At 46.1% G+C, this 104814-nt stretch overlaps 8 protein-coding genes and 2 long non-coding RNA genes across 14 annotated transcripts; 6 read left to right on the plus strand and 4 right to left on the minus strand.

Moving 5' to 3' along the window:
* The first annotated feature begins 10032 nt into the window (after window positions 1–10032).
* Window positions 10033–11157, plus strand: LOC130203832 (urotensin-2 receptor). The gene has a single exon (XM_056430259.1). It carries the CDS (start codon window positions 10033–10035, stop codon window positions 11116–11118), a length of 1086 nt encoding a protein of 361 aa, XP_056286234.1. The 3' UTR covers window positions 11119–11157.
* An 8608-nt stretch (window positions 11158–19765) lies between these two features.
* Window positions 19766–50781, minus strand: uts2r2 (urotensin-2 receptor 2). The gene is made up of 9 exons (XM_056430678.1): window positions 50608–50781; window positions 48444–48673; window positions 35675–35750; window positions 35547–35589; window positions 34421–34485; window positions 33863–33919; window positions 33479–33632; window positions 28557–28680; window positions 19766–20480 (listed from the first exon to the last, which is right to left on the minus strand). Exons 1-9 carry the CDS (start codon window positions 50673–50675, stop codon window positions 20344–20346), a joined length of 954 nt encoding a protein of 317 aa, XP_056286653.1. The 5' UTR covers window positions 50676–50781; the 3' UTR covers window positions 19766–20343.
* Window positions 50782–51088: 307 nt separating this feature from the next.
* hexdc (hexosaminidase (glycosyl hydrolase family 20, catalytic domain) containing) lies at window positions 51089–55372 on the plus strand. The gene is made up of 12 exons (XM_056430676.1): window positions 51089–51178; window positions 51267–51369; window positions 51450–51565; window positions 51736–51823; window positions 51915–52079; window positions 52165–52348; window positions 52801–52872; window positions 52980–53178; window positions 53334–53495; window positions 53576–53683; window positions 54820–54909; window positions 54999–55372. Exons 2-12 carry the CDS (start codon window positions 51283–51285, stop codon window positions 55186–55188), a joined length of 1461 nt encoding a protein of 486 aa, XP_056286651.1. The 5' UTR covers window positions 51089–51178; window positions 51267–51282; the 3' UTR covers window positions 55189–55372.
* LOC130204134 (cytochrome b-245 chaperone 1 homolog) lies at window positions 55281–59651 on the minus strand. Of its 3 annotated transcripts, none has more exons than XM_056430681.1 (6): window positions 59582–59651; window positions 57816–57903; window positions 57662–57703; window positions 57367–57537; window positions 57133–57277; window positions 55281–56156 (listed from the first exon to the last, which is right to left on the minus strand). In XM_056430681.1, exons 2-6 carry the CDS (start codon window positions 57901–57903, stop codon window positions 55991–55993), a joined length of 612 nt encoding a protein of 203 aa, XP_056286656.1. In that variant the 5' UTR covers window positions 59582–59651; the 3' UTR covers window positions 55281–55990. The 3 variants fall into 3 exon arrangements, with proteins under 3 accessions (XP_056286656.1, XP_056286654.1, XP_056286655.1); XM_056430679.1 differs by lacking the exon at window positions 59582–59651 and adding an exon at window positions 58980–59084; XM_056430680.1 differs by lacking the exon at window positions 59582–59651 and adding an exon at window positions 58980–59084 and having other exon boundaries at window positions 57816–57953.
* On the plus strand, window positions 59643–66185 carry narf (nuclear prelamin A recognition factor). The gene is made up of 12 exons (XM_056430677.1): window positions 59643–59730; window positions 60299–60371; window positions 60657–60725; window positions 61041–61169; window positions 61265–61397; window positions 61714–61848; window positions 63011–63129; window positions 63264–63393; window positions 63681–63753; window positions 64774–64911; window positions 65008–65165; window positions 65246–66185. Exons 2-12 carry the CDS (start codon window positions 60315–60317, stop codon window positions 65485–65487), a joined length of 1383 nt encoding a protein of 460 aa, XP_056286652.1. The 5' UTR covers window positions 59643–59730; window positions 60299–60314; the 3' UTR covers window positions 65488–66185.
* A 237-nt stretch (window positions 66186–66422) lies between these two features.
* On the plus strand, window positions 66423–71359 carry LOC130204136 (uncharacterized). Of its 2 annotated transcripts, XR_008833558.1 has the most exons (4): window positions 66423–68756; window positions 70055–70107; window positions 70438–70731; window positions 70821–71359. It is a non-coding gene; the product is annotated as an uncharacterized LOC130204136 (long non-coding RNA). The 2 variants fall into 2 exon arrangements; XR_008833557.1 differs by having other exon boundaries at window positions 66423–70107.
* A 770-nt stretch (window positions 71360–72129) lies between these two features.
* LOC130203748 (uncharacterized) lies at window positions 72130–75282 on the plus strand. 2 transcript variants are annotated; one of them, XM_056430145.1, is made up of 4 exons: window positions 72130–72236; window positions 73073–73432; window positions 73520–73644; window positions 74700–75282. In XM_056430145.1, exons 1-4 carry the CDS (start codon window positions 72164–72166, stop codon window positions 74838–74840), a joined length of 699 nt encoding a protein of 232 aa, XP_056286120.1. In that variant the 5' UTR covers window positions 72130–72163; the 3' UTR covers window positions 74841–75282. The 2 variants fall into 2 exon arrangements, with proteins under 2 accessions (XP_056286120.1, XP_056286121.1); XM_056430146.1 differs by lacking the exon at window positions 73520–73644.
* Window positions 75283–75684: 402 nt separating this feature from the next.
* On the plus strand, window positions 75685–87154 carry fdxr (ferredoxin reductase). The gene is made up of 12 exons (XM_056430354.1): window positions 75685–76081; window positions 80869–80939; window positions 81881–81976; window positions 82648–82770; window positions 82858–82971; window positions 83055–83156; window positions 83768–83875; window positions 84049–84133; window positions 85312–85511; window positions 85988–86159; window positions 86304–86477; window positions 86654–87154. Exons 1-12 carry the CDS (start codon window positions 76000–76002, stop codon window positions 86782–86784), a joined length of 1458 nt encoding a protein of 485 aa, XP_056286329.1. The 5' UTR covers window positions 75685–75999; the 3' UTR covers window positions 86785–87154.
* Window positions 87155–93781: 6627 nt separating this feature from the next.
* Window positions 93782–94490, minus strand: LOC130203208 (uncharacterized). The gene is made up of 3 exons (XR_008833471.1): window positions 94431–94490; window positions 94283–94372; window positions 93782–93939 (listed from the first exon to the last, which is right to left on the minus strand). It is a non-coding gene; the product is annotated as an uncharacterized LOC130203208 (long non-coding RNA).
* A 1964-nt stretch (window positions 94491–96454) lies between these two features.
* On the minus strand, window positions 96455–100970 carry LOC130203964 (uncharacterized). Its single transcript, XM_056430434.1, has 7 exons — window positions 99430–100970; window positions 99282–99344; window positions 99134–99223; window positions 98463–98789; window positions 97618–97621; window positions 97427–97534; window positions 96455–96533 (listed from the first exon to the last, which is right to left on the minus strand). The coding sequence occupies exons 1-7, from the start codon at window positions 99521–99523 to the stop codon at window positions 96455–96457; spliced, it is 765 nt and encodes a 254-aa protein (XP_056286409.1). The 5' UTR covers window positions 99524–100970.
* Window positions 100971–104814: the final 3844 nt, after the last annotated feature.

Here is a 104814-nt window from a genome sequence, read left to right on the forward strand (position 1 = left end):
TGATCAACTTGGTCATATTCGCAGAAATGAGACGCCTCCTCCGTCAGTGTGTGAATGAATGCCCTCCTCATCAGATCAGGTTTTCCCAGAAAGTCTTCCAGTTGTCTCCGTAGCCCACATTTATGGCTGGCACCACCACCAGCCCAGCCCGTTGAAAGACGACATTCATTCATACAATCTGCTGTCTGCAAATTTGGGAGAGGGCCAGAAAAAATTACGTCCGCCTACAACTTGGCATAACACACCACACAATTTTTCCACATAGTTTTTGTGAGTTCCGGCGGCGGCTCGGGCGCATTACCACCGCGTGTATTACAATCTGACTGTATCTCCGCTATCCTTAGCCAGCAGCTTCACAAGAGACTCCCGCGCCCGCTCTGGCCCCAGAGGCACGACGGGTGGTCCGCGGTCGCTATTTTCACGTTCCTGACTATAGAGCTCCCGATAACCGTGTTCCTCAGCGGGTGTGTCGCTGAGCAGACTGGTTCTGAAGTGGTTGGTGCACAGCGGGCTTCTGTGTAGACTTTACCCCGCGAACAGTTACCCAACCATCCGCTGCACGTTTACCGCGGGCACAGCTAATGACTGTTGGCAGCGCCGACCGACTCACGAGAGGGCTAAAATAACTAGCAGCTGTCTGCGAGCGATAGCGCCTGAGTCGATCCATCTAACCCAAGACCCTAGACCTCTACTAAACTACAACTTGTTGCATGTATCGTTATCATTAAGGGAGCAGGGGATAACTATACATGAGACACACTGAGCAGCAGAGAGCGGGAGGGAGAGAAGAAGAAGTCATGCTCGCTGTTGAGCTGGCAACCAAAGCTTACCGGAAGAGTGAGATGATACCTCTCTTTTTATTTGAAAATGCAAATGATCGAGTTATAGAACCAAAGATCTGTTGATCTTCACCAATCAAAGCTCCGTAGTCTAAAAAGTATAACATTTGGTATACTATTAACACTATATAATTGTATTCATAATGTGGTAATAGTTTACCAATATATACGTTTACGATTAATGAATACTTTTACTTTCTAAAAATGTTGTATATGTGAACTCTGTATTTATCAAACATGTTTTAAATACATCATATTCATGATAATTTAGAGCATACAATTTTAAATATACCAAAGAAAGTTCTAAGCAGTATTATTTAAGTAATTGCACAGAACTGACACTGAAAGTATATTTTTCTTTTAATATATTTCTACAGTACATTTACTTTAAAGAGTGTTAAAAGTATAATTTTTAATGAAAGTATAATTTTTGTATACTTTTTATATATTTGCAGAAAAGTCCAATTCTTTGATAGTATATTTGAAATACAATAAAATATATTTTTTCCGCCCGAGTGACATTAACAACCACCAATACTTTTAACACAATTCCACAAACTTTAAACAAAAAGCTGTAACTTTGATTGATGTGACAAAGGAGAAACATTTCATGAAAACGTACAGAGACAATAAAATATCATGTTGGTGTTTTTGGTATATTTTATCACGGAATAATTTTTCCAAAGACTAAAAATACAATCCAGATTTTTCATGATATTATACGTTATACAGTGGGTACGGAAAGTATTCAGCCCCCTTTAAAATGTTCACTCTTTGTTTCATTGCAGCCATTTGCTAAAATCAAAAAAGTTCATTTTATTTCTAATTAATGTCACTCAGCACCCCATCTTGACAGAAAAAAAACAGAAATGTAGAAATTTTTGCAAAATTATTAAAAAAGAAAAACTGTAATATTACATGGTCATAAGTATTCAGACCCATTTCTGTTTTTTTCTTTCAGACCCACTGTATATTCAAGACTCTTTTGGTATCTTTCGGTGGATTCTAACAGTACCGTTGATTCTTTAAAGCCAGTGATGTGCGGCGCCGATGAAAGAGAACTTTTCTCCCCGGTGACAGGTAGAGAGATCGCTGCAGGGTGCTCCGCCTGCATTGATGCTGCCCTCCACCTGCACAAGCTCCTGGGAGCAGTGGCGGCTGGTGACATTTTTTGGGGAGGGGGGGCGCAGTTGGGCGACGCGGTTTAAATAGCACTCAACAATGAGAAGAAATGAGGTTTTGAGTAGAATATTGTAAAAAACTAAGCTTTATTTAAAGAACACAGCGTGCTCAACACTGTCCAATAACAACTATCAACACACTGTAACTTTGGGCATGAGAGGTTCAGAGCAGCTTTAAGAAACATTGGGTTGGGTTTCAGAGGTTTGCAAAATAAAAGAGTTTCACACTCACATGAAAGAGGTTCAGAGCAGATGTAACAGATGTGGAACGGGCATGGAAGAAGTCGGCTCAGATGGTGGATTTTCCCAGCACTTATTTATTCTGCAGAAGACAACAGAACACACACATTTGCCTTCTGATCTGTCTCTGCACTTCCACTTCCCTCAGCAATATAAAACCATTGTCCATGGAAGACAGGACCACATTAAATCTAAATAATAACAATTCTCATCAAAAACCATGACATGTAACATACAAGGGGAAACAGAGACCCCTAATGGACAAAATAAATAACTACATGAGCTAGAGTCATTTCAGCAGAAACAGCGAAAATTCTAACTTTGAACAAAAGGGAAACACATACCTGCAGAAGACAATGAAACACACACATTTGCCTTCTGATCTGTCTCTGCACTTCCACTTCCTAGACACGCAAAACAACACAATTTACACAAGGAAAATATACGTCGGGGCGACCGGATGTAGCTAAACAAACGGTGCCAAAGTGGCTCAATGAAACCGCCACCAAACGTATATTTTGACGGTCTAAATGACACGACAGCTGGACGCCGTGATCATATTAGCATTCCATTTCTGTATGTAACATAAACGGTTAATTTGTATTCAAGAATATAGCCAAAATAGTGCAACATCGTTTTTCACTCAACTCACCCTCAGCAATATAAAACCATTGTGAGGGAGAGACGGGACTCAGGAGCAGGAAGTGCAACAGAGATGGAAAGCAATTTCCGCAGGAAACAGATTTTTTAAAATAACGCTAAATAAAAATAGCTTATTAAAATAAAATTCACAAACACTCAACAATATCGTTGAACAACAAACACAAATAAAATACAATACATTGAAAACAAGAAATGACAGAGTGCATTTCTAACTGTTTGACAGAGTAGACCCACTACATGTAAAAAAAAAAAAGTAGCCCTCCTCTCTTTAAAGTTGGCAAACTTCTCAATAACTCTCTGGTTAAAGTCAATCATGTCTGTAACCAGCCTGTTTCCATTATTCTTGAGGGAATGTGTCTGTTTCTCAGAACTTCTTCGTTGTGTTTTCGATGCCAGTTCGGTCTCCTTCTCCTGCTCTGCAAACAGGGTTAGCTTCATGCTGTTAGCTAGATAACTGCGGCAAGATTCGTGCTTTACACTTGTCTGCAGCTCTTTAGATCCCTCACCCCGTTGTAGTCCAGAGAGTTTCAGTCCCAGGACTTTGGAACAACAGACAGGGGAAACTAAACAGCGCATTACCAGAGCTGCCAACTTTTTACAAAATCTTGGAGTGAGATTTTGTCGGGGGTGACCAAAATGTTGCCGCGCACGCAGCCACACACGTTGATGGCTCAAATATCAGGAAATTTGAATTAATTTGGCATTGTCCCCATCTTGTACCCTGCATTCTGGCCTGGCAAAGGTCTTTTATGAGGCATCTTTGCTACCTTAACCCTTGTGTTGCCTTTGGGTCATTTTGACCCGATTCAATGTTTCACCCTCCTGTTACCTTTATATTTACTAACATATTTTACCCTTTGGGTTCAATTTGACGCCAGCAATTAAAACCTCCAGAAAATTATTAGAATTAATATTGTTTTCCAAGTTTAAGTGTGAGGCACTTTATGTTTGTTTGTTGACTACCGAAAGAACACCGACATTAAACATTGAATAGGGTCAAATTAATCCTAAAGCGGGGGGAGGGTGTAATATTGATTCGGGTCAAAATGACTCTAAGGCAACACAAGGGTTAAAGAATTAAAATGTTTTTTAATAACTCTTCTCTCATTTACAAAAACATGACTAATTCTATTGCACAAATGTCCTGTCTTTATGTTAAATTCTTTAGAATACATCTTACTTGTTCAAAGTGCTGTTTGGAAAAATTTTGAGAGGGTCCTTTTCCTAGGCCTGCAAATAAAGAGATAAATGCTATGTGGGCAGCCTTAACAAACAATGCTCTGATGTGTTGAGCATGCAGGATACCAAGAGGTAACAAGGTGCTCTCCTGCTGCTTGTTATGACAGCTGAGTTTACATCACCACACAAAATCACACGCACAAACACAACACATTATTTCAAGATTTAAAGTTTAAGAGAGTGAGAACTTAATTGAACCACATGTCATTAACAGGGCTCTTAAGTTTTGAAGACAGGCAAGAGTAACATATCTATCCAGGATGCTTTATTTTCATTGGTTGCTGGATTAAATCTTACCAAGATACAACAGATACGTTTTTTTCTGATTGGCTATTGTGTAGCCCATTTCTTTATTTTGATTGGCTGATAAGTGGCTCCTCACAGCAGAACTCCAGGGGAGCGCTTGATTCCTCCACGGTGAGGGCAGCGCGGCCAGCTCATGTTTGCGCGCTGCGGCACATTAAAACATGAAATAGCCGAGAGTTTTTCAGCGTGAGAAATACGACGTGTGGCGGGAGTGCGTGACGTAAGACCGAAATGCGTGACTGTCACGCTCAATGCGTGACACTTGAGAGCCCTGCATTAACACACCGTAGTCTCTGCTCGTTGTGTCTGTTTGAAAATCTTCTTCTGTTCCTAACTTCGGGACTCTTTGGGGTAAATAGGATGTCTATGCAGCGAATAAGTTTATAGATGCGCTCCTTAGCGCCATCTATCGTCGCGGAGTTTGAAAAGAAACCAACGCGCCTCGGCCCAAAATCAGAATTTCTTTTGCCGTGAGAAATTGGTTGTGTGGCGTGAGAGCGTGTGAAAACATGCAAAAGCGTGTGTCACACGGCGAAACCGTGAGAGTTGGTAGCTCTGGCATTACTCACTGAGCCTCCAGCTGACAGCTCCGGTTAGCTACCTGCTCGTGTAGCTCCGTGGAGCTCTCTGGGCTGAGGGAATGATACCGGTCTCTCATTTGCCGAATAGTCCAGTCACGTGAAATAAGAAACGATGTCATTGGCCAGGGCGCACGTTTTCGCCCCAAGATTCACGTTTCATCCGCCAATGAGAAGCCGTCCTTGCCGAAACGACCGTGAAATGTTTGCTCGCTGCCGCACACACACGTTGGGCCGGTGCCCCGAAAATGGGGAGGGGCTTCTCTCCGTGAGGATGAGTGGCGATATATTATTTATGTCACATTTAACTTAAGTGGTTGTTGACAGGCTGACGGTCTCCCACACACATTTATCACGTCAACACGGTATATTTGCTATTTAAATGATTTGGTATATAATGTTTTTTGACAGGATATATTTTCTTTTTTTTCCCATCTCAACATTTTAAGAGGGGCGGCGCCCTAGCGCCCTCTATGGACGCATCGCCACTGCCTGGGAGGACTGCGGGAGACCAACACCCCCAAAAAGCATCAGGCTGGGGGGGTTATGATGATGACTTTGTACCTCTCCTCCACTCTGTCTCAAAGTCACACTCCACCCCTCACCTCCAACCTCCAAGTAAACTCCAGCCCAGAGGCCTTCTGGATCATCTTTGGAGATCACACGGCGTAAATCCTAAAATGTGGTTTGGGGTAAACTGAGCATTTAATCTATTTTGTGAGCTTATAGAGCTTTGGTCTCACTTTGCCAGCGACCTTCTCTCCACCTCACTCTTTTTCTCTTTCTTTTGTGAGGACCAAACATTCTTAAGCATCCATTTATGCTCTTATCCCCCAAAAAACACACAGGGCTGCAACGAGTCCCGACGTTAATTATTCCATGGAAAAAAATGGTAGAATGCTAAAATATATCGATATCTGGAGCCCTGAAGTGTAACGAGACAAACCCCGGGGATAAGTGGTGCAGCCATTGAGGGAATGTGAGCCTAAGACTACAGCCGGCAGGAGAGTGGAGACACACACACACACACACACACACACACACACACACACACACTTCCCTACCTCTTCTTCTTGTACGCCTGTCGGATTGATTCTAGCTCATTCCCAAAAAAGGTGACAAACGGGCTAAAAAAGCATATTATGCCGTAAACAATGTGTCGTCTGGACCAGCGTGATTGTTGCTCGTCTTTATTGTGCGTCCAGGTCGTCGCCCGCCTCAAACGCAGCGCGCCCTCCGGGGACGGATTAATGTAAATAATGACGAAGCAATTATACACCAATCACTCCAATTATGAAATCACCGGAGCCCTTTGTGGAGCACATGAAAGCGAGCGAGAGGAAGAGGACGGAAGTGATTCAGAGTGAAGAACGCCGAGTTTAAAGGGTCAAGAAACACAATCGCTGCTGCTTGATTTGCAACTTTAATCAATGAAACGAGAGTCTGCACACACAGAAACACGCACACACACACACACACACACACACAGAGCTCTCTACCTCTACCTGTCTTTTAATCATCCGAGTAAAAACACGTTTTGTCTCAGGTCCCAACAGAATAAAGAATAAATGATGTTTTTGGATGTTTGGGGTTTAATATAAATAGTCAACGCTGCTATTGGCTACTGTGGATTGTTTTTGTGTCTCAATTCCAGCGGTCCGCTTAAGGTCCGCCTTCTTCCAGCGTCATCGGCCTATCGTGGAGCTTCCCGGTGGATGACTCATCAACAAAAATATTTTTTTCATCTTTGCAGGGTGGCGGGAAAACACGCGAGGGCGGGAACTAAAACTACAACAACTGTTGGCTCCTTCAAAATAAAGCTGAACCAATAATGTAGTCGGATTCACACGAGATCATGATGTCTAAACTCAAGCGTAGCGGAGTCGACGTGAGCCGAGGATGAACGTGGAAGAGGCGGTCACGTGATTTTTCTTGGCACTAAGCCCCTCCCAGCACGGGGCGGGGAACCTCCTGTTCTTCCCAAAATAAGATGCTGACTTTGCAGGATTCTACACACACATGTCCCACTTTACCCAGAAGGCCTCTTCACAAGGCCTCGCTGCACCGCGAGAGATCAGTGGGAACCGCTCTTCATTGTTCAGCTAACGAGGCTGACCCGCCCACGTCTTCCCTCCTAGCTAGAGGGAGAGAGAAAGAGGGAGAGGGGGAGAGAGGGGGAGAGAGAGAGAGAGGGGGAGAGAGAGAGTGTCGCCTGATCACACAGCAGATGTTGTTTTCTGCTCGCCAAACCGTTACCGTGACGTCTGGCATTTAGACCTCCGCCGAGAATTTTCTAAAGGAGACACTAACTCCCTACTTCCCTACCTTGCTCCCTCACTACCTTCCTACATCACTTCCTCACTACCTCCCTCACTACCTTGCTCTCTCACTACATCCCTACCTCGCTACCTTGCTCTCTCAATACCTCACTACCTCGCTAGCTCCCTCACTACCTCGCTACCTTGCTCTCTCACTACCTTCCTACTTCGCTACCTTGCTCTCTCACTACCTCACTACCTCCCTACCTCCCTCCCTACCTTGTTCTCTCACTACCTCACTAGCTCACTACCTCCCTGCCTCACTCCCTCTCTACCTCCCTACCCCACTACTGTCACTACCTCACTCCCTCACTACCTCCCTCCATAACTCACTAGCTCACTACCTCCCTGCCTCACTCCCTCTCTACCTCCCTACCCCACTACTGTCACTACCTCACTCCCTCACTACCTCCCTCCATAACTCACTAGCTCACTACCTCCCTGCCTCACTCCCTCACTGCTTCCCTACCTCACTACCTCCCTGTGAAGCCTTGTTCCATCCAAACTCTACTGTGTGTTCTTTCAGACCTCTGTGCACAAAGTCCACAGACGTGGAACACAAACACAAGTCTCTCTCTCTCTCTCTCTCTCTCTCTCTCTCTCCCTCTCTCTGCTGTAGCCGCAGTGACGTGCTGCGCACAATGCAGTATCCTTGTCCTGTACTCGTGAGGCCGTGGGATCTACAGTATTGAGATTCTGCCGACTTGCTGCACTTTGCACAGAACATCCTCATCAGCATTGCAACGCAGCCCGGAGCCGTTTAAGTGACATCAGGGAGGAAACGGGCTTTTGAATATGTCGCCCTCACCACAACAAATTAAGTTAAGAACCAACAGACTGGTCCACACGTGTTAAACACTATTTTCAGAAGTAGAAGCAGTCATGAAGACATTAAAACTTACGTTGCATTGTGTTTGTCACAATGCTCCCTTCATGAGCATCCAGAGACGACAGCGCTGTGAAACCTGACTGACCTGGTCTTCTTTTCTTTCTTTCTTTCTTTCTCTCTCTCTCTCTCTCTCTCTTCCCACAATATGCATCCAGATTCATGCTGATCGGAATCTTATTGTCCGCCCGACAACATCAGAGGAAGTTCACTTGTTCCTGTCGTGTGAATCATGGCCTGTTGCATCTAATTCAATCATTTATCTGGGAAGAGGAGTGTGTGTCTGTCTGTGTTTGTGTGTTTGTGTGTTTTAAGTAGGAGGAGGATGTGACATGCAACTGAAGACAGACATTATGACAACAGACTGGGTGTTAACAACTCGCCTCTTGCCTCTGCTCCTCCAGTCCTAAAATTAACGAATGGTCGTTAGATTTATGGCTCTGCTATGCCCATGAGCTGAAACTCAAACTGTGAGTTGATGCGCCTACACACACACACACACACACACACACAACACATTAACACAACACACCGAACACACTCCGCCTCAGAGTCCATTTAAAGCCTGGAAGATGGATATGGTTCAGTATCCTGGTCCGTCCCAGAGATCAATCACCCCGAAATCCTCTGAGGACACCACGTGCTGTCTGAGAGAGATTATTGGCTCATAAGAGCCTCCTCCTCCACTGAGGTAAAGAGACAACTGAAAGAGAAGAAAACAAAAAGGACAACATATTATTGTCGAGGGGGGGGGGGGGGAGTGGGGCATACTGTAGGTGGTGTCTGTGTGGAAATATTGAAAGCAGCTATGCGTCTCTCTGCCTCTTCATACCTAACGGGTCTTGTGGACATGCGCACTAACAAGTCCTGTCACGCTGTCCTCGAGACCAACTGAGCTGAAGGCTGCAGCGCGAGCCGAACAAAAAATAAAACAAAATAAAATGACACTTCACAAATAGCTGCTGCGTTCAAGGAGCAGCACATTGAAAGCTTTCAGTTCAACTTCCTGCGGGCCGGCCGCTGCGCTGCGCGGGGAGAGAAATTCGGAACACTAATTGGATCCGGTCAGTGGCACGAGAGCAGATGGAGCTCTCGGTTTGCGCGCGCGCTCAAGAAGGAGGACCGATTTATGATCAACCTGTCGCGGTCGATGGAGGAGGGGCGGCCCGGTGGAGATGAAATGGGAGATGTCTGGTATCTTTAAATTTCTTTTGGAATTATGAACGCTGAATCTCTGCGCGTAAAAGTGACTCTTGGTGCCGCCGCTGTGGCATTCAGGTGCAATCAGTGCTTACCAAACTTTATTTATTCTCCTTCATAATCACATCTCTCTCGCTCTAACCCCCACACACACACACACACACACACACGCACACACACTGTCATATGTATTATTCCATTAAACGGAGCGGATATCAGGTGCACGGTTGCACCCTCGAGAAGGCGGAATATCTTCCTATAGATATTCATGTTGTTGTTGTTGTTGTTGTTGTTGTTGTTGATGATGATATAAGATCTTCGGAGTGAGTGTGTCCTCCGGTGGTGACGTCAGGAGCAAAGAGCAGCAGGCAGAGAGCGGCAGGGGGACGCGGAGAGAAAGCAAGAGGACGCAACCTGTGCCGCCGCCGGCGCGCATCTTCCCCCCAAAAACTTCTCCGGCACTGTCCGGGAGCGCGGAGCACCGCAGCATCAAATTAAACAAAACACACACACACACACACACACGCGTACACGCACGCGCGCACACACACACGTCGGAGGAGGAGATCACCCGAGCGAGCGATGAATAACAAGTCCGTCAGTCTGAACGCGAGTCCGCCGCCGCGGGTCGGCGGCTCCGGGACCGTGGACCACGAACTCATCATCACCTCCACGTTCGGGACGCTCCTCTCCGTCGTGTACCTCGTCGGCGTGTCGGGCAACGTGTACACGCTGGTGGTGATGTGCCACTCCATCCGCTTCGCCACCTCCATGTACATCTCCATCATCAACCTGGCTCTGGCGGACCTGCTCTACCTCTCCACCATCCCGTTCGTGGTGTCCACGTACTTCCTGAAGGACTGGTACTTCGGGGACGTGGGCTGCCGCATCCTGCTCAGCCTGGACCTCCTCACCATGCACGCGAGCATCTTCACGCTCACCGTCATGTGCACGGAGCGCTACCTGGCCGTGACCAAGCCGCTGGACACGGTGCGGCGCTCCAAGAGCTACCGCAAGGCGCTGGCGTGGGGCGTCTGGCTGCTGTCGCTGGTGCTCACCGTGCCCATGATGGTGATGGTGGCGCAGACCACGAAGGACACGCCGGACGGCGGGGTGAAGAGGATGTGCGCGCCGGCCTGGGCGCCCCTGGCTTACAAAGTGTACCTGACCGTCCTGTTCGGCACCAGCATCATGGCGCCGGGGCTGGTGATCGGATACCTGTACGTGAAGCTGGCGCGCACGTACGTGGAGTCGCAGCGCAGCTCCGCAGTGAGCCGCGGCGGGAAGCGCTCCCCCAAGCAGAAGGTGCTGATCATGATCTTCACCATCGTGCTGGTGTTCTGGGCGTGCTTCCTGCCCTTCTGGATCTGGCAGCTGCTGTCCCTGTACCGGACCGAGCCCCTGAACCTGGCGTCGCGCACGCACACGTGCATCAACTACCTGGTGGCGAGCCTGACGTACAGCAACAGCTGCATCAACCCGTTCCTGTACACGCTGCTCACCAAGAACTACCGCGAGTACCTGAAGAACCGCCACCGGAGCTTCTACCGGTACACGTCATCGTTCAAGCAGCGGCCGCCGAGCCTCTACTCGTGGGGGAAGTCCGCGTCCTCCAGCAATCAGTTCGACTTCAACTCCGAGACGCTGGCGATGGGGACCCTGAAGTGAGCCGCGAGGCCCGCGGGAGAGAGGAGCAGCTTCTGGAGGCCAGAGGTGAGTTCCTTCACAGGGGCCCCGGCTGCCCCTGTACATGTGTATCTATGTTCAACTGGGTATTATTATGTATATTTAGATTAGTGTATGTCTACACAGGCACGTGCACAGATAGACCCCTAGTCAAGCATCGGCCCTTTTGCCCTGGATGAGAAAAGTGCCCCTTCTGCTGGAGACACTTTTTTAAAATAAAAATTACTCTCTGTTATCAATTCCCCCCAAATGCGTTTCGATATCTGACGGGGCATTTATTTGAGTTCTTGTGAGAATTTCGCCCCGACATGCTCCGCGCCGCTCACGAGCCCCCGCTGCGCACCTCCCTCGGCCTCCTCACGCATTTCCCAAGCGGATTAGTAGTTGTTTTTTAAATTAACTTCAAGTTACAGTGATCAATAGAAAAATCATTTTGCCGATGGGTGCCATTTTTTTTGGTTTGAGCACCTGCCCCCCAAAATGTCTGTGCACGTGCCTACTCTACATTTATGTAAATATAAATAATTTATTGTATGTATATAATAATATATATAATGTATTATATATATATAATATATATTATATATAATGCATTCTTTATATATATATATATATATAAATATAATGTATTATATCTAATAATAATATATATTACATATATAATAATATATATAATGTATATATAATACATAATATGCATATATATAATATGCATATAATATATATATATATATATATAATGCATTATATATAATAATATATATAATGTAGATATAATACATTATATATTATATATAATATATATATAATATATATATATATAATGTATTCTTGATATATATAAATGTATATTTATTTTATATATAATATTTTTTATATACAAATGTATATATTATATATATATATATAATGTTTGTGTTTCTATTATTTTTACCATTGCCTTTTTCAAATATGATATGATAATAATTACCACACATAATTACCACCCCTGTGGGGGTCTGTGGTAATTATTTTGTTTCTCAGGGGCCGTTGTCATAGAGAGAACATGTCCAAATCTAATTTGATTGCCTTTAATTTGCTTTTCATTTTATTCTTACACAGTCAATGTCCTTAATAAAATGTGGGTGTAATCAAATTATCACAAGCTATTTGATGCACGGCAGACAAACACCACTTTATTAGGGACTGCGCCCACAGGCCTGTGGTCGGAGCCCCGAACATGAAACGCAGCGTCGGCAGTTTGTGCCGGGGGACATTTGTTGCAAGTCGTTCCCTCGTCTACAAACTAAAACAACAAATGTCTTTAAACTAGTTTTTTTAGGCAAATTCCGGACCCCCAAAGGGTCTCGGCTGTCGTCTTCTCCTGAAAGAACTTCACTTTGTATCTACCGCACGACATTAAAGCTCAACACAAGCTATCTCCTGAACAGTCACATGCAGAGTAAAGCCAAACACACACATACACATTAAGGTGGCATCTGGAACCGAAAATGGTTCTTCAGAGTGATGCCATAGAAGAAAAAATGTTGGTTCCACGAAGAACCTTTCAAACCAGGGTTCTTTAAATAACCATTTCCTTAAAGAGTTCTTCAAAGAACCTATAAAGGTGTTTCAAGGAACCTTAAAACATTTTTTTTTCAAGGCACCATTTCTGGTTTCATAAAGAACCTTTCAAACCAGGGTTCTTTAAAAAACCATTTCCTTAAATAGTTCTTCAAAGAACCTAAATGTGTCTCAAGGAACCTTAAAATGGTTCTCCAAGGTACCGTTTCTGGTTCCACAAAGAACCTTTCAAACCAGGGTTCTTTAAAGAACCATTTCCTTAAATAGTTCTTCAAAGAACCTAAATGTGTCTCAAGGAACCTTAAAAATGGTTCTCCAAGGTACCGTTTCTGGTTCCACAAAGAACCTTTCAAACCAGGGTTCTTTAAAGAACCATTACCTTGAATAATTCTTCAAAGAACCTATAAAGGTGTCTCAAAGAACATTAACAAAAAAATCTTTAAGGCACCGTTTCCAAAATGGTTCTTCAGTAGGTGATGGTTCTTCGTAGAACCACAAAGCCTTTTAAAGAACCATTTAAGAACCGTTATTTGTCTGTGTGCATGAGGGCTCTTGCTCTGTGACTCGATGTAGCGAAGAGGGAACAGACTCGAGCACATCTGGAGCGCCATGGCGTCCTCTGGCAGGAGATGAAGACAAAACTTAAAATAAAATCCCACCTGAATAGCCAATCGCTCTTCACTGAATTGTCACGCGTCTCCAGAGGCGACACACACACTGGGGGCGGAGCCAAGAACTCCCACTGCTTCCAATCAGGCTTTGAACGCCCCGTTTACTCGACTGAACCGTGACCCACTTTCCTCAATGGAGGACGACCACACGTCCCAGCTCACTTCTAGCATTGAGCTCAGGTCACAGTTACAGTTCATTTGTAACTGATGACGGGATTTCTGGCTCCACATTCAAAGAGCCTGAAGAAGCCCAGAGAAGGTGACGGGCTCCTTCTGTTCCGGATGCTCCTCCAGGCAGGTATCCTCATGATTTATGGAGAGGTCATCACTATTTAATTGATCGCCCCCAGTACTGAAAGGGAAGCTCTTTGACTTGTATCTGACTGAAGTCTCAAACATCTGCTGTGGAGCTCCTTCTTTATTATTCACATCTGGACATCAGTTCCTCAAACAGGGAAAGATGTCTTATGATCATGAATACTATATGGATGATATCTCATTTTCAGAGTAATGTCCCAGGTGGGGTTGCACACTTTGACTTCCAATGGCTCCAGTGCCCCTCGGGGCAATTTCGGGATGCGATCTGCTCTGTGTGGGACGAATCAGCTTCTGGCGGCCTACATTCAAGATTCATGAGAAATCCTGGGAGAAATCAACACAATCGGTTCATCCCTGAGCTGCCGGAGAAAAGCTCTTCAAGTGGTATTGCTTTGTGACACCTTGATCCTCAGAGACGGACACGAGGCAGAATCAACTGCTCCACAGTGGCTTGGAAATAAGTAGCCAGCATCACAAACACAATCCTTATCCCTGTAATCTCTCCATCATTCCCAGGAGGGCGTGCGTCGGTGAGTGAATGTGCAGCACACCAGGCACGTGCACAGACATTTTGGGGGGCAGGTGCTCAAACCCAAAAAAAGGGCACCCAATGCCAAAAAAAAAAATTCTGACAGAGTTGAAGCATTAGCAGCATTACACTGATGATGCAATACATCCTCGACCTGCGTTTCCTCTCGGCAGCATCAGACCGCTAGCTTACATTTTCTTTATGAATAAAGATGCATTATTATATTGCAACAACAGTACAAGCGTTCTGATTGGCTAATGGGTGTCATGCCAGCCACGTATTGCCCTCCTCGCTTGTCTGATACGGATCCGTATTGCACTCTTACGTCATTTTCAAAATGAGCGATATTGATAGACATCAACAGCCAAGAGCAGTGGTCCTCAAACTAAGGCCCGCGGGCCGGATACCCTAACCCTAACCCTCTCTCCTCTCTCTCCCTCTCTCTACTCTAACATAACTAATGTCATTAAACAGCTGGACGAGGCTTTGAAATCATGGATTTCGTGAGTTTTTGTTTGTTTATTTTTTTAGGAAACGTCGGATCAGTTGTGACGTCATGTTTTCAGCAGCGCAAATATTGTGGTTGATTTATCCCAAACAACGTCAGGGGACGAACACCGTCATGACCTGTGTGTCTGATGCGGGTCAGAGGAGAAGGAGGTGCAGCCGCTTGGTGGCGCGAGGAGCACTGCGTGGAGGAGGAAGTGGAGGAGAAGGAGGGAGGAGCGCGGCGGGGGGAGGGAGAGGAGGGGGGGGGGGCTCGTGAGCGCCGCGGAGCGGGTCTAGGCGAAATTCTCACAAGAACTCAAATAAATGCCCCGTCGGATATTAAAACACATTTGGGGGGACTTGATGACAGAAAGAGTGACTTTTATTCTGAAATACTGATGAATGAAAAAAGTGGTCTCCAGCAAAAAGGGCACTTTTCTCATCCAGGGCAAAGGGGCTGGTGCTTGAGCACCACTAGGGCTCTATCTGTGCACGTGCCTGCAGCACGGTGTGTGTCCACGGCTAATCTCTGCAGCAGAAAGTTGCATAACAGATTTTTGGGGGGGTGGGGGGTCAGTTATGGCTGCATGCTCACCTCAAAACAACCTTTCATTGCCTGATAGATGCTCCCGCTGGCTGTCCGCCGACTCCTCACGGACTCTCTCTCCGACCCTCGACTGGCCCTCCAGCCGTTATCGGGGCCGATTTATCGTCCAAGTGCATCTACAACTCCCAGCTGCTTCTCTGCTGCCCTTTCGGTTTTTCTTCGTGGGGCCACTGACACTGAAAAGACAGTATGTTGCCATGGCTACGCGTTGATGACGCTCTAAAGTGCTCCGATACGTCGGTCTCGTGGTGAAGTGGAGACAATCTACGTTTAAGATAATCAGAGGTCAAAGGCCGAGTGATGGATTCATTTATGTGATTTGTTCGCGTGAGTAGATCTCATGAGAAAAGTCAACAAACAGACGGGAATGGTTTTGTTTGACGCGAATTGTGTCAGCCAACACGAGGCCGTTAGATGTTACGACGTGTGTGTGATGTCCACAACAACTATGAAGCAGAACTAGTGGCTAGTTCTTTCGTGGTGGATGAAGGAAATGATAACGGTTTCCACGGGGTAAAGCCACAGAGATAAGCCCCGCCCCCTCTAAGGCGCGAATGAAGCGAGTCACGCGAAAAGCCACAAAGTCAAGTGAGTGAACTCACGCGAGTAAAGCCGATGGGCTGCCTTGGCCGAGTGTGACATTGATGAGCTGTGCAACTCCGCGCCTTGAGAACAGAATATTTACTGGGTTTTTTTCAATCGCTAACAAGCGCTCACCCATACTTCAGATACTTTTTCTAAACTCTTAACACAGACTCACACCTACAAACCACAATTGGTCAAATGGATAATTTTGTTAAATATATACTAACTCTTCATTTCAAAAGAGAACACATCTTTCTCTGCAGACACTAACTTTACCAAAACACTGGAAATCTGACTCCAAATGAAATTATTTTGTCAAAGAATAACTCTTGTTCTCACTTCACAAGGTCCTTCCAGTCCATCAAAGTACACCAGGTTGAAAAACACTGGCTATTGCTGACATTACAAGAACTGCATAGACTTTTATGTTTCAGCTTTACAGGTATTTGCATGCAAAACATGCAATCCACTGTTTCTACACTAAATGTCTTGGTTGGGAACTGTATGTCCACATGTAATGTTCACATTCCAGTAAAAACCTAATCAGTTTGTTTTCCTGTACTGTTTACTACAGGAGGTACAGTATAAATACTGTTTACAGTATGATGGAACAGAAAAACTTTTACAGTATTGCTTGCAGTAAACAAAATATCCATGAAACACACAAGAGCATTCTGAAGAAAAAAACAACGGCAACAAGCCCAGATAAAAAGGGGGGGAACGATTGTTCCTTTAAAAAAGTCCAATCCAAACTGTTTATTTTTATTTTTTTATTTTGTACAAATAAACTATGTTTTGGGGCAACGGCTGCAATAGATGATTGAACAACATTCGGTTAGTCAATGTAGGCGGTGTCTGTGTGATCAACATCTCAACCGGTCATAATCAAAACTTAAATTCTAATCCAAAACTTGCTCAAACATATTTCTCAAAAAACATTCCAAACTTATCAATTGTTTGTTTATTATCAGCTGAGATATATTGTTTTAGAACTGATATCATTGCAGAACAGGTTTTGAGACTGTATCTAAGGTTTGGAATATTGTGTTTGCCATTGTGGGATGTTGTGTGTTAACATTCGTAAATATTACAAAAACAATCCATCATTTTGTTGGGAGGTATAGCTTGTCTGTTAAGAAAATGTAAGCATTGTGGAAATATGTTCACCGACTGCATATTGTTTGAAAACGACATGAAATGTGTGAATGGTACGGCCACAAAAGACCGATGCTGTGCTAATTGTGTTTAGAGTTTTGAAAATGTGACCACTGATTGGTAGCGCTTGAAAAAAAACGTAAACTTTTAAGCGCGCCTGAAAAATGCAAGAGAAACGCTCCGCGCGGTATTTAAAAGGCGCGTCTGAAACGTCGTACCGGAGGGAATCAATCGTTTTGCTAGCGACGCTTTTTGATCGAGCCCTGAGGTGTTTGTAGCCTTTGAGCTGAGAACATTTGAGAGATGTCCCCTAAAGTCATCTCTTATTTGCCAAATGTCCCCAGAGCCACAGCAGACGATTGTTTAAACAATGTGTATAAATCCTCATGACTAATATAATGATTTTAATCACAACCCTTTTCATTTAAACATCATAAATGCCCTTCGGAGACGATGACATTCACAGCTGCAGGATGACAGAACAGTGCCAGCATGTGGCTTTTCCTCAGGTGTTAAAATCCAATCAGAGGAGTCTTGTCATTTCATATTTTGTTGGGACAGAAACTGAAGACTTCTCATGGTACAGATAATAGCGTGTTAGTGCTTTGTGAGCTCAGTTTTCACATTAATAAATCCATCCCTCGGCCCTTGACCTCTGAGAATCTTAAACGTGGATTGCCTCCACTTCAGCCGACTTCCATTCAACGTCCTCTCGTATCGGAGCACTTTAGAGCGTCATCGGCGCGTAGCCATGGCAACGTACTGCTTTCAAGTGGAGCGTAGGAAAAATAACCTGGTGCCGGGCGCCATTATTGAAAATGCCGTCTATGGCGCCGAGCTTGACAATGTGGCGCTGAGTGACTAATAGTTAGTCCCCGCCCCTCTGCGGCGCCCAATCGGATCGATTGCCTTTTCAAGCCATTGTCTCGTATCACGATGAAAGGTTAAGGAGTCGACGCAGGTTCTCATAGACTGGGTGAATAGTGTCGTCATCCGTGACCGAAATCGTTAACTCACCTCGACAGCGTGTGTGTGTGTGTGTGGGGGGGGGGGGGGGGGCTAAAGGAAATGCTCTGTCATACTCATTAAATATGTTTATGTAACTCTGTAATCTTCCTTCTGGTCACATGACGTCTATTATTCTGTCCTTCCTGGAGAGAATCCTTCTGTTGCTCTCCTGAAGGGTTCTTCCCTTGTTTTCCCCTTAAAAGGTTTTTTTCTATTTCTTTGGGAATTATTCCTGCTCCGATGTGAGGTCAAAGGTCAGAGATGTCGTGTGTGTGCAGGTTGTTAAGCCCTTTGAGGATAATTTGTAACTTGTGATATTGGGCTATAGAAAATAAACTGAATTGAATTGAAACGATGAATTGAAAGCCTGTTGACGGAGAATCCCCCAACCTGGTGGAGCAATATGTCACCATGGTGACCAGAAGATGAAAAGAGATCAATGACTCCCGCGATGGGGAAACTACCTATCTACCCACTGACATCGGGCCCACGGCTCGTTATCCAGGTTCATTTAAATAAAGGCCAACGCTGATGTGGCGGCCGTTAATGACCCCGTCACACTGACGCCGAAACTTTCTCCTTGTTGCTATTTTAATATGAGATTCCCAGCGTTCCTCCTCTATGCTGCTCTGCTTCTCTGATGAATGGATGTTGTGCTGTCGCTCACTCGCAGATCATCGCTCTTGCGCTAAAAGGAGCTTGAATATTGTAAATCTGTGCGTCAGGTAGCCGCATGTGTAAATTAGCTCCCGTTTATAAAAATCAATGTGACGGTCTCTAAGATCTCCGTGTTTGTTTCCTACGGCGCAATAGAGGACGTGTCTTTGAATGTCACTGCAAATGCATCTGAGGGGCCACAGGCTCGGCCCACACCGAGGTACCGGACATTTACTAAACGACGAATACTTTAAAGGGCGGCGTCTTTGAAGAGAGAGAGAGAGAGAGAGAGGGAGAGAGGGGTGGGCGGACTCTGTTCTGATTGTTTCACGGCGGTTCTATGATCACCGATAAATGCCTCCGATAAATGTGGTTTCAGCTATTTCTTTCCAAAATGAAACAATATGAAACTTGACCTCCGAACCCACAACGGAACAGAACTGAATGGAAGGATTGCCAAAGTCTTACAAGTTTCAACAGTTTCGCTGATCGATTTTTAAATGGCGTTATTCAGAAATCAAAAAGGAAGCCCGCTGGCTGCCTGGAAGAAGCTAGAAGGAAATTTTTCCTTAAGTACTTTCACATTTCTGAAATGTCAGCGCAGTATGCAAGAATGTTCATTTAATGCTTCTTTCTGGTCACATGACATCTATTATTCTGTCCCTCCTGGAGAGGGATCCTCCTGTTGCTCTCCTGAAAGTTTCTTCACCTTTTTTTTCTGCGGAAAGTTTTTTTTCTATTTCTTGTATATTTTTTCCTGATCCGATGTGAGGTCAAAGGTCAGGGATGTTGTATGTGTTCAAATTGTAAATGTTAATTTAAGTGAGCCAACGAAATGTGAGAAGAAAAAAAAACACTGGCACGTCCTGTGATGCACCAAGGCCCGTTCAGCCGGGCAGCACCAAAACAAAATTGTAAAAAAATGCATGAAATTTGAAAAGTTGTGCGGCATCAACACATGAATTAACTTCAACGCGACGTGTCATGGGTGACGATGGCGGCGTGTAGCCGGTAGTAAAAGAGAAGAAAAGAGGCCGAGAGACGAGAAGCGTTCAGGTCACCGTTTTATTTCAAACCACGCCGAAGAAAACCTGGTCACATTCTGGAAAGAGCAATCATTCCTGGACAAAGAGGGTTCTTCTTAGAAGAAAACACCTCCTGGGTTATGGGGGGGGGGGGCTTTGTGATGACAGCTTGATTCAATAGATTCCCGGAGGAATTGACGGCTCTCACTGGAATGACAACACAGAGAGAAAGAAAAGAAGAAAATAGACCACAATCCCACTTCCATCAGTCGAGAGGCATCCCTGCTCGAACGGAGCGGGTAGTTGGCAATGTGTATAAATAATATACACATAAAACACATAATTCTAGCAATAATGATGGTGCAGTAAAAAAAAAAAAAGAAACGGCGGTAGAAAATTGGATAAAAGTTACAAAGTAAGAAAACACCTCAACAGAAGAGAAGGGGAAGACGTGTGCTTTGATTTCTTTTTTTCTGTATCAAAACCTAGTGCAGGACACCAGTAAAATCTCACTCCCCCCATTCTTCTCCACCCCCCCCCCCCCCCCTGGTCGCCCCCTTTCCTTGCAGGGCTTGTCCGGGCCAGTGAGCGGCGCCAGCCTCAGGGCATGGCGGGGTCGGAGATGCCGTGCGCCGGGTCGCAGGTGAAGGACACGGTGATGGCGAAGCGGGTGCCCCACTCCACCTTCTCCACCCGGTGGAGGTTCTCCGTGCCGGAGGAGAAGAAAGACACTCGTCCTGCGCGAGGAGGGAATGAGAGAGAACACATGTTTATAAAAACAAAGGAACATTCTGGGATAAATGTGCTTATTTGCCGTCTCTCAAAAGATGGGGAGAATATATAAATAAATATATATATGTTGCATTACGCACAGATCTGTCAGGAAGTGGCTTACCGAGTTTAAAGAAATGTACCAAAGTTCAGAAATTCACGTAGCAACAGCTCCACAGCCCACAAATGTAGTAAATGTTATTTTGTTTTTTATCTTGGGAAATAAACTTAAAGCGTCTTTCTGATTGACGTCACTGGCACGCCGCCGTTAGCTTAGTACAGACTTGTGTTCTTTTGGAGTCTGGACTCCGGAGTCTGGTCTTGGGAGTCCAGACTCCGGAGGACGGGAGAACGGGAGGACGGTCTTTCTGCGATTGGAACAGCAGCTGACTTGATGACGTCACCACATCAGCTGTTCTTGCTCCTGGGTTTACTCTAATTATTCACTGTAAATTATTTTTGACAGTCAAATAAACAAAACATCCGAAAATTACATTCCGTGACTCAACAACAGGAGTATTTATAAAAAGTCAACTGTCAGTAGTTTATTTTCTCCTCCGCTATTGTTTCCGGTTGCTGGTGAAATGCATTCTGGGATATCTGCTGGCCAGAGTACGCACAAGTCTCCTCTGATGCATCCTCCGGAAAGTGGGAGGATCAAGTCACATCCGGGCATTTTGACCGTGCTTTGCGAGAAGCGAACTTTGAATTGGAACATGTACTCGGGCTGCGACTGATGACGTTTCACGAGTCCACGAGAACACAAGTAGAGGAAAGTATACGGACAAGAACGCATATTGAGAAACGCCGATTGAGCCGAGCACCAACATGCCATGACGTTTACGTCTCTTCTGCGAACGACACGCATGCTCTTAATGAGAGCGTTAGAGGTTTGACTCTTTGGACTCCAGCTCTGTATGCAATGCACAGACATCACAGCGGTAACAATATTATCATCTCAATCTTGGAGAGACTATAACATTAAAAAAAAGCTAATTCCCCCAAAAGTGTTTGTTCAAAGTATAGCGTCCATGAAAGACTAAACAAAAGCCTGAGGGGACGAAGGACACGAGGACACACTCCAGGATTCAACTTCAGGAAACTGCAGAGATGCATTTTTTTAGTCTGCTTTAAAAAGAAGTGTTTAACCTTCTTGGCCAGACAGTGAGCTCGAGGAGCCTCAGGGTAAAATCTCCTCCTCAGAGGTCGTTGTTTAACAGGGATGAGGAAACATTCCCGTCGACCGGCCCGCCGTCCGGTTCTCTCTGAACTCAAACTACTCGCTCTACGTTCACACTGAAAGCGATGAGATTGTTTTCGCGTGAGGAGATCCCAAAGTCAACGTACAGACGCGTGTGGCTGCGATAAACGAAGCATTTTTCCAATTTTCACCTCGAGTTGAAATACTTAAACTTTGAAGGCGATAATTTCGCAACTCGGGCCAATCGGCTCTTGAGTTGCTCTGCGCTGGGTTATAGCTCATTCTGTGAATATGAATAAAACATTTTAAAGAGCTGGAATCAACGCGGGCCAATTAGCGCCCTCCAAAGAAACACCGACGACGTCGGGGAAATCAGCAACTCGCAGTCAAACAATGGAACGTACACTGAAAACCCAAAGACGGGAATAAGAAGAAAGAATTAACGGCGCACACAAGTACACAAACAAAAGAAGAAGAAGAAATGTGTGCGAGCGGCAAGCGGTGGTCGGCTTACTTCATGTCAATGAAAAGGACGGCATCTTCCAAGTGCTGCAATGAGCCACACGGCTTTTAGATGACTGCAGGGGGCTGCACGAGCAAATCACGTTCCAGGGCGCAACAAGAGAGACAAGAAACATATCGAGCTCAAACCATTTCGACGTTTATATTTCTGAGTCTCGCGGCGTAGCTTCAGGATTAAACGACAGCTCTCGTCCACGAGGTGATACCGATAGTTCCTACTGTGAAGAAGCTCACATGAAGGTCTCTGGGTTGTGTTATTAAAATATATTTTTGTTCGCTGTTTGTTTTGCCAAATTTCACACCCAAAAAAATAGCATCCAGGTAAATATGTATTGTTGATTTCGTACTGTTCCCATGTCTATTAAAGTACACCGTGATGAAAACAGCTGTTTGTGTTGGATTCAATCCCCTCTTGCGCAATTCCCAACGCGAGGTGACGTCACATGCAGAACATGTCCTCGCCACTAGAGGGCCGAAGTGAAACTGTAGCTGTCTTGGTTTGTCCCAGGAGTAACAAACACTGAATTAACTCAAAAATATGTAAAAGCCTTGGCACAGAACTTCTCTCAACGTGATGTCACGTGGCTCACCCTCGATGTCATTCGTGAGACTGATATCGCATCAACGAACACTACTCCCCACAAGTGCTTTAGCCGGATACAGAGTCTAAAGTCCTCTGGATCTCGGTCTCGGCTCAGTTGCATGAACAGCAGTTCATTTTGCCGATGGGGAAATAACTTTGAATCGGCTATAAGTTGATTTTACGACTTATAGCATTATTTAATAATAAGGAAATGCTCTGATAACATGGAGAGAGGGACAGGGCCTTCATTCACACACACACACACACACACCCCCCCCCCCCCCCCGAGTCGGCGCAATATTCCGTTTCCAGTAATCAATACGTTTTAATGAAAGTTTTTATGAACAACAGAAGCTCCAAGTAATATTCTGGTATCATTGACTCACGTACGGTCTGCAGCAGTTAAGGGGAAAATCAAAGTGGCTGATTATTAGTTTATAATAAGCTAAAATAAATAATAGCCATACCAGTTTATCTGCCAAGCTCGCAACTCAAAAGTGGGCCGCAACCTGTTTTAAGTGGTCTTGTATCTTTATAAATATTTCAATTATATATATATATATATATACACACATTATATATATATTAATATATATATATCTATTATTTATTTCCACCACCAGCTCCTTGGTCTTACTGGAGTTGATGTGGAGGCGGTTCCGCTGGCACCATTCCAAAAAGTCCTGGTTCAGTTCTCTGTATTCCCCGTCATCGTCGGCAGAGACGAGGCCGACGATTGCAGAGTCATCAGAGAACTTTTGCAGGTACACGTTGTCAGAGTTGTGCTTGAAGTGCCAGGTGTAGATGGTGAAGAGGAATGGAGCCAGAACGGTTCCTTGTGGAGCCCCCGGTCTGACTCACACCCCCGTATCCTCACATCCTGTGGACGGTTGGTGATGTGGTGGTCCACCCCGGTCTGCTCCAGCTTGTCCCTCAGAAGCAAAGGCTGGATATATATATTTATTATGTATATCACGGCGTGAAGAAGCGCGTTACTCGCATCCACCCTTGCTTTTATCTGAAGAAATTTGATCCAAGGCGTGCCTAAGATATCACATTTATGAGAACGGGACGGACCACAAGCCACAGACCTTGACCTTTGAACGTTGACCAGTCAAAATCTGATTATCTAGCCAACTTTGATGAAGGCTACTGGACCTAGAGTTCCGTTTACGGCCCAAGTAACGCATCTCCAAAAGCAAAGTGGAAAAAAGAGACGAACTCAGCCCATCTGCTGCGAGTGACATCATCCTCGTGATGTGATGTCAGACCTCTTCATAGTAATGAGTGTCTCTCAGTATCTCAGTGTGCAGGAGCGCAGCTGCCAAGGTCAAGCTGGCGTTTCTTCTTCAGGCGGCAGGCCAGCTGAGGTCATCTAATTCCCCCGTGGTCGTCTGACCCCGGTGGCAGCTCGGATGTGCGTCCGCCTCTCCCAGCCAACCAGCTATCTCTCCATCCATCACACATCATCTCTCCATCCATCTGCAGGCCAGTTCCCTCCTTCCCACCTCTCTCCTTGCCCTGTAGGCGACCACTTCCACGTCCAGTAAGTCCAGCAGTCGTCTCTCCCTCTATTCTAATCCTCCACTCTTATTTATTCCACCCCCCCCCTTCATCCAAACTTCTTTCGCAACTTGCACACAGCAGTGAAACTCGCCCAGCGATTCCTCGCGCTGCCCGTCATCACATCCGTGACTTCTGGCAGCCGTCTCCTGATTGTCGTGATTACACCGTACTCATCACTGGCGCTTGGAGAGAGACGCAATTATCTCAGCGAGCGAATCATCCGTCAATGAGGGCAGCAGCTCGTCTGTCAACCCGCACAGCGCGCCGCCAAAAGACGCTTTCCCAACGAGGTCGGCTGCGGGTTTATTATTATTAGTGGAGACAAAGCAACGCTGTGGGCTGAGGATGCATGAGGCATGAGGCTGGCTGCGTCGCCCGATGCCCCGTCTAAACAGAGAGAGACGAGCGGGCTCACCGGCTGCTTTGACAGGCCGTCACGGCCGGGTTGGAGACAACCGGAGAACCCGACTAGGACGGAGGAGGACCGCAGCGAGACCGCCCTCCTCTCTTGTCCTTCTTCTTCTTCTCCTTCCAGCAGCTTGTGTTGGGTACCGAAAACCGGTGCCAATATGGCACATTTCACATATAATAGCTCGCTACGAGCACGACAGTCTGATATCCGTTTTTTGTCAGTGCTCCATGAGAGCGGCTTTGAAGATGGTCGAAGAGGTTTTTAATGTCGTCAGTCAATCGTTGTTTTGTGCTTCTTTTTTTAAAGTATCGGTTCAGGCACCGGTATCGTTTTAAAAGTACCAGTTTAGTACCGGTCTCGAAAAGAAGAAGAAAAACGATACCCATCCCTAGTGTTGGGTTTTGAGATTACACCGTCACCGTCACCTCCTCACAGGTCAGAGGTCCTCCTCCCTTCACTGAAGAGACGGCTGTCACGGGGAGGCGTGGTGGCGGTCGGACCTTTATTGCGGTACGTCCGGGGGCGTCGTCGGCCTATTTCGGGGCGACTGTGACCTGCTTACATTTAGGTTTCCTTGAGTCAGAAACCGTCTCCAGGGAGCGAGAGTGTGAACGAGCAAATTCGAAATACAAGAAATAACTATTGACATCTCTCTATTCTTTGCATTAACAGATATTATAATCGTTTCCCATTGAATGGTATATTTGACACTGAACTAGTTCATCTTTATCGCAGTGATAGTGTCCAGATGAGCATAACACATCACTATGACCCTCACTTCACTTTCTGATTGAACCAATCTTTATCGGAAACAAGGTTATCCGGCCCCCCCCCAAAAAACCTACCCTGGGCTTAGCCCCTCCTTTCTTTAAAACCTAAAAACGCCCCTGCGTACATCCTTCAGTCGGCGTTCGTCTCCGCTCCATCGTGAGATGCGAGGGCGGAAGGAAGAGCGAAAAACTGTCAGGCGAGGAATTATGAGGATCGCTTCTTCTTTTTTTTTGCTGCCATGGAATAAAAGTGTCAGAGGAGTCGTATGAGAGGGTGAGGGAGGTGATGGAGTGATGGGTGAGATAAGAGAGGGGGGGGGGGAGTGCAAGAAGGTGAACGGAGAAGACGCTGTCAGGTGTGATAAAAGTGGAAGTGAGGCTGTCAGGGAGCGGTAGAGGCCTCGGGGGGGCGGGCTCCGTACCGAGCAGACCCACTGAGCCTCGACATTGGCTGCGGTCCTGAGACACGAGTCTGGGGCGTACGACTCTTCAATGAACCGTTCAAAATCTGATCGCAAAACTTATCTTTTGGTGAGACCCTTGAATAAATACAGTCGTTCGAAGATGTTTTCCGCAGCAATATAAAATCCTATTAGAGGGACCTATTATGACCTGTTGCACTTCTAACACAAGCTCTAAGCAGCTTGTAATACATAATTAAAAAACTACTAATGCCAAGGTTTTTAATCAAAGCAAGTATTTGAATAGAAATGTGATAATTCATGTCTTATTCATTTGAATTGTGCGTTTCCTGTAAATAAACACTAACGATGCCGATGACAAAGTAAAGACACATTCAGGTTGGGGGACATCTGCTTTGCACCGCATTACCTCCCGTGACCTCCAGGTGGGTGGGAGTGCTCTGCCATCCACCTGGCTCAGAGACTTATTTCCCCTTAAATGAAGTTGACTAGCTTAAAAAATTCAAAAGGAGGAAAAAGGGCAGAAGAAGAATGAACATCCAACTCGACGTCTGAATCAAGCTGGCGAACTCTTTCTGGCACATTCCTTTAGAGAGCAGCTTTCAAACTTCACGAATTGTCCTTACTGTGACGCCAATATTATTGTTTTTTAAATTCCACACATGTAATTGTCTCATGTGGTTTGTGACCAGGGCAGCGTGGGAAAAAAATCTATTTACTCACAGCTGTACCCATATTGTCTTTAGGGTGGAGGCCCGTCCCCTGAAATCACCCCCCCCCCCTGTAATTTTCTCTATAGCGCCAATCTGGTTTGATTGAAAGTGATCGCAAAGTAATTCTATCATTTAAAAAAGCTCAGATGGAGGAGTCACAAAAAGTTGTTATTTCAATCAAAATGTAGCTCTGATGAAAAAGGGTCATGAACCACTGAAGCACATAGAGAATGAAAAGGAGATTTCAGTTTTCTTTTTAGTTTTTAGGAATGTTGTGTTGAATATGTAGACGGCATAAACAGTTGTGAGAGGGAGCCAGGCCGGACATTTGTAGATCCTCCCTGCCAGTCCTACAGAAAGGATGTCTGGCTCTTCAATGTGGTGATGATGTCATTTCAGGCAACACCGTCCTCACATCATTTGAGCCCACCGTGGTCTGGAGCACGAGGCTGTCGCGGGGCATTCAAGTGCTGGTACTGGCTAATGAAGCATGAAGTATATATATATATATATATTTATTACATTATAAGTACCCTAACCACACCAACTAGCTAATCTGTTGTATGTTTACCATATTTTTTGTTTGCCATATTGACAATTAATTAAATTTTTCTTGCAGAAAATTAGTTTAAAAATTCTTATCCTGCTTTAAATTGTGGAGCGTCTTTAATTATTTTTCAGGTTGGCAAAAGCACCAACTACAGGAGTTTGTGTCCCCCCCCCCATCAAAGCTGTAAGCCATGGTGAAACACTGTGTCCTATACATAGACAGCCCACTGGATATGTTTATCGATAAAACCAGAGGAGAGCAACCAACTCGGTAAAATTCAAGCATCTTGTCCTAACTGTGTGTTGCCTTGTCAATTTGATGACCCATTTCAATATTCACCGCTCACGTCAAGTTGGGTCCAATATTCAATATTCAATCTAACCCTCTATGTTACCTTTATATTTATATTAACATATTTTTTACAGTCAATACACTTATGACCCCAAAATCTAAAGAAAATTATATTAAATTAATATTGTTTTTTAAGTGATGTGGAGTATTTATGTTGTTTGTTGACTGAAAAGAACACATCAGACATAATGATTGTCCGGGTCAAATTGACCCAAGGCTTAGGGGAGGGAATATTGAATGGGGTCAAAATGACCCAAAGCAAACACAAGGGTTAAAGACATAAAAAAACATGGATAGCTGTTAACCAACAGCGTAATTTAATTAAAATAGGCCTGAAAGCCCTAAGGCCCCCTTCACCTAAGAGAGGTTTCTGTGGTTTCTGTAGCAGCATTGAGCGGCATTGCCTGCGTAAAAGAATCTTGGTATCTTCTTATCTGGGACTTACTTTTCCTCTTAACTCAAAAGCAAATCAAAAGGACTGAATTTCATCATTTGGATCTTCATCTTATTTAAAAAATCAAAAATCAAAGATCTTGAAAGATGCAGAAAAGCGGCTTTCAAATGTTACTTGGACTGGATTACTATCTCTTCCTTATTATCCTTATGCTCTAATAAGTCTCTCTCTTCAGAGTCTCGTCCCCCTGAGATCAAGAAGCAGCTCGTCTCCCCCTCTGGGTCCTACGTGAGAAGTACAGCTTAATCCCTGAACCTTCGGTCGGAGCTGCCGATCAGCCACTTACAGAAAGGATTACGCCCATAAAAGCCACTCCAGACTCATAATCCACCCGAGTACAGCTATTATAATTTGCGGCCGTAATAATAAAAACATAATTTAAGTGTGGGTTAGGAAGCTTATAGACAAAGCTGGTGGTTACCAGGCGTTACCTCTGGATTTACAATACCCTCCCCATCGCGGCCTTTGAAGCAGCCCAAAGCGCCGTGTGACCGGTACCTGCCCGGGGCTCCACCGTCCGGTTGCCGTTTTCATCCATGAAGATGAATCTTCCTCCCGTGAAGTCGGAGCCGTAGTCGGACAGGTACAGGAGTGAGGTGTAGTCGAAGGAGCCGTAGGTCACCTGACGAAGAGAGAGAGAGAGAGAGGAAGGCAGCATCTGCATTAATCTGAGATTGTAGATGTGCAGCGGGTATAAAATCTGCCACGGTCACCATGAACATCTCCTTGTTCAGGCATTCCCAAAGCCTGGATGTTCTAATGGAGACGAGAGGCGCTGATGTTGGACTGAATGCATATAGTTTCACGAGGAAATGTAAATGCCGACTGGGGGGAAACCGGGGATCGACTGCCGATCATCTGGTTAGAGAACGACCCGCTTGAACCCTCAATCAGACGACCGCTAACTCGTCCAGCATATACAAATGCACACATGGTAAATGGACCTTTTTTCTAGAATTGACTCGAGCGTATCGATCCGTTCTTGCACCCGAGTCAAGACGGCTCGTTAGAAGCCAAGCATGGCAGAGTTGGGGTCTGGAAGCGGCGTCCTCTGGGGACCGTGAACCGGTCGGCTCCACATTTCATGATATTTGAGTTTTGACCAAAGTGGTGGAGCAAGCCTCCGACCGACGTCCCTGGAGCCAGAATACCAGCGTTAAAAAAATAAAATAAAAAGTAAGACTATCTCCAGTTGCATTGTGGGAAGTGGGAAATCCATTACTTTCGGAGATTGACCCATATGAGGGACTCAGAAACCTGGAGCACCGCCTGTACCCCACCAACCACAACCTCAAAATCCAAGATGGCTGCTCTGTGCAGCAACAGTAAAAAAAAAGCTTTCATAATATTCTGTTTATTGGGATTTCTGTCTTACTTTTGTCTCATTTAAGTCAAACATACAGACCAACTCCTATCTGTTGACATGTTGCTATGCCGTTTGCTCGTGCAAAATATATAAGCACAATGTGTTGTTTCAACCGTTACCCGTTACCTAGTAAATTCTGAATTGTCGTAAAAAATAAATGTTTCCGATTTCCGAGGGAAATAGAAAGCATCCCAACAGTCGGGATATCTCAATCTCACCTGCACTGATTTAGAAAGTACACAACCAAATTGCTTGAATACACATAATGCCTGCTGCGCATCAGATGTCATTCCAACAGCGCGGCGTCGTGATCACTTCACACAGCGACGCTTTTATACAATTAGCTGAGTGACCACACGGGGCCTCCGAAGCTTTCCTGCCCCCGCAGAGTCTCAGCCACTCTGGCTGGAGGAGTGATGTGTGGTCTCCTCTCGCTGCCGACTCCTCGCCTGAACTGCTCTCCTCAAGAGACCCGTGGGACTGATTAATCAGAGGAGTCTTAAAAAGCAAAAAAGACCCAACCTAAACCTCATAACGTCCATCAGCGATAGAGAACCTGTGGGCATACTCGAAAGTCACAATGTCATACACAGTTGCATAAGTCAGAATAACTTCTGCAACTAAAGGGATTGTGGTTTTAAAAAGTCAAGGCGAGCGACCCGGAGCCTGAAGATGAAGATAACTCACTCAGGCCTAATGGACGGTGCAGCGGCACTCATGCCGAGACGCTCAGATCCACCGGATAACGGAGCCCTGTGGCACGTTAAAGAGTGAGTTGGCGAGGAGGCGGGAGTGGGTTCCTTTTTTCTCTCCAGAAAGTCAAACAGGAACTTTCGTGACTGCTGTAACTTGATCTCACCTCAAAGAGAAGAACAGAAGTGAACCGCCGGGAGCTTTGAGAGTCTCTGGTTCAGAGGAGACTCACAAGAGGTTTACAACTGAGTTCAAGAGTCTCAGGATGCAACTTTTCCCATGATGCAACAATTAATTTCTCTGGGTTATCAGCGTGCATCTGTCAGGACGTCTCACAGGGGACGCCGTCCCCATTTGTATTTCTCGCGCTGGTCCGATAGTTGTAGTTCGTCGTTCGATAAGAAGAGACTTCCAACCACTCTATTGGACTAATACAGTATTACATGAGGTCTATGTGTTACCATGGGAACACACTCTGACTGATTGTTGCTGTGCTTTGAGCTCAGATTCCAACGCCGCAGTCTACATCTGTGCATGATCACATGACTAGCTATTGCCCAATGATCTCATAACCCATTGGTACAAACTAGACACGGTTCCTGTGTATCCAGCCTGACTTCCTGTTTCGCGTGCCGGTCATTGGAGTTGGAGTTAAAATGCAATCTGTTCATATATATGCCCGCCGGCTGCCGCCACTTTTTATATGCACCATTTACATTGCTGTTAGTATCACAGACTCACTCGTCTTTTAGGCATTAAGCGAAAAAGCAGAATATAACCACCAAGTCAGGACCATTGGATTATGTTTAACGCCATTAATGTGGTATTCATGTTGAGTGTAAGCAGACGCCCTCAGTGCCTGTAGCCCCACAGGTACAGTATACACAGTGGGGACGGAAAGTATTCAGAGCCCTTTACATTTTTCACTCTTTCATTGCGGCCATTTGCTAAAATCGGAAAAATTCATTTTATTTCTCATTAATGTCACTCAGCACCCCTTCTTGACAGAAAAATACAGAAATGTAGAAGTGTTTGCAAATTTATTAAAAAAGAAAAACTGAAATTTCACATGGTCAAAAGTATTCCACTGTAACCATCACCAGTGGCATCAAGTCATTTGTTGGGGCCACACATCACCACCAGATCCAGTTGTCGTGGTGAATGTGTGCGCTAGTTTTCCAACGAGCACGTCTAAAAAAAACACGGAGGGAGGCGAGTCCAATTGTCTTTCTTTCTTTAGCTCCGTTTTGGTTTCCACCAACTCCTGTGAAAGCTATCCTGCTCCACTATGTCCACTAGCCTCCTGTCGGGTTCTGGGCAGGTAGCTTTTTGTCACCTTTTTGCGGTGAGACAACGAGGTCGACGCCAGCAGAGTTCGTGGGCCAGACACCGAAGCGGGTTTAAAGAGGCAAACATATGACGTAGAACTTAAGAGAATCACTTGAAAACAGTTGAACTCTCAAACCAACCGTCTGAAGGCAATGTGTCCAGGATATTAAACTGGTGGACATGAGTAACAAGACCATGGATAAAAACGCTGCGTTTGACATTAACAATTATAATTCTGTTTCACCGTGAAGGCTAAATGATCCCAACCACAAATGAGCTGAAACACTTTCAGCGCCGTCCCCCTACCACTGGCGCCATGACACCGCATCACGACATGATGGATGGGGAGAGAATCCACTAGAGATGCACCGATCAGGTTTTTGGTGCCGATCACCGATCACTGAAATCAGTATCTGCCGATCACCGATAATACCGATCACCGATCACCGATCACTGAAATCAGTACCTGCCGATCCGATAATACCGATCACGGTGTCGATTGAAGCATTCTATTTATTGTGTAGCATTATTGCCGAGGACTATGAGGAAATACATATATAAAGCAACTCAAACATTAAAGAAATTACAGATTTCTTTAAACATTTAGGACTTTTACTTTGAAAAATGTCCAAATTGATACATTAAAATTGTTTGATTGCTATTGTAGGGGATTTCAGATATGTATGGAACACATCTGCATTATTCATTTCCTGGAACTCTTGGGTAATCTATATACAGGACTTTTTAACATACAAAAGTCTGACTTATTTTTATAAACTCTTCCTTGGTACAGTAAACATGTTTTAATGTTAGCATAATTTAAGCTAAATCTCAGAAACGATCTATAAAGATACAAAATCAGTTCATTGTTTACTTTTATATGTTCGTGTATGATTTGTCGACATCTTATTTTGATAAACGGATGTTGTTTCACGTGGTTCTTTCCGCTAACTTTGCAAAACCGGATGTTGTCACTTAAATCCTTCCGCTAACTTTATCAAAACCCTCGCGCTCCCGATCGAATGCGTTTACCGTGAACATCAGTCTATAGGGGCTCAGACATGTGAGAGTCGGCTGAGTTGACCCAGAGATTCAACTCGGGGGACGGGGACGCCGCTCGGTGGTGAGGATCCCCTCGTGGACCTCTCACTCTGCGGCCCTCGCCGGGCGCATTGTCTCCGTTGCGGTGCGCGGCGATTGAAACGTCTGATAATTCTCGCAGATGTTACGTCATCTGATCGGCCGTTTTGAGAACGCCGATCAAAACCGATAATGGGAATATCGGCCGATATGGATCGGCGCCGATCAGATCGGTGCATCCCTAGAATCCACCCCCAAAGGCGTCGGAGGACATTTACATTTAAATGGCGGTCGGGTTTCGCCAATTAGCACAAAAATGTTGGCAGAGGCCGACGGGGAAGAGAAGTGGGTCCTCACAGATGACACCGGTCCAGCTGTCGAGGGCCAGCGAGAGAGAGGATGACGAGTATTAATGTGGAGGCGGCGATTGCAAAACATACACTGTTGGCCTCTTCCTCGTTCAGCGAGAGAGGAACATGTTGAGGCAGATGTGTGGAAAGCTACGCCAACACAGAACATTCGCCGGCCTTCGTGTTCAAACACAACTCTGCCAAAAACAACGTGCAGGGATGTCGGCGGTATTAAACGATGATCCGTCTTATAGCCGCCGTGAAGCGGCACGAAGGAACACATGTGTACTCCCATGTACATTGTCAAGAATTTAAACTTTCCCCCCCAGAATACACACGTCCCAGAGCAACTTTAAGCTCTTAAGACAAAGAACAAAGCGTGAGACAAAGATTGAAGCAGCTCGGAGGCTCTAAGAATCCGTCTCCAAGGGGAATATTTCATTGTCACGATACCAGATGTATAATTTATACGATACCTGCCATGAATATCATGATACCCGAATTCTATACAAATACTCTCTGTTTGAAGAAGTCCCCCCCCCCTCTGCTGCTTCTCTTGGGGTCCCCGGAGGTCGAAGAGGCTCAGTGTCTGTGTGCTTTACCTTATCTATGTGGGGGTGCCAGTACTCGTCGTGCTGGGTCTTCGCTATCGTGCCGTTGATTCTGGAGAAGAAGGTGGGCTTGGTGAGGTACAGCAGCGTCGGGTCCAAGCCGAACGTCTCGGCAATCACCGCCTGGATTCGCTCGCGTACATTTCTAATGGTGACGAGCAACAGACGGACGAAAGTGAGATCGAAAGATCGGACGATTTACGACCGTCAGTGTCGAGCCTTCAAGTGTCGGCGCCTTCTCAACTGCAGCTCAGTCAGGAATAATAAAGTGAGGAATATAGTTGACTGTCGACAAAGCACCATTATTTGAGTTTTTCACTTTTCATGAATAACATGGTGTGGAATTCTGTGGGGAAATTAAGATTCCTTCGTCACCTGTAAAGCTGGAAATCCTCTTGTGTGAACACTTCGCCGATCTGATCCCCAAAATACCTGCAGCCACAATCACAGACAGACAGTTTGGCCCACAGACAACCAGAGACACATGAGCAGACAGACACACAGGAAGAGAGAGAGAGAAAGCATAAAAGATGAGACTCTTTAGCATTAAAAAAACCTCCACTGCACGGCACAGTGCACCATCACCCAGACGGGTGTGAGCCAACCAGCCATCCAAACACACAGCAGATAGGAAATGACCGACTGCTTCACATGAGGGAGTCCCTGATGATGGGTGGCTGTGGGGGGTGAAGGGAGGAGGTGTGGGAGAGGGAGGAGCAGGTGATCCAACAACAACAACAAGTGTTGCTCTGATCAATGAGGGTTGTACGAGTCACTGGACCTGGAGAGGACGGCTCACAGGGACCCGCATCAGGTAGATTGATGACCAGCGCCGTACATTTCAACACGTTACATAATAAGCAGGACGTCGTCCACGATGGGCATAAAATGTGTAGGCACCGAGAAACAAGAAGACAACGTGCACTTAACCACCTGTAGATGTTGACAAACTGTTTCCCCATCGACAACGCTCCAGAGTGCAGGTCGAGTATGGATGCCTGGAGGGGGTCAAAAAAGGGGAGGGGGGGGTGGAGGAATTAGTGCAAATTACCAGTTGGCCTAATAAATGCTGGCAGTTGATGACACCGTTTCAAAGTTGATTGCCTCTGTGGCCTTCTCCCTGGAGTTCTCATTAGGCCCGTTACTTGTTATTGCTCGTCGACTCCTTTGGGACACCGCTCTGTTTTCCACGAGCCCCAAAAAAGAAGTTGTTTTTCTCTGAAGCTCCGCCTCCTCCCCTCCCCGCTGTTGCTCCCATCACCTCCCCTTCACTTCAAGAGTCTTAACGCTCCATTAAACAGTCCCGTCATTAGGCTGAGGCTCTGGCCTGCCGGGGACATCATCAGGTTTGTAATCAAGCCGAAGCTCCACTCACTGTGGCAGCCTGTCCCCTGGTGGTCAGCTGGGCTCATTACAGTGTTACGAGAGCGAGACAAAGGGGGGGTTTATAAGCTGCTGCTTCTTCATTGTTTACCAGAGATACTATCTTTATGTTAAAAAATATTGGAACCACAGCCATGACAGGCGGGATCCTAATCCGTCGTTTCAAAATATGCTTTCAACTTTATACAGCTTAAGGACGTCAGCTCCCCCTAACTGTACCAGTGAGTTTGTATGTCGTCAACTACTAATTGTGTATGCTTACATTTTAGTCGGCTCTTAAAAGGATAGGGCGTAGTATTCTATATTCTTATCGTCAACAAATCCTATGAAATTATGCGAAATCAACAAATAATTGATCCTGCTAACAAGTATTATCTGTGTATCGTAGGACGGAGCCATCCTTAGCAGCAACATGCTGCCGTTTAATTGGTATTTGAAGTTATGCTTCCTATAAATGAGTAATTGATTTGTAACGTAATATAAGTATCCTGCAATTTCCCCACCTTGGGACCAATAAAGGAATATCTAATCTAATCGAATAACTTGTTTTACAATGGGTAAGAAGAAGAGCAAAACACTCTTTTTTTTTAAGGAGTTTAAGGAGAAAAAGCAAAGAGACGATCACTAGGAACAGACAGGAAGAAGGGAACGGCCTCCGATGGTCAACAATACTCACTCCTCCGTCTGAGCCGGCCAGTGCCAGCCCTCTCTCAGCCAGCCTGCGAGCGGGAAACAGAAAAGAAAAGTGATCACGCCGCACGAAACGGAGGACGGCGACAAAACTACGGGACCGAAAGTGTTCACCTCTTGAGGACCTGGGACTCCTCCCTGGTGACCACGGCGTCGGTGACCGCGCGGCCGCACTTCTGAGGGGTGCATCCTGGGAGAGGAACACACAGGAGAGAGGGTTTAGTCGAGCGGTGGCATGGTTCCACCATGAGGAGCTGAATTTCGGGAGGCTGAAGACCAGTTCACGGGATTAGTGGGAGGGGCGTGGGCACATTTAACCGGTGTCTGCATTAAAGTAAGTAAGTATCTGGAAGGAATGACGAGTTCTCTGATTCAGAATATTTACGTTCTCTTCCTTTACTATTTATAGGCTGTAAAAAAAAAACGCCAGGTTGACTTGAAGCCTGCGTCTCTCAGCCATCAGACCCTCCGACTAATCTTGAATCAATCTCATCGCTGAAATACTGAGTGAGAAAATGTTGATATTTTGCAACACAAATGACTTAAACAATAACAAATTAGAAAAAAATGACTCGTTTAAGTTCTCTGGTTGGAGCTTTTCAGTTCTGAGGCGTTGCTGCTTACTCCGTCTTTGAGGAAAGAACACTGAATGACTTTTTGGTTTTTGGACCGTTGGTTGGACGAAACATCTGGAAACGAGACATCGGATGAAGTCAACTCAGGACTTCGGGAAATTGCGATGGACATTTTCATGGCTCCGCGAGGCGCAGCGCTTCCAGGTTGTCCGTACGAACATGTGTCTGTTATTTATTTATGGAGCTTTTCAACCCATTCACATGGTTTTCATCAGGGACTTGGAGACAGCTGTTGAGACGTGGATTTATATCTCTCTGGTGCACAAAGAAAGTGTGTTACCTTCAATGACCCCGGCTAAATGAGACACGACTAAGTCATTATTCTAAAAACATTTCCCCTCACACAACCAGCTCAGTGTTTCCTCTAGGTTTACAGCTTTGGGTGGGGGGGCGGCGGCAAACTCCTATAGTTGGTGCTTTTGCCAAAATAAAAATAGGTGGGAAGTTAACATTTAAAGACACTCGACAATTAAATGCAGTAAAAGAATTCTTTAACCAAATTTATGCAAGAAAGATCTAATTCATTGTCAATATAGCAAACAAAAAATATGGTAAACATGTAGAAAAGAAGCTTACAGCCCTAAGATTAGCTAGTTGGTGTGGTATGGGTATCTATAATGTAATTAATATATATATACGTCATGCTTCATTAGCCAGTACCAGCACTTGAATGCCCCGCGACAGCCTCATGCTCCAGACCACGGTGGGCTCAAATGATGTGAGGACGGTGTTGCCTGAAATGACATCATCACCACATTGAAGAGCCAGACATCCTTTCTGTAGGACTGGCAGGGAGGATCTACAAATGTCCGGCCTGGCTTCCTCTCACAACTGTTTATGCCGTCTACATATTCAACACAACATTCCTAAAAACTAAAAAGAAAACTGAAATCTCCTTTTCATTCTCTATGTGCTTCAGTGGTTCATGACCCTTTTTCATCAGAGCTACATTTTGATTGAAATAACAACTTTTTGTGAATCCTCCATCTGAGCTTTTTCAAATAATATAATTACTTTGCGATCACTTTCAATCAAACCAGATTGCTCCGTCAGACGAAAAACTAATAAAAGTGTTCAATCACTTTCACGAAGTACAAATACAGTTATATGTGCAGCAAAAAAAAACATTTGGCAAAAAAGTTGCTTATTGTGGCTGCAATTAACCCGTTTTGTACTGAATATATTTCAAGATAATAACAATAAAGTGCAACCTGTGAAAAATTAAGACAAAATAAGTTCTAATATTTTTGCAATAATGATTTTACTGCGTTTTTACACTGCATATCTTTAAAAAACAACAATAACGTGCAACCTCTGCAAAGCTAAACTACTGAAAATATATGTGCGAGTCATCACGTTTTATTATTATTAAACGCTGCGATGAGCTTTCCACTAAACTTCTTTTTACAACAGGGTTGCAGGCTTGATACCGCCACTCTCAAAAAGCTCAACGTTGAGCTCTTGTTTTGAAGGGCAACAGCAGGTCACACCTGGCAAGTCGCCAAGAATCTGTTATAATGGTCGAGGAAACTATGCAGCTGTCTCCCTCCGCTTATTTTATGCATTTTTACTTTTCTTCACGCCAACAATGTGGATGAATATATGAATATCCAGTAAAGCTTCTCCATACATCATGTGAGCAAAGAGCCATGAAAGGAGTCCCGACTGAACTGCTTTTCATTTTGAGCTTCTGCTGCTCAGCAAAGATCTAATATTCAATAAATAATGGGTCTGACTGAAGAAAGGTTATGTAGAAGATTTGTCAGAAGGCCAAAAAGACATTTAACAGGATAAAGAAACCAGCAATGTTACGTAATCCATGTTGAGACTATTTTCAGGGCAATGGAAAAACAAACTTATTTTAACCTAATTTCACTTTTCACTTGACAGTGAGGAGGCTGAGGCACAAACAGGCTGGTCAGTATTTGGTTTCGATGCAATCCTGCAGATAGTCACACAACAGTGAGGCCGGTGCTGCGCCGCCATCTGGTGGATCACGCCGGTTCACACCGCTTCAGAAATGTAGGGGCAAATGGTTCGAATTCAAGTTTTGAAGACTTTTTCAAACCTTTATGTTCAGGTTCAAGAATTTTGTTTCATGATAATAGAATTCAGACATTCAGTTTGATGGTGTGTTAACGAACAGTGTTTTAAACCTATAATACTTTGTGACTGACTTAAAGGGTAAGTGAGGTCTTCTTCAACCTGGATCCCGTATTATATATATATATATATATATATCAGTGTTTCCCCTACCATTAGGGACCCTGTAATTTTCGTCTACCTACTACGCTGTGGACATCTGAACGCTGATTGGCCGAGACGTGACACGTCCCATCAAAGATGTTCTATTGCGAAGAGCACCACTTCACATTTTCTCCGCGTCTCACTGCAATCTCAACGGCAGCGGGCAGGGTGAAAAAAATAATAAATCAGAACGCATCTCTGGTATTGTTCAGGGGGCCAGTCCAAATGTGGAGGCGGGCCGAATCCGGCCCGCGGGCCGTAGTTTGGGGACCACTGGTTTAAGACAAGAATTACGGCGCCAGTCATGGAAAACCCGCTACTGCCCCCTACTGGCGAACACAAGTATCGCCCTGCAGCTACTTCAGGTGAAAGCAGGATAAGGAGGTGAAATAAGGATGATGGAGGCAAGGTATACTACAATACAATAACAATTCTGATAACAATATTTGCCCTTAAAATATCCAGGGTGCCACTTATATATATATGTACTTATGTGTGTGCATATATATGCATGTATGAATGTATATATATATATATATATATATATATATATATGAATGTATATATAAATATATACTTATATGTGTGTGTATATATGTATGTATGTACATCTATGTATATATGTTTACCATTTTAATTCCCTTCTACACCGAGGCAGGCCTGTATACCAAGTCCATTGTTCCTGCGAAGACTGGCAGCAGAAGACGCTACGCCAGGTTCACGAACTCTGTACCGGACTCTGGCAACAGGAATTCAGCCAGGAAACCACATGGGGACCCCACTGGACCACTGCCAGGGCGACTTGGGACCACTAAGGACCAGTGGAGGGCTGAACAGGAGCCGGAGCGAGCTGCATAAAATTCATAATACAATACAGCAAAAAAAGTAATAAGAAAGTCGTAACAAAGCCATAGAATAGTTGGGAGAAAGTGATAAAAAAGTTAGAGTATATATGTAAAAAAAAAGAACAAATATAGTACATCCTAAAAAGTCATAGAAAAACTTTAGTAAAGTTCACCATATAAAGGCATCAACAAGTAATCATAAATTAATTAATTAATAGAAAAGTAATAGTTTAGAAAGTCAAAGAAGTCAGAAAAAAGTATCTCATTAAAAGTCAAACAATAAATTATAGTTTAAGTTTGAATTTAAAATGTTTGCTTTCAATATTCAACGACATCAAAGAGAGATGTTGTCTCAGTTTGTATAACATTCATTTTGCCGCATATCTAGAGAAGAGGAAGAGGGAGAATAACACCACCTTTATTAACAAGCGACACAACAGAGAGTTACATGTTGTTACGTACTCCCCCCCCCCCCTTCTTGTTGTCCTCTTGTTTTCTCGGCTGGGCAGGTGCACTTGGCCCGCCTCTGGCTCCGCCTTCTCCAGGTGTTCCTAGTTGACACTCAGCCGAGCTTGGCGCGGGTGTTTACCGTTGCCAATCAGCCGAGTGTAAAGGAGGAGACGGAAGGAGAAGAGAGGCCTTCATTACTGGGGAGGGCTCCGCTGTGCCGGAGCGCTTTTGCCTTTTGTTGTGTTTCCTGGAGGACGTGTTATATAGGTTGTTTTCGTGTCTTTGTTGGGCCCGTTAGGTTCTGTGGTGTGTTGGGCAGCGGAGGAAGACTCTGGGTTCGACGGCCGCTGGAGTGGCTGGTCCAAGTCCCCTCCGTCTTTTTGTTTCCTCTACCCGTTCTCCAGTGACATTGTTTGATTACGCGAATAAAGCTTTTTGTTCGCGGTAAAGGGCTAGCGTTTTCTTATTTTATTTCATGTTGCGTCTCCCTCAAGAGCCACTACCGCAGAGTAGGGAGGCGGGACGTAACATATGGGGGCTCGTCCAAAGGCTGTCTCGGGCTGGTGAGTAGTGTGCTGGGAAAAGGCCCTTGACAGCGTATGTGTTTGTTTTATTGGCTGTATAAGCGGAGAATTGCAGTAATGGATTTTGACTTGGAAGGGTTTGTTGAGGATCCAACTAGGGAGAAGTTGGATGCGTGTACCAAACAGGAGCTTGGTCAAATCGCAGGCAAATTCGAGGTTGTAGTCAAGAAACAGAGCAAGAAACAAGTTATTAAAGGACAGCTGTTGGCTGCGCTTATAGACCAGGAGGTATTATCGGAGGAGGAGATTCACGGTGATACAAACGTTGAGACAGAGGGCTCTCAGACGTTGAGCGACCGTAAACTAGAGCTACTTAAGCTGAGGCTGAGAGAGAAGGAGAGCAGCGTATTTTAATTTGGAGATGAGGAAAATTGGCGGAGGTGTTTGAGGAGCTGGAGGTGTCGTCTCGCCAGCCTCAGCAGATGGGGTCTCGGAGACTGGCGATTTCGTAAGCAAATACATTCGGTTTGTCCCGGTATTTGACGAGATAGACGTTGATAGTTATTTTGTCCTGTTTGAGCGTGTTGCAACCACGTTTAAATGGCCTGTGAGCATGTGGCCGGTTATGCTGCAGTGCGTTCTGTCGGTAAAGCGGTTTACGCTGCGTTATCTGAGGAGGTCAGTCGAGTTATGAGCAGATGAAAGCTGCTATTCTGCGCGCATATGAGCTGGTGCCTGAGGCTTACCGTCAAAAGTTTCGTGATTTAAAAAAACAAGATTGCCAAGCGTATGTGGAATTCGCACGGGAAAGAGAGGTCATGTTATGGCGGTGCTATATGTTTTGCGGATAAAAACTGTGAAGACAGTAGCCTTTGTCATACTTCCCGACCACCACTCAATTCATTAGAGTGTTTGAGTGCTTTATGCTTTATGCAGGGAGTGGGTGTTGACAATGTGAAGACAGTAGCTGTTGTCAATACTTCTTCGACGGGACCTCCTCGTTTTCTATGCAGTTTGGTGCTCCGTTTCTTGGGCAGGAGACGGGTTCCAGTGACAATTCTGAGGGATACAGCGGCATCACAATCTTTATTGTGACTGGTGTGTTGCCCTGTCGGGAGGAGTCGGCTGAATTCGGGGTTCTTGTGAGGCTTTGGAATGCAATATGTAGATTCACCGTTGCATCATATTTACCTCAAGTCAGATCTAGTTACAGGGCGGTGATTGTCGGGGTTAGATCTTGTTTTCCTATTGAGGGGTAGATTTGATCTTGGGAATGACTTAGCCGGGGCAGAGTACGTTAAGCGGAGGTGACTGCAGTTCCTATGGGGAATTGTTCGGATAAAGTGGTCGAGTTCCCTGATGTACATTTCGCCTGTGCGTTACCTGCGCCAAGTCCAAGTGTGAGGTTGAGGTTAGTAATGAGGTGGATCTGGCTGATAGTTTTATGGCTATAGAACTGGATGTACCGTTTAATGACTCTCCCCTGCAGTGTGACGGTGTGAAGACGGATACGATAAGTCTCGGTACTGTGCCTGTGGCACGTCAGCAACTGGTGTGTGATCAAAAAGCGGATGCGGAGATATCATTGTTGTTGGACGATGCGGTATCAGAAGGTGTCGTTGGCTCGGGGGGTACTTGTCCAGCGGGTGCTTATGCGTAAATGGGCACCGCTGACTGCGCCTCCAGATGAAGATTGGAGGGTGAAAATACAAGTGGTGGTCCCGCCAAAACCGTGACATCTTAAGTTTGGCTCATGATCATCAGCTTGCTGGCCACCTTGGTGTTAATAAAGCGTATGACCGAGTGCTGCGCCACTTCTTCTGGCCTGGTCTAAAGAGGATGTAGTGCAATACTGTAAAACCTGCCATGTGTGCCAGGTTGTAGGGAAGCCAATCAGGCGATTCCGCCTGCACCACTGTATCCCATCCGGTTATAGGTGAACCTTTTGAGCGGGTGATCGTGGACTGTGTGGGCCCTTTTCCACGTAGTAAATCCGGGAATAAATTTCTTCTTACCATCATGTGTGCGGCAACACGGTTTCCCGAAGCCATACCGTTGCGTAACATCACTGCTCCGAGTGTGGGCAAAGCCCTGGTGAAATTTTTTTCCGTGTTTGGGTTGCCAAAGGTAATTCAAACGGACCAAGGATCTAATTTCATGTCGCGTGGCTTTGCTCAGACTCTCAAACAGCTCGCCATCAGTCATGTCCACTCGAGTCCATATCACCCTGAGTCACAGGGGGCGCTTGAGCGTTTTCATCAGACGCTTAAATCAATGTTACGTGCGTACTGTTTGGAGTCCGATAAGGAGTGGGATGAGGGATTCAAGATTCAAGATTCAAGATGTTTTATTTGTCACATACACACACAGGGTGTGCAGTGAAATGAAAGTGGCAATGCTCAGCAGGAATGTGCAAGGACAAGTACACACTATTTAAAACAACACAATGTGTGTGTGTGTGTGCATTTGATGTTGTTCGCAGTAAGAGAGGTGGTGCAGGAGTCGCTGGGATTTAGCCCGTCTGAGCTGGTTTTGCTCATAATGTCCGTGGTCCCCTGAAGCTGTTGAAGGAAAAGTGGCTGGGTGTGGCCGAGCCACTTAATTTGCTGGATTATGTGAGTGGGTTTCGGTTCAGGATGCGCCGTGCGTGCAGCTGGCACAGGAAAATCTGGTTGTTGCTCAGAGGGAAATGAAGAGTTGGTATGACAAACGGGCTAAGGACAGAGTGTTTGCTCCAGGCGACAAAGTGCTAGTCTTGTTGCCGATCCCTGGTTCCAGTTTGCAGGCCCGGTTCAGTGGTCCTTATGTTGTTACCAAGAAAGTCGGTGACCGTGACTATCTCATCGCTACTGACCGGGGTCGTAGGAGCAGGCTTTGTCACGTTAATATGTTGAAGCCGTACAATGAGAGGGCAGATGCGACTGATTTGAGCAGTGGCTCAGCTACGGTTACTGCTGGGTCTGTTGATCTACCTGGGGAGCTGTCTAGTGCTGGTCTCTGTAAACCTGCCGCTGCCTGTATGGTGGCGTTGTCCAGTGCTGAAAGTGACACGTCTGTCACTTCTGAGGTCCCGGTCTTTTTGGGGCGGGATGAAGACGTGGTGGTCCAAGCTAAGGTGGAAGCAATCCTGGCATTTTCTGCTCCGGCTTCCAGACGTGACCTGCGCTGCTTCCTTGGGATGACTGGGTACTACAGAGGGTTCTGTAGAAATTTCTCAGCTATTGCTGCCCCGTTAACTGATCTGTTAAGCCCGAAAGTTCCTTATGTGTGGTCTGAGCGATGTGAAGATGCTTTCCAGAAAATTAAATCATTAATGACTAATGCTCCGGTGCTTGTAGCGCCAAACTTCGATCAGCCCTTTAAACTGGCAGTTGATGCGAGTGAATTTGGGGCTGGGGCTGTCTTGCTACAGGATGTCGAGGGAGTGGAGCATCCGGTGTCATACTTCTCAAAGAAGTTCAATCGACACCAGCGGGTGTATTCCACCATCGAAAAGGAGGCACTCGCTATGGTTTTGGCTTTGAACCACTTTGAGGTATACGTGGGGTCATCAAACATTCCTGTCACGATTTACACTGATCACAACCCCCTTGTGTTTCTGCACAAAATGCGCAACACAAATCAAAGGTTGATGCGTTGGAGTATCTTCATGCAAGCCTGCAATGTTGAGGTCAAACACATTCGTGGCAAGGATAATATGTTGGCGGATGCATTGTCGCGCTTATAATATAGCAGTTATTGGGTGGAATGAGTGGTGGTGAGCACGCCGGTCAACTAAGGTTGTTTGTTGTGATTGTTTTGTTTAAAAAAATTAAAAAAATAATAATAAAAAAATCACTAACTCATGGTGGGGGTGTTACGTACTCCCCCCCCCCCTTCTTGTTGTCCTCTTGTTTTCTCTGCTGGGCAGGTGCACTTGGCCCGCCTCTGGCTCCGCCTTCTCCAGGTGTTCCTAGTTGACACTCAGCCGAGCTTGGCGCGGGTGTTTACCGTTGCCAATCAGCCGAGTGTAAAGGAGGAGACGGAAGGAGAAGAGGCCTTCATTACTGGGAGGGCTCCGCTGTGCGGGCGCTTTTGCCTTTGTTGTGTTTCCTGGAGGGCGTGTTATATAGGTTGTTTTCGTGTCTTTGTTGGGCCCGTTAGGTTCTGTGGTGTGTTGGGTAGCGGAGGAAGACTCTGGGTTCGACGGCCGCTGGAGTGGCTGGTCCAAGTCCCCTCCGTCTTTTTGTTTCCTCTACCCGTTCTCCAGTGACATTGTTTGATTACGCGAATAAAGCTTTTTGTTCGCGGTAAAAGGCGTTTTCTTATTTTATTTCATGTTGCGTCTCCCTCAAGAGCCACTACCGCAGAGTAGGGAGGCGGGACGTAACACATGTACACAACAATATCCTTAAAACCAATGTAAAGATTGAGAACCTGTGACCCACTAGAAGAGGAGGCGGCACCTCTATTTCTGTATTTCCCCTTTTCTTTTGGGACAAAGCTGAAGCCTCTTCAGTTGTCGTGCACCTGCAACCGTCTACACCAGGGGTCCCCAAACTTTTTCCTGTGAGGGACACATAACTTTTCCCTTCTCTGATGGGGGCCGGGGTCAGTTTGTAAAAAAAAAAAAAGCGTGTGATCGCGGGGTGCCTAAATCCTAAATGTAAACATTTATTGTTTTCCAGAAAGCCACACATAACCAAATATTAATAATCCTTTCCGGGATCTTCACACGTTCTATTTGACAGCGGCTAGTCTAGGATATGCGTGGCCAGACTGAAAAAATAATAATAATGCGTCTACACAATGAACACCAACCTTGGTTTATGAAAGGAAATGAAATTGTTGCAGTTTGCACTTATGAATTTTTTTTAAAATTTCAATTAATTTTGTAATAAAGTAATAATTTTAATACAATTACGTTTATATGACTGTTTTTAGGAAACACTAAGGTACCTACTTCTGTGACAATGGGATTGGGCATCTGCCCATATATGAATATTCATAGTTTTCCCACAGTTGAAGATTGACACTGCTCTGCATGAATTTGATTGAAGAAATTAAATTTGCTCTTAATTGCACTAATTGGCCATTCAACCCAAGATTCTTGCAAAAACAGATGATTACATGCACAGGCAGACAGACACGTCTGAACCAATGACTGAGAGGAAGCTGTGAGTGCCAGAGGAAACACCACTTCTTGGTTATGTTAAATACATAAAACATCATAGTTTGGCTTAAAATCACAACAAAATTCAAACAAAGCAAAAGTACTTGTGTTAGGTTGGAGCTATAAAACGACAGCGTACCCAGACACATCACCCAGTCTACAAGGACTTCCTCAGACTCGTCTGTGATGTGTCAAAACTAAAGTAAAAGTTATGCCGTTTGATTTTCCCGTGTGGGACCTCGACACAAGTGCAGTGTTTCCCCCACCATTCTATCAGGGTGGCGGCCCGCCCCCCTGAAATCTCCGCCCGCCATCCTGTAATTTTCTCGATCGCGCCAGATTACAGCAGAAGGTCCCTTTTCTTAAAGAGCACGTCTTTGTTCTTTTATTAAACAAACTAAACAGCCGTCTGTTATTGATCGTCTCTACACAGCAGCATGTCATTTCTGTCTCTGCGTGTCGCGTTAACACTTCTCGGCTCTCCGTCTCGCGCGCCGCAGAGCTCCGATGCCGACGTGTCTGCGCGCACAAGTGAGCACACTCCCACTAGCCGGCAGAGAGCGTTGAATATGTCGCGTGAAAAACAAACCGCTATATCTGAATTTTTTAAACGCCCCCACGGTGGAGAAGATGGAACAAGTCGCTCACCCTAACCCAACAAGGCGCCTGCTGGCTGCCATTGCCCTCTCAGTCCCAGTCAGCAGTGTAAACTGTGAGAGGGACTTCTCCACCATGAACAGAGTAAAATAGACTTTTCACAATGGGATTTGCTGTGTAAGCCATCACTATTCTAAGATATCAGCTTTCACTTTTAAAGCCTAACAGTTCATGTATTTGCAGGTCAAGACAAACATCCGCAACAGGCTGCAAGGAGACCATCTTGCTGCCTGCCTGCGGATTTCAATTAATGGGCCAGATGTTTCTGACTTTCTTTATCAAGAGGCTCTGGAACTCTTCTTTGAAAAGCACCGAAAAATCCACTGCAGTGATAAAACGTGCACCCTTTGTGGTGGTCATGAAAATAAATGAACACCAACATGTTTCAAGTGTTTGTGTCGGTCGGTCGGTTCCCCCCCCTGAAGCTGTAAACCTAGGGGAAACACTGTCTATATACACTACCGTTCAAAAGTTTGGGGTCACTTAGAAATGTCCTTATTTTTCAAAGAAAAGCATTGTTTTTTTCAATGAAGATAACATTAAATTAATCAGAAATACACTCTATACATTGTTAATGTGGTAAATGACTATTCTAGGTGGAAACGTCTGGTTTCTCATGAAATATCTCCATAGGTGTATAGAGGCCCATTTCCAGCAACTATCACTCCAGTGTTCTAATGGTACATTGTGTTTGCTAATCGCCTTAGAAGACTAATGGATGATTAGAAAACCCTTGAAAACCCTTGTGCAATTATGTTAGCACAGCTGAAAACTGTTTTGCTAATGAGAGAAGCTATAAAACTGGCCTTCCTTTGAGCTAGTTGATTATCTGGAGCATCACATTTGTGGGTTCGATAAGACTCTCAAAATGGCCAGAAAAAAAGAACTTTCATGTGAAACTCACCAGTCTATTCTTGTTCTTAGAAATGAAGGCTATTCCATGCGAGAAATTGCAAAGAAACTGAAAATTTCCTACAGCTTGTGTACTACTCCCTTCAGAGAACAGCACAAACGGGCTCTAACCAGAGCAGAAAGAGAAGTGGGAGGCCCCAGTGCACAACTCAGCAAGAAGACAAGTACATTAGAGTCTCTAGTTTGAGAAATAGACGCCTCACAGGTCCTCAACTGGCAGCTTCTTTAAATGGTACCCATAAGCGCCAGTGTCAACGTCGACAGTGAAGAGGCGACTCCGGGATGCTGGCCTTCTAGGCAGAGTGGCAAAGAAAAGCCATATCTGAGACTGGCCAATAAAAGAAAAGATTGGTATGGGCAAAAGAACACAGGCATTGGACAGAGGAAGATTGGAAAAAGGTGTTATGGACAGATGAATCCAAGTTTGAGGTGTTTGGATCACACAGAAGAACATTTGTGAGATGCAGAACAGGTGAAAAGATGCTGGAAGAGTGCCTGACACCATCTGTCAAGCATGGTGGAGGTAATGTGATGGTCTGGGGCTGCTTTGGTGCTGGTAAAGTGGGAGATTTGTACCAGGTAAAGTGATTTTAAATAAGGAAGGCTATCACTCCATTTTGCAACGCCATGCCATACCCTGTGGGCAGCGCTTGATTGGAGCCAATTTCCTCCTCCAACAGGACAATGACCCAAAGCACACCTCCACATTGTGCAAGAACTATTTGAGGGAAGAAGCAGGCAGCTGGTATGCTGTCTGTAATGGAGTGGCCAGCACAGTCACCAGATCTCAACCCCATTGAGCTGTTGTGGGAGCAGCTTGACCGTATGGTCCAAGAAGTGCCCATCAAGCCAATCCAACTTGTGGCAGGTGCTTCAGGAAGCGTGGGGTGACATTTCAACAGATTACCTCAACAAATTAACAGCTAGAATGCCAAAGGTCTGCAATGCTGTAATTGCTGCAAAAGGAGCATTCTTTGATGAAAGCAAAGTTTGAAGAAAAAAATTAATACTTCAAATACAAATCATTATTTCTAACCTTGTCAATGTCTTGACTATATTTTCTATACATTTTGCAACTCATTTGATAAATAAAAGTGTGAGTTTTCATGGAAAACATGAAATTGTCTGGATGACCCCAAACTTTTGAACGGTAGTGGACATATACGTATATATATATATATATACACACACACATATATATATATTATTATATACAACAATCGGCAGCAAAAAACATGGACAATAGTACGGTTTTTAAAAAATGTACCCTTTAACTTTTTTTGTTGAACTCTAACTGTGGACGGTGGATTCCAAAATCTACCAGATACTCAATCAACTCTGATTTATCTTTTGTTTTTAGGTTGTAGAGTGAAATCTAGCAGCGTTTAGTGTTCATCAGGGTCATGTCTGTGCAGCAGGGAGGTATCGGGTGTGGCACGGTGCAGTGTGCAGCAGCCTCACCTGGATAGCGTTTGTAGTTCTCGTAGTCCTCGGAGCACGGGACGGAGTAGACTCTGGGCCGGGGGGAGACCAGCTCACCCTGGCGGACTAGCGTCTCTGTGATCTCGCTGTCCAGAGAGGTCACGTACAGCCAAACAGCCGCCGCGCACACACACACCACCACCAGCAGCAGCAAGGCCGCCAGCCCCCGGGAACCCCTCCACGCCGATCCCTGCCGCAGCGCGTTACCTCTGAGCAAGACAGAAACACAACAAGCAGACTCAACCAACTAGAACAATGGGAAATTCTAACCTAAGTTTAGGAGAAAGAAAGAACAAAAACAATACACCCGTTATTATCGGCCAACCGAACAGTCCACACACACACCACCAACAAACCTGAGTGAGTTGTAACAACTTAAAGCCACGAGTTGTCTTTGAGAGAGAGAAGAGAAGCAGAAACAATTAGCTAAAAGTAATAATGGATACATTGTCTCAATAGTTTTTCAATGACTTTCAGCGAACTATTCATAAATAGTTAGAAGTCGAGTTTCTGCTCCTCCAAGTGGAATCAGTATGAATGCATAACCCAGAGAAATATTGTTTTGACATTGGAACAATATCCACTTTTGTTTACTTTTCACCATTAAATTTGGTTGAGATGAACATCTGGAGGTACGAAGGTACTTGAACTCATCTGAGAAAGGGTTTATTTCTGTTTTTTGGGGGGGGAGTTGTTCTGAACCAATGTGAGGTCCTGGGACAGGGATGTCATATGTGTAAAGCCCTCTAAGGCAAATTAGTAATTCAAGATTTTGGGCTATACAAAATAAACTGAATGCTGGATGGTGAGAGTGTATCAGACAAAAGAGTCGAGCAACCACACGGTGTAAATAAAATCCACAAAGCCCCTAAAGATCCTTTGTAATGAGCACTTTTCAAATTGAAATGGATGCATACATTGAAATATAGGACGTGCCGTGATTCTGCCAAACAGAATTTCCTGCTGAGCAAAACTAGATGTGACTAAATGCATTGCATCCTCAGTCTTTACAAAGATCCAGATTACAGTGGCCTTGTGCATGAGCAGTGGGTGGAATGGAGGGTGATGGCACTGCTGTCCTCATGTGCCACGCTGAAAGGAGCATCACTCTGGGGTGAACAGTGATTTTCAATACTGATTCATTGTAATAATCTGTTGTTGATTTATTCAAGCAAATAGAGCTACCCGATGCCAACCTCATTTTAATATACACATAAATACACGTGGGAAGAAATGTAAGTTACAGAAATACATAAAAGTATAAATGCAAAAACACAAAAACTAGTTGTTTTTTTAAAGAGAGAACTCATGCATTCATCTATTCATGTGTCAATTACCTTCGCATTGAAAATGCGGAGGGTTATGTTTTGATCGCCGTGTATTTATTTATTTGTATGCATGTTATTCGCAGAACTCAAAAAGTATTGAACCGAATCGCATGAAATTTGGTGGGATGATTGGTTATTAGCCGGGGACCAGTTGATTAGATTTTGGGATCGATCGGGTCAAAGTCAAAGGTCATGAACAGGTCAAAATCTTCTTGAATCGCATGAAATTTGGTGGGATGATTGGTTATTATCCAGGGACCATTTGATTAGATTTTGGGATCAATCGGGTCAAAGGTCAAGGTCATGGAAAGGTCAACATCTTTTTTTTACCATAGCACGATACATTTTTGTCCAATTGGCATGCAACTAATGCCAAAATGTTCATAATTCAATGCCCAATCTTGTGATATGCGAAGGTATGCGCTCTACCGAGTGCCCATTCTAGTTACCAACATGAATATATCCCCAGTATTTATGTTATTAACTATCACTTAAATATATTTATGCATGCAGGTATATGCATGTATCTATTCGTTTAAACGGATGGTTTTATTCGTTTATGTGTGATTATCCTCGGTAACACAAACAGGAATGTGACTTTAATGTGAAAGGCAAATGTTTCAAGTGGTGAGCAAGCTACAACACGATAATCAATGTAGGTCATGTGACGACGTGCTGAACACAAATAAACAACACATGTATACATGCATTCCTCCTGAAGGCTCCAATCATCATTTAACTCAACTATCACCATATGCTCTGGTCACGTTGTCCCTCCCCCTCCGCTGCACGCGAGCGTCGTCTCGCGCACTCACCGTTTGATTTTCTTCTCTATCTCCGTGGCGTTCGCACCCAGCGCGGTCCTCATTCGCAGCAGCGCCATGATGACTCGACGGACTGCGGAGCATGAACAACAAACACCGTCACACGCGGTTATTCCGTTCCCCCGCTAGCCATAGCCGTGTTGTAGCGCCCGCTAACAGCTCCTGCCACCGCCTGAATCCGTCTCCACTTCCGCGTGCTGCGAGCGCGCGACAATCCATTGGCTCCCCTGGAAGAGAAAGCGATGATTTCATTGGACTGCGTCCAGGTCCCAATTGGGTTTGATGACAGCGCGCGGTTCCGAACACAAACTCTTTGTTTTTGTGTGTGCAAATCCTGAAGGACACTCTGTCCGCTGCTTTGCTTGAGTTTAGTCGTGTTTACAGCATGTAGCGCGCGCCCTTCCATCCATTGCTCTCCCCGCGCAGACCAAACCAATCGATCACCGATCCCGCGTGTTTACGTTGAAGCGACTGGAAGCGGTGGACGTTGCTTGTGCAGGATTACAAATCGATCTACCTCACGACAATAACATCCTCCTCGGAGTCTCCAGTCCTCTCTCTGGTGAGTCAAACACGTGATCTAATGTTCATTCTCAGACATAAATACACTCACCCAGTCATTCATCTGAAGCCCCATCCGTGCCCTGCAGTCTGTGAAGGGGCAGAATGGAGGGACCACCATGGCCCAAAGGGAAGAAACTGGTGCACCTGGATTTGAAAGGTGCCCCCCCGAGGGTAGAATACCTGCACAGGGTAAGCGCGCAGCAGCCTCCACCCGATTCTAACTGTATTATGTAACTATTAAAAGGTGTTCATGTCCATGTGTGTTTCAGCTGATCGAGCTGTTCTCTCAGCTGGGCGCAGACGGCCTGCTGGTGGAGTACGAGGACATGTTTCCTTATGACGGGGAACTGAAGCTGCTGCAGGCCACAGCTCAGCCTGCTTACAGGTGCAGTTTGACACAGAAACCGCCTGTTTTCACTCCTGATTTACGGGCTGGTTTATCTGCCTCATCATGCTGTGAGATCATACAACTATAATCATTCCCGTGCGGGATAAAGAGATCAAAGCTCTGGTTCAGGAAGTTCAACGTCTGTTTCCTGCCCGCTCTGTTCTCAGCCGGGAGGAGGTCCTGTCAATGCAGGAATTTGCCAAATCTAAAGGGATGGAGGTCGTCCCCCTTGTGCAGACGTTTGGCCACATGGAGGTGAGGCGGACGTTTCTTTTATTGCCTGTGAACGCTTCATTCAGCGTCCGTGTTCGTCGTTCACCGCGTGGCCGTCGCTCCTCTGTAACAGTTCGTGCTGAAGCATCGGCCCATGTGGATCCTGAGAGAGACGGCGACCTGCGTGGGCACCCTGAACCCCCACCAAGAGGACGGCGTGAGGCTGGTGATGGAGATGCTGAGGCAGGTGGTGGAGCTGCATCCGGACTCGACTGCGCTGCACATCGGAGCAGACGAGGTGCGATTCGGTTTCCCGTCGGACGATAGCCAATCACAGGCGGCGTCACTTCATCTTCTTTCTTTTGTAATGGTTATTCCTCCAGGTGTTCATGCTCGGCGAGGGGGAGGAGTCCAAGCTGCGGTTGGCCTCTCCCGGATTTACGGTGGAGCAGCTTTTCCTAAATCACGTGACCAAGGTGGCCCAGGCCATCAAGGAGGCGTGGCCACACCTGACCGTCATCATGTGGGACGATATGATGAGAGGCATGAGCCAGGACACACTGAAAGGTACTGGTTAGTGGAGCGCTGGTGTCTGAAATACGTACGCGTAGAGTTACCCGGTTGCACAAGTTACACAGACACTCGTAAAAAAACAATAGTACACACACAGTAAGTGTTCAGTATGAATATTAGCTTCACGCTATAGATTATTAGAATGGAGGACAAAGCTTGACTTTTTGTTTACTGTATTAAGTTTCTAATAATACCGACGTACTTTACATACATACAGTTAAGTATTTCTACAGTGCAGTTTCCTTGGTGGATAATAACAGCTCCAACAATAGTATTAATAATCCAATATCCAGAAATAATACGAACATTAAAAAAGAAACTTCCGTGACCGTTTAGAGGAGTCCTGATGGCATGATGACAACAGCTGGTTTTGGTATCCACGTGTCTTGTTTTGACTGTTTTCATTGACGTCTTATCGCTTCTTTTCTTTTTTATCCATTTGACAGCCAGTGGCCTCGTGGGATTGGTCCAGCCCATGTTGTGGGACTACAGCCCTAATCTGGACGTGGACACAACCGGTAGGGAACCCTATGCTGTGGACATTAGTGCTCAAACATCCGGCTCGTGTACGGGGGACAAATCCCCAGAGCCGTGTTAGTAGTGACATGTGCTCCGTGTCGTCCAGTGTCTCTGCTGGAGAAGTACAGCGCGGCCGGCATGTCCGACCTGTGGGCGGCCAGCTCCTTTAAGGGCTCCACCTGTGTCTACACCTGTGTGCCCAGCACGCAGAGACACGTGGATAATCACGTGCAGTGGCTCAAGGTGGCCGCTGCTGTGTCCGCCGCCGTCAACCTGCAGGGCATCGCCATCACAGGCTGGCAAAGGCAAGTAGTGGGAGGGCTTATGGCTTCGACTTTTCCATTTTCAGAGATCTTGTGACGTTTCATTTGCTTATTTAACACGGAGCGTTGGTGATGATCCATTATCTCCCCCTTCCCACCCACACACACACACACACACACTCACTCCCCACCGGCAGGTATGACCACCTGTCGGTGCTGTGCGAGCTGATGCACGTGGCTCTCCCGTCGCTGGCGGCCTGTCTCCAGACGCTCCGCCACGGGGGGTTCAGCACCGAGGCTCAGGGCAAAGTGGCCGAGGCGCTGGGCATCTCCTCGGTGGAGGCCGAGGCCATCGGGAGGTGAGGGCCGACGTCGTTTGATCATCATCGTGATCCGCGCGTCTCGGGGCTAACGGGAGTGTGTTCCACGTGGCTTTCAGGACGACGGCGGACGAGTCGCTGTTCCCAGGACGGAGGCTGGCCGAGTTAACCGTGGAGCTCGATTCGCTGCTGAACTCCGACGACGTTCGGTTTTTTGAAAACAACATGTGAGTTACGGGCGGTTGTCACGACGTCGTACTTCCAATTCCAACGTGAAATGATCGTTTGACTTTCACGCTTCAGAAGATCGATACCACTCTCGTGTCTGTTAACAAGATGAAGAACTTCAGTTCTGAAGCCAGCTTCTTCTTTTTGTTGCTATCCCCATGTTGTTGTTGTTGATTTGCATTAATAAGTGACACGAGAAAATGAAGCTAAGTACCCCTGAACCCTTTTTTAGGCATTATTGTGGTTACCTTTCATGAACTGAAAACACTAAGTACCACAAGATGTGTAGTTCTTGGTGTTTTTAAAGTAAGAAGATAAAAAACAGACAACGTAGTGGAAGGAACCTGCCAATCACAAGGTAGCCACGCCCTCAAGCATAACCTGCTTTGTTGTCTATTTTACTCTAAATAGGACCGTAACTTAATGAACATCATACTGCATTGAAGAAGACTTAAAACTTACCAATTAAGACCATAAACTAATATTTCCATATTTACTGAGGGTAATAAATCAGAAGTAAGGCCATTTTCCCATAGACTTCTGTACAATCCCCGGCCAGTGGCTAGCTAATCGCTGCAGCTCTGCACTCATACAGCATTTAATGCATTTAGCTTCTAGCCGCTGACGAGAGGCGCATGGGGAAATCCTTCAATCATAAATATGCTCTGTATTTGGAATTAAGCAACTTTTTGTTAACTTTTGACAGCCACGCTCGCCGTTTCCTCCTTTTTCTCACTGTGCTCAGCTTAGCTGTCTGGTTGCTGGCTGTATTATCATATTTAGCATACAGACGTGACTGGTATCCATCTTCTCTCAGCAAGACGGCAAATGAGAATACAAACACCACCGCTCAATAGTTTGGGGTCCCCCAGACAATTTGGTGTTTTCCATGAAAAGCCACACTTTAATTGATCAAGTGAATTGCAAAATGAATATAATATAGTCAAGACGTTGACACGGTAAGAAATAATGATTTTTATTGTAAATATTAATGTTCTTCAAACTTGTGGCTCAAAGGAAGGCCAGTTTCATAGCTTGTTTCAAAATGTCCACCCTTTAACCCATGTGAAAAAAAGTTGTAATACTTATTCCTGGATACAAACGGCTGAATAACTGTCTGCCCGTGCTACTGTAGGTTTTGTAGAGGTTGGTTCAGCCCCCACCACCAACAGAGGAAGATGGTGAGCCCCCTCATCGCCATGCAGATTCACAGCCAAGCGTCAACGTGAGAATAACGACCTGCTCAACATTCACCGCGTCCTGAAAATAACGTAAGAAATGTAACGTGAACCTCGTCTGACCACGCCTCCTCAGGTATTTGACGGTGCTACAAGAGAAAGCGGCGGCCGTGAGAGAGGAGATGGTGCGGCTCTACCCGGAGGCGACTGCCCGGGAGTGGATCGAGGAACACGTGAGCCCCGTGACGGCTCCTCTGCAGAGGATCACGGAGGACATCAGAGCGTGTGTCGGCGAGATGGTGCCCGGCAACATGTTGCCAGTTTAGAATCAAACTGCTACTTAGTCACAGGAGTGACTTATGTGTAAATATGTGCTAATTGCACCAATTGTAGCAATGACAACAACAAAAAAGGAAACTGAGTTTAAAATCAAATAACTTTTATATAATTCCTCCAAATGTATCAAAATAAACAGAGGCAACAAAATCAGCCTGCGAAAAAAACAACCTCTCCAAAGTTTCCATTTTCTTTCTGACATCAACAGCCACGATCCTGAGATTCAGTCTTTGGTCCACAGAAAGTACATCAGCGTTAAAAGACAAACAACAACAGGCGAAAGCGTTCCACGTATAATTAACTCTCCACTGAGCCACGAGAATCAGTCGCGCCCATTTACACGTGAAACCAAAAGGTGATTATCAACTGGGTGGTCCTGGAAACGCTGGGAAAAGCCCTTTTTCATTGACTTGCACACAAACACACATTATAGATAATCAGGAAGGCACGGTAAAACTGTAATCTGGAGTGTTTCTAAATAGTAATTAGAGAAAAAAAGCAAAAAGGCATAATATTCTCTTGTAGAGAGCTGCATCTAAAAGTACAATGAAGGACTAAAGTCTCTTCCATGTTGCTTGGGGATGTTTTCGAAGACATTTGGTCACATTCCCATCCCAGTTTACAGGAATATAAAGAAGTATGTAACTATAGTCTCCCGAGGAAGGAGGCGTGCGAGGGAGAAACTGGAAGTGGCGTTTCGTGCACATGCTAGTAAAACGTGTGGTGAGGGTATCGCTCGAACTGCACCCTGGGTAATGCCCCTAAACCCAATCCGCCCAACGACCAGCCGGATCAGAGTTTCTCTGTTTCACCATCTGAATCACTGCTGTTGTCCAAAGAATCCTCTTCCTCTTCCTCCTCCTCGCCATACTCTGCCTCCTCCTCCTGCTGCCTGCGTTGCTGCATCTCCTCCAGGCCCAGGAAGCGCTTCAGCAACGCAGCCATCTCCTCCACGTCGCTGGAGGACAACGGGAACATGCTGCATCATCGTGTGCACTTTGTTATACTTTCCTCCATCACATTGCATGGCTTCACTAATAATAACTTCAGAATAATCAGAGCATAAGAAGACATTGATTGCCATAATGACTGATTTACTGTTAACGATACAGTAGTATAATCAGGTACGTGCACAGACATGTTGGGGGGCAGGTGCTCAAATGAAAAAAAAAATGGCATCCATCACCATAATCATTTATCTATTGATCACTGTAACTTGAAGTTAGCAAGTAATCACACATTGTGGCATGAGAAGACATGATCTGAACAAACCGACATGTTTCCTATTAACAATTACAATTTATTTTAATTTACAAAATGATAGGAGTGAAAAATGCCCTATAATAAACGCGAGAGTAGGAGAGGGGGGGGGGGGGGGGCGTGGCGGTTGCTCGTGAGCGCCGCGGAGCATGTCGGGGCGACATTTTCATAAGAACTCAAATAAAAGCCCCGTCAGATATCCAAACACATTTGGGGGGGGGAAGTGATGACAGAGTAATTTTTATTCTTAAATATAAAATGTGTCTCCAGCAGAAAAGGTACTTTTCTCATCCAGGGGAAAAGGGCCGGTCCTCGAGTACCACGAGGGGTCTACCTGTGCACGTGCTGAGGATAATAGTTAGGTGGGTAGGTTTACGCATTCTTAACGATATATATTAATAACGATGTATGATTACGAATATTTTCCACACACACACACCGGGGAAAGCAAAAAGATAACGCAACAGAAGGAGAGCACCCGAGTCAGTTCACTATACCACGGTCTGAACGGATTCATCATGTCATGTTTTAATAAAGCCATGTTTTCAATAGCTCCTCCGTGTCGTCGTAAAGCTTCCCCGTAGACTGCCGATTACCACGACGTAAATACACCGCGTGGCCGTAGCCGAAGACATCGTGGCTGCAGGACGACGGGCTCCGAGTAGAAAACCTACCTGCGTCCCCCCATCGTGGCGCTGTTAGTCAGGGGGTAGGACAAGCCGGCAGCCAGTCGCAGCATCAGCAGGTAGCCCTTCCCCAAATAGCGAACCTTCTCTTCCTGGACGCAGATGTCACACAGCTGCGTCAGATCCAGCACAACTGAGAGAGCGAGAGAGAGAAGTTTAAGAGCTCAGATTCTTCACTCTGCAGAGATGTTGCCGTTTCTTTCCCTACGGGGTGTTTCTGACCTTTCTCTTGGCCCTTCTTCCATAGCGTCAGGACTAAAGCGTACAGGCTGAACGTCTTGAGCTCAATCCGGTTCTTGGTTTTGTCGAACACGGCCTCCTCCCACTCCTCCATGTTCTGCATGGCCACAAACAGGCAGCCCGCCACGTAGAAGAGCTTCCACGGGATGCTGTCTGTGGGACGCACGCCACACGGAGGAATATAGATTAAAAAAAGAAAGAATAGAAAGCGGCGTGAGTTTGCAGCGAGCCGCTGAGGAAGGGGCTGCAAAGAAGAAGGTCAATTCAGTTTGTGTACCTGCGCTGTAGTACGCAGCGGTCAACCCAACAGACGATACGCCTGCAGTTACAACGAGAGGCGGATCATTAGAGACGATGGAGAGAGAGAACAGAGGAGATTGGGTACACTGTATTAACATTTTACACACACACACACACACACACACACATACCGATAAGAATAGACCAGGAACGAATGCCTGGAGATCTCTTGAGGTGGAGCCGGGTGGCGCTGTGCTCCTCTACCGTCATGTACCCCATCTGAACAGAGGCAGGAGTATTACGCCTCTTATGGAGATAGTAACCCTGATCTGAAAAATGGCAAATCACTTACAAGTCTACTCCAGGTTGATAGTGTTATTTCAATACGCTTTTTTAAATTTTTACCGCACACATTTTAAGTTTTATAAAAGAGCACGAGATTCTCTGCATCGAAGAGGCATTTCGAGACATCGGTTAGGGTGTGTTTGTTTTCACAATGCCTTTTAGAAAAAATAAAAGGTGTAAAAAAGCATCAATTGTAGCAGATGAGATGTATTTCGGCTGTGCTCGGTCTGGACTTTCTAAATTCTACAACAACAGGGCGACAGAAACACGTTTTCTTTTCATTTTGTACTGAGCTAGGTCTCTCTTATCCATGGTGTCCGACATGTCAACAACATATAGTTTTATATCAGGATTGATTTGCGGTACATGGCATACGTACTGCTTTCATGTGGGTTCTGTTTCATTGTGGGGAGTTGTGGAGCCTCAGTGTGTTAAATCTACTTTTGTTTTTAAAGATGTTCATTATTTCTGTTTTGAGTTTGGTTGTTGCATATTTCTAAATTAGTTTAATCGCATTTTAACTGGGCCCAGGAAGTGTTCTACCCAAGGAAACCCCCAAGCAGGTTGATCCAGCCCCTGTTGGACCAGAACATTGTCCCTTCGGATAATCCAGATCTGTTGCTGACGACTTGTTACTGCATATTCAGAGATGTCCAGCCCCTCAATGGACTGACGCACCGCTGTGTTGATATGATCTCCCTTTCCCCTTGGTGCAGCACACATGGAAGTCCATCCACCCCCATGGTAGTGTGGTTGGGACAGAAGTCTCAGAAGAGGGATATCAACCATAAAAACCCAAACTTTCTACATGAGTCCATGTCACACAGGGAGAGAAATATATAACATGTTTGCAATTTGGTTAATCTAACACTTTAATTCGATCTGAAAACCGAGTAAGACATGAAAGATGATAGCTTGGATGTGATGGGGGAATAACTGCACTCCCTTCAACTGTCTCACCAGAATTGTACAAAGAAACCAATGTGGCGACATGTTTTTGTACCTCTTACCTTAAACTCTTCTTCCTTTCCGTAAATGTACGTCTCTCTAGTACGAGGAAACACGCTGGACTGAAATATAAGGAAGTTCTTTTCATATTACTGCAAAAACTGGGTGACACTTCCTTCCTGGATCCGCCTTCGCTGATTGGACGGATCGGTTTCTCCCCGCCTTCAAAATAAAAGCTTTACTGAGTTAAAAAAAATGTTTTAAAGCATTTGGCTGTGTAGTCCGTGTACAACACTTTCGATTACCGACAACTCAATTATATATATGTTTTAAATGTTGTGTACCTAATGTCTTGAAAGAAACTTTCCGGACATACTTTTAAATTGTTTCTCAGTCATAATCATCGTTTGTTAATTTTCTGCAATGACAAGGGCTTCCGTAGCAACACCGCTCAGACCGTGTGCGCATGTGCGTGGATTCACCCGGGGGGTGCACAATGGAGGCGGACGTACACAGACCTGAGTGGCCTCGATACTAGCAGACCCCCCCCCCCCCCGACGCCTGTTGGGACAGCGCCAACCGGAACACCGGTGTTATGAAGATAACCGCACAGGCTTGCGCGAGCAGCGGCCGGTGACGCGCACCACGGGCGGCTTGACCTCACCTGAACCCAAAAGGTGCTGAGTAACTCCACGAGTTCACCTGCCGCGCGCGAGCTGTCTTCTTCTTCGCGGAGCAGCTCTCCTGGCTGTCCTCTGTACACTCCCCCCCTCCTCCATGTCTTTGTCCCAAAGAGTAGCGGAATAAGAACCGGTGAGTTTTACAATGTGACCTTTTATAGTCTGCCCGCGGCCTGCTGTCCAGTCCGCGACGCAGAGCTTTAAAACCATGAGAGAGAAATGAGAAAGAGAAAAGAGGAAAGGCCTGTAACGCGAAAGCTGGTGTTTAAAGTTTGCTCAAATCAAATGTGACGTCATTTAGCTACGTCAACAGTACACATTGCGTAAAGAAATATCGACTGTGTGTGTGTGTGTTTAGCTGCTGGCGGCTGAAACGTAATAACATGTTTACCACAAGAGTCAACTTTATTCTGCACTCTGACAGTGAGAGATGATGTCATGGCTTTTGTTTTTGGTTGGTAACTGTGTGTGTGAGTGTGTGTGTGGTGTGTAATTAACGCGAGCCATTAAATATTTTAAAAACGGGATACTCTAGTTCCTGTTCATTAAAGAGACAGGAGGGCTGCCTGTGATAGGCTGGCGGGCTGGAGGAGGGTAGAGGTGGGAGGATAGAGTCTGGAGGGTAGAGTCTGGAGGGTAGAGTCTGGAGGGTAGAGTCTGGTGCCAGTGATCAAGCTGCTGTTCGTTTTATCAATTTACAGACAACTGCCAGAGAAAATGTCCGTGGTCAACAAAGCGAAGCGCAAGGATAAGTGTGAGAACTGCACCAAACAGGTGAGGATCAGGTGAACGGTGTCTCTGCACTGGGTTCTCCACTTTTACAGGATGAATCAAATAAAAAAATTCCCAGTCTTGGTCGACTGTGGTTAGCGTGTCGACGTGTCCTTGAGCAAAACACGTAACCCTGAGCTGCTCCTCGTAGCTGTGTCTACGGGGTGAGATTGTAACTCGCTTTGGATACAAGCGACAGTTAAATAAAATGTAATGCAATGTAATTAAATGTAATATAATGTATTTTAATGTAATGTAATGTAATATAATCTTCCTCCACACACGCAGTGCAACAAGAAGCAGAGCGACGACGACGGCACCAACTCGCCGCCGGAGCGAGATGAAGCCAACGGGCAGGTAACCGAAGTGCTTCCCGATCGATCTCGTTCTCCTAAAGGACGAATTGTAGGTTTAAAAAAATCACGTGGATTAACTGCTCAGACGCCGGTTGTCTCATTTCTCCCGGAGCTTTCTGAAGTCTGGCTTCTTTTAACACTCTTTTATAAAAAGTGTGTACAGTGATATTTACCAAGGAAACATGGCCTCGTGCCTCGTGGTCCCTGCAGGATCCGGATATATTTTCAAATCTTATCTATCATCTAAATTGCCGGAGTGCCCATTCAATGTATTTTGTATAAAAGTGTCTCTTTTCCAACACTCCTTCCTCCCAAGGTGCCTGAAGGCTCCGCTCTGCTGCTGAGCGCCTGTCTGTCCTGTGACGGCTGCCTGTCCGAGGAGGAGAGCCTGAAGATCTCCGAGCAGAGCCTGGAGCAGGTGGAGCGGGTCCTGGCCCTCAACAAGGTACAGCGTAGCCTCTTGAAACCATAGCAACAGCTCAGGAGCCCCCCCCCCCCTTTCCTGTTGCACCTTTGAGCAATACCTGTACGTCGTTCCAGAAGTGCGATGTGTCGAAGCACAAGGTGCTGGTGGCGTCGGTGTGTCCGCAGTCGCTGCCTTTCTTTGCCGTGAAGTTCGGCGTGGACGTGAGCGAGGCCGCCCACAAGCTGTGCGGCTTCCTCAAGAGTTTAGGTGAGTGGGAACCGCGGCGCTGGTTACGGGTCACGCAATTACATGCGTGTTATAAAGAGCTCTTAAATGAAGTTAATAGAGGTCTTGTACATCATTTCCCCTTTTTTTAAAGATCTAGGACGTGTGCTTCTTTGTTCTTTCACCTCATGATGTCATTAAAGTTTTGTTTGGAAAGCTTAAAGATTTATTTACAATTCAACTTTAAAAAACAAACGATACATTTTGGCTTTTTCTTCTTCTTCTTCGTCTTCTTCTTCATCCTCATCCTCTTCCTCTTCACGTGAGCTGAACGCACCTCTCTCTTTCCCCCCTTCAGGCGTGCAGTATGTGTTCGACACCACGCTGGCGGCCGGCTTCAGTATCTTGGAGAGCCAGAAGGAGTTCATTCAGAGGTTCCGCAGGAGGCACCACGACTCCACGGCCCTGCCCATGTTCACCTCCTCCTGCCCGGGTACAACTCCCCTCACGCTCCGCCCCCTCTGCACCGTTTTATTCAACCTCCCTCTTTTATATTGCCTGATCAAAACGCTGCTCCTCAGGCTTGGTGTTGAGTGGGGGAGGGGAGGCGGAGCTTGTTATTAGAAGTAGAGATAACGATGGCGTGCTGGTGGGGAGAGATAGAGCGCTCCTCTTTCACCACTCCCTCTATCATAGAGGGAACCACATTTATATTTATACGTTCAGTTTGTGGGACGTTCACTGGTCAAGTGGTCTGGAAGAGGAATTAATCTGACAGGACTCTGCCATTATTGTAGGGACACGACGGGGATGATTACTTTAATTATCAATTCATCTTTTTTTTGCTAACTTATTAATAATGTAGTCTTACAATGACAGAAAAACAACAGAGCACATAAATCTTTAAAATGTCTAATTTTGCCAAAAAGCCACACATATATTACATTATTAATGATGTTAAACGAGAGAGGCAGTTATTGTTATTGGTTTTGCTTCATGACTTTATTTTTATTTATTTATTATTTATTTTCCTCAATTCAAACAATAAAACAAAATATAAATCACAACAGAGATAAATGAATATCTCAGTATTTGAAGCCTCCACCTATATAATATTTAACTTTTTACAAAATTTCAAACATAAAATGAAAAATGCATGAGATAGATAACAAAAGAAAGAAAAATAATCTAATTATATCGAGTCTGTAGGTGCGTGTGTGTGTGTGTGTGTGCATGTGTGAGTAAGCATGGTTTAGGTGTGTTCAGGGATATTGGATTATAGCCCTGTGGCTTTTTCTAAGCAATGGTAATGCTCCGTGTCCCCATGAGTGAAACAGCTCAACATTTTGATTTCATAGATAAAACAACGAACGGAAATAATGAAAGAATAATCAATTAACAGAACATTTGTCTATTCATTTTCTGTGGATTGAGTAATTCAAACTCGAGGTGTTCACTCGGTTATCAAACGAACACACCGCGAAGGAATGCAAATATTATTCCCGAGTCGTTATCACGCCGTGCGAACGCCACAAAGATTGTTATTGCCTCTTTCGGTATGTTGTCTGCTATTAATGAAAACATTTGATTTTGAAGGACAGAGGGTCTGTGTTTACTGTATTAATGTGTGTGTGTGTGTGTGTGTGTGTGTCCAGGGTGGATCCGCTACTCTGAGCATGTGCTGGGCAGCCTGGTCACGCCTCACATCTGCACAGCCAGGTCTCCTCAGCAGATCATGGGCTGCCTGGTCAAAGACTACTTCTCGAAGCAGCAGGTGAGCAGCGGCGGCTGGAGTGGGACTGTTAACTCCAACAGCTGCACCGGTGGCAGCCGAAGGGGAAACACGCACACACACACGCACACACACACTTCCTCATGTTTTCTCCCGCCTGCATCGCCTCCCAACAGAAGCTGAGTCCAGGGAGTGTGTACCACGTGTTGGTGGCGCCGTGCTTCGATAAGAAACTGGAGGCGGTCCGAGAGGAGTTCTACAACGGCCTGCTGGAGTCCCGAGACGTGGACTGTGTCCTGACCTCAGGTCCAGACCTCGTCACACCGCGACCTTGAGCCACATGTGCAGATGATTATGAGCTTGTTGTGAGCCCTGGATGTGTCCGCGCCAGCTTTTTATTTATCTGAAGGTCGGGTGTGTGTCGTCGAGACCCCAGTGGTGTAAATACAGGATTATATCCCATCTCAGTCGAGTGTTTATCCTCAAGCACACTTCGTCATCCTGTCAACGGACGTCATCGAGAATTTCTGTTGTCCTGCTCGTACGATAACGGAGGTTTTGATTGTTTGTTTATTTGTCTTTCTACATTTTAGGTGAGCTCTATGACCTGATGGAGCGGAGGAAGGTTTCAGTGGAGGAGCTGGACTCGGTTCCACTGGATCACGTGTGAGTAGTCGGGATTATCCGCAGGGTTCGTACGCTCATGGAAAACCTGGAAAAGTCATTTTAAAATGGTTATTTCCAGGTCTGGAAAAGTCCCGGGGAAAATTAAATCCCAAAAGTTCTGGAAAATTCATTAAAATGTGTTTATATATTCATATGTGCATTTACGCTGAGTAAATAATGAATATGCTTTTAAAAGAATGACACTCAAAATATAAAGCCGGCATTCGCTCTTTCGTACTCTCACATTTTCTCACGCTGCAAGTTGAACGCACCGTAACGACATAAATGTTTTATTCTTTGAATCAAAACTTTTGTCCCTCATTGTGTCATTTAAGGTCCATACTGTGTGCTTTTGAATCCTCATTGTTAGGTTAAATTAGATTAGATATTCCTTTATTAGTCCCACAGTGGGGAAATTGCAGGATCACAGCAGTGAGTGCACATTAGAGCATTAATAAAAGATTAAAATAAAACACAATAACAATACTAAATACACAGAGGAAAACAAAATATATACACAAGGCAGTGACCGAAGCAAAATACGACATGTTCTCACTGTTTCATCTATGAACTGAGATTTCACAAAACCTTTAGTCATGGAAATTTTAGAGTTTAAAGTCATGGAAAACCCATTGGTCAGCATGTGTTGAACCCCGAGTCAGTCGTCCTATCGGTGGTCTTTGTTGAGAACAAATGAATCAGCATCGAAGCTACTCGTTAGCAAGTCTGATGAAATAGCCGACACAGCATTCTTAGCGTAGTTATTTATTATATTCACCCTTCGACTTTATTGACCCCATTTCATTTGATTCTGGCGTTCAGCTCTTTATCTGAGCGGTTACTCCGTGTACTTTCACAAGGACCAGCTGCTGCTGGAGGCGGGCGCTGTGACCGCCGCCGGGCTTCAGTCCGAGCGGTGCACTCCGGCTTAGACCAATGAGCACGCAGCAGGTCTGCATGTGTCATCCGGTTGTTTGGGGGTAACGTCGGCCTCGCGGCCCGCGCATGTCGTTGCTGCAGGCTGGGAGAGGCCGGGGACGCGGCGCTGGTGAGGCACGAGGGCCGCGGCTCGGAGGGCTTCCTGGAGCACGTCTTCAAACGCTCCGCCAAGGAGCTCTTTGGACTGGACGTCCACGAGGTCACCTACAAGTCCCTCAGGTGGGAAGTGGAGTCTCGTCGCGTTGAGCCGGACACGTAAAGCCAGATTAAAGCGTCTGAAAGCTCTCCTACTGCGCCGTTCACATTGTTTTACAGGAACCGAGACTTCCAGGAAGTGACCCTGGAGCGTGACGGGGAGACGCTGCTGCAGTTTGCCGCCGTCTACGGCTTCAGGAACATCCAGACCTTGGTGCACCGAATGAGGAAGGGGCGCGTGCCCTACCAGCTGGTGGAGGTGCTGTCCTGCCCGGGAGGTAATGCGCGAAACCATCGGGAGAGAACCGCGGCGAGATGATCCTGGAGCTGCGGTTCTGAGCCCGTCTCGTGTCCGCAGGGTGCTTGAGCGGCCGCGGCCAGGCGGAGAGCGACGCGGGCGGCCGGGCGGATAAAGACCTCGTCCAGCAGATGGAGGAGGCCTACAGCAGCCTGCCGGTCAGCCTGCCGGAGGTCAACCCCGCCCTGCACACCCTCTATCAGGACTGGCTGCAGGGCCACGACTCCCCGCAGGTCGCCGCGCTCCTGCACACCCAGTACAGGAGTCGGAGCCACACACAGCCCCCGCACATGCAGTGGTGAGGGGGGGGGGGAAGAGAGAGAGAGAGAACGCCGCCTCTGGTGCATGTCTTCCACGAGGCCACAAGGGGGCAGTGCCTGCATTCTACATGTGTGGATCTCTTCTGCCAAACCTGAGCCCAGAGGAGCAACAAACACACATTGATTCCTGCAGATCTGTCACGTGACCTGCTGCTCTGGGAAACGAGGAGAAAGAGACCTGTGACGCCACAGAGCAACAAGACGTGTGTGGACTTCATGAACCCAACCTGCCGACGCCGAATGCTCAGTCATGAACTTCCAGGAGTCATCCGCCCAAAATATGAAACGCGTTGTGTTCCTTTGTGTTAAAGTTGACACTCGACAACGTGTGTGTGTGTGTGTGTGCGTGTGCGTGTGCGTGTGCGTGTGCGCGCGTGCGTGCGTGCGTGCGTGCGTGCGACCACGTCCACCAGCCCGGTGGTTGGTTGGTTGGTCCCAGTGAAGAATCACAGTCATTGTTTTGTTTTTTTAACTGTACAAAATGACTTTTTCCGTATTGTCTTCCCATTCCGCTGTCTAGTTACGTGTTGTACGTTTTTTGTTGTTGTTTTTGTGTGTGTGGCAAACAGAGTGTGGATGAAGTCATTGTTCACTGAAACAGCCTCTCAGGCCCGCAGAGTGAAAACCTTTCCAAGTTTTTGACATTCATGCTTTAAAACCAAACAGTCCTTTGTGCTAAATTCTTTTAATTTTTGTTGTAATTGTATACCTTAGAGAGTTGCGTCAAAGTAACCAAAGCGTACTGTTAAGAGAGACGCGTACGTGAACCGAATTCTGTCGCCTCGGGTGAGAGACGGAAATAAAAAGGCACGCCGCAGTCTTCTCGGGTAGGGGAAACCTAGGGAGGAGAGGAGCGGGGAGAGGGGGGGGGGGAAACGGGAACGAGACGGGAGAGGAGAGATGGAGAGGAGGGGGGGGAAAGGTTTGAGGTGCGAGCCGGCTCACACCGGGTACTTTATTGAGGGGAAATAATCGTGCTCTAATGACAGACGTGTAGATAACTGTCATTAAAAGCCCGTCGGCGGCGCCCAGGCGCAGCGCGTCACCGCGCGCTGCTAACCTGTCGCACTGGAGAGGACACGGGTCCACGGGTCACGATGCCCTGTCCCTCTCTTCTGACGACCGCCCCGGTCACGGTATCCCCGCCTTACGCTTCGAGGGGGAACGGGAAACTCGAGCGAGGGCGAAGACCGAGTTAAGGGGGAGAGGAGGCGGAGATCAGTAACTCCCTCTATATGATTCCGCGATCGTTCGGGCCTGATGAATGACGCGCGTGCACATAGACAGTGGTAGCTGTTATTCTCGGCACGCGGCACCCCGGATGATGTCAGATCGATCTCCGCGGAGAGAAATGCTGGGTATTCAATAATCTAGTCTCCTCCCAAACACGCTCGAGGTTACTAGGCTCGTAGAGCGGCTGGCGGGACACTTATTAATATTCTTATTCTTAGGACAAACTCCGCGACGAGGACTCGGTGTTACGAGTCCCTCTCTTGGTCCCCGAACCAACCACGGCTCGGCGGAGAGACGGAGGTCTACCGGCTGCAGCGATATCTCTCTTTAGTACAAAATGTCCGTTACCAGTGTGTGAGGAATCAGTATGTGCCCTGAGTGACGGAGATCAGTGGGTGTAGCCGTGCAGATGTCGCTCAGACTCACCTCGGGGGCGGCGGGTGTCCGCTTTCGGGTCTCCTCCTTTGGTCTCCTCGGTGGGTCGACGGGTGAAGAAATAGGACTCACAAAAAAGTAGGTCCACGAACCGAATGTAAAGTTTAAGACTGCAAGGCAGCCAAGTATTTTATTCAAAAAAGGAAGAAAGAAATAAACAAAGTACAATTATAAGTGATTTCCCTCTCGGGAGCCTGACTCAAAAGTCACAAGAACTTAAAAAACTCTTTTTCTTCAGCCTCTCTTTCTTCTGATCGTCACCTTTATACCCTCGGCTCCTCCCACTTTTACCGGATATCCGTCCCCCTCTTTGGGGTGCTGATGGGGGGTTCATCCCCCCCCCCCTCTCTTCCTGAGAGGTTCTGGAGAGACTCTCTGTCCCACTTCAAAGAGGGGGACCGTTGTCTTCTCTTATCTCTCAGGCATTTAGGGTACCCGCTTTATGACCCTTTCAGACCTGGTGAGACTTCCCGATGCCAGTGACATCAAACACACTCTAACCGGGGGTTAGGATACCGAACATATTGGGAGACATATATCACATTATCATATCAATGACCATTGATCTACAGGCAGGTTAACACACATGAATCCAGGCTCGTGTTTATTCACTTTCGTAGTAACATCCTCTCTGGCCCATTTGGTCAGGATTTGGGCTCCTGAACACACAATCAACCAGGTCTTCATCTGAATATCACAAGAGGTGCCATGGTCCTGTCGTGTCGAGCCGGTTGTAAACGCCTCCGCTGACCCCTCAGGACCTGTGTTCTGTCACACCTGGCCCTCTGCTTCTCGTCCCAGCGATGGCCTCGATGCTTTCATCTGATTTTACAGCCACTCTCCCTGTCGGCCGGCATGATGGATTCCTTGTTGCTTTCCTATTGTCGTAGTCTAATGGAACTGGGGTCCCCTTTGATCTGTTTTATTACTCACATTCCGCATTCACTTTTCCCGGCCTGTTCTTGCTCTTGCTAATCCCAGAAAAATTCGCATTTATTTGTCCCACTTCTAACAGTACCTACGAGGCTCAATGCGACGAGAGGTCTGTACACATGTACTGTGTGTATGTGTATGTGTGTGTGTGGTGCTAAAACAATCACATTGAATTCGCACTTTTTATTATCCAATTAAAAATGTCCACAACAAGCCGCCTCCTGCACTTTGCTGCTTTTTCCTCTCGTCACCAAAAAACCCTTCAGAGCTTAGCAGCCAATCACACGCCAAGTTGTGGAAACGTGTCTCTTGCCGTGGGGGATGGCGGGCGGCAGTCACGAGAGGGGGAAAACCACAGAACCAACTGCCACTTGCCAAATAATAACAATGCAAAGCATCTGTGGTGCCAGCAAGACGTCTAAAAGTGAAATGACACATTCCTACAATTCCTCCCTAGTACCTGGTTGTTGTTCAGGGTTATTCATGTTCTGGAACCGGTTATTACTTCATCCCTCAAACTGACAGGCACTTCGCCTTTCAGGCTTTTCTCTGGAAGAAATTCCCCTGTGTGTGTGTGTGTGTGTCTTGTGTGTCTTGTGTTTCTCTAGAAACTTTCCCCGATGCTCACATCAGAAAGAATCCTCCGTGAGGTAAGTTATTCTCTCTTCCTGAGGACTCTTTATGAGGCTCACCGAGTTATCGATCCAAATGTGTTCATATGCAGTTTGTGGAAGTTAACACATTTTTTTTAAAGAGTAAAAGTATAGCAACGCAAAGTTCAAATATAAGACTTGAGGTTTCTGAGTCTCCGGTGAGGCGTGTAGCACATCATTCACAGCCTAATTTATAGAAAATGTTAATCATAACACATGGGCACATTTGTATTTTTGTTTTTGTTTTATGGCTGTTGACCGTGTTCTGATTTAGAGTGAAAACGATATACACAAAATTAAACAATCTTTTAGAAGCTGTCTTCATCAATCGTTCAGATTTCTGTTGTGGAAACGTGTGCACATATTTGAGAAGGTAAAACTTTAAAATGAAATATTAAATTTCATAAAGTGTCATATAAAAATTTAATTTACATAACCTAAGTAATTAAACGGACACTTAAACCGTTTAGCAGCAACTGAACCTTTAACCCTCGGGCGAGGAACCAAATATGGTAACTTCATTTATTTTACTACAAACTGGCAAGGAACCAAATATGGTAACTTCATTGACGTTGATTTTCTACCCAAAAACAATATAATTTTTTTTTTTTATCTCACAACAATAAAACAGTATTTGTATTTCCTCCAATAGCACGGTAGTGTTGTCATTTGGAATTCCAAAGTATTTCAATAAGTGCCTCATAAAGCGTTAAACTAAAGAGACTGCTTCAAACAATGATTACGTCATCATACGTCACCTGTGACTGCCGCTATATTCTCTCATTGTGTTGACCAATCTGCCACTTGTGTACTGCGTGTGTGTGTTTTATTGTTTTGTATTGTCCTGTCCAGTATTGTCCTATAGAGTCCGTGTTATAAATATGTTATATGGCCACATCCTTTTAATGGTTGCAGACAAACTAAATGCATCTCTAGCTCACTCACATTTAACTGATGAATGTGCATCGTCTCTGGTACATAAATATATAAATAATAAACTGGGGAGGTTTAATGCCTGTTAAAATGTTCCCCGTGTCACATGTTCTTAATGCAGTACACATTTGGACCTCATTTCCAAATAAATGTTGAATTATTCCTTTAATCCTTTTGATCAGAAAGGTACAATAATGAACTCATTTGAGTCTGAACATGGAGAAGTTGAGATGATTATGGTTATGTATCACACTGCAGACCAACGACAGATCAACATGCACCAGGTGGTCCTCCCTGGTGAGCCGGTCCAGGTCTACCCGGGTCCTCTGCTAGTAATATCCTTCTTTTGTTTACACTTGCAGAATGTCCAGCCTGTGGTTGATGATTCTGCTCTACTCCGCCTCAGCAGATACAAGTATTGATATAGCATTTACCAATTATGTACTGTATATTGCAAACTATGGAAGCCCATTACCGACACTGTGAGAAAAACATTCGGAACCTATAAGTCATAATTATGAGATAAGTCCCAGAATTATGACTTTGCATCTCATAATTATGACTTACTATCTCATAATTCTGACTTAGCATCTCATAATTATGTTTTAATATCTCATAATCATGACTTGTTGCAGGTTCCTAATTTTTTGGGGCTTCCATAAAACGCATTATGAAGTCAAAACAATCGATGTTTTTAATGGGAATCACATCACTTATTGCCCTTTTCTTTCTGTGTGGCCCCCAGGAGTGTCCCTGAGGTGCTCCTCGCCAGTGGCAGTAGCAGCTGGAGACACAGCGTCACTAAACTGCTCCATAGATTCTACCAATGGGGAGTTTATTGGGGAAAAGTATGTGTGGCGTGAAGTCCCCCCCAAGGACATAACGCGTGGCAAGAAATATGACTTTGAATGGGATAATGGGACATATGTGTCGTTGACCATCTCAAATGTTTTGGAGGAGAAGAACTACACTGTGGACATCATGGGACCGGCTGGTCGTTCAAACGGATCTATCCAAGTACTGGTTATCACGCGGGATGGTGAGTAGCCCCCAGAGTCTTGAAGTCTGTAATGCATATGTGAGTTAATGTGTGTGTGCCTTATCATTGTTATTCTCCATTTCATACAGAATCAGTCATACGGAATCCATCCACCAAGCTGGAGACCTCCATTCTCTTGTGTATTTTCATTGCCGTCATTGCTTTGGGCATGTTGTGCTTCCTTGCTTTCCTGTGGGAAAAATTCAATTTGAATGAACGCTATCAGGAATTAAATAACAGGAGGAGACCACTGGTATGAGAACCCTGCTCGGAGAGGGCAGACTCGCTGATTGCCACACAAATAAGTGTCAGTTTACTTTAGATAAATATGTACTGTATAAATATATATATAATACTATATATATTTTATATAACATATTATATATAATATACAATATATTATATTGACTGACTGACTGTCACCCCCAGGACTACCACCTCTTCTTCCACCTTCCTCTCTCCTCCTTCTTCCCGCTCCTTCCTCTTCCTCCTCCTCCCTCTTCCTCCCACTCCTCCTCCCTCCTTGCGTTGATTGTTGTTTGTCATGTCCAAATGTTGCACCTTCCACCAAAAAAAATTCCTCGTTTGTTTGTGAAAACATTCATTCTTTGGCAATAAACCTGTTTCTGATTCTGATTCTGATTCTGATTCTGAATATATTATATATTTTATATTATATATATTAATATATTTGTATTATTATTATTATATATAACATATACAGTATATATTATATGTATATTATATATATATTTCTATATGTATAATGTATATATGACATTTCTTTTATTTTTATATATATGTATCTATAGATATATTATATATATTACAAAGTATATTATATATAAATATATTATAAAGTATATATATATACTTTATAATATATATGTATATATATATATATAACTATATATTATTAAGTTTATATAGCTTTCAGAAATTCTTTTTGAGGTCTCGGTCCAGATTGATCCATGTACATTTAAAGATGTGATTAAAAAATGTATGTGTGTGTGTGTGTGTCGAGTTGCATCATGGGAAGTGTCAAGGGTTTTTTTCTGTGCAATTTTATAGATGTGCAAAAAACAAAGCTTTGATGTGTTCATTTAAAATTAGCAGAGTGGTAATCTAACGTGTGTGTGTGTGTGTGTGTGTGTGTGTGTGTGTGTGTGTGTGTGTGTGTGTGTGTGTGTGTGTGTGTGTGTGTGTGTGTGTGATAACTCATGAAACATGTGGCAGCTGTGGGTGATGGAACTACTTGAAATAAAGAACAAATAGCTTTGAAACAAGCGCTTCCATGTCTTTGAGCTGATGCGGTTCACACACACACACACACACACACACACGCACACACTGACAAGAGTCTGTGTCACATTTCCTTTGTCAGTCAGACGGCTGCGTCTCGGGTCGAGTCAGCTGCAGCCCGCCTGGCGGGATGAAGGCCCACTGGTGGTGCTGCGTGGTGGGATTACTCTGCGTGCCCCCTTGGGTGAAAAGCACCTCGACAGGTGAGAGTGTGTGTGCGTGTGACTGTGACTTTGTGTGTGTTTGTGTGTGTGTGAGCGAAAGAGAGAAGATGGATGTGCAGTTCTGGGGGCTTTCGTCTTTTCCTGTTTGTTTGCAGCCTGTTTCTACATCATGTCTGAAAGCACCAAATAAATTACAAGGAAAAGTCCTTCGTTCATAATTCTACTTAATTAAAACTTGTTATATACAAAGCATTTTACTCTTGTACCACGGTGAAGTTGTGTTTTGCTACTTTATATTTACTCTTACTGTGAGTAGCTTCGTCTCGAGGGTCCCACCTCGGGGTCCGGCCCCTCCAGTGGGTCACTACTTAAATCTGAGGGGCAGGAAAGAAGTTTCTGCTGCAGGGATATTTTAAACTTTACTTTAATATTAGGTTTTTGTGAAGAAAATCGAATAATTAAGTCGACTTGGGCCCGGAACAATTAATTAAATGGAAACCAGGTATTGCACATCCATCTAAAATGTAAAAAAACAAAAAAAATACAAGACACTTTTGTGATACAAAAAAAGTGTGGCACAACTGGTTTTACTCATTGCATGTTGTCAGCTTATTATGGGATATTTTGGCTGTGACATATCAACCTGAAGTTCAACCATCAGCTAGATAGTATGGCCTTTTCCCTCTGACATGAGGTAGAAGGGCATGAAATGGGAAGACTCAAGTAAAGTACCTTGAAGGTACATGCACTTAGTTGCTTTCCACTGAAACCTCTATTACACATTTTCAAGTCACTTCCTTCAACTTTTCCCGGACACCGTGACCCGCTTGTTTTTTATTTAGACGGTGAGTAACAATACCTTCTCTCCCCGACAGTCTCCCAGAACCCGGCGTCCATCTCCCTGACGAGAGTCAACTCCTCAGCCGATATCGGCTGCTCCACGTCGCGGCCGGAGCCCATGAGCTTGGCCCTGTACCGCGGCTTTCCCGCCAAAGAAAGGGTTGTGTTCCTGGCGTTGGACAGCGGACGGGTGACCAAGCAAACGCCGGCCGCGGAGTTCTTAGGCCGGATCCGCGTCGCCCAGCGGGCCGGGCCGGCCCACGGGTTCACCTTGCAGCTGTCTCTGCTCGGGCCGCGGGACACGAACCTGTACTACTGCCTCTGGGGGTTCTTCAACGCCGAGACGTCGTCGACAGAGACCCTGCACAGCGCCGGCACCGTCATAGTTGTCAGAGGTCAGAAGCGCCAGAGTTCAAACATATACGTTGACAAAAAAAAGTGTTTTTGTCCCTGAACTTACCCCCCCCCCCCCCCCCTCGCAGAGAAAGACCCCCAGGAGCTATGCAAGGACCACGTCTTCGATCGCATCCTCATCGCCTTGAGCGTGGCGGCCTTCTCCGTCGTCGTGGGCCTCTGCATCGCAGCGCTGGTTGTGAATCGCAAGCGGGTGAATACTCCCCCCCCCCCCCCCCCCATCGCGATCAATCCATCTCATCATGGACGGATTAAGAAACCACGGGCTCCTGGGCCTGGACGTGTCAAGCCCCCCCCCCCCCCCCCCGCCCGTAAAAAAAGTAAATAAATAAAAACAATTACAAATAAAATAAAATCCAAATAAATAAATTTAAATTTTTTTTTTTTTTTTAAACAGTCCGTATGGAACAACGATACCGGAGCTGAGCAGACAACATTACGCGAATTATATGATAGCAGGGACTTCGGTTATATGAATGAAACGAATAAACTTTCATGAAGAACAACTTTACAGAAATATATAAACAGCGCATTTGTGTGTGTGGGGGGTGGGGGTGCTTAGAAAGAGCTCTACTGCTATTGTTTTGCACTTGCTTTTTGGATTTCTCCCTACAGAGTTGAAGGGCCCATATATTGCATGGAGTACTCAGCCCCTCTAAAGTCCTATAGATAAACTGAGGGGATAAACACTCACTTGAAAGGTATCATGATGGTTTTTTTCTTGTGACATCTTCAAAGTGAATGTTTAGGCTATTCTTTAGTTTTTCAATCGGACTATTGGGGCCCTGTTAATGACATGAATGACTTAAGCCTAGCATATACCGGCATACGGCGCATCGTGTCATATCATCATATTCATATCAATACAATGTTAATAACAGCGACGTCACGCGCGGAGGCTCAGGCTCAGGGGCCCCCTGAGCTCAAGGGCCCCCTGAGCTCAGGGGCCCCTGGTGCCGGTAGGCTCGTTCGGTAATCCATCCCTCAGTAGGACTATTGGGGCCTTGTTACTGACATGAATGACTTAAGCCCAGCATATACCGGCTACGGCGCATCGTGTCATATCATCATATTCATATCAATACAATGTTAATAACAGCGACGTCACGCGCGGAGGCTCAGGCCCAGGGGCCCCCTGAGCTCATGGGCCCCTGGGCCTGGGCCCGGTAGGCCCGTTGGTTAATCCATCCCTGCATCTCATCTGTGCAAAGACAACTGAATGGCTGTGCTTTCTTTGTGTTTGTACAGTTCAAGAGGAGCTTCAGATCAGCCAGAGGTGCAACACCACCAGCCAGACCCAACAGGCCCACGCAGGCAGCTCCACGTAGCGACCCGTACTTATTCACATATGTCAACTCTTTGGATTTCAGAGGCATCGTGGAATGCTGAGAGTCGATGATGGCGTTGATGATTGTGATGATGAGAGAGGACGAGTTTGTAACTGTGCTGCTCGGTAGATGTGTTGAGCGAAGGGGTCGCGTAACGGATTACTGAGATATCGTTTGAGTCAGCAGCTCGTCTGAAGGCGTCTGCTGCTTTGCCGTTTCCTTTTCAAGCACACATTTGTGTTTCATTTGCGGAAAAGCGGTCGAGCTTTACCCACATCCTGGCCGGTGTACAGGTACTGACGCACGTGAATGCTGTGCTCGTGGATACAGAACTTGCAGAGCAAGCATTTGTGTTGTGCTGCGTGTGTTGAACTGAAAGATGGCTTTGTTCCTTTGACTTTTGCAGTAAGCGTGTTGTACGTGGTTCCTCATCATTTCCCCTTCACTTTCTAACCAATGTCTTCATCAATATGTACATTAAATCTAAATTCCTTCCAATTGTTCGACTTGTTTTTCTTTTCTTTTTTAAACACCACTGCTCCTGTATTCTGGAAGAAAAAACCCCCATCTTAAAATATAATTTGCACTTTATTTTTTAGTATTGCACCATTCCGACTTCACGTCGATGCTCTGATTGGGTGACGGTAACACACGCTGTTGTCAAATAGGCTGGAGTATCACGTGACAAATAAATTCACACACAAACCTATAAAACGTACTTTTTGTCCAAGCAATGCAAGCAGATGATTGTTCAAGGGGAGGAAAAGGAGCCGTGAATGTAATAAAGTGTCCGCTGTGTAATTTGTTCCGGTGGAACCAAAACGTTCCGCGCTGAAGAGTGGTTGTTCCACGGACCGATATGAGTGTGACACAAGGTGCATCCTTGAAAACAGTCTGTTGTGACTATAACGCCGCAACTATGTGAAATAAAGTGCGACTTTGTGAAATAAAGAAACGCGTAAATGTAGTTAACTATCAGTACTACTTAGTTACACGTAGTCAGCACCAGTTGTCTACACGTAGTTATCCATTAGTAGCAGTTGGCTCATTGGGAACACGCAGCCCAGGAAAGATAAACGTTGTTCACCTTGGCTTTTGCCCACCGCTCGGAGCAGAGGCAGTCATGTGAAGCCGGGTCACAAAATACCAGGAAAAAAACAAGAAAAAAAGACATTTTGTTTCATTTATTTCTCGGATTTCTAAAAGCCGGAAGGGAGAAAATGAGCGGCCATAAAATGCTGTTTTCCGGGCTGAAGCTGTGGACTTCGGGAAGAAGTCGACGGATGAGCCGACTTCCTGACGGTGAGGCGCCGCAAGCGAATAACAGCAGAGCCATAGAAGTGTTATATTATATGTTATATATATATTGCTTTTATCTTCTTCTTCTTGTGGGACTTATCAGTGGCGGGCCGTGCATTTACTACCTATGCCTTCAATGCCGCCTTACTACAGCTGAACAACCTAATGTAAGATTAGTTCACCATGTATTTATGTATGTACATGTGTATATATCAGAGAACCCCCCCCCCCCACCCCCCAGTGCTTGAGCCTGCTCTATCCCCCCCAGTCTACGAGTATCCAGGGTACACATCCTGGTTACCATATTCTGCTCCCCAGGACTCTCCCAGATCCTCAAGTAGACCTCTGAACAGTGAGTCTGCTCTCTATTTACGCACTCTGGATCAAAGCTCCGTGACGTCACTATAGCTTATAGCGAGTATCGACGTCACAGCACAGAACCAGAACGCTGCGTTGTGAGAGCCAATCAGCGCTGAGCTGCTCCGCTGTTGGATCTAATTGGCTGTTGCTGCTCTCGTGATGCTGGATGCGGAAGTCATTCACACCGGGGCGCTAGATGTTGCGACGTGTGTGGCATTTCCACAAGAAGTATAACGTAGACAAATTGGTTAATTATTCCGTGGCGGATGGCGGAACATATTTTTCCACGGAGCAAAGTAACGGAGATAAGCCACGCAACCCTCAAATATTCTGATGATGTTTTAATGACGTGGTTCAATTAAGTACTCGCTCTCTTAAACTTTAAATATTTTTTTTTGTGTGATTTTTTTTATTAACAAAAATGTTGCCCCACAGAACATCCGCAGTGGAATAGCGCCTACAGTTTGTTATGCTGAAAACACTACTCTACAAAAGAAAATACACAAATGTATAATCCTGTGGAAATCACCACACAAGGATGATGTTTTTTGTTTTTTTTAACATAAGATGAAAACAAGTAGAGAAAACAAACAAACAAAAACAAAACAAAAACATTACACAAAACTTTTTCCCCATCCCACCCCTCCCCTTGTATGGCTCTCAGTTTCCTTTCATTTATACATCTACACAGTCTCTACACAGTTTACCTACACCCATCTGTACACATTTGTAAAAACATAAACCATTACAGCACTCACAGCAAAATAAAACCAAAATCAAAAATAAATAACCTGCAGCGGGCTTAATTTGACGCCGGTCTCACACCACCACGATCAGCCGAGTCCAGAGATGGCAGAATATCTATGAAGGGGCCCCAGATTTTTCCAAAGGTTGCCTGCTTCCCTCTCACATTATATAATATCTTTTCAGGTGTGCAGTAGGACACAAGCTCATTAATAATAAATTTTTTCCTGCAGTGCTCGCAAAGTAAGAAAGTATTATTATAGTAGTTTTTGATGATAGAGCTGTGTCCACCAATCCATATCTTTGGTCCTGTCAATTTGAATTTTTATTATCCCTTATAATTAATTAATGGTGTCGCGCGTTCGTTCTTCTCAATGGGCAACTCAGAGCATGTGTAGAGAAGATCACCGTGTGTCACTTTTCATCTCTCTCTGGGGTGGGGAAATGTGTGTTGTTATGTAACCTGTAATGTAAGGTGGTATATGATGTGGATTGTCTGTGTTTTGTGGAGATTAATACCGCCTGTGCCTGTTCCCAGAGGTGATACCAGTCTGCCTCCTCGACACACATCCTAGTCTGTTTTCTTTTTTTTTTTAGTAGTTTTTTCATAAACAGGTGACTTTCCGTTGATGATATATTATATTATATTTATTATTTTCTTTGCAAGGGAGTTTCTTTTGATATCTAGAATATTTTCTTAGATTTCTCCTTACCCAGTCTCTAATTGTAATTTGAAGAAACTATATTTTGGAAGGTTTGAATTTATCATTAGTTGTTGGTTGGCTAGCAAAATGTATGTTAATGTATCATCAGCAGCAGCTTTTTTTTCCTCCCTCCTCCCCCCATCCCGCTGACTCAGCTATGGTGTGTGGTGAGAGAGGTATTACCCCCAGCGGCCCTTCGAAGAAAAGAAATATTTATATCCAGGAGTGAGTGAGATTCCTGCCAAGCAGCAAATGTGTTCAGTATTATTGAATTGTTTGTGAGTGTGGCTAAAAAAAATTGTTTACCTATGAATGGTACGTCCTTTAAAGGCATAGACTTCATCTCATGTTGTTCTATTGAGACCCATCTAACTTCACTGTTCTCTGCATGCAGCCAGATCCAGATTGGTCGGTACTGAGAGGCAAGATAATAATTTCTAAAATGTGGTAGGTGAAGCCCTCCCCTTGAATATGGAGCCTGCAGAGAGATGAGTTTAACCCGGGGTTTTTTCATTTGCCATAAAAAAGGTGTTATAATTTTGTTAAGCTCTTTGAAGAAACTCTTTGGAACATTTACAGAGAGACATTGAAATAGGTAAATAAACTGAGGTAAAACGTTCATTTTAATAGTATTAATTCTGCCTATGAGAGACAGAGGGAGATCCATCCATCTTTGAAGATTAAGTTTGGTTTGTTCCAATAATTTTATATAGTTATATTTAAATATATGTTCATCCGATTTGCCAATCTGTATACCCAAATATTTGAAACCAGTGTTGCACCATCTCAATGGGTCAGTGAGAGCTCTAATATTGTTGTCCTGTATATTTAGTGGTAGAATCTCACTTTTAGTGTAATTTAATTTATACCCCGAAACTGCACTATATTCTTTGAGGCAATTCAATAGAGGGGGGACTGATGTGTGTAGCTCGGTTATATATAATAGGAGATCATCTGCATAAAGAGAAAGTTTATGTTCACTTGTACCAAATTAAATTCCGGCTATGGAGGCGTTGGAGCGGATGGCGATGGCTAATGGCTCAATTGCAAGTGCAAAGAGCAGGGGGGAGCTTGGACAGCCTGCAGCCTCTGGTTAGTGAGAAAGTCTTAGACAAGACGTAATTTGTTAAAATATTAGCTTTAGGGGCATTGAAAAGTGTTTTAACATACCGAGTGAATTTCTCTCCAAAACCCATAGCCTCTAAAGTCCGAAAAAGAAAGCTTGGTTCAATCCTATCAAATGCTTTGTTTGCATCCATAGATATTATTAGCATAGGATTTTTATTTTTTTGAGCGGTGTTCAGAATGTGGAGCAGTCGCCGCACATTATCAGCTCCGGACCTGTTTTTGACAAAGCCTGTTTGGTCAGCGTGTATTATCTTTGGTATAACATCTTCCAGTCTGAGGGTAATTAGTTTGGATAGTATCTTATAATCTGCATTTAAGAGGCTGAGGGGTCTGTATGAGTCGCATTTCTGTTTGTCCTTACCCGGTTTCGGAAGTAATGTGAGCGTTGCAATTTCCAATGAGTCTGGTAATTTTTTTTTCTTCTAGAGCTTCTTTAATCATGTTTACGATGGGTGTCAGTAGTTTTTTTGAGAAGGTCTTATAATACTCGATAGGGAAGCCATCTGGCCCAGGTGTCTTGTTATTTTGTAAGGAATTAATGGCTTGGAGTACCTCCGTTTCTGATATATCTGCATCTAGCAGATCTCTATCCTCATCTTGTAATTTGGGAAGGGTCATTCCGTCCATAAATCTTTTTGCTCCAATATTATCAGCATCCTGCCCAGTTTTATATAAATCTTCATAAAATTGTTTGAATTCTGCATTTATGGATGGTGAGTTGTCAAGGAGTCTGCCGTCCTCTGTTAATATTGAGTGTATAAACTTATCAGATGCTTCCTTTTTAATTTGCCAAGCCAAGAGTTTACTTGTTTTGTTCCCAAATTCATAATAGTGATATCTAGTTCTGGCCATAGCTGCTTCCTCTTTGTTGGTACATAGATTATTATATTGCATTCTTGTTTTAGTTAGTGTATTAAGATGTTCTTCCTGTTTGGTGGCAATGTAATCCTGTTCCTGCTTTTTAATATCGCTTTCCAATTTAGTAAATTTCTCTCTAATTTGTTTTGCCTTGTGGGCACTGTATGAAAAAATGTGACCTCTCATATAGGCTTTAAGGGCATCCCAAATGTTGGCATGCGAGGAGGAATTCGAATTGGCCTCAAGAAATATTTCAATATTGGTAGTCATATAAGAAATAAACTCGAGGTCTTTCAACATGTAATTTTTAAATCTCCACCTGCGGGCTGTGGGCTGTTGAGTATCACTCATCCACGAGAGTTTGATAGGGTTATGATCTGAGAAACTTTAAATCTTGAAAGAAATAATGTGTTGTGTTTGTGCGTGTGATTTTGTGTGGTGATGTAAACTCAGCTGTCATAACAAGCAGCAGGAGAGCACCGTGTTAACCTCTTGGTATCCTGCATGCTCAACACATCATAGCATTGTTTGTTAAGGCTGCCCGCATAGCATTTATCTCTTTATTTGCAGGCCTAGGAAAAGGACCCTCTCAAAAAAATGTCCAAACAGTACTTTGAACAAGTAAGATGTATTCTAAAGAATTTAACATAAAGACAGGACATTTGTGCAATAGAATTAGGCATGTTTTTGTCAATGAGAGTAGAGTTATTAAAACACATTTAAATTCTTTAAAGTAGCAAAGATGCCTCGTAAAAGACCTTTGCCAGGCCAGATTGCAGGGTACAACATGGGTACAACGCCACATTAATTCAAATTTCCTGATATTTGAGCCACCAACGTGTGTGGCTGCGTGCGCTGCAACATTTTGGTCACCCCCGACAAAATCTCACTCCAAGGTTTTTTGAAAAGTTGGCAGCTCTGTGTTTAGGCCAGCAGAGAAGGCCTTGCTGGCCCTGACGGCCCACCACTGGGACTTATACGTCACTGGGTCCGCAGGTTGCAGCCTCAAGGTGTGCATCGTGGGAGGCGGTCCAGCAGGTTTCTACACGGCGCAGCAGTTGCTCAAGGTATGACATGTTTTATGTAATGTTGGAGTCTATATCAACATTTAATACAATGACCTAATACATCCAATATATATGAATAAGATAGCTGTGTAAACAGAGGGGCTTACATCTCTGATGGGATGTCATCACATCTGCATTTATCTCTTTTGCACTTTGATCCAAAACAAAAATATATATGAATATATTTTTTACCTTAACATTCATGATGCTATTTTATTGGTAAAAGGAAGTATTGCACAATGTTATTTACTTGTTGTTTTTTTGTGAATGAAGATGGGAAACTCCTTCTTAGTCTGTAACATTGGCAATACAGTGCACTTCTTCTTCTTCTTTATTGTTATATTTCAAATGTTATGTATTCAGGAATGATTCATTCCTCTTTTAAAAGTACATTCAGGTGTTTTGATGTTTTGGCACACAGGGGATAATTTGTAAAAAAAAAAAAGAAGTGGGGTCACAGAACATGACGTGCATGTAGTTTCATTTCAGCCGACGAGGCCCATCATGAACCCCCCGGCTCGCCCCCTTTACCCTTTATACTCTTAACTTTTTTCAAAATAGGTGCTTGCGCTTCTGGCCGGGATAAAGTAGGACAGGAAGTTGTGAAACCGCTTTGTGTAAAGACTAAAGCTGCTGTCACCAGGCTAGAACACGTCAGCTATTTATCTATATACTTTATAATCGCTGTTAGTTCGGTTTCTTTGACGTTTTCTCTTCTTCTTTTTGTTTCCATCAACTTTCCCACTGCAGTAAAGCACAAAATACGCACAAAAATAACGCCATATATATATATAATATATATATACACATATGTATGTATATCATAGAGCCACACTTCTAGCATTGGCCTAAAATACAGTGACATCTTGCCACTTTATACGAGACTTCTCTTTAGAAGCAGTGCATATGTAATCAAAAGGATTTCTCTCTCTTCCTCTCAGGCCCGTCAAGATGTCGAGGTGGACATCTACGAGCGGCTGCCCGTCCCCTTCGGCCTGGTCCGGTTCGGGGTGGCCCCTGATCACCCTGAAGTCAAGGTCCGTGATCCTAGAGTGACGCGTGAGAGAACAGATTAGTGGCCCTACACTGTTTAAGGACAGGGCCCGAGGCCGGTTCTGACGCAGCCTGTTGGGGGGGGGGGGGGGGCAGGGTTTTTGAAGGACCGCCTGTCCTCCCGGTTCCAGCGATTGGCCGGAGCGTGACTCGGCAGGGGCCACATGTCCGTGAATGATGGCAGCTCAGTTTCAGCCCGGACCAGTATTTATCCTGGCTCGTGCTGTGGAAAGTACTTCATCGCATTAACAAAGGGAGGATTAACGTGGAGGTTGGTTCAGCTCGGGGGGAAAAACACACCTGCAGTAATTGCGTCCTGCAGGCGATGGCGTGATATTGTGCAACAACACACTTCCTGCTCTGTGATGCAAGACAGTAATTCAATCTCTCCATCATCACTTGTGGCCGAGGCTCTGTCGATACAGACGGCGACGCACACGAGGGCAGCATGACGTCATCATACCGGATAATACCAGGAAAGGAAGGATCATTACATCCCGAATATAACGATGACATTTCATACAAAGTCTGACATTATTATTATTACGTCTTTTACCTCCTCTGTAAATCTTATTGGGGCTTAATAGGAGCAATGAAAACCCCTCTTAGTCTTTTTAAAACATTTGTATAACTGTGGACCGCCTCCTCTCCTCAGAACGTCATCAACACGTTCACGCAGACAGCCAGGCAGCCGCGCTGTAGTTTCTACGGCAACGTGGACGTGGGGAGGGACGTGAGCGTCGAGGAGCTGCGGCGAGCCTACCATGCGGTCGTACTGGTGAGAGCACACACATCACCTTTAAGTAACAGCTATTAGTGTGTGTGTGTGTGTATGTGTGTGTGTAAGCATCCGTGTGCCTCCTAGAGTTACGGGGCCGAGGGAAACAGGACGATGGGGGTGCCGGGGGAAGACTTGGCCGGGGTGCACGTCGCCAAAGACTTTGTGGGCTGGTACAACGGGCTGCCCGGCTGTCGGCAGGTACGCCTCCAATCGGTCGAGTGCACGCTGAGCTGTGAAAGAGTGACGCGAGATAAGTTTCTCTCCCGTCTTCCCCATGGAAGCTGCGACCGGACCTGAGCCGCGACACGGCGGTGATCCTGGGACAAGGCAACGTGGCGTTGGATGTGGCGAGAGTCCTGCTGTCCCCCCTCGACTTCCTGAAGGTAAGGAAGCACGGCGCCTTCCATCGGCTGAGCGGAGGAGTTGCATATCACTACAACATCAGATAGAACACCACATGTGTATGTATTTATATATATATAGAAATATATGTCTAGGTATATGTGTGTATATGTCTAGATATATGTGTAAATATATGTGTATATACAGTCAGATCCATAAATATTTGGACATCGACACAATTTTCATCATTTGGGCTCTGTACAGCACCACAACCAAAGAGCTTTTTAAGGCAAATAAGTGCACTGTTCTGCGATGGCCAAGTCAATCACCTGACCTGAATCCAATGGAGCTGCATTTCATTTGCTGAAGACCAAACTGAAGGGGAAATGCCCAAAGAAGCATCAGGAAGTGAAGACAGTGGCAGCAGAGGCCTGGCAGAGCATCACCAGGGATGAAACCCAGCATCTGGTGATGTCTCTGGGTTCCAGACTTCAGGCGGTCATTCACTGCAAAGGATTTGCAACCAAGTATTAAAATTGTGTCAATGTCCACATATTTATGGACCTGACTGTATATATATATATATATATATATATATATGTCCCTCTGTCTCTTCGGCTTCTCAGAAATCATGTTGTTTTTTTTCCTGCAGAAGACTGACATCACGCAGCCGGCACTGGAGGCGCTGGCGGAGAGCCGGGTCCGCAGGGTGCTGATCGTTGGCCGGAGAGGACCGGCGCAGGTCGCATGCACCGTCAAGGTGCCGGGCCGCTTCCCTCTGGGCTCTTTCCAGAATACTGCCACACATTTAATCATAAACGTTGATGCTGCCGATCTGCAGAGTTGTCACTCGGTACTCTGAGAAAAAGAAACTTGCGGAATCGGCTCCCGGGATAAGAGAAGCATCTTTAAATGACTTCTCCTCGTCTACAGGAGGTCAGAGAGATGGTGAACCTGCCCGACACCAGACCGGAGATGGTGGGGGCCGATTTTGAAGGCATCGCTGAGGCTCTCAAAAGTAAGAGATGAGATTGTATCTTGACCCCCCTCCCCCCCCCTGTTTTGTTTTGAGCACTTCCTTTCAGACTGCCTCCCCCCACGGCCTACAAATGAGCATAAACATTACCGCGGTAGCATGTTTATCTCATCCCCTACAACAGCGTATAAGGAGTCTAAATATGCTTTTTTTTTTACCAGACCAGCAGTACAGAACACATACAAGAGAAATGAGACTTGTGACTGATGCGGGTGCTGATCATGTCATCGTGTTGCTGTGGGCTGCAGCCCGTCCCGGGGAATAGAAACCCTGACCCAGTACAGCTGGTGGTCGGGGCTCTGTGGTTCCTCTGGCTCCTCTCTGCTGGCGTCAGGAGCCGCAGAATTGCGCAACGCGCCGTCCTCTGCCTTTTTTGGCCGGTCTTGATATTGTGAGAACCTTGACCTCCCCCCTCCCCCCGCGTGTCGACCGTGATAAGCAGCAAGTGAAGGACGCCATTAGAGAGACATGGTCTGCTGCACATGAGCAGTGGTAGTAGCAGGTTGGAGAGCAACCCGACAGGAAATATCCGAGGGACGGGTAGTCTCTGCAGGCGTGTGTCGGCTCTTCACACTTTACAGAAGGGCCCCGAGGTCGTGCTCATGTACAGTAAACACTGCAGAGCGTACGCAGATGGAGATGCGCACGCACACACACACACACACACACACACATGGATATATGTGTATGCTCATGTTCCTTGTTCACCAACGACTCTTTGGATGTCATCTCAGTCCGGGATCAGAAGTCTGCGTTAATACTAGTCAAATTTTTAGCCGACAAAAACTGAAAAAACATTTCTTTACATATTTTAGTCATTAATACATTTTATTCTAGTTTGAGTCTAATGAAGCCAAAAAACAAGGATAAAACTAACGATGTTGTTTCTCTCTCAAGTTTGTCTTGTTCTTCCCGTCGATACTGTCCATGAAGAGATCAGACAGCAACACACACACACACACACATCCCCGCATCTAAATGTCCTCACTTTACATTTTGGTCCTCACTCCAAAGGTTCAAAACCCTCGACGGTCCTCAGTTTGATGGCAGTACAACCACACACACACACACACACACACACACACACACACACACACACAGACTCCATAAATGTAACTTCTATAAGGAGGAGCCCTGGTGACATGCGTCCATTTTTCCAGCTTTGCCGAGGCCCAGGAAGCGGCTGACGGAGCTGATGTTGAAGACGGCCCTGGAGGTGCCGGGGGAGAAGGAGCAGCGCAGGCGGAGCGAGGCCTCCCGCGCCTGGGGCTTCCGGTTCTTCCGGAGTCCCGTCGAAATCCTGGCTGACCCTGAAGGCAGCAGCACAGCCGGCATCCGACTGGCGGTCAACAGGCTGGAGGTAAAACAGGGATTATCTTCCTTTTTTATTTATTATTATAACTCAAGAAGTCCCTTGTTTACGGTGGTTTTCCATGTATCTGAGATATTTATAAAAACATCGTCAAAAAGAGACAAATATTTAATAAACGTAATTCTGGTGGCAAAAAGACTTTCACCAGGAAATAGTTATAAGAAAGTCCTCCTGAACACATGGATGGATGTTAATGGATATTTTCAGACATATTGGGGAAAATGGGTTACATACGTAACACCTCATAGACCTGATTTTATTTTTTCTGTCTCCTTTTTGTTATTCATCCTATCTTTTAAACTTTTTTTCTATAAATATGTATAAATAAAATGAGCATCACCTAAAAATCTGCACATGATGTAATGTTAATTGTCTGAAAGACATCTGTAAATGTCAAAGTAATACCTAAAAAAAAACAGAAGAATGAAATAACTGAATAAAGGTGTTTTCCCTCCGTCCTCCAGGGCTCCGGCGAAGGAGCCCGAGCGGTGCTCACGGGGGAGGTGGAGGATGTGACCTGTGGCCTGGTCATCAGCAGCATCGGCTACAAGAGCCTCCCCATCGACCCGTCGCTGCCGTTTGACTTCCGCAAAGCCGTCGTCCCGAACACCGTGGGCCGCGTCCAGGGAGCCGCAGGTACTGCGTCAGCACCCCGGGGAGCGGACCGCTCGGGGAACGGACCGCTCGGGGAGCGGACCGCTCGGGGAGCGGACCGCTCGGGGAGCGGACCGCTCGGGGAGCGCCGGCCTCCATCCTGAGTCTCCCTCTTGTCCCCTGCAGGTCTGTATTGCAGCGGCTGGCTGAAGACGGGCCCCGCCGGGGTGATCGCCACCACCATGAACAGTAGCTTTGACACCGCCCGGTCCTTGGTGGAGGACGTGGACTCGGGAACGTTGGACGTTTCCGCCGCGAAGCACGGCTCGCAAAGCGTAGGCGCCCTGCTGGAAACGAGAGGTACTGCACTGTCCACTTTCCTGGAGGTTTACGTACCGATAGGACATTAATTTACAGCGTGTCCTGCATAAACAGTAACATGTTTGATGTAACATTTGATTCAGTGATTGTTGTTGTTGATTTGGCCAAAAGATGGCCAGTTCCCAAATGTACACTTTTTATTTTCTCGCCTGCAGGAGTGAAACCAGTGACTTTCTCGGACTGGGAGAAGATCGACAGTGTGGAGGTGAGCAGGGGGGAAGCAGTCGGGAAACCCCGAGAAAAACTGCTGACTGTGGAGGAAATGCTGCAGGTGGCTCGAAGTTAACTGAACACAATACTGAGCATATCGCCGGGGCTCAGTGACGGACCACGATGGACACAGACAGGAAGTGGCATCATGACGCAGTCAACATGGACATAATTGATTTTGTACACTTTAAAAGTGGTCGGGTGCTGTAGTTCACACCAACTGTGTCGATATAAGGCACTCAGACTGAGCTGTGGCTTCTTGTGGCACTGTTCTAAAACGAATAGCGCCCTCTAGTGGATGCTCTTGATAATGAACTGTGCCTTGTATTATTCTGTATGTACGTTAAAGATTAAAATGTATGTGGTGGCTGAAATGTTTTGCACTCACATTTAATATACGGATATTTGAATATCTTTTCTACGAAATAAAATGTTATTTGTATCTATTTATTCGTCTTGCTGCCTTCTAACTCGTTACTGCTGCGTCCACTTTGATGCTTTTCACGGAGGGTTTAAGATTATTTGTGGATCATAATTATCCATTGAACTCAATTCCTCCAGTACACCAATACATAATGAGTATCATCTGCATAACAATGAAAGTTTATGGTATGTTTCCTGATAAAATTTCCCACAGGAAGCATAAATCAAAGGTAAATAAAATTCGTCCAAGCACAGAACCTTGTGGAACTCCATGATTAACGTTGGTGGTCATTGCGGGTTCATCGTTTACAAATACAAATTGAGATTGATATGATAAATAGGATTAAAAACAACTTAGTGCGGTACCTGAGATGCCAATCTACTGATCCAGTCTCTGTACCAGGATGTCATTATCAATGGTGTCGAACGCAGCACTAAGGTCTAACAAAAGGAGAGATGAGTCCTTTATCTGATGCAATTTGTCATTTTCACCAGTGCTGTTTTCTAAATCCCAACTGAAACTCCTATAAATGTAGAAAGTCACACAACTCATTTGCGACTACTTTAATACATCTGAACGAGGACTGGAAGCTGCAGAAAAAGGATGAAACAGTTTTTGACTGCAGCGTAAAAACTGCAGAATTTAGTCAGCAGCCCCTGCTGCTGCCGCCTACTCTCGTTTACTTTCAAGCCAAGGCGCAGTTCATCTCCAACCATAGGATAGTATGTAGGGAAAAGACCATGAAACAGTTGGTACGATATGAACAAAATAATCGTGTAGCAAATCAAAACATCAAAGTTTAGTCTCAAAACAATTGAGTTTCCTGGCAAAAGCTTTCCCTTGGAGGCCGAGTCGTCCGATACGAGAGTCAACACTACGGTCCCCCTTCGTAAATAAGGAGCTACCACCCTGGTCTGCTCGTCTATGGGTCCTGTTGGCGACACCCATGGGACATTGAGGGGGTGTTAGCCCAGACATCCCTACAACGCCCAGCAGCAAAGGGCAGAGTTCAGCTTTGAAAATAGTCTACTTTGATTTCATGTACACCCAAAAAATTATGACGAGACCAATCCCAGGATGCACTTGGTCAATCCCTTCCCAAAAAGAGAATTAAAGGATACCAAAATATCATTAAAATGTTTTATTTAACACCTAGAAGTAGGAACATACAATCAAAAATGTAATTCATACATGGTTACACGTACAATTTGTCGGACGCCGTCACGTTGCCGCCGGCACCTTTAATGGGGAGGCTGTCGTAGGCAGTCACGTTGCTGGAGAGGCCATCGTAGGCCGTGACGTTGCTGGAGAGGCCGTCGAAGGCAGTGACGTTGCTGGGGAGGCCGTCACGTTGCTGGGGAGGCTGTCGTAGGCAGTGACGTTGCTGGAGAGGCCGTCAAAGGCCGTGACGTTGCTGGAGAGGCCGTCAAAGGCCGTGACGTTGCTGGAGAGGCCGTGACGTTGCTGGAGAGGCCGTCGTAGGCAGTGACGTTGCTGGAGAGGCCGTCGTAGGCAGTGACGTTGCTGGGGAGGCCGTCGTAGGCAGTGACGTTGCTGGGGAGGCCGTCGAAGGCAGTGACGTTGCTGGAGAGGCCGTCGTAGGCAGTGACATTGCTGGAGAGGCCGTCGTAGGCAGTGACGTTGCTGGAGAGGCCGTCGTAGGCAGTGACGTTGCTGGAGAGGCCGTCGTAGGCAGTGACGTTGCTGGAGAGGCCGTCGTAGGCCGTCACGTTGCTGGAGAGGCCGTCGTAGGCCGTCACGTTGCTGGAGAGGCCGTCGTAGGCAGTCACGTTGCTGGAGAGGCCGTCGTAGGCAGTCACGTTGCTGGAGAGGCCGTCGTAGGCAGTCACGTTGCTGGAGAGGCCGTCGTAGGCCGTCACGTTGCTGGAGAGGCCGTCGTAGGCAGTGACGTTGCTGGAGAGGCCGTCGTAGGCAGTGACGTTGCTGGAGAGGCCGTCGTAGGCAGTGACGTTGCTGGAGAGGCCGTCGTAGGCAGTGACGTTGCTGGAGAGGCCGTCGTAGGCAGTGACGTTGCTGGAGAGGCCGTCGTAGGCAGTGACGTTGCTGGGGAGGCCGTCGTAGGCCGTCACGTTGCTGGGGAGGCTGTCGTAGGCAGTGACGTTGCTGGAGAGGCCGTCGTAGGCAGTGACGTTGCTGGAGAGGCCGTCGTAGGCAGTCACGTTGCTGGGGAGGCCGTCGTAGGCAGTGACGTTGCTGGAGAGGCCGTCGTAGGCAGTGACGATGCTGGAGAGGCCGTCGTATGCAGTGACGTTGCTGGGGAGGCCGTCGTAGGCAGTGACGTTGCTGGGGAGGCCGTCGTAGGCAGTCACGTTGCTGGGGAGGCCGTCGTAGGCAGTCACGTTGCTGGGGAGACTGTCGTAGGCCTTGATGTTGCTGGGGAGACTGTCGTAGGCCTTGATGTTGCCACCGGCCCCGTCGCTGGAGGTGTGGCTCCTAATTCCAGCATGTAGATCAGATTCATTTCCCTTTAACTCTTTTGGGCCAATTCGGGTTTTTTTTACAAATTTCAGATAGAAACTTGATGCCTCAACTTCCACGTCATCAGTTTCCAGTTGCACTAAAATAAAGACATTAGATTAATGCACAATCAATATGGAACATAAATGGAGACGTTGAACTCTAGACTTTAACACTTTGTTAAAATGCTTGAAGCAAAAACTCATGCATGTGAATGTTCAGACAAAATGTAGCCCAAAAAACATAATGTACAGTATTAGACTCATGAAGAGTTTATCATATATTATGTTGTAGTACAACTTTTGTTTTAGGTCGCTTAGACAATCTTTTGAAAACCAAGTAACAAAAGCTAGACAAAACAATAACAACTTAACTAACCCCTTACAACAAGATCCATACAGAAAGTTGCATTTCTCCAGTTGGATTAATCAGAAGCTGCTCACCTTCTTCATAAGCTTGCAGCAACATGGAATGATGCAATTGGGGATGTTTAAAAAGTGCAAGAGCCTTCTTGATCTCATTGGGAGACAGCTCTATAGAAAAGAAAGTTAGTGTCTGGAACAAGCTCATAAACATCACGAATATTCTTACCTCTGGTTCTCCTCAGCAGGGCATTGCTTCTTTCATTTGTGCCACCAGCAGACAAACAAGAGCCTACATTCAGGAAAGGAGTAATTAACCTGCTGTACTTCACAACCAGTATTTTAACATCGGCTTCAAACAGAATGAATATGAATACCTTTGCTGAGACAGACAGTCAGCGCACAGAAGAGCAAGGCCCAAAAATCTGCCATGGCTTCAGTCGGTAACAGAAAATGTTGCCTGAGCCACATCTCAGGTTAATAAGCCCGTGGAGCAGGTGTCACAGCTGTTGCTCATCAGCCCTAATTGTCTCTCTCTCTTTAGAGAGCCAGTGCTAGTTGAGTTTCTTTCCTTCCTGTGACAAATGTTTTACAATCTATCCAATCATAAAACTCTGAGAATGTTTTTATATCTTTCATCAGTTGTAGGCTAAACTGTTTCTTAGACCCGTCTCTTCTGGGCCAAAACGATTCGGCCCCAGAGCAGCTGAGATATGCAGACAGGCGGAGAGGATGTGCAGGAAAAGCATATACTATATATTACAAATATTAATGGGTATATTCCATATCTCCAAAACATAAATTTTGACAATTCATATCCGAAAGAAAAGCTTCAGTGATAAATGTTGGGAAATTCTTCTGGAATATTTAGAGTCAAGATTAATGAATAGAATCTGAAAATTCATTTCATTTGTATGTTTATACATATTTTTTTATATTTGTTTTCTGTAGAAAACATTTATTTTCCTAAAGTCCACACTACAGATTAGTGGGTGGCGGTAAGGCCAACTGCCATAAAAAGCAAAAGAAGATTTTTGTAATCATATCAAGCTCCATCAATTTGGAAAACAGAAGACAATAATAACCTTATCAGCTTTAAAGACCAATCTTGATAGAAACTATCAAGTTTTACATCAAGAAGTTGCAGGTCATCCATGTTTTTGTCTTTCAGACATGCTTGAATTTTAGTGAGCTGGTTGGTCTCCTCTGGTATGATCCATAGATATAATTGGGCATCATCTACATAACAATGAAAGTTTATGGAATGTTTCCTGATAAAATTGCCCACAGGAAGCATATATAAAAGGTAAATAAAATTGGTCCAAGCACAGAACCTTGTGGAACTCCATGATTAACGTTGGTCATTGCGGCTTCATCGTTTACAAATAAACAGAGATCGATCTGATAAATAGGATTTGAAACAACTTAGTGCGGTACCTGAGATGCCAATCTACTGATCCAGTCTCTGTACCAGGATGTCATTATCTATGGTGTCGAACGCAGCACTAAGGTCTAACAAGAGAGATGAGTCCTTTATCTGATGCAATTTGTCATTTTCACCAGTGCTGTTTTCTAAATCCCAATTGAAACTCCTATAAATGTAGAAAGTCACACAACTCATTGAATACATCTGAACGAGGACTGGAAGTTGCAGAAAAAGGAAACAGTTTTTGACATGTTTATTTTTTGAAGGCAGCGTAAAAACTGCAGAATTTAGTCAGCAGCCCCTGCTGCTGCCGCCTACTCTCAGGCACAGTTCATCTCCAACCATAGGATAGCATGTAGGGAAAAGACCATGAAATAGTTGGTACGATATGAACAAAGTAATCGTGTAGCAAATCAAAACAAAGTTTAGTCTCAAAACAATTGAGTTTCCTGGCCGCCTCGAGGCAGTCGCTTTGCTGGAGGCCGAGTCGTCGACGTTGCTGGAGAGGCCGTCAACACCACGTCTGCTGGGGAGGCCGTCTGAGGCACGTTGCTGGAGAGGCCGGTCTGTTGGCGTCAGCAGGACGTTGCTGGAGAGGCCGTCGAGGCAGTGACGTTGCTGGGAGGCCGTCGTAGGCATGACGTTGCTGGAGAGGCCGTAGTGGCAGTGGCGTTGCTGGAAAGGCAGCCACGTTGCTGGAGAGGCCGTCGAGGCAGTGACGTTGCTGGAGGCCGTCGTGAGGCAGTGGCGTTGCTGGGAGGCCGTAGGCAGTGACGTTGCTGGAGAGGAAGTGACGTTGCTGGAGAGGCTGTCGAAGGCAGTGACGTTGCTGGAGAGGCCGTCGTAGGCAGTGATGTTGCTGGAGAGGCCGTCGTAGGCAGTGACGTTGCTGGAGAGGCCGTCGTGAGGCGACGTTGCTGGAGAGGCCGTCGTAGGCAGTGACATTGCTGGGGAGGCCGTCGAAGGACGTCACGTTGCTGGGGAGGCCGTCGAAGGCCGTCACGTTGCTGGGGAGGCCGTCGAAGGCCGTCACGTTGCTGGAGAGGCCGTCGTAGGAAGTGACGTTGCTGGAGAGGCCGTCGTAGGCAGTGACGTTGCTGGAGAGGCCGTCGTAGGCCGTCACGTTGCTGGGGAGGCCGTCGAAGGCCGTCACGTTGCTGGGGAGGCCGTCGTAGGCAGTGACGTTGCTGGGGAGGCCGTCGTAGGCCGTCACGTTGCTGGGGAGGCCGTCGAAGGCAGTGACGTTGCTGGAGAGGCCGTCGTAGGCAGTGACGTTGCTGGGGAGGCCGTCGTAGGCAGTGACGTTGCTGGGGAGGCCGTCGAAGGACGTCACGTTGCTGGGGAGGCCGTCGTAGGCAGTGACGTTGCTGGGGAGGCCGTCGTAGGCCGTCACGTTGCTGGGGAGGCCGTCGTAGGCCGTGACGTTGCTGGGGAGGCCGTCGTAGGCCGTGACGTTGCTGGGGAGGCCGTCGAAGGCCGTCACGTTGCTGGGGAGGCCGTCGAAGGCCGTCACGTTGCTGGGGAGGCCGTCGTAGGCCGTCACGTTGCTGGGGAGGCCGTCGTAGGCAGTGACGTTGCTGGGGAGGCCGTCGTAGGCAGTCACGTTGCTGGGGAGGCCGTCGTAGGCAGTGACGTTGCTGGAGAGGCCGTCGTAGGCAGTGACGTTGCTGGGGAGGCAGTGACGTTGCTGGGGAGGCCGTCGTAGGCAGTGACGTTGCTGGGGAGGCCGTCGTAGGCAGTGACGTTGCTGGGGAGGCAGCGACGTTGCTGGAGAGGCCGTCGTAGGCAGCGACGTTGCTGGGGAGGCCGTCGTAGGCAGTGACGTTGCTGGGGCGTAGGCAGTGACGTTGCTGGGGAGGCCGTCGTAGGCAGTGACGTTGCTGGGGAGGCCGTCGTAGGCAGTGACGTTGCTGGGGAGGCCGTCGTAGGCAGTGACGTTGCTGGGGAGGCCGTCGTAGGCAGTCACGTTGCTGGGGAGGCCGTCGTAGGCAGTCACGTTGCTGGGGAGGCCGTCGTAGGCAGTGACGTTGCTGGGGAGGCCGTCGTAGGCAGTCACGTTGCTGGGGAGGCCGTCGTAGGCAGTCACGTTGCTGGGGAGGCCGTCGTAGGACGTCACGTTGCTGGGAGGCTGTCGCGTCGTGGTCACGTTGCTGGGGAGGCCGTCGAAGGATGTCACGTTGCTGGGGAGGCTGTCGTAGGACGTCACGTTGCTGGAGAGGCTGTCGTAGGATGTCACGTTGCTGGGGAGGCTGTCGTAGGCCGTGACGTTGCTGGGAGGCTGTCGAGATGCCACGTTGCTGGGAGGCTGTCGTGACGCCGTCACGTTGCTGGGGAGGTTGTCGTAGGCCGTCACGTTGCTGGGGAGGTTGTCGTAGGCCTTGATGTTGCCACCGGCCCCATCACTGGAGGTCTGGCTCCAAATTCCAGCATGTAGAGCAGATTCATTTCCCTTTAACTCTTTTGGGCCAATTAGGGGCTTTTTTACAACTTTCAGATTGAAACTTGATGCCTCAACTTCCACGTCATCAGTTTCCTGTTGCACTAAAATAAAGACATTAGATTAATGCACAATCAATATGGAACATAAATGGAGACGTTGAACTCTAGACTTTTACACTTTGTTAAAATGCTTGAAGCAAAAACTCATGCATGTGAATGTTCAGACAAAATGTAGCACAAAAAACATAATGTGCAGTATTAGACTCATGAAGAGTTCATCATATATTATGTTGTAGTAAAACTTTTGTTTTAGGTCGCTTAGACAGTCTTTCGAAAACCAAGTAACAAAAGCCAAACAAAACACTGAAAACTTAACTAACCCCTTACAACAAGATCCATACAGAAAGTTGCATTTCTCCAGTAGGATTAATCAGAAGCTGCTCACCTTCTTCATAAGCTTGCAGCAACATGGAATGATGCGATTGGGGATCTTTAAAAAGTGCAAGAGCCTTCTTGATCTCATTGGGAGACAGCTCTATAGAAAAGAAAGTTAGTGTCTGGAACAAGCTCATGAACATCACGAATATTCTTACCTCTGGTTCTCCTCAGCAGGGCATTGCTTCTTTCATTTTTGCCACCAGCAGACAAACAAGAGCCTACATTCAGGAAAGGAGTAATTAACCTGCTGTACTTCAACCAGTATTTTAACATCGGCTTCAAACAGAATGAATATGAATACCTTTGCTGAGACAGACAGTCAGCGCACAGAAGAGCAAGGCCCAAAAATCTGCCATGGCTTCAGTCGGTAACAGAAAATGTTGCCTGAGCCACATCTCAGGTTAATAAGCCCGTGGAGCAGGTGTCACAGCTGTTGCTCATCAGCCCTAATTGTCTCTCTCTCTTTAGAGAGCCAGTGATAGTTGAGTTTCTTTCCTTCCTGTGACAAATGTTTTACAATCTATCCAATCATAAAACTCTGAGAATGTTTTTATATCTTTCATCAGTTGTAGGCTAAACTGTTTCTTAGACCCGTCTCTTCTGGGCCAAAACGATTCGGCCCCAGAGCAGCTGAGATATGCAGACAGGCGGAGAGGATATGCAGGAAAAGCATATACTATATATTACAAATATTAATGGGTATATTCCATATCTCCAAAACATAAATTTTGACAATTCATATACGAAAGAAAAGCTTCAGTGATAAATGTTGGGAAATTCTTCTGGAATATTTAGTCAAGATTAATGAATAGAATCTGAAAATTCATTTCATTTGTATGTTTATACATATTTTTTTATATTTGTTTTCTGTAGAAAACATTTAGTTTCCTAAAGTCCACACTACAGATTAGTGGGTGGCGGTAAGGCCAACTGCCATAAAAAGCAAAAGAAGATTTTTGTAATCATATCAAGCTCCATCAATTTGGAAAACAGAAGACAATAATAACCTTATCAGCTTTAAAGACCAATCTTGATAGAAACTATCAAGTTTTACATCAAGAAGTTGCAGGTCATCCATGTTTTTGTCTTTCAGACATGCTTGAATTTTAGTGAGCTGGTTGGTCTCCTCTGGTATGATCCATAGATATAATTGGGCATCATCATCTACATAAAAATGAAAGTTTATGGAATGTTTCCTGATAAAATTGCCCACAGGAAGCATATATAAAAGGTAAATAAAATTGGTCCAAGCACAGAACCTTGTGGAACTCCATGATTAACGTTGGTGGTCATTGCGGCTTCATCGTTTACAAATAAACAGATCGATCTGATAAATAGGATTTGAAACAACTTAACTCGGTACCTGAGATGCCAATCTACTGATCCAGTCTCTGTACCAGGATGTCATGATCAATGGTGTCGAACGCAGCACTAAGGTCTAACAAAAGGAGAGACGAGTCCTTTATGATGCAATTTGTCATTTTCACCAGTGCTGTTTTCTAAATCCCAATTGAAACTCCTATAAATGTAGAAAGTCACACAACTCATTGAATACATCTGAACGAGGACTGGAAGTTGCAGAAAAAGGAAAGTTTTTGACATGTTTATTTTTTGAAGGCAGCGTAAAAACTGCAGAATTTAGTCAGCAGCCCCTGCTGCTGCCGCCTACTCAGGCGCAGTTCATCTCCAACCATAGGATAGCATGTAGGGAAAAGACCATGAAACAGTTGGTACGATATGAACAAAGTAATCCTCTAGCAAATCAATACAAAGTTTAGTCTCAAAACAATTTAGTTTCCAGCTTCCTGGCAAAAGCTTTCCCTTGGAGGCCGAGTCGTCCGATACGAGAGTCAACACTAAGGTCCCCCTTCGTAAATAAGGAGCTACCACCCTGGTCTGCTCGTCTATGGGTCCTGTTGGCGACACCCATGGGACATTAAGGGGGTGTTAGCCCAGACATCCTTACAACGCCCAGCAGCAAAGGGCAGAGTTCAGCTTTGAAAATAGTCTACTTTGATTTCATGTACACCCAAAAAATTATGACGAGACCAATCCCAGGATGCACTTGGTCAATCCCTTCCCAAAAAAAGAGAATTAAAGGATACCAAAATATCATTAAAATGTTTTATTTAAAGCCTAGAAGTAGGAACACACAATCAAAAATGTAATTCATACATGGTTACACGTACAATTTGTCGGACGCCGACACGTTGCCGCCGGCACCTTTGCCGGGGAGACTGTCGTAGGCCGTCACGTTGCTGGAGAGGCCGTCGTAGGACGTCACGTTGCTGGAGAGGCCGTCGTAGGCCGTGACGTTGCTGGAGAGGCCGTCGTAGGCCGTGACGTTGCTGGGGAGGCCGTCGTAGGACGTCACGTTGCTGGGGAGGCCGTCGTAGGCCGTGACGTTGCTGGAGAGGCCGTCATAGGACTTCACGTTGCTGGAGAGGCCGTCATAGGCCGTGACGTTGCTGGGGAGGCCGTCGTAGGACTTCACGTTGCTGGAGAGGCCGTCATAGGCCGTGACGTTGCTGGGGAGGCCGTCGTAGGCAGTGACGTTGCTGGGGAGGCCGTCGTAGGCAGTGACGTTGCTGGAGAGGCCGTCGTAGGCCGTGACGTTGCTGGAGAGGCCGTCGTAGGCCGTGACGTTGCTGGGGAGGCCGTCGTAGGCAGTGACGTTGCTGGGGAGGCCGTCGTAGGCAGTGACGTTGCTGGAGAGGCCGTCGTAGGCAGTGACGTTGCTGGGGAGGCCGTCGTAGGCAGTGACGTTGCTGGAGAGGCCGTCGTAGGACGTCACGTTGCTGGGGAGGCCGTCGTAGGCAGTGACGTTGCTGGGGAGGCCGTCGTAGGCAGTGACGTTGCTGGGGAGGCCGTCGTAGGCAGTGACGTTGCTGGGGAGGCCGTCGTAGGACGTCACGTTGCTGGGGAGGCCGTCGTATGCCGTCACGTTGCTGGAGAGGCCGTCGTAGGCAGTGACGTTGCTGGAGAGGCCGTCGTAGGCAGTGACGTTGCTGGGGAGGCCGTCGTAGGCAGTCACGTTGCTGGGGAGGCCGTCGTAGGCAGTCACGTTGCTGGAGAGGCCGTCGTAGGACGTCACGTTGCTGGGGAGGCCGTCGTGGGCGTCACGTTGCTGGGGAGGCCGTCGAGGCGTCACGTTGCTGGGGAGGCCGTCACGTTGCTGGAGGCCGTCGAGGCCACGTTGCTGGAGAGGTCGTCGTATGCCGTCACGTTGCTGGGGAGGCCGTCGTAAGCAGTCACGTTGCTGGAGAGGCCGTCGAAGGCCGTCACGTTGCTGGAGAGGCCGTCGAAGGCCGTCACGTTGCTGGAGAGGCCGTCAAGCGTCACGTTGCTGGGGAGGCCGTCGTAAGCAGTCACGTTGCTGGAGAGGCCGTCGAAGGCCGTCACGTTGCTGGAGAGGCCGTCGTAGGATGTCACGTTGCTGGGGAGGCTGTCGTAGGACGTCACGTTGCTGGGGAGGCTGTCGTAGGACGTCACGTTGCTGGGGAGGCCGTCGTAGGACGTCACGTTGCTGGGGAGGCCGTCGTAGGACGTCACGTTGCTGGAGAGGCCGTCGTAGGACGTCACGTTGCTGGAGAGGCCGTCGAAGGACGTCACGTTGCTGGGGAGGCCGTCGTAGGCAGTGACGTTGCTGGAGAGGCCGTCGTATGCCGTCACGTTGCTGGAGAGGCCGTCGAAGGCCGTCACGTTGCTGGAGAGGCCGTCGAAGGCCGTCACGTTGCTGGAGAGGCCGTCGAAGGCCGTCACGTTGCTGGGGAGGCCGTCGTAGGACGTCACGTTGCTGGGGAGGCCGTCGTAGGACGTCACGTTGCTGGGGAGGCTGTCGTAGGACGTCACGTTGCTGGGGAGGCCGTCGTAGGACGTCACGTTGCTGGGGAGGCTGTCGTAGGACGTCACGTTGCTGGGGAGGCCGTCGAAGGACGTCACGTTGCTGGGGAGGCCGTCGTAGGCAGTGACGTTGCTGGGGAGGCCGTCGTAGGCAGTCACGTTGCTGGAGAGGCCGTCGTAGGACGTCACGTTGCTGGGGACGCCGTCGTAGGCAGTGACGTTGCTGGGGAGGCCGTCGTAGGACGTCACGTTGCTGGAGAGGCCGTCGTAGGCAGTGACGTTGCTGGAGAGGCCGTCGTAGGACGTCACGTTGCTGGGGAGGCCGTCGTAGGCAGTGACGTTGCTGGGGAGGCTGTCGTAGGATGTCACGTTGCTGGGGAGGCTGTCGTAGGCCGTGACGTTGCTGCCGGCGCCTTTGGTGGAGAGGCTTTCGTAGGCCGTGACGTTGCCACCTTTAGTGGGGAGGTTGTCGTAGGCCGCCACGTTGCTGGGGAGGTTGTCGTAGGCCTTGATGTTGCCACCGGCCCCATCACTGGAGGTCTGGCTCCAAATTCCAGCATGTAGAGCAGATTCATTTCCCTTTAACTCTTTTGGGCCAATTAGGGGCTTTTTTACAACTTTCAGATTGAAACTTGATGCCTCAACTTCCACGTCATCAGTTTCCTGTTGCACTAAAATAAAGACATTAGATTAATGCACAATCAATATGGAACATAAATGGAGACGTTGAACTCTAGACTTTTACACTTTGTTAAAATGCTTGAAGCAAAAACTCATGCATGTGAATGTTCAGACAAAATGTAGCACAAAAAACATAATGTACAGTATTAGACTCAGGAAGAGTTTATCATATATTATGTTGTAGTACAACTTTTGTTTTAGGTCGCTTAGACAATCTTTCGAAAACCAAGTAACAAAAGCTAAACAAAACACTGAAAACTTAACTAACCCCTTTACAACAAGATCCATACAGAAAGTTGCATTTCTCCAGTAGGATTAATCAGAAGCTGCTCACCTTCTTCATAAGCTTGCAGCAACATGGAATGATGCGATTGGGGATCTTTAAAAAGTGCAAGAGCCTTCTTGATCTCATTGGGAGACAGCTCTATAGAAAAGAAAGTTAGTGTCTGGAACAAGCTCATGAACATCACGAATATTCTTACCTCTGGTTCTCCTCAGCAGGGCATTGCTTCTTTCATTTTTGCCACCAGCAGACAAACAAGAGCCTACATTCAGGAAAGGAGTAATTAACCTGCTGTACTTCACAACCAGTATTTTAACATCGGCTTCAAACAGAATGAATATGAATACCTTTGCTGAGACAGACAGTCAGCGCACAGAAGACCAAGGCCCAAAAAGCTGCCATGGCTTCCGTCGGTAACAGAAAATGTTGCCTGAGCCACATCTCAGGTTAATAAGCCCGTGGAGCAGGTGTCACAGCTGTTGCTCATCAGCCCTAATTGTCTCTCTCTCTTTAGAGAGCCAGTGCTAGTTGAGTTTCTTTCCTTCCTGTGACAAATGTTTTACAATCTATCCAATCATAAAACTCTGAGAATGTTTTTATATCTTTCATCAGTTGTAGGCTAAACTGTTTCTTAGACCCGTCTCTTCTGGGCCAAAACGATTCCGCCCCAGAGCAGCTGAGACATGCAGACAGGCGGAGAGGATGTGCAGGAAAAGCATATACTATATATTACAAATATTAATGGGTATATTCCATATCTCCAAAACATAGATATTGACAATTCATATACGAAAGAAAAGCTTTAGTGATAAATGTTGGGAAATTCTTCTGGAATATTTCGAGTCAAGACTAATGAATAGAATCTGAGAATTCATTTCATTTGTATGTGTATATGTATTTTTTCCTTATAAAACATTTATTTTCCTAATGTCAACAGTCCAGATTAGTGGGTGGCGGTAAGGCCAACTGCCATAAAAAGCAAAAGAAGATTTTTTGTAATCATATCAAGTTCCATCAATTTGGAAAACGGAAGACAATAATAACCTTATCAGCTTTAAGGACCAATCTTGATAGAAACTATCAAGTTTTACATCAAGAAGTTGGAGGTCATCCATGTTTTTGTCTTTAAGACATGCTTGGATTTTAGTGAGCTGGTTGGTCTCCTCTGGTATGATCCATAGATATAATTGGGCATCATCTACATAACAATGAAAGTTTATGGAATGTTTCCTGATAAAATTTCCCACAGGAAGCATATATAAAAGGTAAATAAAATTGGTCCAAGCACAGAACCTTGTGGAACTCCATGATTAACGTTGGTGGTCATTGCGGCTTCATCGTTTACAAATACAAACAGATCGATCTGATAAATAGGATTTGAAACAACTTAGTGCGGTACCTGAGATGCCAATCTACTGATCCAGTCTCTGTACCAGGATGTCATTATCAATGGTGTCGAACGCAGCACTAAGGTCTAACAAAAGGAGAGACGAGTCCTTTATCTGATGCAATTTGTCATTTTCACCAGTGCTGTTTTCTAAATCCCAACTGAAACTCCTATAAATGTAGAAAGTTACACAACTAGGGATGCACCGATCTGATCGGCGCCGATCCATATCGGCCGATATTCCCATTATCGGTTTTGATCAGCTTTCTCAAAACGGCCGATCAAAACGGCCGATCAGATGACGTAACATCTGCGAGAACTATCAGACGTTTCAATCGCGGCGCATCGCAACGGAGACAATGCGCCCGGCGAGGGCCGCAGAGTGAGAGGTCCACGAGGGGATCCTCACGCACCGAGCGGCGTCCCCGTCCCCCGAGTTGAATCTCTGGGTCAACTCAGCCGACTCTCACATGTCTGAGCCCCAATAGACTGATGTTGACGGTAAACGCATTCGATCGGGAGCGCGCGAGGGTTTTGATAAAGTTAGCGGAAGGATTTAAGTGGCAACATCCTGTTTTGCAAAGTTAGCGGAAAGAACCACGTGAAACAACATCCGTTTATCAAAATAAGATGTCGACAAATCATATACGAACATATAAAAGTAAACAATTAACTGATTTTGTATCTTTATAGAGCGTTTCTGAGATTTAGCTTAAATGCCAACATTAAAATATTTTTACTGTAACCAAGGAAGAGTTTATAAAAATAGGTCAGACTTTTGTATGTGAAGAAAAGTCCTGTAAATAGATTACCCCAAGAGTTCCAGGAAATGAATAATGCAGATGTATTCCATACATATCTGAAATCCCCTACAATAGCAATCAAACAATTTTAATGTATCAATTAGGAAATTTTTCAAAGTAAAAGTCCTAAATGTTTAAAGAAATCGGTAATTTCTTTAATGTTTGAGTTGCTTTATATATGTATTTCCTCATCGTCCTAGGCAATAATGCTACACAACACATAGAATGCTTCAATCTACACCGTGATCGGTATTATCGGATCGGAAGATACTGATTTCAGTGATCGGCACCAAAAACCTGATCGGTGCATCTCGACACAACTCATTTGCAACTACTTTAATACATCTGAACGAGGACTGGAAGCTTCAGAAAAAGGATGAAACAGTTTTTGACATGTTTATTTTTTGAAGGCAGCGTAAAAACTGCAGAATTTAGTCAGCAGCCCCTGCTGCTGCCGCCTACTCTCGTTTACTTTCAAGCCAAGGCGCAGTTCATCTCCAACCATAGGATAGCATGTAGGGAAAAGACCATGAAACAGTTGGTACGATATGAACAAAGTAATTGTGTTGCAAATCAAAACATCAAAGTTTAGTCTCAAAACAATTTAGTTTCCAGCTTCCTGGCAAAAGCTTTCCCTTGGAGGCCGAGTCGTCCGATACGAGAGTCAACACTAAGGTCCCCCTTCGTAAATAAGGAGCTACCACCCTGGTCTGCTCGTCTATGGGTCCTGTTGGCGACACCCATGGGACATTGAGGGGGTGTTAGCCCAGACATCCCTACAACGCCCAGCAGCAAAGGGCAGAGTTCAGCTTTGAAAATAGTCTACTTTGATTTCATGTACACCCAAAAAATTATGACGAGACCAATCCCAGGATGCACTTGGTCAATCCCTCCCCAAAAAGAGAATTAAAGGATACCAAAATATCATTAAAATGTTTTATTTTACACCTAGAAGTAGGAACACACAATCAAAAATGTAATTCATACATGTTACACGTACAATTTGTCGGCCGCCGTCACGTTGCCGCCGGCACCTTTGGTGGGGAGGCTGTCGTAGGATGTCAGGTTGCTGGAGAGGCTGTCGTAGGCAGTCACGTTGCTGGGGAATCCGTCGTGGCCGTCACGTTGCTGCCGGCGCCTTCGGTGGGGATGCTGTCGTAGGCCGTCACGTTGCTGGGGAGGCTGTCGTAGACCGTCAGGTTGCTGGAGAGGCTGTCGTAGGCCGTCAGGTTGCTGGAGAGGCTGTCGTAGGCATTGACGTTGCTGGGGAGGCCGTCGAAGGCCGTCACGTTGCTGGGGAGGCTGTCGTAGACAGTCACGTTGCTGGGGAGGCTGTCGTAGACCGTCAGGTTGCTGGGGAGGCTGTCGTAGACCGTCACGTTGCCGCCGGCGCCTTTAGTGGGGAGACTGTCGTAGACCGTCAGGTTGCTGGGGAGACTGTCGTAGGCCGTCACGTTGCCGCCGGCGCCTTTAGTGGGGAGGCTGTCGTAGGCATTGACGTTGCTGGGGAGGCCGTCGAAGGCCGTGACGTTGCTGGAGAGGCCGTCGTATGCAGTGACGTTGCTGGGGAGGCCGTCGTATGCAGTGACGTTGCTGGGGAGGCCGTCGTAGGCCGTCACGTTGCTGCCGGCGCCTTCGGTGGGGAGGCTGTCGTAGGCATTGACGTTGCTGGGGAGGCCGTCGTAGGCCGTCACGTTGCTGGGGAGGCTGTCGTAGACCGTCACGTTGCCGCCGGCGCCTTTAGTGGGGAGGCTGTCGTAGGCATTGACGTTGCTGGAGAGGCCGTCGTATGCAGTGACGTTGCTGGGGAGGCCGTCGTATGCAGTGACGTTGCTGGAGAGGCCGTCGTATGCAGTGACGTTGCTGGGGAGGCCGTCGTATGCAGTGACGTTGCTGGGGAGGCCGTCGTATGCAGTGACGTTGCTGGGGAGGCCGTCGTATGCAGTGACGTTGCTGGAGAGGCCGTCGTATGCAGTGACGTTGCTGGAGAGGCCGTCGTATGCAGTGACGTTGCTGGAGAGGCCGTCAGATGCAGTGACGTTGCTGGGAGGCCGTCGATGCAGTGACGTTGCTGGAGAGGCCGTCGATGCAGTGACGTTGCTGGAGAGGCCGTCGTATGCAGTGGCGTTGCTGGAGAGGCCGTCGTGATGCAGTGACGTTGCTGGAGAGGCCGTCGTATGCAGTGACGTTGCTGGAGAGGCCGTCGTATGCAGTGACGTTGCTGGAGAGGCCGTCGTATGCAGTGACGTTGCTGGAGAGGCCGTCGTATGCAGTGACGTTGCTGGGGAGGCCGTCGTATGCAGTGACGTTGCTGGAGAGGCCGTCGTATGCAGTGACGTTGCTGGAGAGGCCGTCGTATGCAGTGACGTTGCTGGGGAGGCCGTCGTATGCAGTGACGTTGCTGGAGAGGCCGTCGTATGCAGTGACGTTGCTGGAGAGGCCGTCGTATGCAGTGACGTTGCTGGGGAGGCCGTCGTATGCGGTGACGTTGCTGGGGAGGCCGTCGTATGCAGTGACGTTGCTGGAGAGGCCGTCGTATGCAGTGACGTTGCTGGAGAGGCCGTCGTATGCAGTGACGTTGCTGGAGAGGCCGTCGTATGCAGTGACGTTGCTGGGGAGGCCGTCGTATGCAGTGACGTTGCTGGAGAGGCCGTCGTATGCAGTGACGTTGCTGGAGAGGCCGTCGTAGGCAGTCACGTTGCTGGGGAGGCCGTCGTAGGACGTCACGTTGCTGCCGGCGCCTTTGGTGGAGAGGTTGTCGTAAGCAATGACGTTGCTGGGGAGGCTGCCGTAGACCTTGATTTTGCCACCGGCGCCTTTAGTGGAGAGACCGTCGTAGGCCGTGACGTTGACGCCGGCCCCGTCGCTGGAGGTCTGGCTGCTAATTCCCTTTAACTCTTTTGGGCCAATTAGGAGCTTTTTTACAACTTTCAAATAGAAACTTGATGCCTCAAATTCCACGTCATCAGTTTCCAGTTGCACTAAAATAAAGACATTAGATAAATGTACAATCAATATGGAACAGAATGTGAGACGTTCAACTCTAGACTTTAACACTTTGTTAAAATGCTTTTAGCAAAAACTAATGTGAATGTTCAGACAAAATGTAGCACAAAAAACATAATGTACAGTATTAGACTCAGGAAGAGTTTATCATATATTATGTTGTTGTAAAACTTTTGTTTTAGGTCGCTTAGACAGTCTTTTGAAAACCAAGTAACAAAAGCCAAACAAAACACTGAAAACTTAACTAACCCCCTTACAACAAGATCCATACAGAAAGTTGAATTTCTCCAGTTGGATTAATCAGAAGCTGCTCACCTTCTTCATAAGCTTGCAGCAACATGGAATGTTGCGATTGGGGATGTTTAAAAAATGCAAGAGCCTTCTTGATCTCATTGGGAGACAGCTCTATAGAAAAGAAAGTTAGTGTCTGGAACAAGCTCATAAACATCACTAATATTCTTACCTCTGGTTCTCCTCAGCAGGGCATTGCTTCTTTCACTTTTGCCACCAGCAGACAAACAAGAGCCTACATTCAG

This window comes from Pseudoliparis swirei, chromosome 13 (assembly GCF_029220125.1).
Source record: "Pseudoliparis swirei isolate HS2019 ecotype Mariana Trench chromosome 13, NWPU_hadal_v1, whole genome shotgun sequence".
Taxonomy (NCBI): domain Eukaryota; kingdom Metazoa; phylum Chordata; class Actinopteri; order Perciformes; family Liparidae; genus Pseudoliparis; species Pseudoliparis swirei.

Bases quoted from the DNA above. Each gene is read 5' to 3' on its own strand.
- LOC130203832 (XM_056430259.1), top strand. From the start codon at position 10,033: ATGAATAACAAGTCCGTCAGTCTGAACGCGAGTCCGCCGCCGCGGGTC.
- uts2r2 (XM_056430678.1), bottom strand. From the start codon at position 50,675: ATGGCGCTGCTGCGAATGAGGACCGCGCTGGGTGCGAACGCCACGGAG. The intron at 35,751-48,443 runs GTGAGGCTGCTG...TTCCTCTCCCAG, and splicing joins GAACTACAAACGCTATCCAG to GATGCACCCCTCAGAAGTGC. The intron at 34,486-35,546 runs GTGAGTATTGTT...GACCCCCTCCAG, and splicing joins TGGCCGGCTCAGACGGAGGA to GCATCCATACTCGACCTGCA.
- hexdc (XM_056430676.1), top strand. From the start codon at position 51,283: ATGGAGGGACCACCATGGCCCAAAGGGAAGAAACTGGTGCACCTGGAT. The intron at 52,080-52,164 runs GTGCGATTCGGT...TTATTCCTCCAG, and splicing joins TGCACATCGGAGCAGACGAG to GTGTTCATGCTCGGCGAGGG. The intron at 54,910-54,998 runs GTGAGAATAACG...ACGCCTCCTCAG, and splicing joins ATTCACAGCCAAGCGTCAAC to GTATTTGACGGTGCTACAAG.
- LOC130204134 (XM_056430681.1), bottom strand. From the start codon at position 57,903: ATGGGGTACATGACGGTAGAGGAGCACAGCGCCACCCGGCTCCACCTC. The intron at 57,278-57,366 runs GTCAGAAACACC...TCGCTCTCTCAG, and splicing joins GAAGAAGGGCCAAGAGAAAG to TTGTGCTGGATCTGACGCAG. The intron at 56,157-57,132 runs GTAGGTTTTCTA...GTTGTCCTCCAG, and splicing joins GCCACGATGGGGGGACGCAG to CGACGTGGAGGAGATGGCTG.
- narf (XM_056430677.1), top strand. From the start codon at position 60,315: ATGTCCGTGGTCAACAAAGCGAAGCGCAAGGATAAGTGTGAGAACTGC. The intron at 61,398-61,713 runs GTGAGTGGGAAC...TCCCCCCTTCAG, and splicing joins CGGCTTCCTCAAGAGTTTAG to GCGTGCAGTATGTGTTCGAC. The intron at 65,166-65,245 runs GTAATGCGCGAA...TCGTGTCCGCAG, and splicing joins GGTGCTGTCCTGCCCGGGAG to GGTGCTTGAGCGGCCGCGGC.
- LOC130203748 (XM_056430145.1), top strand. From the start codon at position 72,164: ATGAAGGCCCACTGGTGGTGCTGCGTGGTGGGATTACTCTGCGTGCCC. The intron at 73,433-73,519 runs GTCAGAAGCGCC...CCCCCCTCGCAG, and splicing joins CACCGTCATAGTTGTCAGAG to AGAAAGACCCCCAGGAGCTA. The intron at 73,645-74,699 runs GTGAATACTCCC...GTGTTTGTACAG, and splicing joins TGGTTGTGAATCGCAAGCGG to TTCAAGAGGAGCTTCAGATC.
- fdxr (XM_056430354.1), top strand. From the start codon at position 76,000: ATGAGCGGCCATAAAATGCTGTTTTCCGGGCTGAAGCTGTGGACTTCG. The intron at 76,082-80,868 runs GTGAGGCGCCGC...CTGGGTCCGCAG, and splicing joins GATGAGCCGACTTCCTGACG to GTTGCAGCCTCAAGGTGTGC. The intron at 80,940-81,880 runs GTATGACATGTT...TCTTCCTCTCAG, and splicing joins CGGCGCAGCAGTTGCTCAAG to GCCCGTCAAGATGTCGAGGT.
- LOC130203964 (XM_056430434.1), bottom strand. From the start codon at position 99,523: ATGTGGCTCAGGCAACATTTTCTGTTACCGACGGAAGCCATGGCAGCT. The intron at 99,345-99,429 runs GTATTCATATTC...TCCTGAATGTAG, and splicing joins GACTGTCTGTCTCAGCAAAG to GCTCTTGTTTGTCTGCTGGT. The intron at 96,534-97,426 runs GTGACGCCTCGA...CGGCCTCTCCAG, and splicing joins GTGACGGCCTCCCCAGCAAC to CAACGTGACGGCCTACGACA.